The 104,480-nt window shown below is 39.5% G+C and overlaps 2 protein-coding genes, 4 long non-coding RNA genes and 1 pseudogene across 6 annotated transcripts; all 7 read left to right on the top strand.

Annotated features, from left to right (window-relative positions):
• The first annotated feature begins 9,240 nt into the window (after positions 1-9,240).
• LOC150057216 (uncharacterized) lies at positions 9,241-15,866 on the top strand. Its single transcript, XR_016537068.1, has 3 exons — positions 9,241-9,292; positions 10,499-10,555; positions 15,812-15,866. It is a non-coding gene; the product is annotated as an uncharacterized LOC150057216 (long non-coding RNA).
• Positions 15,867-31,996: 16,130 nt separating this feature from the next.
• Positions 31,997-40,247, top strand: LOC150057215 (uncharacterized). Its single transcript, XR_016537067.1, has 3 exons — positions 31,997-32,051; positions 38,127-38,180; positions 40,171-40,247. It is a non-coding gene; the product is annotated as an uncharacterized LOC150057215 (long non-coding RNA).
• A 5,333-nt stretch (positions 40,248-45,580) lies between these two features.
• On the top strand, positions 45,581-50,003 carry LOC150057214 (uncharacterized). Its single transcript, XR_016537066.1, has 4 exons — positions 45,581-45,635; positions 46,763-46,816; positions 48,577-48,630; positions 49,952-50,003. It is a non-coding gene; the product is annotated as an uncharacterized LOC150057214 (long non-coding RNA).
• A 1,785-nt stretch (positions 50,004-51,788) lies between these two features.
• On the top strand, positions 51,789-57,668 carry LOC150057212 (uncharacterized). Its single transcript, XR_016537154.1, has 3 exons — positions 51,789-52,022; positions 54,019-54,138; positions 57,442-57,668. It is a non-coding gene; the product is annotated as an uncharacterized LOC150057212 (long non-coding RNA).
• LOC150057213 (26S proteasome regulatory subunit 4 pseudogene) lies at positions 55,061-56,370 on the top strand (annotated as a pseudogene).
• A 6,344-nt stretch (positions 57,669-64,012) lies between the features above and the next one.
• On the top strand, positions 64,013-75,470 carry LOC150057211 (phosphatidylinositol 3,4,5-trisphosphate 3-phosphatase TPTE2-like). The gene is made up of 4 exons (XM_090341815.1): positions 64,013-64,033; positions 64,134-64,222; positions 72,722-72,783; positions 75,318-75,470. The coding sequence occupies exons 2-4, from the start codon at positions 64,138-64,140 to the stop codon at positions 75,468-75,470; spliced, it is 300 nt and encodes a 99-aa protein (XP_090197941.1). The 5' UTR covers positions 64,013-64,033; positions 64,134-64,137.
• A 1,070-nt stretch (positions 75,471-76,540) lies between these two features.
• On the top strand, positions 76,541-86,844 carry LOC150057210 (phosphatidylinositol 3,4,5-trisphosphate 3-phosphatase TPTE2-like). Its single transcript, XM_090341814.1, has 6 exons — positions 76,541-76,555; positions 77,513-77,618; positions 81,634-81,722; positions 83,837-83,929; positions 86,571-86,641; positions 86,754-86,844. Exons 1-6 carry the CDS (start codon positions 76,541-76,543, stop codon positions 86,842-86,844), a joined length of 465 nt encoding a protein of 154 aa, XP_090197940.1.
• The last annotated feature ends 17,636 nt before the right edge of the window (positions 86,845-104,480 follow it).

Genomic DNA, 104,480 nt, shown 5'->3' with positions numbered 1-104,480 from the left:
TGAAATACCACCATCATGATGGATAGGAATCTTGCTTCTGCTGTGCAGATCTTTTTCTCCATAAGACAGGCAGGAAAGAAAGCTAGTATTGGTGGAAGCAAGGAGTAAAGGGGAAACAGAATCAAACATTTAGATGATATATCAGCTGGAATTTTTTTATAATGCATGAAGTGGAAAACAGTGAACATGAATACAAAATTTAAAAGCCATATCAGCTGGAGTTTCTACATAACGAGCGAAAGGGAAAAGAGGAGACCTGGAAGCAGAATTTGGGTGATATATCAGATTCAGCTTCTACATAGCAAGGGAAAGAAAATCTAGGAAACAACAAAACCACAGAAAACATTGGTGTAGGTTGACTAGGAAAGAATTCTTCATCAGTCTTGTCTAAAAGCTTTGTTTTTTAGAGATGAACATTTAGTTAGATCCCAAAGTCTCTTTTTTAGGAAAACACAAGAAATACCCTCTTGAATATATATCTATATATATCTATATATATTATGTATAGTTAGTCTTCAGTGAATTGCAGCTAATTTGTGTGAAAAAGTACATATAGGAAGGGCCAGGTGTATGGCCTAGTGGTAGAGTGCTTGCTTAGCATGCAGGAAGCCCTCAGTTCTATTTCTTGGTAACACATATGCAGGAAAAGTTGGAAATGGTGCTGTGTTTCAAGTGATATAGCGCTAGCCTTGAGAAAGCTCAAGGACAGTGCCCAGGCCCTGAGTTCAGGCTCCAGAATTAGCAAAAATTAAAAAGTATACATAGGATTTTACATAGTATTTGACTGTGCTTAATTTAATGATTCAAAGCAGATCCCATCTCTATCTAGAGAGGTCAGCTATGATAGGTCAAATAATGAACATAGATAGGCATATGTATGAAGATATACAGAGACTAAATAAGTATGTAGGGCCGATTATTTTCTTTGATTTTATTTTGTAGGATGGGGACTTGAACTCTGGGCCTGTGTGCTATTGTCCCTGAGCTCTTCAGCCCAAGGCAGGGGCTATACCACTTGAGCCATAGCACTACTTCTGGGTTTCTGGTGGCTAACTGGAGATTCCAGTCTCATTGGAAATTACAGTGGCAAGGCTGGCTTTGAAATATGATCCTCAGATTTCAACCTCCTGAGTAGCTAGGATTTTAGTCACTTGATGCCTGCATTATGGAAACTATTTTGAATGTCACAGCTGTGGAGCTCTATCTATGCCATACTGTCCTTTTAAAGTTGGGTGAATGATTGAGACACCAGTGAGAAGATGGGGTTCTTGATGTTGCAGTGAACAGTAAAGAGAACTCTTAGAAAACTCTGATAGGATAGCTTGTTTATAAGACCCTATTCTGAGGGGCTGTACACATTTTGTACATTTGTCATTTGCAATGACAAATGATCACAGAAAAAGTAGCTTCCACAGTAACAATTTACATCACAACACTGGGGGATATAGGGCTCAAATCAAAGGGCCCACAGCTACTTGGCCCCTACTCAGGGCTGAGGAAAAGGAAGTTCCTTGTAGATCCCTTTCCCTGTTTTCCTGGTTGTGGACAATAGTCAGGCCCATGATTCCTCCTCTAGATTGCTGCCCTACTTGGCACATGCCATTCTAATTTTTTCATATATTTTTTTATTGTAATTAATAGAAGGATTACATGATATTTGCCAGATAGATGGTACATCACTTCACATACATTGATAACCTTTCACACGTCTTGGTCCCCATTTCCCTCCCCCCTCCCCCCACCCCTCATCTTGTTTCCCCCCCTTCCCTATCCAATTTCAAATAACCAAAAACAAATATATCCGATATATCAGGTAACAAAGTGAGATACTGTAACAATATGAGATAACCAAGGGACAGCAAAAGAGATAAGAGATAACATAGTACCTTAAGAACAACAATCATTCATTATATGGCTTATGTTTCTATATCCTAGAGATCCTTTCATTTAGCGTCCTACTATATGGCCTTTTGTATCAAGGTTTTGCCCTATTGCAAATCTCTGCTAGGACAGCCCAAGGTTTCCACTGATTATGACAAATGAGGGAAACAACTGAGCCTAAGTTCCTTTGAGTCTGGCTTACTTTATTTTAATGTGATTTTTTCTAAGTCTTTCCATTTCCTAACAAATGGGGCAATGTCATTCTTTCTGACAGCAGCATAGAATTCCATTGTGTACAAATACCACATTCTTTCGGTACAGTGAATACTTTTTCAAAATCTGAATCCAAGGTTTATGACTAAATGAATAGTGTGTAGATATCAATAATCTTGGGTAAAGCATTGAAGTCTAGCAATCAGGAATGATTTTAATTGTGGAAATGAACAGTTACTGGGTATTCCAAAGAAATAATATTCTCAAAGAAATTAGGGAGTGTGTGTGTGAGTGTGTGTGTGTGTGTGTGTGTGTGTGTGTGTGTTTATATGTGTGTTTGTGTGCTGGTACTCTGGTATTATGACATCTGCCGCTCTGCTCTTGTGCTTAAGTCTGATATTTTCTTTTCAACTCTTCCTTTCCAGTCCAATATTTTGTTGCCAATATTTTGAACTGGAAATGTCCTTTCAAAGCCATTTCTACTCTGATTTCCTTCCATTTATTATCATCAGTCCTCTCAGTAAATGTCATTATTGAGTTGAGCAGTGGTTCACCAATCCATTCCTGGCCATGCTGAGGGCACAACAGGGGTTCATGTGATGAGACTGCGTTGCCAAATGCTAGTCTCATCCCATGCAGCTTCATCTAGTACAGGCTTCGGAAGTCAAATCTCAGTACTGCAAAGAGGCCTGGTAGGGATAGCAGAGGTGGAGAGGTAGCTCCTGTAGCAGATGCCATGCTTGGCATGGAGAAGTCCATGGTTTCAATACCCAGCATTGTAGATAGAAAATGATAGTTTTCTTTACTTTTTAGACTCAATTTTTGCGTATGTGTTTAATTTCTTCACAGTGTGGACACTTACACCCAGAGGGGAAAGTTGTCCCAGTCCTGGCCGGCCCTGAACATCTGGTGAGTCCCCCGTGTACTTCTCATCACAGTGCTAACCAATAGGCAGTGTTGTAACCATAGACAATACCCATGGCAGGCACACAGTGTCAGTACAACCTTGTTTTCAGTTTTGAAAATAAACAGGCCACAATGGAACACACCAATAAACAACTGTTCCTATTCTCTTTGGAAGTCAAGTTGCAGGATCTACGAAGATAAATGAAGATGGTCGCAGTGAATATATGAAACTCACACTAATTGAATGGAATGGAATCAGATTTCACATACAAAGTAGCTAATGGAGCCTGAATCAGTTCTTTATACCCCACACTTACGTTACCTTGAAAGACTCAGCATCACATCAGATAGAGGTCCTGCAGATCCTTTTATCAATCAGAGAGGTAGGACAGACAGCCACTAATACTGCAACCAAGTAGGGAACAGAGGAGCTATGGAAGCAGAAATGTAGAGGATATGTCATCTTGATTTCCTACATAGCAAGTGAAATGGAAAATAAGGGAAGCCACAAAGCCACAGTCAACACTGTGTAGATTCATAAGGCAAGATCTCTTGGCCAATGTTGCATGAAAACTTTGTTTGGCAGAGGTGAACATTTATTACAGTACGAAGCATCATTTTCCAGGAAAATTCAGGAAATACTCTCTTGCATATACAATATATAGATAGTTTTTGATGAATTATAGATACTTTGGGAAAAAAGTAGGTGTGAGAATTAACATAGTATTTGACTGTGTATAATTTAAAGATAAAGTAGTGATCATAAGGGGAAGGAAATATATGTCTAGAGAAGTCAGCCATGAGGGTCAGATACTGGAATATAGATAGGTATGTGTATAAAGTTGTACAGAGAGTATGCATCAAGTTTGTGGGCAGTATTTTGAATGTCACAGTAGTGCACTTTTATCTGTGCCATTCCATCCTTTCATGAGTTGGGTGAATGACTAAGATGAATGAGGAGAATGGAGTTCCTGTTGTTCTAGTGAGCCATAAAGAGAACTCTTAGAAAAATCTATAATCAGATCACCTCCATGTGACATTATTCCAACTGATTGTGTATGTTTTCTAGAGCTCAGTGACAAATCACAATGAAGTAGCTTCTGCACTAACAATGTATTTGAGAGCACTGAGGGGATTCAGTTCTCCAAGGGCCCATGAACACTTGGCTCTGACTCAAGGATGAAGAAAGTAATTGAAGCACAAAATCACATTTTGTTGTGGACAGTTTTCTTGCCCATGGATTCATCCTCTAGTTTTCTGACCTACTTGGCACATGCCATTCTTTCTGTACAGTAAATACTAACATTTTTTTGGCCAGTCCTGGGCTTGAGGTCAGGGCCTGAATCCTGTCCTTGGATTTTCTCAAGTCTAGAGCTCTACCACTTGAGCCTCAGCACCATTTCTGGCTTTTTTTTCTATGTGTGTGGTACTGAGGAATTGAAGCCAGATCTTCATGCATTCTAGGCTAGCACTCCACCACTAGGCCAAATTCCCATCCCAATGCCAATTTTTAACAAATATGAATCCAGGGTTTATGAGTTGATGCCTAGAGTATAGACATCATTTATCTTGGGCAAATCATTAAAGTCTTGGGATCAAGACATGATTTTAATTGCTGAAGTGAAGAGTTACTGGGTGTTCCAAAGAAATCGCATACTCAACCAAAGAAATTATGGACTGTGTAACCGATGTGTTTGTGTGTGTGTGTGTGTGTGTGTGTGTGTGTGTGTGTGTGTGTGATATGTGTGTTTATGTGTATTCATATGATTATGCACTGGTATTATGACATGCCCCTCTGCTCTTGTGCTCTAATATAACGCATTATCACTCAAACTCCACATTTGTAGTCCAGTGTTTTGCTGCAGGATTGGAAATAGCCATTCAAAGCCATTTCTACTCTGAGTGCCTTCCACTTGCTATCATCAGATCTTCTAGGAAATGTTATTATTGAGTTGAGCCAGTGGTTCACCAGTCCATTCCCTGCCATTCTAAGAGAAAACAGAGGTTCACATGATGAGGCAACATTGCCAAAACTCGAATCACTCCTATGCAGCTTCATCTAACCCAAGATTCTGAAGTCAAACCTCAATACTTCAAGGAGGCCTGGCAGGGATAGCAGAGGTGGAGGTATAGCTCTACTATCAGATCCCATGCTTGGCATGGAGAAGACCATGGTTTCCATACCCAGCAATGTAGATATTTTTCTGCACTGTTCTGGCTCAATTTTTGTGTATGTGTTTAATTTCTTCACAGTGTGGAATCTGACACCCAGAGGGGAAATGTATCCCAGTCCTGGCCGGCCCTCAACACATGGTGAGTCCATGTACTTGTCAACTGAGTGATAAACAATGTAAAGTGTTGTAACCGTAGACAATATATATGACAGTCGATCAGTATCAGTACATCCTTGTTTTAAGTTTTGACATAAATAAGAATAGAAAAGGTCAAAAGACAATTGTTCCTGCTTTCTTTGAAAGTCAAGTAGTAGGATCTATAAAGGGAAATGAAGATGGTCACAGTTCATGTAGAAAACTCACACCAATTGAATGTATTGGAAACAGATTTCACATACAAAAACACTAATGGAACCTGAATCACTTCTTCATACTCCACTCCTCTGTTACCTTGAAAGGCATACTATCACATTGGATGGGAGCCTACAGATCTTTCTATCAATCAAAGACGGTAGAAAGACAGCCAACAGTAGCACCAGCAAGTGGGAACTGAGGGAGTCATGGAAGCAGCAATGTAGATGGTATATCAGGTTGATTTCCTGCATAGCAAGTGAAATGGAAAATAAGGAAAGACACAAATCCACAATATATGTCCATAAGGAAAGAATTCTTTGTCAATCATTTTATAAAAGATTTCTTTATCAGAGGTCAACATTTCTTTGGACCAAGAACCTCATTTCTAGGAAATTCCCCCTTCCAAAAATAGTACATTTTGTGATTGTTTTTGATGAATTGTACCAAATTTGGGTGAAAAATAGTTTTAGGAATTTCCACAGTGTTTTACTGTGTATAATTTAATGATTCAAAGCAGATCACACGTATATCTAGAGAGGTTAGCATAAAATAACAGATACCAGAATATGGATATACATGTGTACAAAGATGTTCAGAGACTGAGCACATAGAACGTGGAGAACTATTGGAGTGTCACGGCAGTGCGATTTTCTGTGCCATTCCATCCTTCTGAAAATTGGGTGAAGGACTCAGACTCCAGAAGAAAGTGAATTCTCTGGGTCCTATTGAGCAGTGAAGGGGGAACTCTTAGAAAACTCTGATCAGACCATCTGGGCATGAGACACAGATCGAAGGTTTGTACACATTTTCTAGGACTGCAGTAACAATGGATCACAAAGGAAGAACTTGTGCACTAACAATTTACCTCCCACGACTGGGGATTATAGGTCTGAAAGTGGCTGTGAACATTTGTCTCTTGTTCGAGACAGTAGAAGGGAATGTCTCCACAAAGTCTCCCTTTTGGTTTGGACAATTGTTTGGCCCATCCACTCCTCCTTTAGATTTCTATCCTATTTGGCAGATTCCATGTTCTTCTGTACAGTTAATGCAACCTTTGTCATAAATGTGAATCGAAGGTTTCTGACTCCATGAATAGTGCACAGACGTCATTTATTTGGGCAAAGCCTTAAAGTCTTGGCATCAAGACATGATTGTAATTGTTGAAATGAACAGTTGCTGGGTTTTCTCACAAGATCACATTCTTCGGGGCCGGGAGTTTGGCCTAGTGGTTAAAGTGCTTGCCTAGCATGCATGAAGACCCGGGTTCGATTCCTCGGTACCACATACATAGAAAAAAGCCGGAAGTGGTGCTGAGGCTCAAGTGGTAGAGCTCTAGCCTTGAGAAAGTCCAAGGACAGTGCTCAGGCCCTGAGCTCAAGCCCAGGACTGGCAAAAAAAAAAAAGATCACATTCTTCATCAAGGAAATTACTAGTTGTGTGTGTGTGTGTGTGTGTGTGTGTGTGTGTGTGTGTGTGTTCCTGTGCAGTTGCTGTGGTATTTGGCCTTGTGCTCCTTTTGTTCTTGTGCCATGGGTGTTGCTTCCACTCTTGATCTGTACATTCCCTCATCAGCATTTTGCTGCTGAACTGAATTAGCCTTTCAGACACATTCTTTTCCTTAGTGACTTTGTTTTTGTCATCTGTCTTCAGTTCTCTCAGTACATGATCCAGTAGATCACAGAGGTCTGACAGTGGTTCATCTACCCATGCCATATCATCCTGAGAGCACAGCCAGCAAGGGATGATTGAGTCAGCATAGACAAAAGCAATCTTCTGTCCTCAGAAGCTTCATTCAGCACTGGGCCCAAACTTTAAGCTGCAGTTTCAGAGACAGGGATTGAAGCTATAGAACAGTTAGATACACAACTCAAATGCATATCTAGCACAAACCATAGTTTAAACCCCCAACCTTTTAGGGAAATGCATTGTTTCTTCTTCCAGTGTCCCACTTAATTGTCTCTATGTTTTGTATTTTGTTATAGTGAGCACCACACATTAGAGGTCCTCATATCTGAACCGAGCGCAAATGTTTGGTGAGTTGATTTGTCATCTCAGTGTACAACCGTTTTGGAGTCTGAGGACAATACAGATTATACAGACAGCCTAGGAATATCTTTATGAAGTCATTTTGAATATTGACACAAATAGAGGATGATTGAGTTGGTAAAAAAACACTGGTGGATTGGCTGCTCTGTAGTCTAGGAAGCAACCAAAATTTTCATAATGTCAGTGCTTGTATGTTGCTTTCTATTAGCCAACGGAGGTGACAGTCCTACTCAGAACTAACCCCGTGGTGAAATGGTGTGTAGAACCTAGTATTAAAGTTCTTATTGAGTGTGGATTGACCCTGCATTCTCCAGAATGGTGATACTGAAAAGCCCACCATTATATTGATGGAATTCCTGCTTCTGGCCTACTGTCCATTGTTCCTATCTGAGAGTTGAGATCAGTAAAGTTATCCCAGATTATTGAAGGAAAGGAGGAAGCAGAAAATTAGGGAATTCAGGGTTGAGTTCCTTTGACTTGCATTGAAAGTTACACAAGATGGAATTAGGCATTGTGGTAGATGTACTGAGAAAAATTCTTCCATCTTGGATGAAATCTTTAATTTTCTGAGGTCCATATTTAATATCCCCAAGAGATACAATTCCATTTCTATGGCAAAATGGAATACTGCTTTTCATTTAATAACATGCCTCTCAGTTTTGCACTGCAGTACCAGAGAAAATCACTCGAGGGAACACAAGAGCTGGAGATGTAGATGTAGCTCAAGTGGCAGAACATTTTCCTAGCAGGAGCAAGGCCATGATTTCGATATCCAGCTTGTATAAACCATGTTTGAGTTCCTCTCCATGGTCCAACTCAATTATCTGTTTCTAATTTTATTTCATTACTAGTGATGTCACGACGTTTCCAGCCACTGCGGTTTGTGACTCAAACATTGACATTTGGTGAGTTGTCTATCTTCTGAAAGTTAAACTGATTTCAATGTAAGTACAATGCCCAATCAATATGGCAGCTTCTCAGAGAGTTCTCATGTAATCCTTGTGTGTATTGAAATAGAGAATGATAGCATAAATGAACACACACTTGATCATGGTCTGCTTTGAAGTGAAACCTAGCAACCAAATCCTTATTTACATAGTGCCTGCATGCAACTTTCACAGAGCCAACAGTGGTAAGAATCCCAGTTAGAAACAGTGAGAATGGTCTTAGTGGTTTCTCAATGAAACGAACAACAGATCTTTTTCATTCTCCAGAATTCTGATACCCGCTATCAGAACTGATGAGAATCCTTCTTCTTAGGCTACCGTTCCTTGTCCATTTGTGAGAGGCAGTTAAAAAAACAACCAAATAAATGAAAGGACAGAGGGAGTAGAGCAGACTTAGAATGCAGAAAATTAGAAGTTCTAAAGCACTGAGTTCCTCTGAAGTGAGTTCCAATTAGCATTAAACTGCATAATATCAATAGCATTGTGCTAAGTTTACTAGGAAAGAAAACGACGTTAATCATGCATAAAAGTTTTCTTTTACAGAAGAAATTAATTTTCCTTTCCAGGGAAAAATGGAAATACCTTTGTTCATTTTGCTAAGTTATGTATTATTTCTATTCCTATGAATTTATTTGTGTTAGGTAAACTGTAGCCAATTTGAATAAAAAAACTAGGACTATGAGTTCACATGGCATTTGATTCTATCGTTTAATCCTCTAGCACGAATGGAAAAGATCCAACAGAACTTGGGACCAAAGAATTGACAAAAAGGTCAGATATGTATATGTAGATAAAGATATGTAAATATACATGGTTGTTAATCAGAGTGTTTCTGGGAATTATTTTCAAAATGTTCTCAGTGCAGCTTTTGTCTGTAATATTACTCCTTTTCCATCGTTGTTGAATAAATGAGAAACGAGTCTCACAAAAGTGTTTTGCTATTTTAGTAAGTAGTGAAGCAAAATTCCTAGACAATCCACACCTTGCTGATATATGAGATCCTACTAGAATTAGATTTGTTCCTTTGGTGTTACAGCAGTGACACACAATTCCATGCATTTGTTCTGACCAAATGAATTTTTTCAAGGTGAAGAAATAAAATGCCATACCAAAGAGACTACAAGTTTGTTTCATTGTGAAAGGGGTAAATAACCTCTTGTACAACTCTTTCCCATATTTTTGCTGTTTATGCCCAGTTCTCTGATGGGTGTGCTCTTTCTCTAGATCCAAAACTTAATTTATGCATAATATTTTCATTGTCCACTTCATGCCACATTTTAAACACTGTGGTTCTAAGGTTGGTGACACTATGAACACTTCATAGACAGCATTTATACTGGTGAAAGAGATGAATCCATGGCATTATGATTTTATTTTACTTCTTACTGCTCACATGTGAATACAGGGATCATGAAAAAATTCACATTTCAAATAAAAGAGTTTGGAGACAGATTGGGTCCAAGAGCATGTGGGACGGGGGTACTCTGATACTATGGCTTCTAGTCAGGGCTTCAGGAATATTCTGCTTTCTTGCTTATACCTGAGGCTCTGCTTCTGGAACCACACATACAGTGGACAATTACAAAAATAAATTTCTACCCTGGATGTTTTCATATTTGTCCTCTGATCTTTGCCACCTGTGTAGAGATAATTATACATATTAACCAAAAGCATGCACATCCCTCGTACATTCTGGTGAAAGCCCAAGTGGAAAGATCATTGATCAAGCAAGCCTAGGCACAAAGATTCACCATACCATGAACAGAGAGTATCACAGATAGTGCTCTGAGTTGAGACCTGAGTACTGGAGATAAGGGGTGTTAGGGACAGAAAAGCTAGAGATACAGCTCCATTGGCAGATACTTGGGTGGCATACTCGAGGTTATAATTTCTGTACCTAGTAGTGTCAGAAAAAATGTGTGATTTTTTTCCAACATGGTGCAACCTGATTTTTGTATATGTTTAATATGTCCACAGTGAAGACAACGACTTAACAACGGTTGTTTTTCATTCTAATGAAGACAACAGTAATTGGTGAGTTGATTTTTTTTAGTAATATATCATTCTGGAGGATAATGTGTCTTCAGACTACACAGGACTGCCTGTCCATATCTGCAGGTAATCATGATCTGGTTTGAAACTTATTAGAAAATGATAGAGTAGATCAAAATACACTGGCTCATGGGGTGCTATGAAGTCAAGTACTAGCATCTCAAATCCTTAGATCACCACAGTGCCTGTCAGCTAGTCACATGAGCCCAGGCAGCTGGGAATCCCTTTCTGAAACAAAAAAGTAATCCCAGCGGTCAATATGGCCCATAAAGGAAGACTATATCCTTCCTTCTATAGATGCCTGCAACCACAATCAATGGTAGCCCTGCTTCTAGACTTCTGTTCCTTGTCCCTATCTTAGCGGCAGGAAAGTCACCAAGGAATAGAGGACACCTAGAAAGCTGATATTTAGATGATATCCAAGTCTTGATTTCCATTGAAATTAGTTGAACTGAAACCAGAAGAGGTTATTCTCCATCAGATCAGGTAGATATATTGGGTCATAGTATTCTGAACTTTTAGGGAAAAGTCTTACCTTTTGCAAGTAGAAGAGTTTAATTTCTCTAAGACACCTCCAATTGAGTTTCCTAGCATGTATGGATACTGAACATAGCTATCCAAGTAGACAAATGTGCAGACTGAGAATTGTGATGTTTATGGAGGTTTCCAGCACTAGAGAACACCATTAACCTAGTTTCTATCTGATCTGAATACAGGGTGTATAGGAGTCTTTCTAACTTTGTTTCTTTGGCTAAAACAGAAACTTATCTGGATAAAAGAGAAACATGTCAGGAAAGCAATGTTTCGTGTCCCTGTTGTGTTTAAGACACTGTAAAAACACCCACACAATCTAAAAGAACATTTCATTCAAAATGCTTTGGTATGAGATTTTTCAGATTGGGTGAAGGACAAAAGAATCCTGAAAGAGCAAGAAACAAAGAATTTGGAAAGAGCCAGAAACAGGCTGCAGTTGGCAGGGCATAGAGGAACCTTCAACAGCAGGTGAAGCTGGTTCTACAAGTACCCACTCATCATCACTGTTGATGGAACCCGCCTCACATTTATACGTGTTTCATGTTTATTCTGGTGGATATGGATGGATGTAAGAAGTTAGTCTAGGGACTTAATCAGGAATTTCTTGGTTGCAATGAAGATGTGTCCCTCTAGAGTGTAATTGTACTTAAAAAAGGGGACTATGCATTGGTATTAAGATGATAGGTCCTTCAATATGAATCCATCAGCTTTTCCTTTGCAGAAGTGTAATGTTCAGGTCACTATCACAGGAAAACTCATTTCTAGTTAAAGATGTTAGATATGAATTAGGATGATATAGATGAACATTCAAGGTCAGTTATTACCAGACTCATCAAAGAAATGCAGTGATTGGCTTTTCCAAAGTTATATTTAATAACAGTATCTATGTACTTTTGTCCATATTGATAGCAGACACCTCAATCCCAGTGTACATTGTTCAGAGGCCCAGCTGCAGGTCTCTAGTTTATGGCCCTTGGGTTACAGCGTGAAGTCTCTTATGATGGTGAACTTTCGGTGTTAGTGACAGACACTGGGATCAAGAACTTAAACAGTATACAAGAGATGTAGACTAGGAGAACAAATTGAATCGGGAGGTAACAGAAACCATCACCAAATGCTGTATCCTTTTTGCATCTGAGAAGAAAGGTAGAGGAAGTAAACATTTTCCTATATGCAATAGGTGTTTAATGCATCATAAATTTATACAACTTAGTAAATTGTAAAGTCATATACAAACTTCCAAGTAATTGATTTACTTGGGCGTATGGTTCCTGTAGCTATAAGCTTCAGAATCATTTTTATACAATATTTAAGAATTTATATATCAGATCTGATATGTGATCAAATGTATGTTATCACAAGTGTGCATATATACATATGCAGAGATATTTATAAGGAGTGAACACACAAAACACATGAGTTAACGATAGCTAAGTGTGTAGAGCACATGATTGGAAGTGGGCGGATGAAACAAGAGGAGAAAGGAAGAAGACGTTCAAATTTGTAAAACGACCCTCTTGAGGGTTTGGAATTGCAGTGTCATTTTAACTGTCATGCTTGTCACTGATGTGTCAGGGGATGACATCTGTCTTCAGATGAAACTGGTGAGGGAAGAACAGGTCATGAGCAATATGCTTCATCTACATTGCTCACATTAATAACATATTCCTTCAGAAAATATGAAGTATATTACCTATGGGTCTGTGTTGGAGTCCTTTTTGGACATCTAGGAGGGGGGTAAGATGATGACGGAGCCCACAAATAATCCCGGGAACACAGACTCTGGAGACCAGGCTCCAGACTCTTGGTGCAGTTCGCTAAATACAGTTCGAGTGGTGGCTGCCACATCAGCAAATGGGGACCTCCCTGTGTATGACCGTCAGCCAATGATGTCCTGAGACACGCCCCACTTGCTAGGAGTACCCGGGAACTCCTGTTTCTGGTGGGAGGGTCCAGGTGCCCTCTGGCTCTGGACTGCTTGGGTCACTGAGTGTGCACATGCTGAAGCACAGGTGGCAAGCAGCGGGGCTCCTACATCACTAGCTAGGAGTCCCCACAGTTTCCCCTTTTTCTTTATTTGTGGACACTCATAACGGAATGTAGGATGGGGCCCAAACCTTGTGCAAAGATATTAGCTAGATGGCATCCAGGCAAGCCTGGATAAACTCAACCAACTTAGCTAAAGCAAACATGGGTCCTGCTGCTGTGGAAATGAGTGTGGTGGGCCAGAGAGAACTAGGGCTAGGTGGGTTTAAGATGGGACTGGCGTTAACAGGAGACACAGCCCCCCATGTACTTCTCAGCATGCTTTGAGGAAAGACAATAGCGTTGCAGTTCCTCTGATTGTATTGTTCATAATCATATCACGGTCCCATGCCAGGGTAGACATAGGATGAGGTAGCTTTGAGGAGAGTGTGGAGGCAGAGTCTGTGGCATCCACAGCCAGCAGAGCAGTCATCCAGGGTGGTTTTTCTGGATAGGTCGGTGTCCTAGGTCATACTGGTGTGGTCGCAAAGGTGGAGGCAGAACTCAGGTCAGCTGGCTGCGGCTGGCAGCCTTCTTCCAGGGGGGTGCTGGTCTCCCGACTGGCGCCGGAGCTAAGGTGACTGAACCCCGGAGGCAACTCAGAATAGCGACCACGATGGGGAAGAAATGAGGCAAATCACCAATGTGCTCCCCTTTCTGATCTGCCGGACTACCCTTTTCCACATGGACTCATCCCGTATCCTACCTCCAATCCCTCACAGGGAGAGAGACAGAACAATTTCATAAACTTGCTCAAGCTGTCTATCAGAAAAGTGAAGGTGCCTGCTCTCCAAGATCCCTTTCCACATAATTGCTTATAGAGGTCCACTTACATACTAGTTGTGCCCCACGTCTGGGCACCAGTTTTTGGGGTCTTTCTCAGACTTCTAGGAGGGGGTAAGATGGTGACAGAGCCCACGAATAATCCCAGGAACACAGAGTCTGGACACCAGACTCTCAGTGCAGATCTAAGTTTATTTTAGAAAACACAATGGCTAAATACAGATCAAGCGGTGGTTGTCATGTCATCAAATAGGGACCTCCCTGAATGCGACCATCAACCAATGGTGTCCTGAGACAGGCCCTACTTGCCGGGAGTCATTTTAACTGTCATGCTTGTCACTGATGTGTCAGGGGATGACATCTGTCTTCAGATGAAACTGGGTGGGGGAAGAACAGGTCATGAGCAATATACTTCATCTACCTTGCTCACATTAATAACATATTCCTTCAGAAAATATGAAGTATATTACCTATGGGTCTGTGTTGGAGTCCTTCTTGGACATCTAGGAGGGGGGTAAGATGGCGACGGAGCCCACAAATAATCCTGGGAACACAGACTCTGGAGACCAGACTCCAGACTCTCAGTGCAGTTCGCTAAATACAGATCGAGTGGTGGCCACCACATCACCAAATGGGGACCTCCCTGTGTATGACCGTCAGCCAATGGTGTCCTGAGACAGGCCCCACTTGCTAGGAGTACAGGGAACTCCTACTCCAGGCAGGAGGGACCAGGCGCCCTCTGATTCTGGACTGCTTGCATCACTGAGAGTGTACATGCTGAAGCACAGGTGGCAAGCAGCATGGCTCCTAAACCACTAGCTACAAGTCCCCACAGGTCTGCAGTAGATTGCAGAAAGAGACAGACGTAGAGGCTAGTGAGCAGCAGAACTATTTGTATGAAAGATCAAGGTCATGTAAGTATCCCTTATAATATACAGCCCTGTCATCATGTGAAGCTAGTGTTTACAATGCCCCTGGGTCTAGCTGTGCCCCTTTGCCAGCTTGTTCTGATCCTAATCTCTAACAAACTGAAAAGACATTTACCCTCATACCACACTTTGTATTGTTTTATAACAATGTAGATATTTTTAATGGTGGATATAAGAAATTGCTATGAGACGTGGAGAATCTGGAACTTAGCTGTGAGAAAAGAAGAAATTTGGAATGAGAAAACAGGGCCATTAGAAGCTAACAGCACTGCTTTTACTTAGTTGCAAACAATGAGCATAAAAGTTTTGTTGTATGGATATGGCTTTCTTGTATGGAATTGTCCCAGACCAAATATGTCCCTTCCCAAACTACTCTCTCTTCTTTCTATGGAAAGGTTGTTGCCAAGTCTCAAAGTGACTGGATTGATATGGTAATAATGTTCATTCTTGGCACCACATACTCTGAAGATTATCCCAACCTGTGAATGGAGGATATTGCAGTATCGTTCAGAGCAAGTAATGACTCCATGGTTACTTTCTCTCCTCTGTCTTCAGTTACTTGGGAAAACTGGAGGTTTTGATTACATGTGATGAAGATCATGGATAGATGACTACCCTGCCTTCTCCTTAGGAAGTTGTGGCCTAGTGTCTTGGTGACTCAATGAGTAATGTGTTCTCTTTATCTTTGGAGATGACCTTGCACCTGTCTTCTTTTCTGATGACCCAGTGAGCTAGATACACAATTACTTTAGAACGCTTATTGTTAATATTTTATCACCAAGTATATTTCTTTGATAATCTTAAACTGTAATGTTGTGCTGATTTGAAATCAAGTGTGAGAAGAATATCTCAGTTATAGGGAAGAAGCATAGTCCACTGTTTTGTGACTTGCAAAATAATTTGACCCAGAATATGAAGTTTAATTATTCATGTGATATCTGACTATATGTATTTTTTGTTCCTATAGCACATCTGCATTTGAATTTTGTTCAGCACACGATGATGACAGTGTGACTGAAAGGTGAGCTATAATCCAAGCCATATAATAGAGTGCTAGACAAATGTATATGTAGAAGTTTATGCACATATTTTATATGAATGTATGTACAGACACATGGACACATAAGTATCCACATTCATAAGGCTGGAGCTGAGCCCTTGTATTTGAAGAAATACAAAGAGCATGAAAGGAGCGGTGACATGTGTGATGCAGTACAATTCAGAAACTGAAAGATTCTGTGTTGGATCACCAGTGCTGCTAGGAAAATGAAAGAAATATGCATCAGGAAGGGTCTGCCTGTCACACTGACTGTGTGGTATGTGGAAATTGGAGGTGATCCTATGTAGAAGCCAGCATGGAAAACAAGTTATTGAGACCCTTATCTCAAGCAGTGAGCCTGTCCTAGGAGCTCACAGCTGTATTCCCTTCTCCCAGGAGCACAGATAACAAGGTGATGATCTGAGGCCACTTCCAGACCTAGACAGAAGGAAGACGTTCCTGGAAAGACATCTACAGCACCAAATGACTTAGGCCATTACTCAGGTGGTCGAGTGTTTGCCTAGCAGGCAAACAGAATGCCCTGTCATCACACTCCAGTGTGACAAAAAGGGGAAGCATTCAGTAACTTTCCAACAAGCTCCTACTGGGCTCTGTAAAACATTAGGTGTGACTCCTTCTGTGCTAATACACCACTGACTCTGTACCCACCTCCAAAACTCCCCACCTTGTGACTACTATTCTACCTCACACTTCTTGACTATCATGTTGAGCTGTCACATTAAAGTTAGTATGTTTTTCAATATCATCACTTTGTTTTCATTTGCTTCAAGACACTTTAAATTTCTTTCTTGGTTTATCAGTCCCCCGATCATTCAAGTGTCTATCAGTTAACTTTCATGCGTTGTTTTGTCCTCTATCTTTGTGTATCTCTATTGCTTTGTAAAAATAAGATACATTGGTATATCCAATTTTTGTTTCAGTTTCTTCTAAGCTGGTTATTAGCTTAACATGTGATTTTCTGGTAGAATGTATATTCTTCAGTTAGAAAATGAAATGTTTTGAAGTGTCTTCTAGACAAATTTGAAATGTGGTAAACTTTGATGTTTTGTGATTGACATTTTTGTCTGAATGATCCTTCCTTTCTAGCAATGGCTATGAATGCATGTAATATACTCTTCAAGTATATGTCTCCTTGTAGGTCTCATGATGTTGTTTTTATAAAAAAGCATTTTCCTGCACTATATACCTCTATATTTACAATAACTATTCCTGGTTGTTTATTTGATGTATTTGCCAAAATTTCCTGCTCTTCTTGACATCTTTTTCCAGTGATTGCTATAGTCTGGTTTTTTTTTACATATCAAGAACTGCTTGTTATTACTTTCATTTGATTTTTTCTAGACATACACTCTTCCTTTCCATCCTCACTCTTAAAAATGGGTATTCAGCAGCCAGCATATCATTGAGGCAGGGGTTTTCAAACTTACTCTACTACCATTGGCACTTTCATTGGATACAATAATGCATATTCCCCTAAGTTTCTGATTGATCAGAAGAGACATATTGCTCCCGTTCTCATTTATTTCTGTCATATATCCTTGTTTCATTGCTTCTTTGTTATTTGGTGGCTGCCAACCCAGAGAAGGATTGATTCTCTTCTTCTTTGTGTATTAGCCTAAAATTGTACCCTGTATGACTGGCAGTAAGTTGACTTAGTGAGTGTCAGTAAAGATATGATTAAAATAATTGATTATCATCAAAGTACATATTTATTTCAGCTCGAAATAAATGCTTTTGTGGGGTCTGTGGTAATATTAACAATCTATTGTTAAGTGAAGGATAGTTATACAATCAGTAAATGTTAATATATCATTTTTATTATAATCAAAATGATGACCTAGTTTCATCTATCTTCTGATTTTGTCTATCATTATGTATGGTATCCTATGAGGTAGCAATTTGCTATGAGTAGTGAAAATTGATCATTTGTATAAAGTAGATTGTTCTTTGACTGAACATGTATGCTAAAGTTATGTGTCATGCCTGCCTATATATTCCAATACACTTCTATCCTGAAAATTGGCTGTAGGACATAAAATGTGATCTAGGATGGAAATGTGAGTTAATATCCTTGAAGGCTCTCAATGATCTGATGGTATTTACATATATACATATCTATGCGTATTCCTAATGTCAGAATGAAGGCAAGAAATACGTGCATACACAAACAGATGTCAACATGTTAAACAAGAAGTAGCAGAGCAATATGTTATAGGCATGAGATGCCAGCTGTGAGACATAGGTAGGAATACTATAGTCTGCTGTCAAACCTAAGCAGTGAAGGAAACTCTATGGGAAATGTATGAGAGGTAAGAGATTTTACCCCAAAATGAAGAACTGTCATCTGATACTATAACTGAACTTCCTGAAAGAAACAAAAATGAAGGGTAGGGTCTAAATATACATACACTCTCACCTATGTGTATCTATGCATATTTGCATGTTGGTAAGTCCAGACACACGTGAATGGATAGTTACAGAAAAGAAATTGATAGAGATTAGAGAATTTAATTTTAAGTATTGATGACACTAGGGAGCCTTTGATATTTTTCTAAGATCCTTGGGCTCTAGTATCAGTAGAGACCTTTCTAAAATCTTAGGTATTTCCAAGAAGAAATACCATGAATTCTTCTTGTTCCTAATCTATTGAAGTGGCCAAAACCAATTCAGTGTTATGCTGTAAGACTCAGCAGGTTAAGAAATTTCTCTCTGGTGACTCCATTTTGTCTAGCTAGAGGATAAAGCAAGTTACAGGGGTTTTGTCTGTCTGTCTGACTGACTGTCTCTGTTTCTCTCTCTCTGTCTATTCTCTGTGTCTCTGTGTGTCTCTCCCTGTCTCTCTCTATGTCTCAATGACAGAAAAGGTTGGTCATTAGGGGTTTTTAAATTTGATGTGTATTTTCCAGAAATGCCTTACTGTTAAGGTGTGTTTTCAGTCCCAAACAAAAATTTGCCTAATTATGTGCTGGATGTCTATCTCAAGAGATGATGATGAAAAGACCAGAGAATCTTTTCATGTCCATGATCATCCCTGATATGTCTCATTTCATTGCTGTGGGAAGGAGGCTGGCTAAAATAGAAGGACTTGCCTAGGATTTCACGTGTTCTTGGGAAAACAGACAGCTGAAGACAGCTCCCTCATACCATTTGTGATATTTTTAGTGGATGAGAAGTCTTTTACCTTCAAGTGATGGTTGGAATTTTATGTGAAAGGTAATACCCAAAGCATGTCTGTGTGTTTGTTTGCACATATATTCTGTAGATTAAGGTGAATAACTCATGAACTACAAATCCTTTTATGAATCAGAGAGGCTGGACAGACAGAGGACAGTAGTGCTAGCAAGGAGGGGAGAGAGGAAGCAGAAATGTAGATGGTTGATCAGCTCCATTTTCTTCATTGCAAGGGATATGGAACATAAGGAAACCCACAAAATCACTGCAAAAAGTGGTTTAGGGTCATGTGAAAAAAACTCCTTTTACACCTTGCATAAATCTTTGTGTATCACATTTCATTGAAGAGAGAGGCCTCATTTCTAGGAAAACACAGGAAATAACCCCTAGCATATAAAGAGTATTTAGAGTTAGTATTCAGCTAGTTATAGCTGTTTGGAGAGAAAAAGTAGTTTTAGGAATTTCCATAGTATTTGACTGTGCATAACTTAATGGTTCATGTTGGTAATGAAGAGCAGAACACTCAGAGATCTACAGAGGACAGCCATAAGAGGTCAGATACCCAAATACAGTCAGACTTGTGTAGAAAGCTGTACCGAGATGAAGGAACATGTTAGTGGGAACCATTTGGAAGGTCAGGGAAGTGCAATTTTGTCTGTGCCATTCCATCATTTTGCAAATTGGGTGAAGGACTGAGACTCCAGTAAGGAGAGGGAGTTCTCACTGTCCTGGTGAGCAGTGAAGAGTTCTCTGCTTCTGGCCTGCCACCCATTGGTCCAATGTGAGAGTAAGTCAATAAAGACATCCAGGATTACTGAAAGTAAGGAGGGAATAGAAGGAACAGAGGAAGCAGAATATTAGGTATGACCTCAGGGTTGAGTTCCCTTGAACAACATCATATTGAAAGTCATACAAGATAGCATTAGGTCCAGTGTTAGGCTACTGGGAAAAATTCTTCTACCTTGGATTAAAACGGTCCATATTTAATTTCCTGAAGAGATTCAACTGCATTTCTGTGGTAAAATGAGAATACTGCTTTTCATTTGGTTCTGGTCTCTTAGTTCACACCAGAGTACTCGAGCAAATTGCTAGATGGAACCAAAGAGCTGGAGATGGAGCTGCAGCTCAAGTGGCAAACATGATCCTAGCATGAACACAGACATGGTTTAAGTTCCCAGCCTCGTAGAAAAGTTTGATTTCTGCAGTATGTTCCAAATGAGTTTTCTGTGTCTTATTTTATTTTATTTTTTAGAGATGACACAACGTTAACTGCAATTGCAGTTTGTGACTCAAGAATTAACATTTGGTAAGTTGTGTTATCTGTCCTCTGAGTGTAAATTCATTTGTAGTGTGAGTTTAGTGTACAATCTATGTGACAGCTTATCAGTATCCTCATGTAATAGTTATTTTTGTACTGAAACTAAGTAGAAATTGATAGAGTCAATTAGTACATACTTGGTCATGGTCTGCCATGAAGTGAAATTAGCAATCATATCCTTATTTACCTATTATCAGTGCCTACGTGCAACTTGCACTGAGCTAATAGAGACACGAATCCCAGTCAGGAACAATTAGGTTGTCTCAGTGCTTCTGAGGTGAAAAGAGTTGTTGGGCCTCTTTCCTTCTCCAGAAATCTGTTTCTTAGACAGGCCCACTGTCAGTTCTGATGAGAGTCCAATTTCTCGGCTGTTGTTCCTTGTATTTTGTTGATAAGCAGTTAAGAAAAGAGCCAAGTCAGTGAAAATAACAAGGGAGTAGAGCAGACTTAGGCAGCTGAAAATCAAATTGCATAAAGGATTGAGTTTCTCTGTAGTGAGTTGCATGTACAATTAAACTACATGATACCAATAAATATTTTGTTAATTTTAAGAAAGAAAATTTCTTTACTTGTGCATAGAAACTTTCTTTTGAAGAGATAACAGTGTAAATTCCCAAAGAAATTAATTTCCTTTCTAGGGAAATGTGGAGACAGATTTCTGATGTTTAGGGAAAATTTTCCAACAAAGGAAAAGACATTAACTAAGTTTCTATATCATCTCTATATTGTGTGCCTGGGAATCTTTCTAACTTTGTTTGGAAAAACAGAAATATATAAAAGATATGTTTCATGTCCCTGTTGTGATTGAGATACTGCAAAAACACTAGCACAATCTAAAGGGCATTTCACAATCCTTGGACACACACTACCAAATCCCCACTGTTGATTACACTTCTGTCTTACACATCTAGAACATCAACTTGAGCTACCACATAAAAATTAGTGTGTTTTGCAATAGAATCATTTATTTTTCTATTTGCTTGAAGTAATTTTTACTTTCTTTCTTGGTTTATCAGACCTGTGATTGATCAAGTACTTATCAATTTACTTTCATGTCTTATCAAAATCCCTAAAGTCTTTGGGATATTTGTAGCTCTGTCTTTATAAAAATAAAAGATACATAGAGCCTGTATCCTAGCTACTGAAGAGTCTGAGAACTGTGGATCATGGATCAGACACAGCCCTGGCACTAAAGACCTAGAGATTCCTACCTCCCATTAACAACCAAAAAAAACCCCAAAGCGGTGCTGGGGCTCAAGAAGTAGAGTGGTAGCTCTGAGCTGAAGAGCTCAGGGACAATGCCCAGGCTCAGAGTTCAAGCCCCTTGAATATCAACCAAGTGATATAATCCTTTCTGGATGAAGCAGTGGAGATCTAATTAGTAATATCGGTGGGAAACTCTGGAATTCTTATCCAGTTAACTTCCTGAAAGGCAGAAGTATGGCTCAAGTGGTAGAGTACCTTCTTCACAGAGAAAGCTAAGGGAGAACACCCAGGCCCTAAGAGGAAGCCCAATAGTACCTGCACATAAACACAGTAAGAAAGAGAAAGAAGGAAGTCCACCTCCCTATCAGAGACAGTCACAGGCCTGATGTGAATGGATGGAAAGAGATATTCCAATATGGCACCCAAAAGGAAGCAAATGTAAATGTACTCCTATCTGGCAAAGAAAACTTGAAAGTATTACAACATGAAAGTCATTTCATTTTGCTAAAGACACTGCAATGATTAACAACAAAAAGGCAACTAATCCTCAATGCACCCAATTTGACACAACAGACATCGCTGAACATAAATGAGTAGATGGATCCCAACCATGTTGGATCCTTTCCAAAGAATCCGCAAGAAACCAGATTCAACTGAAGGCCAAGAGCCAAAGACAGCACATATCTGCAGAATATTCCACACAACATTCTCAGAATAAATATCATCCCAGCAACCCTCAAGCTTTCTACAAAGGAAATTAATATTTAGAGCATAGAGGCAGCATTATTCTCTTTTTCCCTTTCCCTTGCTCTAATATTCCTCTACAGTAAATATTCAAAGAGGTTTCTTGGCAGAGTATAAAGGAAGTCTTAACAATCACATATAAGAAAAGACAATGTTACTGTTTGCTATCATACTATGATGGAATTCAATTGAAAATAGACAAAAGATAAAAGACAGAAAATATTGAAATACATAGAAATGGAACAAAATGCTTTGAATGGTTAATTGATTATTGAAGAAAGAAAGGATGGATATGTATTCAAGTCTATAATAACCATTAGAGAGTCTGACTATGACATTTGGTTTCATCCTATAGGGACACCTCATCCTATACCACAACCAAACTTGACGAAACAAACAACGATGAAGGGTAAGGTCTATATATATATATATATATATACTCTCATCTATGTGCATCTATGCATAATAAAATGTATGTAAGTACAGTCATACATAAAAGGATAGTCACTGAAAAGAAAGTGATTAGGATTATTGAACTTTATTTTAGGTATTGATGACACTGCAGGGCCTTTGATATTTTTCTAAGATTTTTGGGCTGTAATATCAGTAGATAACTTTCTAAAATCTTAGGTGTTTCCAAGAAGAAATGTCAAGAGTTATTGTTCCTAATCTATTGTTGTGTTCAAAGGCAATTTAGTGTTTTGTTGTAAGGCTCAGCAATTTAAAAACGTCTCTCTGATAACTAGAGGATAAAATAAGTTACAGTTGTGAGCTCTTTCTCTCTCTCTCTCTGTCTCTCTCTCTCTCTCTGTCTGTCTGTCTGTCTGTCTCTCTGTATCTCTCCTTGTCTCTTTGTCTCGATGAATGAGAAAAGGCTGATTATTAGGGGATTTTTAATTTGATGTGTATTTTTCTAAAATGCCTTACTGCTAAGGTGCGTTTTCTGCCCCACACATAAATTTGCCTAATTATGTGCTGGATGTCTATCTCAAGAGATGATGATGATGATAAAAAGACCAGCGAATCTGCTCATGCCCATGTTCATCCCTGATGTGTCTTATTTCATTGCTGTTGGAAGAAGACTGTCTGATATAGAATGACTTGCCTAGGATTTCAGTTGTTCATGGGAGAAGTGGCAGCTGAAGACACCTCCCTCATACCATTTGTGATTTATTTAGTGAAAGAGAAGTTTTTTTTATCATCAAGTTAGGGTTGAAATATTATGTGAAAAGCAAATATTACTAAACAGCCAAAGCATGTCTGTGTTTTTGTTTCCACATATATTCTGTAGGTTAAGGTGAATAAGTCATGAACTAGAAATCCTTTTATGAATTAGAGAGGCTGGAGAGACAGAGGACAGTAGTGCCAGCAAGGAGGGAAGAGAGGAAGCAGAAATGTGGATGAATGATCAGCTCAATTTCCTTCATAGCAAGGGAAACAGAACATCAGGAAACCCACGAAAACAGTGTAAACAGTGCTTTAGGGTCATAGGAAAAGAACTCCTTGTGAATCTTGCATAGGTTTTTATTTAGCACAGGTAATCATTTCATTGGAGAGAGAGGCCTCATTTCTAGGAAAGCACAGGAAATACCCCCTTACATATATAGTATATGTAGAGTTTGTTTTCCTGGTATTATAGCAATTTGGGAAGAAAAAGTCCCTTTAGAAACTTCCATAGTATTTGACTGTGCATAATTTAATGGTTCATGTTGATAATGAGGAGCAGAACATACATAGATTGACAGAGGACAGCCATATGTGTCAAATACCCAAGTATAGACAGAGTAGTGTAGAAAGCTGTACAGAGAACAAGCACCGTATTTGTGGGAACAATTTAGAAGGTCAGGGAAGTGTAATTTTGTCTGTGCCATTCCGTCTTTTTTGCAAATTGAGTGAAGGATTGAGACTCCAGTATGGAGAGGGAGTTCTCCTTGTCCTGCTGAGCAGTGAAGAGTTCTCTGCTTCTGGCCTGCCACCCATTGGTCCAATCTGAGAGTAAGTCAGTAAAGACATCTAGGATTACTGAAAGTAAGGAGGGAATAGAAGGAACAGAGGTAGCAGAGTATTAGCTATGACCTCAGGTTGAGTTCCCTTGAAGAGTATTTTATTGAAATTCATACAAGATGTCAAGCGGTACTGTGGTAGGGGTACTGGGAAAAATTCTTCTACCTTGCATGAAACCGTTCCATATTTAATTTCCTGAACAGATTCAACTGTATTTCTGTGGTAAAATGAAAATACTACTTTTCATTTGGTTCTGGTCTGTTAGTTCACACCGGAATACCAGAGCAAAGAGCTAGAGGGAACAGAGGAGCTGGAGATGGAGCTGTAGCTCAAATGGCATACATGATACTACATGAACACAGTCATGGTTTTAATATCCAGCTTTGTCGAAAAGTTTCATTTCCTCTGTATGTTCCAAATCAATTGTTTGTGTCTTATTTTATTTTTTAGAGATAACACAACATTAACTGAAATTGCAGTTTGTGACCCTACCATTAACATTTGGTAAGTTGTATTATCTCTCATCTGAGTGTAAATTCATTTGTAGTGTGAATTTATTACACAATCTATATGACAGCTTCTTAGTGTCCTCCTGTAATCATTTTGTTTGTATTGAAAGTAAAAGAAAATGATAGAGTCAGTTAGCACATACTTGGTCATGGTCTGCTATGAAGTGAAAAGTAGCAAGCATATCTTTATTTACCTATTATCAGGGCCTTCATGCCACTTGCACTGAGCCAATGGAGGTAAGAATCCCAATGAGGAGCAATGAGGTAGTCTCAGTGTTTCTGAGGTGAAAAGAGCCGGTGGGCCTCTTTTATACTTCAGAAATGTAATATTTGGACTAACAGTTCTGATGACAGTCCAGCTTTTGGACTCTCTTTTGGTGAGAAGCAGTTAAGAAAACAGCAAGTTAATGTAAGTAAGGAGGGGGTAGAGCAGACTTGGAAAGTTGAAAATCAGATTGCATAAAGGATTGAGTTCCTCTGTAGTGAGTTGTATGTACAATGAAAGTACATGATACCAATAAACATTGTGTTAGGTTTACTAAGAAAGGAAATTTCTTTACTTGTGCACGAAAGCTTTCTTTTGAAGAGATAAAAATGTAAGTTTCCACAGAAATTAATTTCCTTTCTGGGTAATAGTAGAATTCCTCTGTTTATTTAGCTAAGTATGGAAATTCTACAAATTCACTAGTGTTTGGGTAACTTGCTACCTTGAGTAAGACTATGAATGTACATGGTATTTGACTGTATATAATTTAATTCTCTAGCTTGGATAAAAATGATTCAACAGAATTTGGGACAGAAGAATTCAAGCAAAGGTCAGATATCTATCAATAGAAAAACATACATAAATATATATGTTATGAAACAGACTGATCATTTCTGGGTAGTTTCCAAATACTTTCAGCGTACCTTCTGTCTGTCATATTACTCCTTTTCATTTTGATGAGTAAATGAGAAAGGTGTTGCACAAAGTGTTTTGCTATTTTAGGGAGCAGTGCAGGAAAACCCCCCAAACCCTGCACATTGCCAGTGTATGAGAACCTACTACAATTGGTTATGCTCCTTTTTTCTGACAGCAATGACATACAATTCTATGTATTTATTTCCTGCCATAACAATTTCTTCACAGGTGAAGAAATACAAGTGTCAGTTCAAAGTGGCTATACAACTTTGTTTGATCTTTTCCGTAGTTTTTTGGCTATGTCTGATTCTTTGATGGGTATTCCCTTTCCCTAGGTCTGGACCTTAATTTTTACATATACCTTTCATTGTGCACTTAATGCCAACTTTTAAAAACTGTGGTTCTAAGTTTTGTGTAACTATAAACACTGTCTCTGTACCATTTATATTGGATAATCAGATGACTCGGTGACATTATGACAAGGTCCTTACAACTCACATCTGTGAATACATGGTTCATGAATAAATGTACATTTTCAATGAAAGAGCTACGAGACAGAGAGTTAGAGAGAGAGACTCCATACATATGTGGCTGAAGGACGGTACTGTGATATCCCTTCAAGTCAGGGCTCCAGGAATGTTTTCCTTTCTTACTTATCACTGAGGCTCTGCTTCTTGATACACACGTGCAGCACACCTTTTTGCTGATTCATTGGAGATGGCCTACCACAGAAAGGATTTTCTACCCTGGATGGCGTCATCTTGCCATCCTCTGGTGGTCTTCCCCCCACATCTACCACACCCCTGGAAAGCAGAATCACATCTGTGAACAAAGGCTTGCACATCCATCTCGAGTTCTGGTGAAAGACTAAGTGAAAGTGTCATTAAACAGGCAAGCCTAGGCATGAAGGCTCACCAGGCCATGACTAAAGGTGTAGCAAGGACAGGGCTCTGAGTTGAGACTTCAGTACTGGATGAAGGTTTGGCAGAGACAGAAGAGCTAGAGACATAGTACATTTGACAGATGACCTGTGTAGCACACACAAGGCCATAGTTTTCTAACCGAGAAGTGTCAGAAAAATGCATCACTTCTTCCTACATTGTCCGATTTAATTTCTGTATGTTTCAATATATCCACAGTGAGGACAGCAGCTTAACCAAAGTTGTTGTTCATTCAGATGAAGACATCAAGGGGGGGTGAGTTGACTAATTTTAACTTTTATTTTATTTTTGATTGTTGGGGTAATGCATAGAGGGGTTACAATTACATCTGCCAGATAGTAGATGCATGACTTCTCACACAATGATACCCCTTCTCATGTTATTGTGCCCATGTGCCTTCCCCCTCCCAATCATCTTGTTTTTTCTACTTCCTTTTTCTATTTCAAACAAGGAAATAAACGTATATACTGTGTGCCAGGTTACAAAGCCAGATACAGTAACAACATGAGATTAAGCATATGGGGAAAAAAAGAGAAGAGAAATAACATAGTACATTAAGAACAGCAATCACACAAGATAAAGCTCTTGTTTCCATATCCTAGAGTTCCTTTCATTTAGTGTGAGTTGAGTTTTTGATCATCTAAATGATAAACCATTTTGGACAATGATGAATTTTCACAGTACACAGGACTACCTATCCATATCACATGGAATCATGATATGTTTTGAAACTAAGGAGAAATGATAGAGCAGATCATAAGACAGTGGCTCACGGAGTGCTGTGAAGTCAAGAACTAGCACCCAGAATCCTGAGATTATCACAGAGCCTATGAGCTACTCACCAGAAGCCCAGGGACCTGGCAATCCCTTTCTGAAACCTAAAGGTAGTCCCAGGTGTCTGAAGAGCACAAGAGGAAGAAGCACATTCACACTGAATGGGAGCCCTGCTTTTAGACTGTTCTTTCTTGTCCCTAACTGAGGGGCAGGAAATAGAGCTGGGAGTGGAAGGCCAGTGGCATGCGGAAATTAGATATAACTCTTGAGTCCCTTTGAATTGAGTTGGGTGCAAGAAGATGAGGCTGTTATCCACCAGGTTAGGAAAATTTATTTGTTTATAGTGTTATTAAACCTTGGATAAAAATCATCTTTTGCAGGTGTAAAAGTTTAATTTCTGCAAAAAGCTTCACTTCAGTTTCTTTGCATGTATGGATACTGAAGATACCTAATAAATAGAGAAATGTGGAGACAGATTTCTGATGTTCAGGGAGAGTTTTCCAGCACTAGAAAATGACATCAACTAAGTTTCTACCTCATCTCGATATTGTATGCCTGGGAATCTTTCTAATTTTATTTGGACAAAACAGAAATATATTAAGATATGTTTCATGTCCCCATTGTGATTGAGATCCTGGAAAAACACCAGCACAATCTAAAGGGCATTTCACAATCCTTGGACACACACTACCAAATCCCCACCATTGACTACTCTTCTGTCTTACACATCTAGAACATCAACTTGAGCTACCATATGAAAATTAGTGCGTTTTGCAATAGAATCATTTATTTTTCCATTTCCTTGAAGTAATTTTTACTTTCTTTCTTGGTTTATCAGACCTGTGATTATCAAGTACTTATCAATTTACTTTCATGTCTTATGAAAATCCCTAAAGTCTTTGGGATATTTGTAGCTCTGTCTTTATAAAAATAAAAGATACATAGAGCCTATAATCCTAGCTACTGAGGAGGCTGAGAACTGTGGATCGTGGTTCAGAGTCAGCCCTAGCACTAAAGACCTTGAGACTCCTACCTCCCATTAAGTACCAGAAAAAAACAGAAGCGGTGCTGGGGCTCAAGAAGTAGAGTGGTAGCTCTGAGCTGAAGAGCTCGGGGACAATGCCCAGGCTCAGAGTTCAAGCCCCTTGAATAAAAAATATCAGAAATACTTTTGATTTCATTTTTTCAGCTTCTTGAGATCTGGTTATTAGCATATGATCTTCTGATAGAATATATATTCTTCAGCTAGAGGAACAGGTCATGAAGAGAATTTTTTCTAGTCAGTATGTCAGCTGCACTTCACAAGATGTTACAAATGCAGTCAACCAAAGGATAGAATCCTTTCTGGAACAAAGAGGTGGAGGTCTAAATAGTAATATCGGTAGGAAACTCTATGAGATTCTTATCCAGTTAACTTCCTTAAAGCCAGAAGTATGGCTCAAGTGGTAGAGTACCCGTCTTAATTGAGAAAGCTAAGGGAGAGCACCCAGGCCCTAAGAGGAAGCCCAATAGTACCTGCACATAAACACAGGAAGAAAGAGAAAGAAGGAAGTCCACCTCCCTAGCAGAGAAAGTCACAGGCTTGTTGTGAATGGATGGAAAGAGATATTCCAAGAATGGCACCCAAAAGGAAGCAAATGTAAATGTATTCCTATCTGGCAAAGAAAACTTGAAAGTATTACAACATGAAAGTCATTTCATTTGGCTAAAGGCACTGCAATTATTAACAACAAAATCCTACTAAGACTCAATGCACCCAATTTGGCGCAACGGACAGTGCTGAACATAAATGAGTAGATGGATCCCAACCATGTTGGATCCTTTCCAAAGAATCCGCAAGAAACCAGATTCAACTGAAGGCCAAGAGCCAAAGGCAGCACATATCTGCAGAATATTCCACACAACAGTCCCAGAATATGTATCATCCCAGCAACCCCCAAGCTTTCTCCAAAGGAAATAATATTTAGAGCCTAGAGGCAGCATTATTCTCTTTCCCTTTCCCTTTCTCTAATACTCCTCTACAGTAATTATTCAAAGAGATTTCTTGGCAGAAATCTTAACAATTGCATATAAGAAAAGTCAGTGTACTCTTTCCTATCATACTATGGTGGGATTCAACTTAAAATAGCAAGATAAATTGCATAAAATATTGAAATAGATAGAAATCGAACCAAACACTGTGAATGGTTAATGGGTTATTAAAGAAAGAAAGAAGGGATTTGTAATCAAGTCTACAAAAACCATTAAGAGAGTCTGACTATGACGTTTGGTTTCATTCTATAGGGACACCTCAACTTATACCACAACCAAACTTGACGAAACAAACAACAATGAAGGGTAAGGTCTAAATATACATATACTCTCATCTATGTGCATCTATGCATAATTAAATGTATATAAGTACAGTCACACATGAAAGGATAGTCATTGAAATGAAACTGATTAGGATTACAGAACTTTATTTTAGGTATTGATGACACTGCAGGGCCTTTGTTATTTTTCTAAGATTCTTGGGCTGTAATATCTCTAGATCACTTTCTAAAATCTTAGGTGTTTTCAAAAAGAAATATCAAGAATTCTTTTTGTTCCTAATTTAGTGTGGTGGCCAAAAGAAATTTAGTGTTTTGTTGTAAGATTCAGCAGGTTAATCGTTCTGGTGACTCCGTTGTTTCTAGTTAGAGGATAAAACAAGTTAAAGGTGGTCTGTCTGTCTGTCTGTCTGTCTGTCTGTCTCTGTGTCTGTCTGTGTGTGTGGCTGTTTGTCTCACTCTCTCCCTCTCTCTTTCTCACACACTGTCTCTCTCTGTCTCTCTGTGTCTCTCTGTCTCTAGGTCTCTGTCTGTCTGTCTCTCTCTCTCTCTTTCTCTTCCTCTCTCTCTCTCTCTCTCTCTCTCTCTCTCTCTCTCTCTCTCTCTCTCTCTCTGTCTCTGTCTCTCTCAATGAATGAGTAAAGGCTGATCATTAGGGGCTTTTTAATTTGTTATGTATTTTCCTAAAATGCTTTACTGATAAGGTGCGTTTTTGGCCCCAATCTAAAATTTGCCTAATTATGTGCTGGATGTCTATCTCAAGAGATGATGATGATGATGATGAAAAGACCAGCGAATCTGTTCATGCCCATGTTCATCCTTGATGTGTCTCATTTCATTGTTGTGAGAAGGAGGCTGGCCAAAATAGAATGACTTACCTAGGTTTTCAGATGTTCATGGGAGACGTGACAGCTGAAGACAGCTCCCTCATAGCATTTGTGATTTATTTAGTGAATGAGAAGTCTTTTACCATCAAGTAAGGGTTGGAATTTTATGTGAAAGGCAAATATTACTAAATAGCCAAAGCATGTCTGTGTGTTAGTTTCCACATATATTCTGTAGTTTAAGGTGAATAACTCATGAAGTACCAATCCTATTATGAATCAGAGAGGCTGGACAGACAGAGGAAGCAAGGAAGGGAGAGAGGAAGCAGAAATGTAGATGAATGATCAGCTCAATTTCCTTCATAGCAAGGGAAACGGAACATCAGGAAACTCACAAAAACAGTGTAAACAGTGCTTTAGGGTCATAGGAAAAGAACTCCTTGTGAATCTTGCATAGGTTTTTATTTGGCACAGGTAGTCATTTCATTGGAGAGAGAGCCCTCATTTCTAGGAAATACCCCTTTACATATATAGTACATGTAGAGTTCGTTTTCTGGGTATTATAGCAATTTGAGAAGAAAAGTCTCTTTAGGAACTTCCATAGTATTTGACTGTGCATAAATTAATGGTTCATGTTGATAATGAGGAGCAGAATACACATAGATTGACAGATGAGAGCCATTTGTTGTCAGATACTCAAATGTAGACAGACTTGTGTAGAAAGCTGTACAGAGACTAAGTACCATGTTTGTGGGAACCCCTTGGAAGGTCAAGGAAGTGAAATTTTTCTGTGCCATTCCGTGTTTTCACAAATTGGGTAAAGAATTAAGGCTCCTGTAAGGAGAGGGAATTCTCAATGTCCTGGTGAACAATGAAGTGTTCTCTGTTTCTGGCCTGCCTCCCCTTGGTCCAATCTGAGAGTAAGTCAGTAAAAAACATCTAGGATTACTGAAAGTAAGGAGGGAATAGAAGGAACAGAGGAAGCAGAATATTAGCTATGATCTCAGGTTGAGTTCCCTTGAAGTGTATTGTACTGAAATTCATACAAGATGTCAAGAGGTACTGTGGTAGGGGTACTGGGAAAAATTCTCTACCTTGCATGAAACCGGTCCATATTTAATTTCCTGAACAGATTCAACTGTATTTCTGTGGTAAAATGAAAATACTACTTTTCATTTGGTTCTGGTCTGTTAGTTCACACCGGAGTACCAGAGCAAAGAGCTAGAGGGAACAGAGGAGCTGGAGATGGAGCTGTAGCTCAAGTGGCAGAACCTGTTCCTAGGATGAACGCAGTTATGGTTTTAGTACCCAGCCTTGTAGAAAAGGTTTGATTTCCTCTACAGTTTCCAACTCAATTTTCTGTGTCTTTTTTTTTTTTACTTCACTTTTTAGGGATGACACAACGTTAACCGCCATTGCGGTTTGTGAATCGAGCATTAACATTTGGTGAGTTATCTGTCATCTGAATGTAAATTCATTTGTGGTGTGAGTTTAGTACACAGTCTATATGACAGCTGATCGTTGTCTTCATTATTCCTCCTCCTGTATTGAAACTAAATAGAAAATGACAGCATCTGGCAGCAGATACTTGGTCATGGTCTACTGTGAATTCAAACATAGCAACCGTATCTTTCTTTACCTATTCTCTACCTTATTTACTTATTGCCTACATGCAACTTTTACTGAGCCAATGGAGGTAAGAATCACAGTCAGGCACAGTGAGGTGGTCTCCGTGTTTCTGAGGTGAAAGAGCTGGTGGGCCTCTTTCATTCTCCAGAAATCTGATACTTGGACAGGCCCACTGACAGTTATGATGAGAGTCCAGCTTCTAGGCTGTTGTTCCTGTCCTTTGGTGAGAAGCAGTTAAGAATACAGCCAAGTATGTGAAAAGAAGGAGGGACAAGAGCAGACTTAGAAAGCTGAAAATCAGATTGTATAGTGGATTGATTTCTTCTGAAGTGAGTTACATGTACAAATGAACTAACACATACCAATAAACAGTGTTTAGGTTTACTAAGAGAGAAAAATTATTTGACCATGCATAAAAGCTTTCTTTTGTAGAGGTAAAAATATAAGTTCCTGCATATGAATTTCCTTTCTAGGGAAAAAAATGGAAATACCTTGTTCATTTAGCTAAATATGTGAAAGTTTCAATTTCTACAAATTTGTCAGTGTTAGATTAACTTACTACCTTGAGTAAAAAAGTAAAACTATGATTGCACATGGTATTTGACTGTATATAATTGAATTCTCTTTAGCTTGGATAAAAATGACCCAACAGAATTTGGGACAGAAGAATTCAAGCAAAGGTCAGATATCTATAAATAGAAAAACATACATAAATATATATGTTATGAAACAGACTGATCATTTCTGGGTAGTTTCCAAATATTGTCAGTGTACCTTCTGTCTGTCATATTACTCCTTTTCATTTTGATGAGTAAATGAGAAATGAGTTGCAGAAAATGTTTTCCTATTTTAGGGAGCAGTGAAGGAAAACTCCTAACCCCCCCCCCCCACATTGCCAGTGTATGAGATCCTACTACAACTGGTTGTGTTCCTTTGGTTTGGTGGCAATGACATACAATCCTTTGCATTTATTTCGTGCCATAACAGTTTCTTCACAGGTGAAGAAATACAAGTGTCAGATCAAAGTGACTACAAGTTTGTTCGGGTCTTTCCATATTTTGTTGGCTATGTCCAGTTCTTTGATGGGTATACTCTTTCTCTATATCTATTCTTTTCATTGTGAACTTCATGCCAACTTTTCAAAACTGTGGTTCTAAGGTTTGTGACACTGTGAATACTTTATGGACACCATTTATATTGTATAGACAGATGACTCCCCGGCATTATGACAAGCTCCTTACTGCTCACACCTGTGAATACAGGGTTCGTGAATAAATTTATGTTTGCAATGAAAGAGCTAGGAGACTAAGAGAGTGTGTGTCCACATGTGTGCGGTAGTGGGGCTGCAAATCAGGTTTCAAGGATTAATCTGTTTTCTTGCTTATCATTGGGCCTCTGCTTCTTGATCCACACATGAAGTGCACCCTTTTGTTGATTCAGTGGAGATATACTTCTGCAGAAAGGAATACCCTGGAAGGCTTTCTATTGCTATCCTGTCTTATTTGCCCCGTCTGTAAACCAAAGGTCTGCACATCTATCTAAAATTCTGTTGAAAGCCTAATGGGAAGGGTCATTATCAGGCAAGCCTAGGCATGAAGTATCAACATGCCATGATCATGGGAGTAGCAAGGACAGTGCTCTGAGTTCTGACCTCTGGAAAAGAAGGGTTGACAGAGACAGAAGACCTAGACACATAGTACATTTGACAGACCACCTGTGTAGAAAAACAAGACCACAGTTTTCTAACCCGGTAGTGTTAGAACATTGTATCATTTCCTCCCACATTTTCCCACTTAATTTTTATATGTTTTGATATGTCCACAACAAGGACAGCAACTTAACAACTGTTATTGTTCCTTCAAATGAAGACATAAGTAGTGTGCGAGCTGATTTTTTTTTTTTTTGGTCGTGACAAGGTATAGAGGGGTTACACTTACATTCGTCAGGTAATAGGAAGATTACTTGTCACAAACTGATTCCTCTTTTTCATATTTTTTCCCATTTCTTTTCCCCACCCCTCCCAATCATCTTGTCTTCCCTCCTTTCCTTTCCTATTTCAAATAACCAAATAAGAATATATACAATATACCAGATAATAAAGTCAGATACAATCCCAATAGGAAATTAACCATAAAGAGGAAAAAGGAAAAGAGAAATAACATAGTACCTTATAAACAACAATCACACAAAATAAAGCCCTTGGTTCCATTTTTTAAAGTTCCTTTCAGTTAGTGTAAATTGATTTTTTTGTCATCAAGTGATAAATCAGAATTGGATGGTGGTGACTTTTGAGGATACAGAGGACTACCTATGAATATCATATGTAATCCAGATGTGTTTTGAAACTAAGCAGGATATGAAGAGCAGATCAAAAGAGAGTGGTTCATGGAGTGCTGTGATGTCAAGAACTAGCACCTAGAATCCCTAGGTGCCTGTCAGCTACTCACAATGAGCCAAGGTCGCAGGGAATCCTTTTCTGAAACAAAAAGGTACTCTCATTTGTCTGTAGTTCCCAGGAGGTAAGACACTGATAAAACACCAGCACAATGCAAGGGACATTTCACAATCCCTCTACCCACACTGGCAACGCCTTATCTCTGACTACTATTCCATCTTACACATCTGGAATATCAGCTTTACTACCATATCAAAGTTAGTGTGTTTTGCAATCGTATCAATATTTTCCCATTTCCTTTAAGTAAGTTAAACTTTCTTCCCTGGTTTATCAGTCCTCTGATTGATCAATTACTTATCAGTTAACTTTCATATCTAATATAATCTCTAATACCTTTAGTATTTTTGTAGCTCTATGTCCTTAAATAAGATACACTGCTGCTGTCATTCTGGCCACTCAGCAGGCAGAGATCTGAGGATCACAGTTCAAAACCAGCCCTGGCCTGTGAGACTCTGTGAGTCTCTTACCTCCAATTAACCACTAGCAAAACCATAAGTGGTGCTGTGACTCTAGGTAGTAGTAGTCTTGAGCTGAAGAGCTCACAGAAAGAGCCGAGGCCTAGTGTTGAAGCCCCATGAATTGAAAAAAGTAAGATACACTTTTGATTTCAATTTTGTTTTTCGATTTCTTCAGACTAGGTTAGTAGCTCAGCATCTGATCTTCTGATAGAATATATATTCTTCAGCTAAAAGATGAAATGTTTTCAAGTGTCTTCTAAACAAATTTGGACTGTAGTAAACTTTGATGTTTTTTGATTGATATTTTTTGTCTAACTGATCTTTCCTTACTAGCAAAGGATAGAATGCATCTAATGTCATTCAAGTGTATGTCTCCTTGAAGATTTCATGCTGTTGGTTTTATAGAAGAGCAGTTTCCTGCACTATATACCTATATTGTTACAATGACTATTCATGGTTGTTGTTTTTTTGTCGGTCCTGGGGCTTGAACTCAAGGCCTGGGCAATGTGCTCGGACTTTCTCAAGGCTAGAGCTCTTCCACTTAAACCATAACACCATTTCTGGCTTTTTTCTATGTACATGGTACAGAGGACTTGAAACCGAGTCTTCCTGCATGCTTGGCCAGCACTCTACCACTAGGCTAACCTCCCTTCCCCCCCTTTTAATACACTTATTTGAAATAGAGACGAGGAGGGGGAAAACAAGATGGGGTTTCTATTTTTGTTAGTTTTATATATTTTAACCTGAGTTCTCCATAAAGAAAGTCTAGAGACAAGCACTTATGACTAATTTCCTTCTTTGGGAATAACACCTCAGAAAAGCAGAAATCAGGAGATATCTATGCTGCCATGGTTGTTTATTTGATATAGTTCACAAAATTTCCTGCCAGTCTTGATACTTTTTCACTGTTTACTGTGCTTTTCTTTTAACTGTGTAACAAGAATTTTCTGTCATTGCTTACATTTGATTGTTTTCCAGAAATAAATTCCTCCATTCCATACTCACTCATGAAATGCGTGTTTAGTGGGCAGTGTATCATTGAGTCAAGGTTAAATTCATTATATTTAAACCATTAAAACCATTGGCATCTTTCATTAAAGAGAATAGTCCTTATCACCCAAATTCTGCTTGATCATAAGGGACATATTGTTCACATTTCTTTTTCTTTACTGTATCCTTGTTTCTTTCCTCCTTTGTTGTTTGGAGAAAGTGTAGAGAAAGTTTTATTCTCTTCTTCTTTGTGTATCTGGCCTATCAATTTACTCTTTACTACTGGCAGTAGTTAACTTAATGAGCAACAGGAAGCATATGGTTAAAAGACTTAATAATCAGTAAAATCTGTGTAGGTGCAGAATTTACACTCTAACTTTCCAAGTAATATATGCCTTCATGTGCATATATGGTAATACTAAGAAACTGTTGTTAAGTGAGGGACAGTTCCACTATTAGTAATCATTAACAACATACTTTCATTCGAATCAAACTGATGACCTAGCTTCATTTATCTACTGATTTTAATTACTTATATGTATACTGAAGTATGAAGTATCAGCGTTATAGCAGTAGAGAAAATTGATCACTTCATGTATAAAGTAGGTAGCTATTTGACTGAAAATGTAGAGTATAGTTGTGCCTTATGACGAGACTTTCTTATCCTGGAAGAAGTGTCTGTAGAATGTTATGTGGGATCTAGCATTGAAATGTGAGTTCAAATCTAGGAAGACTCTCTGAATATATATATATATATATATACATATCCACACATATTTCTAAAGGCAGCATGAAGGAAAGAAATATATTTGTGCGTACACCAACAGATGTCAAAATGTGAAATAAGCAGTATTGGAAGCAACTAAGACACAGGCATGACAGCCCAGCTACTGAGAGACAAATGCACATCTTTCTTCCTTCTTTATAACAACTAGGGTAAGAGAGGAATAGGTCATGAGGAGAATTTCTTCTAGTCATTATGTCAGCTACACTTCCCAAGATGTTACAAATGCAGTCAACCAAAGGATAGAATCCTTTCTGGAACAAAGCAGTGGCATTCTAAATAGGAATATCGGCAGGAAACCCTATGAGATTCTTATTCAGTTTACTTCCCGAAAGCCAGAAGTATGGCTCAAGTGGTAGAGTATTCATCTTAATAGAGAAAGCTAAAGTAGAACACCCAGGCCCTAAGAGGAAACCCAATAGTACCTGCAGAGAAACATAGTAAGAAAGAGAAAGAAGGAAGTCCACCTCCCTAGCAGAGACAGTCACATGCTTGATGTGAATGGATGGAAAGAGATATTCCAAGAATGGCACCCAAAAGGAAGCAAATGTAAATGTACTCCTATCTGGCAAAGAAAACTTGAAAGTATTACAACATGAAAGTCATTTCATTTTGCTAAAGACACTGTAATGATTAACAACAAAAAGGCAACTAATCCTCAATGCACCCAATTTGACACAACAGACATCGCTGAACATAAATGAGTTGATGGATCCCAACCATGTTAGATCCTTTCCAAAGAATCCTCAAGAAAGCAGATTTAACTGAAGACCCAGAGCCAAAGGTAGCACATATCTGCAGAATATTCCATCCAGCAGTCCCAGAATAAGTATCATCCAGGCAACCCCAAGCTTTCCCCAAAGGAAATAATATTTAGAGCATAGAGGCAGTATTATTCTCTTTTTTCCTTTTCCTTTCTCTAATACTCCTCCGTAGTAATTCTTCAAAGAGGTTTCTTGGCAGAGTCTAAAGGAAGTCTTAACAGGACATATAAGAAAAGATAATATTACCATGTGCTATCATACTATGGTGGAATTCAACTAGAAATAGACATGGAAGTAAACAATAGAAAAAATTAAAATACATAGAAATGGAACAAAAATCTGAATGTTTAATGGGTTATGGAAGAAAGAAAGGAGGGACATGTAATCAAATGTAGAAAATCATGGGAGCCTCTGACTATATATTTTGGTTTCATTCTTTAGCGATATTTTATCTGATACCTCAACTGAACTTGACAAAGGAACCAACAATGAAGGGTAAGGTCCAAATAAACATACAATGTCACCCATGTGTATTTATGCATATTTACATGTATGTAAGTACAGTCATCCATGAAAGGACAGTCACAGAAAAGAAAGTAATTGAGATTAGGGACCTGTAAGTATAGATGACAATTGAAGGTCTTTGATATTCTTCTAATTTACTTTGGCCATAATATCAGTAGTTCCTTTCTAAAATGTTAGCTATTTCTAAGAAGAAATATCAAGAATGTTTCTTGTTCCTAATCTATTTTAATGGCCAAAAACAATTTAATGTTTTGCTGTAAGATTTAGCAGGTTAAGAAACTTCTTTCTATTGAATTTGTTTTCTCTAGCTAGAGGATGGTTCTCTCCCTCTCCCTCTCTCTCTTCCTCCCTCTCTCCCTCCCTCCGTTCCTCCAGAATGAATGAGTAAAGGCTGGTCATTACTGGGTTTTAATTTGATATGTATTATCCAAAAATGCCTTACCTCTAAGTTCACGTTCAGGCCTAAACAAAAATTTACACAGTTATGTGCTGGATGTCTATTTCAAGAGATGGTGATGAAAAGACCAGAGAATCTTTTCATGCCGTATTCATCCCTGATGTGTCTCCTTCAATTGCTGTGGGAAGGAGACTGGTTAAAATATAATGACTAGGATATCAGATGTTCATGGGAGACGTGACAGCTGAAGACACCTCCCTCATACCATTTGTGATTTATTTAGGGGATGAGAAGGCTTTTACCATCAAGTGAGGGTTAGAATTTTATGTGAATGTGAAATACTACTAAATAGTAAAAGCATGTCTGTGCGATCATTCCAACATATATTCTGGATATTAATGCGAATAACTCATGAAATACAAATCCTTTTTATCACTCAGAGAGGCTGGATGGATAGAGAACAATAGTGCCAGCATGGAGGGAAGAGAGAAAGCAGAAATGTAGGTGGTAGATCAGCTTGATTAATTCCATAGCAAGGGAAATGGAAGATAAGGAAACCCATAAAAACAGTGCTACCAGTGGTTTAGGAAAAGAATTTGTCAGTCTTGCATAAGTGGTTGTTTAGCACAGGTGAACATTTCATTGAAGTGAGAGGCCATATTTTTAGGAAAGCACACGAAATACCCCCTTGCATATACAGTATATGTAGAGTTAGTTTTCAGGCAGTTATAGCTATTTGGGGAGAAAAAGTAGGTTTTGGAATTCTCACAGTATTTGACTGTGTGTAATTTAATTATTGATGTTGATAATAACTAGCAGGATGCACATGGATGCACACAAGACAGCCCTAAGTGGTCAGATACCCAAATGTCGACAGACTTGTGTAGAAAGCTGTACACAGACTAAGCACCATGATTGTGGGAACCATTTGGAAGGTCAGGGAAGGGCAATTTTTTGTGCCATTCTTTCTTTTTGCAAATTGGGTGAAGGATTGAGACTCCAGAGGAGAGGGTGTTCTCTCTGTCCTGGTTAGCAGTGGAGAGTTCTCTGCTTCTGGCCTGCCACCCATTGGTACTCTCTGCAAGTAAGTCGGTAAAGACATCCATGATTGTTGAAAATAAGAAGGGAATAGAAGGAACAGAGGAAGCAGAATATTGGCTGTGACCTCCCGGTTGAGCTCCCTTGAATTGCATTGCATTGAAAGTCATACAAGATGGCATTAGGTACTGTGGTAGGGGGAACAATTCTTCTATCTTGTGTGAAAACTTTACTTTTCTAAGTTCCATGTTTAAGTTCCTGAAGAGATTCAAATCCATTCTATTGTAAAATGGAAATACTGCTTTTCATCTAAGTACAGGTCTCCTACTTCACACCATAGTACCAGAGCAAATAGCTAGAGGGAACAGAAGAGCTGGAGATGGCGATGTAGCTCAAGTGGCAGAGCATGTTCCTCAGATGAACACAGTTATGGTTTTAGTACACAGCCTTGTAGAAACAGTTTGATTTCTTCTAAATGTTCCAACTGATTTTCTGTGGCTGATTTTCTATTATTTTATTTTTTAGAGATGACACAGCATTAACTGCCATTGCAGTTTGTGACCCAAGCATTAACATTTGGTGAGTTGAATTTTCTGTCATCTGAGTGTAAATTCACTTGTAGGGTGAGGTTAGTACCCAATCTATATGACAGCTGATCAGTGTCCTCATGTATCCTTCTCTTGTATTGAAACTAAATTGAAAATGATAGCGTCAGGCAGCAGATACTTGGTCATGGTATACTGTGAAGTAAAACATAGTAACCGTATCCTTATTTACCTATTCTCTACCTTATTTACCTATTTCCTACATGCAACTTGTACTGAGACAATGGAGGAGAGAGTCCCAGTCAGGAACAATGAGGTGGTCTCAGTGTTTCTGAGGTGAAAATGTTGGTGGGCCTCTTTCCTTCCCTAGAAATCTGGTACTTAGTAGACAGGCTCATTTTCAGGTATGATGAGAGTCCAGCTTTTAGGCTGTAGTTTCTTGTCTTTTGGTGAGAAGCAGTTAAGAAATCAGCCAAGTTAGTGACAGGGAGAGAGAAGAGCAGACTTAGAAAGCTGAAAATCAGATTGTATAATGGATTGAGTTCTTCTGAAGTGAGTTGCATGTACAATTAAACTACATGATACCAATAATCAGTGTGTTAGGTTTAGTAAGAGAGGAAAATTCTTTGACCGTGCATAAAAGCTTTCTTTTGAAGTGATAAATATGTAAAAGTTTCCATTTCTACAAATTTGTTAGTGTTAGGTTAACTTACTACCTTAAGTAAAAAAGTAAAACTATGATTGCACTTGGTATTTGACTGTATATAATTTAATGCTCTTTAGCTTGGATAAAAATGATGCAGCAGAATTTGGGACAGAAGAATTCAAGCAAAGGTCAGATATAGACATATAGATCAACGTGTATAAGTATATGTTTAGGAAACATATTGATCATTTCTGGGAAATTTCCAAGTATTGTCAGTGTATCTTCTGTCTGTCATATTATTCCTTTTTCATTTTGATGAATAAATGAGAAATGAGTTGCACAAAAGTGTTTTGCTATTGTAGGGAGCAGTGTATTAGGTTTACTAAGAGAGAAAAATTCTTTGACCATGCATAAAAGATTTCTTTTGAAATGATAAAATGTAACTCCCCTACCCCAAATTAAATTCCTTTGTTCATTTAGCTAAATATGTAAAAGTTTTGATTTCTACAAATTTGTTAGTCTTAGATTAACTTACTACACTGAGTGAAAACGTAAAACTATGATTGCACATGGTATTTGATTATCTATAATTTAATTCTCTTTAGCTTCGATAAAAATGACCCACCAGATCTTGGGACGGAAGAATTCAAGCAAAGGTCAGATATCTACAAGTAGATAAACATACATAAATATAAATGTTATGAAACAGATTGATCATTTCTGGGTAGTTTCCAAATATTGTCAGTGTACCTTCTGTCTGTCAGATTGCCCCTTTTCCATTTTGATGAGTAAATGAGAAATGAGTTGCACAATAGTGTTTTGCTATTGTAGGGAGCAGTGAAGGGAAACTCCCACATTGCCAGTGTATGAGATCCTACTACAACTGGTTGTGTTCCTTTGGTCTGATGGCAAAGACACAGAATCCTATGCATTTATTTCCTGCCATAACAATTTCTTCACAGGTGAAGAAATACAAGTGTCAGATCGAAGTGGCTACATGTTTGTTCGGTCCTTTCCATATTCTGTTGGCTATGTCCAGTTCTTTGATGGTTATAGACTTTCTGTAGGCCTAGACCTTAAATTATACATATTATTTTTATTGTGCACTAATGCCAACTTTTCAAAACTGTGGTTGTAAGGTTTGTGACAGTGTGAGTACTTTATGGGCACCATTTCGATTGGATAGACAGATGGCTCCACAGCATTATGTCAAGCTCCTTACTGCTCACATCTGTGAATACAGGGTTCGTGAATAAATTTATGTTTACAATGAAAGAGGTAGGAGACAGAGAGAGAGAGATCGATCATGTCCACACGTGTGTGGCAGAGTGGCAATACTCTGATACTATGGCTTCAAGTCAGGGCTCCAGGAATATTTTACTTTCTTGTTTATCACTGTATCTCTTCTTCCTCATTCACACATGCAATGCATTTTGCTCATTCAGTGGAGATGGACTTCTGCCAGAAGGAATACTCTGGAAGGCTTCATATTGCTATCCTCTGCTGTTCACCCCCACTGTAGACAGAATCACACCTGTGAACCCAAGTCTACACATCCATCTACCATTCTGGTGAAATCCTAAGGGGAACTGTCATTGAATAGGCAAGCCTAGGTAGGAGGGATCACCATGCCATCACCATAGGAGTTGCAAGGACAGGGCTCTGAGTTCAGAGTTCAGTACTGGAGAGAAGTTTTGGCAGAGACAGAGGAGATAGAGGCATAGTACATTTGACAGAGCATCTGTGTAGCATGCACAAGCTATAGTTTTCTAACCTAATATTGTTATAAATACAACATTCCTTCCCACATTGTCCTACTTAGTTTTTATATGTTTCAATTTGTCCACAGCAAAGACAGCAACTTAACCACGGTTGTTGTTCATTCAAACGAAGACATCAGTACTGCGTGAGTTAAATTTTTTTTATTTTGGGGATCATGTATAGAGTGCTTATACTTATTTTCCCCAGATAGTAGGTGAATTTCTTCTCACACATTGATACGCCTGTTTATGTTTTCATCCCATTTCCCATTCCCTACACCTTTCCAATCAACTTGCTTTATCCCCTCCCTCTCCTATTTCAAATAAACATATGTAATATTCCGGGTAACTTTTCAGATACAATGACAATATGAGATTAACAATTAAGGGGAAAAAGGAAAAGAGAAATAACATAGTACATTAAGAACAACTATCACACAAGGTAAAGCTGTTGTTTCTGTATTCTAGAATTTTTTTCATTTACTGTAAGTTGATTCATTTTTCATCTAATTGATAAATCATTTTGGAAAATGATGGCCTTTCAGAGCACACAGGACTACCTGTTCGTATCACACGTAATCATGACATGTTTTCAAACTAAGTAGAAAATGATAGAGCAGATCAAAAGACAGTGGTTCTTGATGTGCTGTGAAGACAAATACTAGCACCCAAAACCCTTAGATTAGCATTTCTCATTATAGGCCCAAATTGTCACCATACCATGAGCAAAGGAATAGCAAGGACAGGGCTCTGGGGTGAGATCTCAGTAGTGGCAGGAGTAGCAGGGACAAAAATGGTAGAGATGAAGCTCTGTTGGCAGCATTTTTGTGTTGCATTCACAAGACCTTAGTTTCCTAACTTAGTGTTCTGGAAAAAAATGCATGATTAATTCCCACATTTTCCCAGTTAATTATTGTGTGTTTTTAATATGTCCACAGTGAGGATAGTGGCTTAAGAGCTGTTATAGTTCGTTCCAATGAAGACATCAGTAGTTGGTGAGTTGATTTTTTTTGTCATGTAAGTGATAACTCGTTTTGCACAATGATATCTTCAGGGTACACAAGCACTGCTTATCAATATTGAATGTAATCATGATGTGTTTTGAAACTCAATAGAAATGATAGAACCTGTCCAAAGACACTCGCTCATGGTGTGCTATGAAGGCAACTACTAGCACCCAAAATTCTTAGATTATCACGGTGCCTGTCAGCTACTCCGAATGTGGCAAGGGACCTGGGAATCCTTTGCTGAAACCAAAAAGTAGGCCTAGCACCAGTAGCTAAGAGGTGATCCTTCTTTCTTTTGAATGCTTAAACCCTGAAAGGCCCACATTCATACTGAAGGGGAGCCTTACTTTTAGACTGCTTTTTCTTATTCCTATCTGAAGAGCAGGAGCAGCAGCAGGGAATATTAGATGATAATTAGATGATATGTAAGTCTTGAGTTCTTCTGAAGTGAGTTGAACGTGAACAAGAAGTCATTATAGACTAGAGTAGGTAGACTTGTTGGGTTATGGTATACTTTTCTTTCTCCCTCTCTCTCATATTTTTGTTTGTTTTTTATTTTTTTGGTAATTCATTAGCTTGAACTGGGTGCTGTCCCTAAGTTCTTCAGCTCAAGGCTATTAGTGCTCTACCGCTTGTGCCACAGCACCACCTTGGGTTTTCTGGTGGTAAATTGGACATAAGAGTCATGGATTTTCATGGCTGGGTTGGCTTTGAACCATGGTGCTCAGATCTCAGCCCCTGAGAGATTTGTGGATCACTTTCTTTTCTAATACCATTGAAGCGTTGGAGAAAGACTCAGTCATGACAATATGCTTCAAGTACATTGTTAACATTAGTAACATATTCCTCTAGAAAACATGACGTTTGCAACTTGTGAGTCTGTAATTGATTGGACCAAAGGAGCAGATCCTATGTGCAGAAAAGTAAAAGAAACAAAAATAGAGGCTACTGAGTCTGCACAGAACTGCATGTATAAGATCAAGATCATGCATGCATCCCTGATAGTTCAGAGCCCTGTCATTGTGAAATTAGTGTCTACAATGGCACTGTGTCTTGCTCTGCCACCATGGAAGACTTGTTCTTATCCAAGTCTGTTACACACTGAAAAGGCTCGACCTCGTGCCACACATAGTATTAGAGCAAGGCAGATATTTATAATGATGGCAATAAAAAGTTGGCACAAGGAGTGGAGAACCTGGAACTTAAGTAGGAAGAAAGAGGAAATTTGGACTGAGAAAACAGAGGGCCATTAGGGAGAAAACACAAAAAGCTAAGAGCACTGCTTTCACTTAGTTGTAAGTCACGAACATAAAGATTTTGTTCTATCTAATCGTCTCAGATTAAATTTTTTCCTTCCCCTAATACTCACACTTATTTGCATGGAAAAGTGGTTGATAAGTTTCAAAGTGATGGATTGACATGGGAATAAATGTTCAATAGAGGGACTACACAAAAATTCCTTGCTCCAAGTCACTCTGATGATTTCCCCAGCATGTGAATGGAGGACACTGAAGTTTTCAGATCAGAAATGAGTCTGTAGCTACTTTTTCTCATCTAACTGTAGTTACTTGGAAAAACTGGAGGTTTTGATTAGATGTGAGGAAGGTCATGGATAGTCGATGAGCCCGCCTTCCCCTTAGTGATTTGAGGCCAAATTTCTTTGGTGGCTTGGTGAGTAATGTGGTTGTTTTCTCTTTTGGAGATGACCTTGCACCTGTCCTCCTTAATGACACACTGAACTAGAAACACACTCACTCCCAGAATGCCAGTCACGCTAACTGTCATTTTTGTGTCATCAAGTGTATTTCTTCATGGTCTGAAACTGTAAGGTTGCATTTATTTCAAATCAACGTGAGAAGAGAACCAGTTATAGGGAAGAACAGTGCATGAATGTAGGACCTGCATCAGAATTTGACCCAGAATTTGAACTCTTCTGTATTCATGTGATATGTGACCATAGGTGTTTTTGTTACTTTAGCACAACTGCACATGATCCTTGTCCAGCACCTGATGATGGCAATGTGACAGAAAGGTAAGCTATAAACCAAGACAAGTGTAGAGGTGGAAGTTTATGTTCATATTATATATATATATATATATATATATATATATATGTACAGACACATGTACTCATAAGTATGCACATACACATGGCTGGAGCTGAGCACTTGGACACAAAGAAACACCAACACCATGAAAGGACTGGTGGCAGGCGTGATGCAGGGCATGGCAGAAAGTAAAGATCCTGTGTTGGAGCACCAGTGCTGCTAGGAAAATGAAAGAAGCATACATCAGGAAGGGTCAGCCTGTCACACATGCCTCTCACATGGCTGTGTGGTGAGTGGAAGTTGGATGTGATCTCATTTAGAAGCCTGCTTGGGAAGGCACTTATCTCAAGCCGTATCATTTTTATTCTAATTAAATGGTGACCGAATTCACTTATCTTCTGATTTTAGCTACTAATATGTATGGTGTCATATGAAGTAGCAATATGACATGAGCAGTGAAAATCGATTGGTTCATATGTAATCAGTTTTTTGACTAAAAATTTATGCTAAAGAAAGAATCCTTTGTGGAGCAAAGTCGAGGATCACACATAAGCTCTTCTTTAACCAGTCCTAGGTCATCTTGTGAGCCTGTCTGCCTAATTCCACATTATGGTGAGATTTTTATGAATATGACGATACTTTTTCTTCCTATGGCATTTTGTCATCAGAGTCATGTAGTTTGGTTTCTGTTCAGATTGTATAAATCTTTCACTTTTTAATAAAGATACTTTTATAATACTATTTTCTGAGGTCCTCATTGCTAGCCTATAAAGTCCTATTGTAGTAAAAATAAGAAGTTCAACAATACATCTTTCGGCATTTTGCTGCTGTTGTTAATCCATGGTCTCAAGGTACTCTGAGCTCTCCTGGAATGATCTTTCTTCTCCTGCGTTCAGTGTGCATTGATTACAGGCATGCAGAACTATAACCAGGTTGAAATCTTCTGTCTTCACAGGCCTGATATGATCAATTAGAATCATTTTCTAGAACAGATGACATGGTAGATTGCTACATGTAAAGTTTAGAAGATCAGCTTGCTAGTTAAACATTAATTATAACTAACTTGACCCAAACTGACATGGTTTCTTTTGCATTCCTTTTTATTCTTTAGCAAAACTGAAGTAGAAACCAAAAGAGTACCTACAAGTGGATTACCATTTAAAATGTAAGATAGAAAGTTCAGTGTGTGTGTGTGTGTGTGTGTGTGTGTGTGTGTGTGTGTGTGTGTGTCTGTGTATAAAGAAGCAAACATGGAGGTCACTGCATTGGCATCCAAGTGTCCATAGATTTCTTTCAACACTGTTCTTAAAGTCTTCTCACAATTAAGATTTTTTAAAAGAATTATTCTTTATTTTTCAAAGAATTTTATTTTGAAAAGGTATACAGACTTGTTTATTTGCCTCATATTCAGAACAAAAAGAGCAAGGGCCCCACCCACTGATGCTGGCTGAGATGGAAGTGTAGCATTCCTGCCATTCTTACTGGCCCACAGCAATGGGAGAAAAGCCTGCTGTCAGGAGCAATAGCTCCTTAGTGTTCTGAGGCATGTAGTGGCATAGGCTTTCTCATGTTTTCTGAGGTTCCATGTCTTCACACTTGGTTATTTTTAAATTAGCTGCACTGCTCCAGAAGCAATCAGAGGAACAATACTGGATCAAGTGTTGGGAGTCCTCATCCAATCCATCTGTTCATCTGATTCGGGTTCTACCAAACTATGTTATTGCTGTTCTTTTACTCTCAGAAACACATATGAGTCTGGATCTAGTTTGGTAACTGCCCTCTAGAGGTCCACCTTCTGTAAGTTGGGCATGTGCTTTAAGGTGACATTTTTAAGATAAGTGTCCTTGTGAGCCATGTGCTCTTTGGTGAAGGGAAATTCCTCTGGAGAAAGGTTGCAAGGTTAGTTAATTTTCTAGCTATGTCCTTTGCCATACAGAAGATCTGCAGTTTAACGCAGTCCTACTTATCTAGACATAGAGCTCCCCTATGATCCAGCAATTCCACTACTTGGCATCTACCCAACCGTCCAGAAACAAGGACATACTAAAGCCACTAGCACAACGATGTTCATTGCAGCACTAGTTACCATAGCAAAGAATGGAACCAACCCAGATGCCTCTCAGTTGATGAGTGGATCAACAAGATGTGGTATTTATACACAATGGAATTCTGTGCTGCTGTCAGGAAGAACAACATCGCCCCATTTGGAAGAAAATGGAAACACTTAGAAAAAATCATATTAAGTGAAGTAAGTCAGACTCAAAGGAACATAGGCTCTATGGTGTCCCTCATTTGTCATAATCAGTAGAAACCTTGAGCTACCCTAGCAGAGATACACAATAGAACAAAACCTAGATACATAAGTCCATGTCGTATGACACTAAATGAAAGGACCTCCAGGATATAGAAACAAAAGCCATATAATGAGTGATTGTTGTCCTTAATGTACTGTTATCTCTCATCTCTTTTGCTGTCCCTTGGTTATCTCATATTGTTACAGTATTTCACCTTGTTATCTGATATATTGTATATAGGTATATTTGGTTATTTGAAAACAGATAGGGAAGGGGGGAAAACAAGATAATGTTCCGGGGGGAGGGGAGGGAAATGGGGACCAAGACATGAGAAAGGGTATCAATGTATGTGAAGTGATGCACCTTCAATCTGGTGAATATAATGTAACCCTTCTATTAATTACAAAAAATATATGGGAAAAAAGAAATGATTGTATTACTGCATGCTATCATCCCATGATGGAATTCCAGTAGAAATAGACAGCTAGATAAACTACAGAATATATTGAAACACATAGAAGTAGAACAAAACATTTTTGAACGGTTGGTTGATGGTTATTGGAGAAATATGGGGGGATATGTAATCAAGTCTAGAAGATACCTGACAATGTGCTTTGTTTTCATCCTGTAGCGATATCTTGTCTGATACCACAACAAAACGTGATGAACTTAACAACAATGAAGGGTATGTTCTGAACATATATGCACCACTCACCTAGGTATACTTATAGATATTAACATGAATGTAGGTACAGACACACATGAAAGTATAGTCAAAGAAAGGAAAGTGATTTAGATTAGAGAACTTTCTTGGAAGTATTGATGACAATACAGGATTTTTGATATTTTTCTAAGATGCATTGGATGTAATATCTGCAGCTACCTTTCTAAAACCTTAGCTGTCTTAAGAATAAATATCAAGAATTCTTCTTATTCCTAATCTATTGTGGTGGCCAAAGCCAATTCAGTGTTTTGATGGAAGCCCCAGCAGGGTAAGAAACTACTCTGCAGGTGCTCCATTATCTCCAGCTAGAGGATACAACACCAGCATTGATCCTCCTCCTCCTACACCACCACCACCTCCTCCTCCTCCTCCTCCTCCTCTTCCTCCTTCTTCTTCCTCTTTCTCTCTCTCTCTTTCCCTCCCTCCCTCCCTCCCTCCCCCCTCTCTCTCTCCCCCCTCCCTCCCTCCTTCCCTCCCCCCTCTCTCTCTCCCCCCCCTCCCTCCTTTCCTCCCACCCCCCCTCTCCTCCCTCCCTCCCTCCCTCCCTCCCTCCCTCCCCCCCCCCCCCTCTCTCTCTCAGAGTGAGAAAAGACTAGTCCTTAGGGAAGTTTTAATTTGAAATACGTTTTCCTATAATGGCCCACCTCCAAGGTGTATTTCAAGCCTTAAACAAAATTCTGCCCAACTACGTGTCAGATGTCTATATCAAGAGATGATGATGAAGACACGAGAATCTTTTTGGGCCTGTGTTTATCCTGATGTATCTCATTTCATTGCTCTGGGAATTGGGTTGGCCAATATATAATGACTTGACTAGGTTTCCAGTTGTTCATGGAGAACTGACAGCTGAGGACAGGCCCCTCATATTGTATGTGCTTTATTTAGTGGATGAAAAGTCTTTTACCATCAAGTCAGGGTTAGAATTTTATGTGAAAGGTAAATATGACACTAAAGATTCAAAACTTGGTGTATGGTATATGTATGTTTGTTTCCTCATATATTCTGGATGTGAAGGTGAAAAACTCATGAAACATAAATGTAAATATTTTAGTTGTTTATTAAAAGCATTTCATTATAAAACGGGTGTAGAATATCCCTTTAAATTGATATTATACAGGACTTTGGTTTTGGTTAATCTTGTACAATGCATGTACTTTTGTTTGGATTTGCACCAAAGTTTCGGTTCCTAAGACCAACAGATTACTATTTCCCTAAAAAGGTAACAAAGCCATATCAAGAGAGACAAAATGTGACTGATTTTATTTTTATTCACATTTTACAGCAACCACATGAAGAAAATTGCAAATAAAATTCTACTGTCGCTATCATTCAGGTGGGTAAGACTGTAGAAATACAAGCAATGAAGTATGTATATAAAATATAACATCAATATTTGAAGTGAAAAGAATCTAAGAAAGTCCAAACTGAGCAACAAGAGTTTCTACTGTTAAGATGTTGAAAAATAACCCATGTGTGCCTTCATACTATAATTCAATTGATCTTGGAAAATTGTCTTAAGCTGGTCTTATAACTCAGAAAAAAATGGCATTTAAGCAAGTCTATGTAATGACATATGGCTATGTGTTTTTCTACTCATGAAAGTAAGTAAATATAAGTTGGGTGCTGGTGGCTCACATCTCTAATCCTTGCTGAAAGCTGAGGATTACCACTGGAATCCAGCTTGGACAGGAAAGTTCTTGAGATTCTTATCTCAAATAAATGACCCAGAAAAAGCCAGAAGTGGCATTTTGCCTCAAGTGAGTTTGCTAGTCTTGAGCAAAAGCAGCTCAGGGACAGCACCTAGAGTACAAGGCTCAGGAATGGAAAAGGAAGAAGGAAAGACAGAAATACTGGAAGAATGAGAGGAGGGGTGTGAGGGAGAGGGAGAGGGAGATTGCGAGGGGGAGGGTGTGGGAGAGGGAGAGGGAGTGCAAGGAAGCAAGGAGGGAAGCAAGGAAGGAAGGAAAGTAGGAAAGAAGAAAACAGGGAAAAGTATGGAGGGAGGGAGGAAAGAAGGAAAGTAAAAATAAAGGAAAGAATAACAACGAAGTGTTAAACTTTTGGAAGTATAGGTTGTATTCTAATAACTCCCTTATTTATGTGATTCCTCCATTCTGGAAACATGTTCCTTAGGCTTCCACTCTACATAGGAGAATAATTTTATACTGTGCCTTAGAGTACATAAAAATTAATAGTATTTTCATTTGAATTTCAGTTTTAAAGACTTTGAAATCTTCTCAATTCATCGTCATAACGACATAAACGATACAATCAACCAATGGGTAGTTTGTTTAAAATATGTGACAGAAAGGCTTCAAAGCACTTGGAGTTCAATTCCATAAATATGTATGGAATTGAATTCTTTTTCATGTGTCCATAGCTGCGCAAGTAGTACCCCCAAATAAATAATCATATACATGTTAAAATCCTCAATAAAAGTCTTAGGATCCAAGTGGGCATTAGTCGTTTTAGGGCCTCATGCTTCCTGGACAGGCATTTTACTGACTGAACTAGACTTCTAGCCCTTCCTACTTTCTTATTTCTGAGATAAGGTTTGGCTTTTTGCTCTGACTGACCTGGACTTCAGTAGGAAGACTGAAGTTGCCTTATTGACCTGGCTGGGACAAGAGGCTCACATCATCACACCTAGCTTGTCTTGTTGAAGTGGGTTTGTGGAATTTCTTTGCTGGGGCTGGCCTTGACCTGGTATCCTCCTCAGTCTCATGAATAGCTAATATCATAGCTATGAACCACCGCACACAGGCAGGTGGTCCTTCAAGCGCTTAGGTCAGTTATGCCTTCACTGAGCTTTAACTATTACAGTCTGACAAAGATTCAGATTGATGACTTTTAATGTGCTAAAAGAAACTGAGAGATTCATCTTCAGAATTTATCAATATTTAAAGAGTTTATACTGACAGACTAGTCATTTCATTTCCATTTTTGTTCTAGCTTGCAGTTATTGTGTGGTTTCTACATACCCTCCAGTATACTGTTTAGGAGGGAATGTTGTTCACTATTCAGTGCTTCTATTGGATAAACAACTGAACGATGTTTTTAGATAGGAATGCACTAATTCTTCATACCACTGGCCACTATAATCTTAAATAATGTCTTTTTAGCATCTGACATATAGTTTTAGGAATTGTTGAAATGTGGTGCCAAACTCTCATTGTCTTTATTTATTTTAGGATTTTGGCAATACTACTGATTTTTGTCGATCTTGGTCTAATGGTAACAGATATCATAGTTACGACCAGCAAACTACATATTCCATTAGAGTATAGAACAATTTCCCTTCTGATTGCTATATTTTTCCTTTTGGATGTTGTTCTACAATTATTTGTGACAGGGTAAGTTTTATTCTCTCTGAAGCCTAAATCTGAAGAATCCTACTGAGACTGGCTCCCCCACCAAGTAGCTCAGGCTCACTATTTCCCTTAACTGTGTGCTTGAAACTCCCATTTATCTCCTTGATTTACATAAAATAACATTTATTTGCCAGTCCTGGTGCTTGAACTCAGGGCCTGAGCGCTGTCCTTGGACATTTCTCAAGGCTAAAGAACTACCACTTGAGCCACAGCACCACTCCCAGTGTTTTTCTATATATGTGGTGCCAAGGAATTGCACCAGGGTCTTGGTGCATGATAGCAAACATTCTACTAGGACAAACTCACAGCCAAATTTTTTTCAGGATACTAAATTAATTAGAAGATCAATCTAAACAAATGTGTGCCTCTTGAAAAGCATTCTTGAAGCCAAGGCCCAAACCCAGATTTTCATTGAGTAGCTTTAATTAGTTTTATATTGCTTGAGACACTCTCATGGAGTAGTTGAGAAAAGTCTTTGAACAGATAAAGCTTAAAGGGATTTACCAAAAGGGACCAGGTAATATGTCAATGTGTATGTTAAGAAGGAGAAGTATGAGTGCCAGGAGTCTGTCTTAATGGTGGAATGCCTGCCCAGCATGCAGAAAGACCCAAGTTCAATTCCTCGGTTCCACATATAGAAAAAGCCAGATGTGGTGCTGTGGCACAAGTAGTAAAGCTCTAACCTTGAGAAAGTCCAAGGACAGTGTTCAGGCCCTGAGTTGAAGCCCCAGGACTTGAGAAAAAAAAAAGAAGAAGAATCTGGGCCCAGTGTCTCATGCCTGTAATCCTAGCTACTCAGGAAACTGAGATCTGTGAATCACAGTTCCAAGCCAGCCCAGGTGCTAAAGTCTGTGAGATTCCTACCTCCAGTTAACTACTAGAAAATCAGAAGTGTTTCTCTGGCTCAAGTGTTGCATGGTATCTTTGAGCTAAATAGCTCAGGGACAGTACCCAGTCCCAGAGTTCAAGCCCCATGACTGTTAAAAAATAGAAGGAGAAGTATATACTTGAGGTCTATAGATCAATACTTTGATTCTGACTGGAATTTCAAGTAATGTTTGATAGTATGTGAAATACTAGATACTGCACTCTAAATAGTCCTGAGTTCATTGAAAGGAAAAGTTTCAATGAAAGCATCTGCAGGTGATGTGGAGATTGCTTATCTCATTAGTGAGATGTAGCAAGAAAGAAATAGATTGCTTCCCTTTCCTGCTTGCTGGTTTTCTGAAAAGTAGGGTGGGTGAGGCAAGCCTTGGGGATGGGCTGCTGGGCGAGTCAGGCACTAGGTTTCCTGGCCTCCCTTTCTCCAAGTCATTTCAGAAGGCAGTGTATGTTCTTTCCTGAGGACTTGTTCTCCTTCTTCTCTTGAGCTAAGCAGAGTTATTCACTGCCAGGTTAGTCTGATCCTGACAGACTGCCTCAGAGTGTGAAGATGCTTTTCCTGGAGGACTAGTGGGCACCTCTGCAGGAGTCAGTGGTGGAAAGGAGTCTGGTAGATGGATGTCTGTCTTTGTCCTTTTAAGGACACAGCAGCCCCTTGGGATTCCATTGTGGGTGCAAGGACAGATTATGAGTTCAGAAGCGCAGTTCCTACCCATCTCATATGCTACTCCCATATTGATCTGGGGATAGTATGATGTACTGAAATTGTTGCTCAACAGAACTGTACACTTGCACTTGTCTTCTTCCAACTCCATTGGAGAAGGCAGTGCATACCTCTTGTCCAATGGCTGGGGTACATGGCTTATTCATTAAGCTTTGATTGTCATCAGGTATGCAAGTATGTAATAATACAAATTTACTACTTGAATACCTTCCACCAGTATTATGTTTTCTCTTTCCCAAATCCAGTCCATCCATTTCATAGAATCTATTACAATAACAATTTTAATGAAGTTGAGTCAAGTACTTTTTGCTCTAAAGATTTTCCTCTATCCTCTTAAAGAAGATAACCATTTTTTTAAACTTTCTCCTACAGGAAAAAGCATTATTTTTCAGATTTCCTCAATATTACAGATGCTGCCATCACTATCATTATTTTATTTATGGACATCACATACATATTCTTTAATGCTACATTTTTTAAAGATATCCAAAGGTAGGAAACCCATGACTTAACTGTCACACTTTTCTTTCATTTGTTCCTTAATTTGTGCTTATTCTTGTCTTAAATTGTGTATATTGAACTGATTTCTGTTTAAGTTCTGAACCTGATACATTTTTTTGAAAATAAAATATTAGGGATGATGACATGGATTGAGTGGTAGAGGCCTACTTAGCAAGTGTAAGAACCTGATTTCAAGGGACTGTAACACAAAAATGGAAGAACAAATGAAGGGAAAATGATACATTTTCATACCCTTGAGATCTAAAAAAAGACAGCATTTAAGGCCAGTTAAAGGTGTCTTCACTAAAGTACTTCCATTGGATATAGGAACTGGAACATCATTTTGAAATCCCCCCTTGATGATCTACTAATCTGCTTTTCCTAATATTGCAAGTGTATTGACTTGAACATGTATGAAGTTTCAGTGGCTCTAGTTATACTTCTCTAAAAAATAGCCGATGGAAACCAGGAAATCCCGTATATGGCAACCCACATAATGGATTTTTGCAATGGGAGTTTGGTAAAATGAAGAATGTTAAGGCAAAGTTAAAGCAGTAAGGGATTACTAAGTAATATGTGTATGGGTGTGGCTGTCTGTCTGTATCTGTGTCTGTGTCTGCCTCTGTCTCTATCTCCCTTTCCCTAAATGAGATAGAAAAATACCAATGTACATTGGAGGGCTAATGTTAGGAGGCTTTTAGCTATATTCATTAGAAGTCAAAGAAATAGATTCTTTCTTACCAAAGTTTCTGAGAGGTCCAGTGTGATCCCCAAGTAAATATTGCTTTGGCTAGGATTTGGATCTTGAAAATAACCTCAATCCATATGGTCCTTCAATGGGCAACCTCAACACCACTTGAGACCTTGGTAGCAAGACAACACTTGAGGTAGCAGCTACAGCAGCTGAATCAACATGGATCGGAGTCAGAGTCGTGGTCATGGCCAGAGGTAGCATGAAGGATGATAAGGACAAGAAAAGGAAATATGAAGTACCTGTACCAACTAGAGTGGAGAAATAGAAGAAGAAAACGAAGTGACCAGATGCTGCCAGCAAACTGCCACTGGTGACACCTTACACTCAGTGTCGCTTGAAATAACTGAAGTTAGAGAGAATTAAAGATTATCTTCTCATGGAAGAAGAATTTCTTAGAAATCAGGAACAAATGAAGCTATTAGAAGCAAAGCAAGAGGAGGAAAGATGGAAGGTGGATGACCTGGGGGGGACCCTGATGTCGGTAGGCACCTTGGAAGAGGATCACTGATGACATTTGTGCCATGGTGTCCACATCTGTGGGCTCTGAGCACTGTGTCATCATCCTTTCCATCCTGGACAAGAACCTGCTGGAACCAGGCTGCTCAGTCCTGCTCAACCACAAAGTGCATGTGGTGATAGGGATGCTAATGGATGACACGGTCCCCCTGGTCACAGTGATGAAGGTGGAGAGGCTCCCCAGGAGACATATGCAGATATGGGTGGCTTAGACAACCAAATCCAGTATATTAAGGAATCTGAGGAATTGCCTCTCACTCATCCTGAATATTATGAAGAGATTGGTATAAAACACCCATCATTCTCTATAGGCCACCTGGCACAGGTAAAACTGTTGGCTAAAGCAGTAGGAAATGAAACATTGGCCACTTTCTTGAGAGTGGTGGGCTCACAACTTATTCAAAAGCACCTAGGCAACGGGCCCCTACTTGCATGGGAATTGTTTCGAGTTGCAGAAGAACACGAACCATCCATTGTGTTTATTGATTATATTGATGTCATTGGCACCAGAATGTTAGATTTGGACTCTGGAGGTGAGAGAGAAGTTCAGAGAACCATGTTGGTGCTGTTAAGCCACTTGAATCGTTTTGATTCAAGGGGGGATGTGAAAGTGATCATGGCCCCAAACCAGATAGAAACTTTGGATCCAGCACTGATCAGACCAGGCTGCATTGACAGAAAGATTGAGTTCCCCCTGCCAGATGAGAAAAAAAAATAAGCTCACCTTCCATATTCATAAAAGCCTGACTGTCCTGGCAGACAACGTGACTAGATGACTTGATCAGGGCAAAGATGATCTCTCTGGGGCCAACAATAAGGCAATGTGTACAGAAGCTGAGCTGATGGCCTTGAGGGAACGCAGAATGAAAGTAACAAATGCAGACTTCAAAAAATCTAAAGAAAACCTTGTTTATTCAAAACAAGAAGGCACACCTGAGGGGCTCTATCTCTAGGAACCACAACTGCCTCAGGAAAGTGATGGGAGTTTTCCTGGCTCTCCACTGGGAAGCCATGAGTGCCTGCCCAGTGGAAACCATGGGTCAGATGATTTTACTAAAAATTCCCCTTTGTCTTAGGAAATGTGGTTGTAGGTCTCACATCTGGCAATCTCTGTTGTCTATGCTGTGCAGCACTCTGCTTCCCAATAAAGTGCGTTTTTCAGAAAGAAAGATAGAAAGAAAGAAAGGAATAAAGGAGGACGGAAGGAAGGAAGGAAGGAAGGAAGGAAGGACAGAAAGGAATGAAGGAAGAAAAGAAGAAAGAAAGAAAGAAAGAAAGAAAGAAAGAAAGAAAGAAAGAAAGAAAGAAAGGAAAATAAGAAAGAAAGAAGGAAAATAAGAAAGAAAGAACACTTCAGGCTCCACCCTAGACCACTGAATTGGTAGCTCTGGGATCTGTGAACCATGGTTGAAGCAGTTCTGCCAAATGAATCTTGTTGGACATGTCCACACCTTTGTGTTTCTGAATGGAGGAGAAACACCAGCCAGTATGGTTGGAAAGTATTGCAACCTGTTCCCTGCCTGATATGCATGTACTAGCTGTAGGGAGCCTCTGTTACTAAAAGGAATAACACCAATGTACAAACAATCAAAGTTCATTTGGGGGGAAGATGAAAACTAAAATAGTCTATAAATCTGAATGAACTCGTTACTGTTTGTCCAGACAGTAATTTCTCAATCTTAGCATTACTGATATTTTGAGAAGATAGTTATTACTTGGGTAGGGAAGAGAGGACAAAAACATCCTATCATTCTTCCTAGATTCATATTTATTGTAGGGTGTTTAGCAGCAGTCCTAGATGTGATTAGCACCTGCATCCATTTGGTTGTGACTACCAAGTATGTCCATATGTTACCCAGGGTCCTCTGGGATGAGGGGTATAACTGACTGTTAGAGCACTAGAGCAGAACATGGAGGCCATGGGGGTGGTGCAGAGCGATGTAACATATGTACACAGATTTAAACGTATGTATTGATGAACTCTTCTCTTTCTGAACTAAAAGTATGTATCTATAAATTTTTAGAATGATTGTATTCTTTCGGCTTCTGAGGCTGATAACACTTATGAGGATCTTTCACCTTGCAACTCAGAAAAGACATCTAGAAAAATTAATCAGAAGACTGGTAAGTGGGCAGGACATGTTTGCTTCCCATCCTGGTAAAAGTTTTAGGTAGCAATATCAAATTCTTTGTGGTTGACTTCTGTTTTACAGCTTCATCATTTTTGTTCCTCCCAGGTGTCTGGCAATAAGAGACGATATGCCAAGGATGGATTTGACCTAGATCTAACTTACATCACTGGTTTGTGAAACTTAACTGTTGATTGACTTCTCTTAATTATATTACTGTTTTTTGAAACTTGTCATGTGATTGACTTATGTTTAATCCACATTTTCCTTTGAAGTAAGAATATTCCCTTTGATTTTCCCAAACCACAATGTTTTTTATCTAAGGCACATTGGTTTGTGCTTTTTGTTTTTGATTTGTTACTACGTTGGCTTCTTTGGTGGTTCTGGGAAAAGAACTCAGTCTCTTGCTTGCTTGGGAGGCTCTCCTACTTCTGCCACACCACTAGCACTTTTTATGTAATTGTTATTTTCAAGGTAGGCTCTTGCTCTCTGTCCCAGCTTTTCTGAGCTACAGTTCTCTACTTGTATGCCATTGTACCAAGCCATTTATTGAGATGAAGTCTTTCCATGTTCCTCAGATCTTTGCCTCCTGAATAGCTGATTTCCAAGACTGAGCCAAAAATGCCTAGCTTTTTTGCTTTCTCTGTCTTCTTTTTTGTTTCTCTTCTTTCTTCCTTTCTCTGTCTCGCTTACCTTCTTTTCTTTCTTCTTTCCTTCCTTCCTTTCTATACTCTCAAAGTATTTTTCTCAATGATTTCATAGGCTACTGTGTTATGGTAATAGATTGGTAGATTACATCTGGGCACAGGTAATCTCATTGATTTCAAACCAAGACTCCCTGGTGGTTAGACAGTAAATACGATGCAATTTCAAGTGGCTCCATTAAAATTTCACTTATTATTTATTCAGTTTTGTTAGCTATCTAAGCATCCAAGAGAAAGAGACCTTAATCTTCTAAAATCCCAGAGAACAAGTTCATTATCCATGAGGTCAGGTTTGCTAAGGGAAGAGGGCTTCAAACACTAAGTTCCTGTTGAGCCTAAGGATATTATGATATTGCATAGCTTATTTATTTACTTTTGTATTGTATTGTCAGTCCTGGGGCTTGAACTCAGAACTTGATAACTGTCCTTGAGCTTCTTTTGCTCAAGGCTAGCACTTTACCAGTAGAGCCACACTGCCACTTCTGGTGTTTTCTGTTTATGTTGTCCTGAGGAATCCAACTCAGAGTGTTTTTGCATGCAAGCCAAATGCTCTGCCACAAAATCACCTCCCTAGACCTCTATTGCTTCATCTTAATGCATCATCTTGGTTATATCACTATCATATCAACTCTTCTTGTACTCTGAGAAAAGAACCTGGATAGATGTACAAATAATTTTTGTTATTATTGTTGTTCCCATCTGTACTGACTTTCCTAATAGGGATTCTTTTGCTTTCCAGACCGTCTTGTCGCCATGTCATTTCCATCCTCTGGGATACATACATTCTATAGGAATCCAATGCAGGTAAGCATATGTGGTGCAGCACAGAGTTAACTCTATAGACTCAAGAGCTTAGTGTTGACCCAGGCAAAGCAGTGTTCTACCATTTTATTCTTTCTGGTGAAAAATCATAAAAGCATGGTATCAACTTGCTTTTGTTTATGCGAAGCCCTGGAGGTCCTACTGATTAGTAAGAGCACCCATTTATTTATCTCAAGATAGAGTGGTTTGAACATTTGGATGGGGCTTAATGGAGTGGTTCCAATGATTAGATACAGGACTGGCTACTTCACTGGGCTGATCTGGGCATCTCTGATGAGTTGCCGCTCATCTGAGGACTAGCTAATCTGAATTGGCTTTTCTGATTGCCTCTCTGTTATTATGTCTCTTCTCCCAGGCAGCTAGATCTTGGGGACCATTGAGATGGCCTTAGGAACAGCAAGCAAATGAATGTAATTACATTAATACTAAGTCTTCAAGTGAGTGTGAGTGGCCTTGAATTCATTAGCTAAGACAAAAATGAATTACAAGAGCAGTCTGGATTCAAGGATCAGAAAATAGGCTCCATCACAGGATGAGAGGAATTGTGTCCCCATATGTAGTCTTTCAGGGAGAAGAAAGCCATGTCTAAAAATATATATGTTCTTTCACATAGATTCCCTGATAATTAAATAAGGGAAATCCCACTTTTGGCTCTGTAAGTGACTAACTTAATTTTAAGCCCCTTGAAGCTCCTTACTAAGAAAGTACATAAAATTTTGGGTTAGGGATATATGTACATATGTATTCACATACAGTGAATTCCTGTAGTAATTCCTACTGTTTTTCCTTAATGAAATATAATTGGAGATCTGTGTATGGGTTCATATATAATGTATTTACATTCAGTGGTCAATGACAGGAAATGCTCTGATGGGTGATCACTCAGTGTGTGAACATCAATGAATGTACTTGAAGTAAGTTCCTGGAATTCTCAGCAGCTTCATCCCATAAGAGTACTGTTGTGTAAGCTGGGCATCAGTTATCCAAACATAGCCTCAGGACTAAAGGTCTCTTTCCACACACAAGGCAAATAATAAATGCTCCACAATTCTTATGAGACAAGCGAGCAAGTCCTAGTAGTAGAGTGCTTTCCTAGTATGCATGAAGCCCTGGGTTCCATTCCTTGGTATCACATTCACAGAAAAAGCCAGAAGTGGTGCTGTAGCACAAGTGGTAGAGCCCTAGCCTTGAGAAAATCCAAGGAGAGTACCTGGCGCTGAATTCAAGCCCCAGGGTTGGTAAAAAAAAAATAGTGTAAGAGAAAATGTAGAACCTCACTCATCATCAGAAAAATGCAGGTGGAAACCACAATGTGATAGCACTGCAACATTCCACAAGCATGACAATTATTGAATAGTTAAGAGGTAACACATGCTAGTAAACTTGTGGAGAAAGATGGCCCATGGCAAGCTATTGATGGGGATATCAGTTAGCATAGACATTCAAGAAAACAGTGTGAAGATTCTCAAACAAATCACACTTCAATGATCCTGGGATCCAATCATACCTCGACTGGGTATTGATGCGACTTAAAGAGATCATTATGTGGCAGACACATATGTACCCCTGGTTAAAACTCACTGCTCAGCAGTGAATAGCCAAGGGATGAAATCCACCTCTTAAGTTTCCATTCCAAGGTGAATGTTGTGGCACCTCTACATGATAGTGCATTGTTTACTCCTGCAAACAACTGTCTTTGTCAATAACACAAAAGGAGAAGTTATATGTTAATAAAATAAGCCAAATGGCAAGTATGGAATATGTGAAATAAAAAAGCATTGATCTCAATGAAGGTGAGGCTAGACTAGTGAATATCAGAAACTTGGGTGAGTCAGAAGGAGGAAGGTTTGATCAAAGGTTGATCAATGAGCAAGAGGTTATAATGACATAAGAGGTAACTTTTCGCTGAGCTGTTGCACAGTAGATTGATTACACACAACAGCATTGTGTTATATATTATTAAAGAACAAAGTATTTTAAAGTTTCACTATGATGTTATCAAATGCTTGACATAATAGTTGTATTTAACCTGATTTATGTACATGTATGTATGTGTTTTTGTATGTGTATACGCATATACATGTGTGTGTCTCAAAATCTCATGCGATACTTAGTAATATGCATGACATTTATTCTTCCGTATGTATCAATAAAGAACAATACGGTACCACATACCTAGAAAAAAGTCGGAAGTGGTGCTGAGGCTGAAGTGGTAGAGTTCTAGCCTTGAGAAAGTCCTAGGACAGTGCTTAGGTCTTGAGCTCAATCCCAGGACTGGCAAAAAACAACAACAACAAAAAAACAATTGGTGTTTAACTGAAAAACTATCATTATGTAATGCATGCTTATATAAATAAACCTTTACTGATGCAGATTCCACATTGCCCTCATCTTACATTTGTCTATTAACGCAATTATGTATGAGGGCATGCAATGAACACCACTATCAAATTGTTGACAATGTTCTGGCATTTATAATCACTTTTCAAACACTGAAAGTGTTCTTTTGATTTTTGATTGGCATAGATCAGTTTTAATGTTTCTTGAGTTTCTCATAGTAGAATCATATGGTAGCTCTTTTGTAACTGAGTTTCTACCAGCAAAAGAAATTCTAGTTTTGTGCCCTGGTTGTTCTTTTAGAAATAGGATTAATATTTATGGATCTATGGAAAATGCACGCACAGAAAGTATAGTGTTATATACTGCTCCAAAGTGTCATGAAATGCATTATATTCTGCAAATCCATTTGGTAGAAAGGAAAACATGCAACTATGACAAAATAAAGCTGGAGGAAGAGATGTAAATTTGGCAGCTGGAAGTTTTTGAGTGGACATTTTATAGCTCATATGACTTTAAATATTTGAGTTTGAAAACAATGAGGGTAAACATTGTACTTTGTGTTGATCTGTACATCATAAACATAACACTGAACAAACTTAATTCCTGAGGAGGCTAAGCAGGTCATATGCTCCTGCTTGTCCTTCAAAGGGAAGAAGGTTTCAGCATTGTATTTTGCACAACACTGAATATAGAAAGAAAAGGGTCAGAGTGCAGATGCGTAGGACACAGCCACAGTTACTGGAGAAACAAACACAGTGAGGAAGCATCAACAAGTCTGGCCACTTCTGTATGCAGTCAGGCCATGTCCCTTTGCCCCTAAGTCAAGTAAAAGCTACTTTTGCTGGAAAATACAATGTGTTCTTGATCTTAGCCATGCTCCCTTGCAGTCACTTCATAGATATCTAGGGATCCAGGAAGAACAGGATTTATAAAACTGCAAAAGGCAGACTGCTTTCCAAACACAATGCCTTTTCTTGTCATCTTGAAGAGAAAAATCCAGAACTATAAACACTGGCCAGGCCTCCAGAGACAAAGGCTAAGGGCAGGTCATTCAGACTGAGACTTGGACAGATTTAACATGCCTACCTTAATGCCTCCGATACCTTCCTGTTTAATATGAGGGTCTATCTGGAGATAGACAAGAATTAGAAGGCATGAATGCTTGGCTGCTTTGTCCTTCAGAACAAGGGGGGAGCTAGTGTATACTCTTAGGTCAAAAGAAGCATTTCGCAGACTTGAAGAAGAAGAAAATCAGAAGATTAAAGCTGTGAGAAAGCGTTTTCAAAAGTAGACAGCATGTTTTACTAGTATCTTTAAGTAGTTGTACAAAGGAGCCACCTTCAACAATATAGTTTATGAATGTATTTATCTTTTTTAGGAAGTGGCTCGTTTCTTCAACACCAGACATCCTGAGCATTATTTTGTATACAACCTTTGTAGTATGTATATCACTTTAATATATTTGCTACTGTAGATATGTAAGAAAGTCACCTTGGGTATCTTTCATTTAATTGTAAATAGTAAGTAGTAAGAAGTCAGATCAGAAATCTCTGTAATGCACTGGTGCTGTGTGAGCTTGGCAGCACATTCCCTAAGAAAGAGATGGGCCAGTGAGACCGAAGAGGCAGACTTACACAGGAAGTACTCAGGAAAGATCTGCTCGTGCTCTTATTCTCAATCAACTCTTCCTGCCTTTCATGCCAGATTGTATCACAGACAATTCAGCAAGTATGTTCTATGATCCACCAGAAAGGGTTGGTGATGAGAACAAGGTGCATGATGAGAAACGACAAAAGAAAACAGAAGAAAGAGAAGAATGTGCCCCCAGTTTCTCTGCTGTGTCTGTCTTCAGTTTTTCTCCTGTCTAGACATTAACACCTGTCTAGATTTTTTTATGGTGCTATGGGGTTTTTTTTGTACTTTATTTAGGGTTAATGTATAGAGGGGTTACAGTTAGATTTTTTTAGGTAATGGTTACATTACTTCTCAAACCGTGATACCCCTTCTCATGTTTTTGTCTCCCTTTCACTGTCCCCTGATTTCCCAATCATGATTTTTATGTACATTTTTATTGCATTTTATTGTCAGAATAAACATTTAATGATATTTTCACGGACTGAGCATTTAGACAGCACCATTAACCTCTGCTTAGTGGTACCTATGTAGTATGATAGAATAAGCAGTCTAGAAGATAGAATAAGCAGAATGCAGGATGATAGGATATGCAGTCTGGAAGATCGAATAATCACTCTGTTAGAAGGTTAAAGGTAAGGAATATAAAGCATGAGCTGATTTTAGATTACTTGGGATGAAAAAGTCTTTAAGGACAAGAATCTGTCCCTAACGTCCTTCATGTCTCTTTGGCTCTTTGGTCCACTGGTCTGCCTGTGTTCCTCTCAGGACCTTTGTGCTGGTGATGTTAAAAATCATTTTAGAACAATGGAAAGGAGATAAGAATTCCTAAGAGAAATTTTAAACTTCGTTCCTAACTTTCATGTCAGTAGGCATACAGCTCTGACACATATCTCATTTCTTTCAGGCGAACGGTCTTATGACCCAAAATATTTTCATCACCGTGTGCAGAGAATAATGGTAGATGACCACAATGTCCCCACTCTTGAGTAAGTCTGATGCCACACTGATGGTCAGAAAAGCACTAAATTCACTGGGCTTGAAATTTGGGAATGAATTTTAATTAACTAAAAATTTTTGTTAAACCAGAGAGATGGTTTCCTTCTCTAAAGAAGTCATTGCCTGGTTATCCAAGGATCCTCACAACATCATCATAATTCACTGCAAAGGTGGAAAAGGTAATGATGCTTTCCTTTCTGTCTCCTTTGTAAAAAGATAGTTGAGAATAAATATTGACGGGCAGTAGGAAGATACCTACTGCTACTCCTCAGATAGATTCATCATTGCTAACATATTAATCTTGTGTTTAAAGGATGAAAGAAGCAAAGAATACTAAAAGGAAAATAGAGAAGGGGAGGGAAGAACAAAGGAAAAACTAATGTAAAGAAGGGAGGACAATGAGCTACTTCCCTTAATTGCTGATTATATGGGTTTCTTCCATTTTGGTTTACCCATGTATACCTGCCTCCCCCAAACAGTGTTCAACTTCAGGATGGTATTGCATTTGTATCTCATTTGCAGCGATGCCTTTTTCTTCTTTAGCTGACAATGCTGCACTTGTGTATCATGTAAATGTAATACTTTCCTCTTTATATACAATGGGGAATGCTGAATGAAGCTAGTTGACAAATGCATTCTCGCCTTGGGCTTTTAAGATGCTCTTCCCCGTTACCTACTGACATTGAGAATTGTTTCATAAATCTGTTGGCCACTTTAAGGTTTCGTTTTCAGAAATGTCTTTCCAAGTACTGTGTCCTACCACACTGCCTTTTGATTCTTGGGAGTGTGGGGTGATTTTGTATTGTTTCTTGGCATTACTATGGTCAGAACCCAAGGCCTCACACGTCCTGGGGCCCTTTACTACTGGAGCCACTTACATTCCTCATACCTGTTTGCTTTAGTCATTATTCACATTGGTTCTCACTTTTCATCCTGAATCCAGAAAGGCCTAGACTGCGACCCTCTTTAACTTTTTCACACACTTGGCTTCATGGATACGTACTGTGATGCTCTACTTTTTACTTGAGAAGAATTCTTGTATAGATTTGGGCTTGCCTTGAATGACAAACCTCCCCATTGTCTATATCTGAATAGCTAGTAATACAGCCACTATGGCTGGCTTTGTGTTTTGTGAGCATTTGTTTGGTTTTGATTGAGTCAGGATTTCCCTAGTCTCAAGCTTGTTATCTTCCTGCCCTTACCTCTGTGTGCTGAATGGCAGAAATGGCCACCATACCTCCCTCTTTGTCCTGCTTTAGGAAAGGTTAATGTATTGTCTTGCTATTTGTGTTGTTTCTTAACCCATTTTGGAGATTCTCTGGTTCCATAGCATATACCTCTTTGCTCAGCTGATTATCTACTTTATTTTAAAAATTTTAGTGTATAGAGGGGTTACAGTTATATTTGCCAGATAGAAGGTGCCAAACTTCTCACACATCTATATCCCGTCTCATGTTTTTGTCCCCATTTCCCTCTGCCCAACCCCTCCCCTGATTTTTCCCCCCTATATCAAATACACAAGTAAACATCTAGATAATATACCAGGTAACAAAGTGGGATACTGTAACAATATGAGATTAACCAAAGGGCAACACAAGAGTAGAGAGAAGAACATAATACATTACAATAACAGTCACTTATAATTAAGCTCTTGTTTCCATGTCCTGGTAGTCCATTAATTTGGCCTCATCCTATATGGCATTATGTGTGTAGGATTTGAGCTACTGTATTCCTCAACTAGGGGCATCCTAGATGTATACTAATTATTACAAATGGGAATCCATTGAGCCTATGTTTCTTTCAGTACTTCACTTAATATGATTTTTTCCAAGTTTTTCCATTTCCTTACAAATCGTGTAATGTCGTTCTTTCTGATGGCGGCATAGAATTCCATTGTGTATAAATACCACATCTTGGTGTTTCAATCATCTACTGAGGAGCATATGGGTTGGTTGCATACCTTTGCTATGGTAAATATTGTGGCAATGAACATTGTTGTGCTAATGGCTTTAGTATGTCCTTGTTTCTGGACTATTAGGTAAATGCCAAGTCGTGGAATTGCTGGGTCATGGGGTAATCTATGTTTAGCCTTTTGAGGAACTGCCACACTGCTTTCCATAGTGGTTGAACGAGTTTGCACTCCCACCAACAGTGTAGTAATGATCCCTTCTGGCCACATCCCAGCCAGCATCTGTAGTTATTGCATTCCTTATCATGGCCATTCAAACTGGAGTGTGGTGGAATCTCAAAGTTGTTTTGATTTGCATTTCTTTTATGGTTAGAGAGGTTGAGCATTTCTTCATGTGTCTATAGGCCATTCTTATTTCTTCTTCAGAGAAGACTCTAAGTCTTGGCCAATCTTTTTATAGGATGGTTATTTCTTTGGAGCTTAATTTTGGAATGATTCATTTTTTTTAGCTGTAGATATATTTTAGATATGAGGTCTTTGTCTGTTGTATGATTAGTGAAGATCTTCTCTTCCTCTGTGAGCTTTCTATTTAACCTGCTACCTATGTCCTTTGACGTACAGAAGCTCTACAATTTAATGCATTCCCCTCTGTCCTAGCTATATTTAATTTTTTGTGCTTGTTTGGTCTTTATTAAGAAAGTTTCAACCTGTGCCAGGGGGACTTAGTGTATCTCCCATTCCTTCTTGTAAAGTTTTTAAGACCCATTTGGAACTAATCCTAGTGTAGGGTGACATAGAAGGTACCAACTTTAATTTTCTGGAGGTGCTTAACCAGTTCTGCCAGCATCACTTGTTGAAGAGGCTGTCTTTCTTCCATTCTATTTTTTGGGCTCCCTTATCAAAGATTAAGTGGCCATAGGTTTGTGCGTTGACTTTTGGGCCTTCAATTTGATTCCATTGGTCCTCTGTCCTATTCTTGTGCCTGTACCAAGTTGTTTTGATTACTGCAACTTTGTAATAGAGTCTGAAATTTGATATTGATATTCCTTCAGAGTTGCTCTTTCTGCTATATAGGGTCTTTTATTATTCCATATGATATTGTGGATTTCTTCTTCAATTTCATTAAAGAATGACATTGGGCTATTGATGATTATTGCATTGAATTTGTACATAGCCCTTGGCAGGATTGCCATTTTCATGTTGTTAATTCTTCCAATTCAGGAGCATGGGAAGTTTATCCATTTCTTCAGATCTGCTTAAATTTCATTTTTCAGGTTTTTGAAGTTTCCATCATAAATGTCCTTTACATTCTTAGTTAATTAATTCCTATGTATTTTATTTTCCTTGAGGCTATTGCAAACGGAGTTGCTTTCCTGATTGCTGCCCCAGTCCCCTCATTGCTGGTATACAGGAAGGCTGTTAATTTTTGAGGGTTAATTTTATACCCTGCTACCTTGCCAAAGTTTCAAATCAGCTCAAGCAACTTGCAAGTAGAATCTATAGATTTCTTTAAATAAAGAATCATGTCATTTGCAAAGAGGGAAAGTTTCACTTCCTCTTTCCCTGTTTGGATCCCCTTTCTACTTGCTTCTTTTCTTATTGCTCTGGCTAGGAATTCTATACTATGTTAAAGAGAAGTGGAGAGAGTGGGCATCCTTGTCTCATTCCTGAATTTAGTGGAAATGGCTTTAGCTTTTCACCACTAAGTATAATGCTAGCTGTGGGTTTGTCATACACAGCCTTTATTATACTGAGGAATGTTCCATGGATTCCTAGTTTCTCCAGAGCTTCTAGCATAAAGGGGTGTTGGATCTTGTCAAATGCCTTTGAGACAATCATGGAATTTTTGCCCTTGCTCCTGTTGATGTGTTGAATTATAGGAATTTACTTGCGTCTATTGAACCAGCTTTGCACCCCTGTGCTGAATCCTGTTTGAGCATAGTGTATAATTTTTTTTTCGTAGTGTATAATTTTTTGAGGAGTTGATGAAGATGGTTGGCCAGTATTTTGTTGAGCAGTTTTGCATCAATATTCATCAAAGAGATGAGTCTTTCTTTGATGAGTCCCTATCTGGTTTTGGGATGAGGGTTAGGGTGGCTTTGTACAATGAGTTTGGCAGAAGAGTGTTCACTTTCAATTTCATTGAAGAGCTTGAGGAGTATTGGTGTGAGCTCTGTTCTGATGGCCTCATAGAATTCAGCTGTGAATTCATCTGGCCCTGGGCTTTTCTTGGATGGGAGGTCTCTTATTGCCATTTCTATTTCGGGACTTGACATAGGTCTGTTTATTTGGACTAGGTCTTCTTGGTTCAGCTTGGGTATGCTAATATTGGCTAGAAATTCATTCATCTCTTCTAGATCATCAAATTTGTTGGCATAAAGTTAGAAATGTATTCTGTTATGATGTTCTGTACCTTGGTAATTTCTGCTGTGGTATTTGCATTCTTGTCTATGATTTAGTTTAATTTTGTTTTGTTTTGTTTTGTATTTTGGGGTCCTCAAATCTAAACTATATCAGCAGCTCAAAAAATTGAATGACTCCAAAACTAATCTCCAAATTAACAACCATCCCATTAAAAGATGGGCCAAAGGCGGGGAGTTTGGCCTAGTGGTTAAAGTGCTTGCCTAGCATGCACAAAGACCCGGTTCGATTCCTTGGTACCACATACATACAAAAAAGCCGGAAGTGGTGCTGAGCTCTAGCTCAAGTGGTAGAGCTCTAGCCTTGAGAAAGTCCAAGGACAGTGCTCAGGCCCTGAGCTCAAGCCCAGGACTGGCAAAAAAAAAAAAAAAAAAAAAAAAAAAAAAGATGGGCCAAAGACTTACAGAGAGTCTTCTCTGAAGAAGAAATAACAATGGCCTATAGACACATGAAGAAATGCTCAATATCTCTGGTCATGAAAGAAATGCAAATCAAAACAATTCTAAAATTCTACCTCACTCTAGTTACAATGGCCAGGATCAAGAAATCTAGTAACAACCGATGCTGGAGGGGATGTGGCCAGGAGGGATCAATACTACACTGTTATTGGGAGTGCAAACTTGTTCAACCACTATGGAAAGCAGTTTGGCATCTCCTCAAAAGACTAAACATAGATCACCCCATGATCCAGCAATTCCACTACTTGGCATTTACTCAATTGTCCAGAAACAAGGACATACTAAATCCACGAACCCAACAATGTTCATCGCAGCACTATTTACCATAGCAAAGATATGGAACCAAACCAGATGTCCCTCAGTTGATAAGTGGATCAACAAGATGATGTGGTGTTTATACACAAGGGAATTCTATGCTGAGGTCAGAAATAATGACATTGTCCCACTTGTAAGGTAATGGAAAGACTTAGAAAAAATCATATTAAGTGAAGTAAGCCAGACTCAAAGGAATATATGCTCAATGGTTTCCCTCATTTGTCATAATAAGTAGAAATCTTGGGCTCTCCTAGCAGAGATTTACAATAGAACAAAATCTAGTAAGCACCTCCAGGATGTAGAAACAAAAGCCATATAATGAGTGATTGTTGTCCTTAATGTACCATGTTATGTCTCATCTCTTTTGCTGTCCCTTGGTTATCTCATATTATTACAATATTTCACCTTGTTATCTGATATATTTTACATATACTTAACTGGTCATTTGAAATTGGATAGGGAAGGGAGGAAATCAAGATGAATGGGGGGATGGGGGAGGGAAATGGGGACCATGACATGAGAATGGTATCAAAGTTTGTGAAGTAATGCACTTTTTATCTGATAAATATAATGTAACCCTTCTATCAATTACAATAAAAGATGTATGGAAAAAAAGAATCCTGTCATCTGCAAAGAGAGAAAGTTTCACTTCCTCCTTCCCTATTTCAACTTCCTTTATGTTTAGCTCTTGCCTTATTGCTCTGGCTAGGAATTCTAATACTGTATTGAACAGGAGTGGAGAAAGTGGGCATCCTTGTATCATTCCTGATTTCAGAGGAAATGGCTTTACCTTTTCTCCATTTACTTTTATGCTAGTTTGTAGGGTGGTGGTGTAAGATATACTGAGGAATGTTCCATGATTCCTACTTTCTCCAGAACTTTTTGCATCAAGGGGTGTTGGATCTTGTTAAATGCCTTGTCTACATCTATTTAGATGATCATGTGATTGTTGTCCTTGCTACTTTTGATGTGATGAATTATATTAACCCACTAGCATGTATTGAACCAGCTTTGGATCCCGGTGATCAGTCCTGTTTGATCACAGTGTATAATTTTTTGATGAGTTGTTGAAGTTGATCGGCCAATATTTTGTTGAGCAGTTTTGCATCAATATTTATTAAAGAACTGGGTCTCTGGATCTCTTTCTTTGATGAGTTCCTGTCTCGTTTTGACATGAGGGTTAAGCTGGTTTCATAGAATGGGTTTGGTAGAGAGCCTTCACTTTTAACTTCATTGAAGATTTTGGGGAGTATTGGTGTGAGCTCTTCTTTGAAGGCCTTATAGATTTCAGCTATGAATCCTTCAGGTCCTGGGCTTTTCTTGGATGAGAGGTCTCTTCTTGCTTTTTCTATTTCATTACTTGAAGTGGGTCTGTTTAGTAGATTTAGATCTTCATGCTTCAGTTTGGTTATTTCAATATTTGCTGGAAATTCGTCCATCTCTTCTAGATTTTCAAATTTGTTGGCATGAAGATTTGACAAGTAATCCCTTGGGATGCTCTGGATATTGGTAATTTCTGTTGTTATATTGCCCTTCTTGTCTGTAATTTTGTTTATTTAGGTGTTCTCCCTTCATTTTTTGATCTGATTTGGTAAGGGTCTGTCAGTTTTGTTAATTTTTTCCAAGAACCAACTCCTTGTTTGTGGATTCTGGGGTTTTTTGGATTCTTAATTCATTTGATTCTGCTTTACTTTTAATAATTTGTTTCCTTCTACTAGATTTTGGTTGGGTTTGGTACTCTTTTTCCAGCATTTTAAGTTGTACCATTAAATTGTTGGTTTGAGATTTTTCTGTAGTAAAACGTATGAAACACACACACACACACACACACACACACACAGCACACACACACACAGAGCTCACCACATCCAAAGTCACAAACAAGATATTCTATAAAATGAGAAGTTACCTTGTAACTTATAAGACCTATAAAACTTACAAAGTAAGTCTATGATTAGTGTTTTGAAGAAGACCCTCCATACTGATTTCTCTAGTGGATAGACTAATTTCAAACCAACCAACAGTATACTAATATAGTTCATTCTCACCTTTCTGTTCCATACTTGCCAGCCTTTGCTATTTTTTTTATGACTTCCATTCTGCCTTGGTGTGATGAAATCAGCTCAGATTCTATTTGTATTTTCTTTATGGTTAAAGAAGTTGAACATTTCTTTAGGTATCAATTAGCCATTTGCATATCTTCTGAGAACCAGACCTCAACATGAATGACTTCTCACCTGGCATTTAAGATACTTTGTTTTTGCCTATGTGAAAGTTTCACCCAGGCACTGGTAACCCATGCTACTCAGGAATGTGAGATTTGTGGCAACTCAGGCAAAAAAAAATCCCTAAGATGGTTGTCTCTGTTTAACAAACAAAAGGCTAGAAGTAGAGATAATATGACTGAATTGGTAGAGTACCTTCTCTTGATCAAAAGAAGCCAAAGGTGTTCATGAGTTGAAGCTCCCAAGACATATACTCACGATGAGATCCATCCTCACTGGGAAGGCATGTCCTCAGTCCAAAATATGTGACTCAAATTGGCAAGCTAGAAAAGGCAAAGGCTAAGGAATTGGCTAGTAAGCTGGGTTACATATGCAATGTTGATTTCTCTGATGAAAAATGTGTACTTTTCAGGTGAAAGGGTATGTTAAAAATTAGATTATAAGGATGAATATAGAAAGAGAAAAGAACATATTTTCAAACTTAAATTTTGTAGGACAAAACTAAGATATAAGTAGAAGGTAACAGAAGAGACTTAGTGGATGAGTGATTTGAAGCAGGAAGAAGTCAAGGACTTGCTATACTTGTCAAAGTATTTGCTACAAAACACTATCACACACACACACACACACACACACACACACACACACACCCAGGCAGAGGCAAAGAGAGAGGGAGAAGAGAGAAAAGCAGGCATGTAAGCTGAGGTAGAAAGTAAGCAAGAACACTACAGCAAAATACTTAGAATTACATAATCTGAGGAATAGGAATATGCGTATTCATTATGCTTGTCTCTCTATATTCTTATGTTTGCAAATGTTCACAATACAATTCAAATAATACAATTACATAGGGACTATAGTTCTAGTTGATAATGTGGGTTCCTGCTTGCATTTGCACTCAGCACCTGGCACGTGCTTGGCCAGCATTCTCCCACTTCAGGTATATGCTCAGCTCTGTTTTGCTTCAATGCTTTTTTTAGATAAAGTATCCTACATTTTCCTGAGCTGGCATCAGTCTGAAACCCGTTTCTATGTCTCCCTCCCAATGAGGGCTGTAGATGTGAAGCACCCGGCCCATCTTGCTGGTTGAGAATGGGGTCCTGCTTATTTTGCCTAAGCTGGTTGGAATCATAACCATCCTGATCTTCCCACCTGGGAATCTGGAATTATACATGAGGACCAGAGTTCTTTTCATTACATTAATGAAAAATAAAGTCTTACTATTTCTCAATTGGAAATTTTGAGACAGCAACACTTCAGAAGAAACAGTACCAATACCAAATGCGTATTTGTGAGTGTATTTTTACACTGGAACAAAGGTTTCTTGAACTCATTTCTGCTCTTTTCTAGGACGAACAGGAACAATGATATCTATTCTACTTCTTGCCACTGGCACATTTTTAACCGCAAAGGTAGGAAAAAGGTTTTGATACTTAGTCTTTTATATGTATTGAATTTGCTAGTTCTGAAGCATTCATGGTAAAATATTAAGGAAATGCTTAGCTCATGGTGATTAAGTGAAAGTGAAAGCCTGGATTAATGCAGCCTTGTTTAATATGCAGTTATTTACTGGACTTGTACCCTTGTATTCTTGTTCTGGGCCAAGCCTATAGTGAGAGCAGTGAGACACAAATGCAAAGGAATGTCCAAATTCAGAATCACTAAGAAGAACAGCATTTTAAGGTATATTTTTTACCATCTATAAGTAGTTGCCATTCAAAAAAGCAGTTTGAGAATTCAGTGCATTGTGAGTAAGGTCACTCGTTCATCATTCTCCTCCCTCCATCTCAACCCACTACTTCCTTCCTACCATTTCTTTAATGTTGTAGGATATACACATGACTTTGTAATTCCGTATTTAAGAAATAAGAATCAACGTTTTCTAAAAAGCTGTATCCTCATTAACTGACTTATGTAATTGTAGCCTCTCTGTATAACACCTTTATAATGAGTTTTAAAAATATTTTTTATTGTAATTAATAGGAGGGTTACATTACTTTCGCCAGATAGAAGGTGCATTACTTCACATACATTGATACCCTTTCTCAAGTCTTGGTCCCCATTTCCCTCCCCCCACTCCCACCCTCATCTTGTTTTTGCCCCTTTCCTATCCAATTTCAAATAACCAAATACGCATATATACAATATATCAGATAACAAAGTGAAATACTATAAAAATATGAGATAACCAAGGGACAGCAAAAGAAATGGGAGATAACATAGTACATTAAGGACAACAATCACTCATTTTATGGCTTTTGTTTCTATTTCCTATAGGTCCTTTCATTTAGCGACATACTGTATGTCCTTATGTATCTAGGTTTTGCTCTATTGCAAATCGCTGCTAGGAGAGCCCAAGGTTTCTACTGATTATGACAAATAGGTGAAACCATTGAGTATATGTTCCTTTGAGTCTGACTTACTTCACTTAATATGATTTTTTCTAAGTCTTTCCATTTCCTTCCAAATGGAGTGATGTCATTCTTTCTGACAGCAGCATAGAATTCCATTGTGTAAAAATACCACATCTTGTTGATCCACTCATCAATCGAAGGGTATCAGAGTTGGTTCCATATCTTTGCTATGGTAAATAGTGCTGCAGTGCACATCGTTGTGCTAGTGGCTTTAGTATGTCCTTGTTTCTGGATGGTTGGGTAAATGCCAAGTAGTGGAATTGCTGGGTCATAGGGGAACTCTATGTTTAGTCTTTTGAGGAGCTGCCATAATGCTTGAATGAGTTTGCACTCCCACCAACTGTGTAATAATGATCCCTCCTGGCCACATCCCCTCCAGCATCTTAATAATATATATATACATATATATATAAAGAAATTAGGCACAATAAAAATGTGTGATGGAAAAATATAGTCTTTTCAATAATTGGTATTAGGACTTCCATATGTAGAAAATTAAAATTGGGTAACAAAGTGAGATACTATACCAATATGAGATAACCAAGGGACAGCAAAGGAGATGAGAGACAGCATAGTACATTAAGGACAACAATCATTCATTACATGACTTTTGTTTCACTATCCTGGAGGTCCTTTCAATTAGCTTCACATTATATGTCCTTATGTATCAAGATTTGGCTCTATTGGAAATCTCTGCTAGTAGAGCCCAAGGTTTCTACTGATTATGACAAATGAGGGAAACCATTGAGCCTAAGTTCCTTTGAGTCTGGCTTACATCACTTTGAAAATTGATAGGGAAGGGGGGAAAACCAAGACGGGTGGGGGGTGTGGGGGGGGGAAACGGGTACCAAGACATGTGAAAGGGTATCAATGTATGTGAATTAATGCACCTTCTCTCTGGCAAATACCATGTAACCCTTTTACTAATTACAATAAAAAAAAAGGTAAATGAAAAAAAAAAAGAAAATTAAAATTGGATCCTTGTTTATCACCATGCACCAATATCAACTCAAATGAATTTAAAGACCTCAAAGTCAGGCCTGAAACATTGAAACTATTGCAAGTTGGAGTAGGAGAAATATTAGAACTGATAGGCATAGGCAGGAACTTTTTGGAAATAGTGGCAAGGCCACAGAAAGTAGGAGAGACTTGACAAATGTGATTATATCAAAATAAAAATTTTCTGCACAGCAAAGAACATAGGTGCTAAACTAAAAAGACAGCCAACAGACTGGTAGATCTTTACCAACAATATATCTGACAAAGTCCTAATATCCAAAATATAGAAGAAGCTCAAAAATTAACATCTCCCCCAAACTAATGAGCTAATCAGTAATTTGGCAAAGGAGCTAGAAAGACCTTTCAAAAAAATAATAAAGTAATTTTTAAAAGAATCAAAGGAAAGGTGGGCATTGTAGACTTGTGCCTGTAATCTTAGCCACTTAAAAAGCTAGGAACTAAGAAAGTTCATAAGTAGCTCTGTCCAAAGAGGACAGATAAGCACTGTGATTGTATTAACCCCTTTTCTGTAGGACAGCCTGGAGTATTTCGGGGAGCGCAGAACTGACAGAAATGTGAGCAGTCAGTTTCAAGGAGTAGAAACTCCTTCCCAAGTAAGTTTCTCTTGTCACAAAGTTATTTATGGGGAAATGTTAGTGGCACATTTAGCCTGGTCGCATCTGTAACCCTTCTTTAACAATCAATGATGGCAGAGGACTTGTGACTCCCAACCATTTCCTGATCTTTGGAGGCCCACATCTGTAGCCTCATAGGCTACTTGGTTTGGTTCTCTGCTGGGGCCTACCGGCAGCAAATTGGGGTTCCTGAAATATGGGGCAGGGACTGGAAACAATAGAAGAGAGACAAACACATGGGGTTGGTAGGTCTGCAGCCCAGGTAAAGACTGCAGCCCCCTTTATCCTCAACTCAAGGCTTATATCCCTTCTTGAAACCAGGGAACTTCCAGGTGTTACATTCATATGGTAAATCTCAGGTCATTTAAACAGAATAAGGCCAGAAAACCATAAGACAATAAAGCAATTGTCTGATGCAAATCAAGGTACAGTTTGATTCCACTCTGGCTCCCAACAGTTCTCAACAGAGCATCACACATTCCATTTCTTATTCTTTATTCCCTACAGCTTCTGGAATTGAGTCCCCTCCCAAAAAGGAAGGTCAAATATCTGAGGTTTTCTGATGCCTGAAGATGATCTCTGGCTAGTAGATGATCTACTAGCCATTGGTTTCCCTAGAAAGAGAGATTGGATCCTTCACCAGTTTTTGCTAAGGCAATGAGCAATTCAAGGTCTTTAGAACACTGCCAGGATGGTTTTGTGATGACCCCAGTGTAGGGGAAAGAAGAGTGCAGAGAAGAGAAAGAATGAGAGCTCCTCAGACCAAGAATGAGAGATAAAGACACACAGAGATAATGGGAGTATGAAAGAAGAAAACAGAATGAAGTGGGAAAATAAGTATTTTACAAATCTTGTTCCAGCAGACATTATCATATACTTTCATTCCATATTCTTAACATTGTTTAAACTATCCACTGTTGTCCTATTTTCCTCTGATAATACTTTATTATGAAAATATGAAAAATCCCAATTATATTGGATAGGAGTATTGGTCACTATAAAAAAAATAACTGACCAAAGAACTTAAAGTGGGGAAAGATTCATTTGGGCTCACAGTTTCAGGATTTACTTTAAGGCCACTTGATCCCATTGCTTTGGGCCTACACTGACACTGAACAATCATGTCAAGGAGGCGGGTATTGTGGAGAAGGATTGCTCACCTCAAGGTTCCCAGGAAGCTGAGGAGAAGGAAGGGTTTGCGACATGATCCATCCTTCCAGTGACTTCTTTGGTTTCATGAGGCCCCAACTCCTAACATTTTCCCCACCTCCTACTAATGCTTTAAATTTAGGAAGCCCTCAACGAATGAACTCTTCACAAGTGGCACTTTATCAGGGGAGCTAGATCTCTAGCTCAACTTCTGGCTAAGTATATAGAGATGGATTATCTCAAAGTTTTCAGCCCTGGCTGGCATTATTCTTCAGTCCTCTCAGCTTCTGCCTCCAGAGTAGCTTGGATTACAGACATCAGCCACTCGCATGCAGTACAAGTGCTTTTGCTAATTGGAAATGTGGCAGTTCACTTTCTGAACTCTTCTCAGTTGGTTCATCATCAGACATCTGGAGTTTCTCAAAGAGACTTCTAAGAAATCCTGTTTGAGCAACTTGCTAGGAGCCAAACAGTATTGAAAGGTTCCCTTACCAAAAAAAAAAAAAAAACCATATTGGAGAAAAAGGCAGATAAAGAATCTCTTCTCTGTAGAGGACCCCTCACTAATGGTACAGAATCATCTAGTGCAGCTATGTGGAGATGTCATTCCTCCTGATGAGGAACTATCTCCCAAACCATAGTCCTTTCTCTAGTGCATGACAACAGATTGTGTCATCGCTGTTTCAGCACCTTCACTGTTCTCATGGTCATAAGCAAGCCTAGAAGCAAGGGCTTGTTCTTTCCATGTTACTGTCTGCAAGTCTCAGCTGGGCTCTTTTTCCACAATGAGGAAAATACATAAGAATGTTGATAATGTAAGGGCTCATTCTAAATGTTGTCTTCCTTTCTTACTGCTGTTCACAAGCTGAAAAAGAGAAGGAGATTAGGATACTGACTTTACATCTGGCATTCCCACTAAAGTGGAGGCTTTTGTTGCTTTACAGAGTCGCTATGTCCGCTACTTTGACATCTTGAAGAATGTGTTGAACTTGGAAATGCCAGTGAAAAAACCTCTTAAAATTGTGAAGTTTGTGATTTACTCCATCCAAGGTAAGTGCTTTAGAAAGGAAGGAGAAGACAAGAGGATGTGTGATCCACTATTTGGGAGGGTTTTGCTTATGTTATGCAAATGATCCTACATCACAGCTAAGTGTCAATGCATGTGACCTTTTCCCTCTTGAGCTGCCATGTCAGCTCTCCTTAGATCCCTCTCTTATCCCTTACCCATTTCCACTTGAGGGGAGGTTCTACCCCTTGCGTTCTGTTCTCGATGTTCTTGTCTCAACCTAGGATAGATTTTTTTTCATAGGAGAAGAGAAGATTAAAGAACCCAGTAGAGTCCTTCTTTCTCAGACTCATTTCTCCTTCATGGTTCATCTCAGCATTGCTGGCCCTGCCTCATTTTCTTGGCCAGTCCTTCCAGCGGCCCTTTCTTCTCAGAACTATAGTCTTTTCTCTCTTTCCTCCTCCTCTAAGCATCTCCTCACTATCTTCTCCATCAGGATGCCTTATTTCATTTGTTACCACCTTTGGCCAGGTCATATGCTAGCATTCAGCTGGGGTTGTGAGCAGAAAAGACAAATAAGTGCTTAGATTTTAAAAAACCAACTACAATGCAGGGGTTCTCAAGGCTCTTTACCTAAAAGCCTCCTTACTGAGAAGGCTGACATGTGGAGGACCACAGTTTGAAGCCATCCCAAGCCACTCTGAGTCTCCAATTGCAACCAAAAAAAGCAAAATGGGGGCATGCCTCAAGTGATAGAGTGTCAGCTAGACAAGCTGAGCAGGTTCAAGACCCAGACTTCAAACTCTGCTACTTGCAAATACAAAAGTTAGACTCTGTTGCAGGCCAGGTTTAGGTAGTACAGACAAGGTTCCTAGAGGGCAGCACTTGGATTCCCCTGATTGCCCTTGTTTGACACTCACACCTGAATCTCCATGGACATAGAACAGGTTTGGAGAACTTGTTCTTCTACTAGACTCCTCTAGCAACTGCCAAGTTGGTGCTGTTTCCAAGAAATCAGACTGTCTAGTTTAGACTTCCCAATATTGCTGGAAAGACCGGCACAGACCACCCAGTTCTCCAAAGTTTTCCCCTGGGTTCTCCATCTCAGTCTTCCCACAACTGGGACTACAGGCTTGGGCCGCTCTACTCTTTTCCTAGATGAAGTCTCTCTTTACCCAGGCTGGACTAGAAAAATAGTAAAAGAGGTTATTTATTTAGAGCTAGAAACCTAAACATGTAGAAGAAGGTGAGACAGAGAATTTTCACTTCATTTTGTCTGTATTTTGTTGGTGGGTGCATGGGGGGATCATGGGATTCCAGCCCAACCTGTGAGTTGTACCTGAACTCTTCAGCTCAAGGCTACGACCGTACCCCTGTTCCTGGGTGTTGTCCCTAAGCTCTGCAGTACCCTTGAGCCAAGCCCCACTTCCTGTTTTCTGGAGGTTAGATGGAGATAAGAGTCTCGGGTCCTTTTGTGCCCAGGCTGGCTTTGAACCTTGATCCTCAGATCTCAGACACTAAGGAGCTATGGTTACTATGGAAGCCACTGAGCCCAGCTTTGCCTGTATTTTTCAAGGATGAAATTCCTTTGTGTGATGTAAATTGTTTAAATGTGAGGAAAATAAAGGCTTAGCACATTGTACTTGTGCATTTCAGTGGCTTATTGCTAGAGGATATCAGTAGAAAGCAGTTGGACAACTGGAACAAGGGAGAGGAGAGTGCAGCAAAAGCCATGTTTCCATCAGAAATCTTTCTGATGATAGTGTTTGATCCATGAAATTAAGAGACACCAAAACAAGGCAAGATGAAAACCCAATCACATGCTTCATGTTAATGTGAAATAGGCAAGGTTGAAAGGAAAAACTTCATTGTGGACTCTGAAACCAGATCTTGGAGGAAAGGCTAAAGGAAGAGGGGCCATTTGAACTGAGGAAAAGGTCACACACCCTGGGTTCACGTTGGTTATCCTAGCTACTTAGGAGGCTGAGAACTGAGGATTGTGGTTTGAAGCCAACCCAGATAGAAAACACTTATCCCCAATTAATTATAAATATTCCAAAGTGAAAGAGTGTCCCATCCAGCGGGACATCAACTAGGGCCAAGAACCTAGAGGGAGGAATGAAAGGGACAGGAGACATGAAGAAGGCAGCAAGACAAGCATCCTGATCAAGCTGCCAATTTTATTTTTCACACAAGGGTTTATATGCCTCTTCAGGAGAGGGATTGGGGTATAGGAACTGCTCGGGGGAGGGGGTCCGGTAGTAGGATGTTTGCTTGGGGTAGAGGCCAGGTAGTAGGATGTTTGCATATCAACGCAAGCAGGCATGTGTTGCTTAGTGACCTACTTACAAGATGCAAGCACATTCTTACAGTAAGAATTCAGGGAGGGGGAGAATGTCCCCGATCTCCTCCCGTCATCTTGAAATAAGTGAGGGGCAAGGATTTAGGCAATATCTGAATTATGGTAGGCATTAACCTGAGAGGGGGGACAGAGGCCCTGATTCCTAGAATGGAGTCCATGTTGAGGAAGAAGCAAGACCCACTGGCTCATGTATCTGTCTATCTGCTGAGGCCAAGCATCTTTTTGCGGGGGAATGGTTTTCATAGATGCCAACCTCCATGCTATTGGGGGTGTCCCTCAGGAGACCCCGAGACTGATGGCTGTTTAGGCTGTCTCCTCGCAGTCTTAGCTGCACCTCATGCAAATGCTTACACCTGTCAACGGTAGATGCATATCCCTCGGGTGGGGATTACGGTTCCTCTGGGGGCCCCATAGTCCTCATACCCATTTAGCATCTCCCTCATCTAGGCTGTTCAGCACTGGATGGAAAATTCACCCATCCAGAGTCACCATAATGGCTGGAACCAACTAGGGGACTTTGAGTTTAGCACAGAATGTCCCATCACCAAGAGTTTTTGGTTCCAGTCCTCTCAGGAAACGGCTGTGGGGTGGTGGTAGAATCAGGCAGAACAGAATATGTGGCAGCAGTTTCATCTCTCAGTAACTCCAATGGAATGTCACACCTCCTGCTGGGTTGCCTGCAAATTTCTGCACAAACTGGTTAAAGAAGCTAAACCTAAGGCCTGACTTCGGTGAATTTTCCCAATGATTCCCTGGTTGCTTTTCCTGAGCACACTCATTTTGTCAGGCTGACAACCCATTAGTTTTTTTTTTTAACCTTTTCTTTTTTTTAAAAAAGAATTTATTAACGTTGATTTTTACATCATATTTTAAATGACAAGTTCAACATACAAGTGTTCAAGGAGGCAATCTCTATTTACAATCACTGGGACTTAGTATTTAGAACTTAATCACAATGAAGCTAAGGTTTGTACGTCATAGAAACACATTAATTTATGAAATAAAACATTATGTCTATAGAGTCATAGGTTTTTATGTCTATATAGAGGAGGAATTTAGATTAATGTGGAGAGAATAGGGGAATGCAGCCATAATATTTAACAACATATATCCTATGAGCCTAGGGAAATGGAGAAGATAGGATAGGGGTTGATATATCCATCAAGATATATTGTACTTATAAACTGATTGGTTAATGTAAACCCATTTGCGTAACCACCTAAGATACTAAAAGTATAAGCTAAAATGGCATAGAACTATTTGTCTCTAATGTACACAAACAGGATTGTTTGGGTATACCTGACCAATATTATCCTTGATATTGATTTATAAATTTGACTTAGAGAAAATTAAATTTAGATTATTATTATAGAACTCTAAAGGTAGCATTTCATAAGCAAGAAATTCTGGAAGCTCCCAATGTTTTTTTTTTTCCTAGAATGGTGATGTAGTAAGAATTTATCTTGTAGAAGATTAAGATATAATGATTTTTCTCTTTCTTTGCAATATTGTGAACTGCTTTAAGAGGCAGAAACCATTTGTAAAGGACAAATTCTATGCAAGATCAAATGATTAACTAAACCCACAACCTTAGCTGGCCAATATTTTCTCTCTTTATTCTCCATTGAGTTAACTGGCAAGACATTTTGCTCTGTACTCTAACAAACATATATGTTTTCTTTTTCACTTTTATGCAGGAGTAGGAGAAGGTAATGGAGCAGACCTGAAAATTGAAATAATAATGCAGCACAAGACTGTATTTACTTGTACTCGCCAAACCTGCACGGTGAGCCAAAGCTCATAAATGAGAATTCTCATGTTTGTTTCAAAGCTCCCAGTCAAGTGGCATGATGGTCTTCCCCAAAGTAACACTCACCAAAAAGAGACAGCTCTTGCCCTCTGTCACCATTCCAGTTGGCATTGCTTAGTTCAGATGCAAAGCAGAGCCTTGTTCCAAACAGTTTCTGAAAGATATTGTCAAACTGTGCTTCAGTTTAGTGCTGCTTCGAATTCACTTGTGCCCACAAATGCTAAGAATGTCCCCAGGAATTACTCGAGGCTTTAAATGCATACATCATGTCAGTATTTGCCATATGATCTTCCTTTTGATCATTTTGATCATTTATTACAAAGCTCTGATTCTCAAATGCAGTGTTCTTGAAAGTCACCTTGGCACTTGTGGAAGTGGAAAGTCATAGGTTCAAAGAGTGATGCAGAATCTGTCCACTCAGCAATGGGCTCAGTGACTGTAATTGAGATGTTTTGTTGGCTGTCACCTTGAGATCAGTAGAGACAGCATATGGACTGAGGAGATGCCTCTTTACCCACAGCCATTTCTGAAATGTTCAAGAAATTCTCAAGACTGTGTACCTTTTCTAGGAGAAATTGGCAAATTTCCTTTTTAATCCCAAAGGAAGCTTTCAGAATGATTCCCAGGTTCCTGTTGTAACTTCTGTACATGCACACAAGTGTAGTGTGTTGTGAGGTTTAGGTAATATATTTGAATTTAATCTCTAATCTATGAGTTATCAAATCAGTGTAAAAAGTGACCATTTTCAAACCACTTTGTCACATAGGACACTGATCCCATCAATTCTTAGCCCATATTTATTCTTATTTTCCTGGATTTTAAGCTCTGAATACATAACAACCCTAGTGTAGCCAAGCTATTTCCATCAATATCTGGACCTACAAATTCCCATTAGAGAAGACTGACTCATCTGTTTGGCACATGGAATAAAATTCTCAGTTTCATTGATATTTTTGCTGGTTTCTCTTCTCAGGCCTATATTATTCCTCCTTTATTAAAATCCTCCAATGACCAACTGAAATTCTACTTTCTAGAATATGCTTTGTTATTCAAACTTTCTGCTGTATACTGCCCTCCCATAGGACACACTTGCACACTTCCTTATAAAGCTTAAAAACAATATATTATTTTCATATTGTTCTGTATGTAGAAAACTTCCTGAAAACTTGAAAATAATGTGAGAGTCTTCTGTGGTATGTTTCTTGAAGCCTAGCATAGCTTTCTTCTTATTCTATGATGGTATATGAATATCAGAGTAATACATGGGATGATATCATAGTTGTTAATCCCCAACCTTGACCTGTTTGTGGTCATTCCATTCACTGGAATGGCTCATTGACCTCATCAGCAACATAATATTTGTCATGAAAGTGGGGTCAATTATTCATTGCTTCTTGAACATCAATATACTGTTTCAGACTGAAGTTAAAGCGCATCCTTAAAAGAATATAAAAATCGGATGATTCACATAGAACAGTAATGTGTATTACATTAGAAACTCCTGGTCATATAGGATGAGACTAAATGAAAGGATCTCTAGGATATTGAAACAAGAGCTTTATCTTGTATGATTGTGGCTCTTAATGCACTCCTTTATTCCTCTTCTGTTTAGTTTCCTTCTGGTTAATCTCATACTGTTACTGTATCTGACTTTGTGACCTGGTATATTGTATGTATGTTTATTTGATTATTTAAAATAGGAAAGAGAAGTGGGGAAACAATATGATTGGGAGAGGTGTTGGGGGAGGAAAATGGGGACAAAACCATGAGAGGTGGTATCAATGTGTGAGAAGTAAGACACCTACTATCTGGTGAATATAACTGTAATCCCTCTATACATTACAATAAACAAAAAGACACTTGTCAAAAATGAATACTTTGCTTCTCAAGTGTAGTCTTAAGATAGCTATCAAACATTTGGAGCCCAGTACCTTTACCACTTCAGAAAAAAATTACTGCTATTTTCTATATGAAATTACCAAGCTATGAAATTATGAGTATATAATGAATTAAGGATGATTTCATGAGTGAAAAAGAATACTAATCGCTGGCAACACTTTGAGTTCCTAATTCCATGTGTTCATTAACAGGTTGTCCATGATATTGATACAAATAGAGCAATCTTTTTGGTGCCCAACTGTCCGGACTTATGTGATGATGTAAAAGTAAAATTTTCTTCTTCGGTGAGTCCTCAAGTATCCTGCATGATTGGATGCTCTTTTGTTTGGTCTGGGTTTGCGATTCCTTTGCTGCAGTTCCCTACAATAGAAAGGACAGATAAAAATGCATGTCTCGGGAAGGGGAGGAAAACACAAAACAAAGTCATCAGGATTTCTTGTATATATTTAAAATATTTCTGATCACTTTCTTCTGAATTGTAAGCAATTGATATCTGTTACTTATCAAATGAGAAAAGTATGAAAGCAAAGATGCTAAAAAGAAACCGACATTGTTGACTTTCCATAAGAGTAATTATAGTTATGTTGTCTATCTTTTAAACACACCATGATCAGTGTGTTTACCAAATGTGAGGGAGATTTTACTTTCCTGTCCATAATTATCTATTGACTTGCTATCATTAGTATGACTGTGTAATTTTAATGGATTAGCCGTACATGTCATGTCTGAGTGTCATATATGACTATAGTGATTGTCTATGAAATCATCTATTCCTACTCTGAGTAAGAACTTCCATGTGTTCTGTATGCCCTCCTTCATTACCTGCTTGCTCACTGCTGAGCAGTCTTAGGTACTGAGATGTGAATGTGAATGCTGAAGCAAGTGACCACCTGGGAAGTCTCTCCATTTCAATGTTTCCCCTTGGATAACAGAACCACTGTGAATTCTTGCTTAGCTAGTGTCTCTAAACAAACACTGTGTTTTTTCTCCCTGGTGCAGGGGGTCTTGATGAGAGCTAGTTTTGTGATTATTAAGGGTTAAGATGGGATGGCATGCTTGTAAAAAATGAGGAAATTATTGATTACTGGTTTGTTTTGTTTTTGGCCATACTTTGGTTTGGATTTTTGCTTGGTTTACTTGCTTGGCTAAACATCTATCACTCGAGTCATGCCTCCAGCCCTGTTTGTTTGCTGGTTAACGTGGAAACAATATTTTACTTTTTGCCATGGCTGACTTTGATCCTCCAGATCTCAGCTTCTTGTGTAGCTAGCCATCACTAATATTGATGCCTAATTATTCAAACTAGCTGTCAGTTATGGAAAGAGATGTGAGTTCTATGTCTTTGGGCTGACTCTCAAGGACACTGTCTCTGGACAGGACCATACATTCCAGCTTTGTTGTGATGGAGCTCCAGGGGAAATGGCTGTGGATGCTGTACAGTGTGTCTTTCACAGGATGATTGTTTACCCTGGTGGGGAGTGGCTTCATGTCTAATTGTCCCACTGGTGACCATGGATCCTCCTCACAGGAAACTTGTTTGTACTGACAGATGACCTATAGCTGCTGTCTGACTTGTTGTGTTTTGACTTTCTACCAAATTAATCACTCTAGGAAAACCCTGAATAGAACAGGTTGTATATGCTTATTACATAAGTCACCAACAAAGCATGAAAACACAACACAGTGAATAAGAGAAGCAGTTTATGACAGAGAAGGGAAAGGCAGCACATCTTGCAGGGCCAGTGGATGGAGGGGAGCCATCCAGGGGAAACTGATACCTGACCAGTGGAGGGACACAAGGCAACCTTAGAAGCAAATAACATTCTCTTGGGGGCCAGGTGTGACCTTAGCAGGTTTTCCATGGGAGGTTTCATTGTGGTCCAAGGTGCTGTAGCACAAGTAGTCACTATGACATATCTTCAGAGGTCCCTGGTAGTATGGAGTCACTAGGTCAAGTGCATTGTATCTGCTGTCACATAGACAGGTGATCACTAGAAAATGGGTGCATAAGACAGCTGTCTAGCTCATTCCCACTGAGGAACTGAGAGGTAGCAGAGACTGGAAACTGTTGGGGGTGGCTGTGCCCTGATTCTGGTATTCCAGCCTAACATAGTCAAAATGAAAGCAGAACAAACAGAAAGGATGAAGAATTCACCACAGTATGTTTGGTGTGTGTGTGTGTGTGTGTGTGTGTGTGTGTGTGTGTGTGTGTAAACATAGGTCTTTAGTTGATTCTTTAGTGGTGTTCTAATCAGATTGAGAGATCATTGTCTATATTTATCATATAAAAACATCCCTGAAGTTGAATTGGTGCCAAATGGTCATTCTATGTTTAACTTATTGAGAAACCCACAGACCCTTTTCTACCATTGCTTTCCCATTTGGCATTTGTGTCAGCAAGGTCTGAGGACTCCAGTGGTCTGTGGTTTTGCTGAATTTTGTTGGTGATCCTAGTGGGTGAGAGTAGAAGTCCAGTTCTGCTCTGCATGTGTTTGCCACCTTTGGGGTATACTCTCTGACTAACTGAAGTATATGCTCAAACCCTTGGTGTTTGTTGCATCTGCTTTTGTTTTTCAGACATTAGTTTTTGAATTAAAAATATTGTGAATACAAGATCCCATCCAGATACAAAATATGCCTATGTTTCCCTCTATTTTGGTGCTACATTTTTTCACCCTGATTATGTCTTTTAATGAAATCCAACTGAACACTTGTTTTCTATTTCATTGTAGTAATTTTGATCCTTTATATTTTTAATGAAAAAGTATTCTCTTCAAGCCTCTGAGTACATTGTAATAGATAGGATGTTGCAATTGATGTACACAAAAAGGCAGAAGGAAGGAACGTCAACCCCAATGCAATTATTAGTTTTTGGTATCCATTTTATTATACAAATCACCTCTTTCTTTAATCATGTGTTTTTAGAAGCTTCCTAACTATTATGATGACTGTGCATTCTTCATGTGGTTCCATACATCTTTCATAGAGAAAAACAGGTAAGGACAGATTGTAAGACAGATTGGCAATTCCTTTGCCTACTATACTAAGCTCATTTTCTACAAAAATAAAGAATTGCCTAAGCAAACATTTCCTATCCCCTACCATAAGGCAATGTGTCAGTGAAGAGGCAATTACCCAGATCATAGTAATGATCAAGTTCTTTCACGAAGTGTACATCTACCCGGTTCCTGGAATATAGAAAGGTCTAGGTGGATGTCACTTTATTGGGTCATGATTGGTGGGATTAGTCTAGGGAGGCTTTAGCTGGCTTTCTTCTGCTGTAGGCACATTTCCATGTAGGACAGAAGTTTTAAGGCCTGAGAAGTATTAACAATTTCAAAAGCATTGTTCGGTTAACCTCCCCTTTGAAAAGGTTTCCTCATGACTGAATGATGTATTATTGCTAAGAACCTACTACTTTATCTAGAAACTCATTCCTGAACCTACAAAGACTCAGTTTTCAGGAGTATTGACCTGTGGTGGTAAAAAGAAAAACACTTTCTAGATCATTCACATCAAGGCAGAAATGACTGTTGCCATGTCATCATAAAAGTGTGAGGATTGATATGAAGACCTTGGAGCTGGGGGAGGTGGCTCAGGCCTATTATCCTAGCTACTCAAGAGCCTGATCTGAAGATGAAGGCTCAAAGCCACCCTGGGCACTAAATGACCTGAGACTCTTATCTCCAATTAACCTCTAGAAAAGGGAAATAGGGGTTGGGTTAAGGGTAGGGTGTTATTCTTGGGTTGTAGAGCTCAGGGACAACACTCAGGCCCCATGACCCACCAAAAGGGAGAGAGAGAGAGAGAGAGAGAGAGAGAGAGAGAGAGAGAGAGAGAGAGAGAGAGAGAGAGAGAGAGAGAGAGGGAGGGAGGGAGGGAGGGAGGGAGGGAGGGAGGGAGGGAGGGAGGGAGAGAGAGAGAGAGGAGAATGAAGACCTTGGGCCATGAGTTTGTCCTAGTGGTAGAGTGCTTGTCTAACATGCACAAAGACCCAGGTTTGATTCCTTGGTACCACATACATAGAAAAAGCCAGAAGTGGTGCTGGATAGTATTGGTTACATCCAGTGCCAGACTTCTCTTGAAATCTGAACTGGGCCTGATAATACCCCAAATCTATTAAGACAGCAGCAAGGAAGCCTCATTTCTACAGATTTGTAACTCACATACAATTTGATTTTGGAAAGAGTAAACTCTGCATTTAAAGGAAAAATTCTGTCAATTTTCCTACGTGTCCAGCTGTCTCTTGAGCAAAGTCCTCGACAGAGGCAGGGTGTTTACTTGTTGCTTCTTGTCAAACTGGTTCTTGCTAAAGGATAGCTTTGTCCTTTCCACCACCATCATCTCATTGGAGATTATAAGAACATTGGATCCTCCTTTTTGTAGTCATTTCTGGAAAATTGGTATCATTTTTTCCTTGCTTGATAAATCTTTTTTACACTGATGAGATTGTGGCTTAGACAAAAACATCATTTCACCGATTCAGGGCAATATAGCTGGGCACTGGTGGCTCAGTGACCTGTCATTCTAGCTATACAGGAGGCTGAGATCTGAGGAACACAGTTTGAAGCTAGCCTGGGCAGGCATGTCTATGTCACACTTATCTCCAATGAGTCCTTGAAAAATCAGAAATGCAACTGGAGCTCAAGTAAGAGAGGGTCAGCTTGAGCAGAGAAAGTTTATTGAGAACTCAAGGTCGTGAGTAGAAACCCCACTACTGACATTAACGAAAACAAAGATAAATACAAAAAAAAAACCCAGAACACTATTTAACTACTAGGTTTCATTATACACCCAATTATGTCTTGGTAATTATTGTGACAGTCCTGGGGCTTGAACTCATGGCTTCTGCACTGTTCTTTGGCCTTCTCAAGGCTAGAGTCCTACCACTTGATCCACAGCACCACTGTCAGCTTTTCCTATGTATGTGGTACTGAGTCATTGAACCTGGGTCTTCATGCACGCTAGGCAAGCACTCTTACACTAGGGCAAACTCCCAGCCCCTTGGTAACTTTTGTCAATTAGAAACACTTAGAATATATGTTTGTTTGTTTATTTGAAGTAGGGAAAGGGGGGAAACAACATGATTGGAAGGGGGTGGGTGGAGGGAAACAGGGAGAAACACATGAGAAGGTGTATTAATGTGTGAGAAGACCTGCACCTCCTACTACCTGACAAATGAAATTTAAAAAGTTTTACAAAACACTTAGATAATATGCTCAAAGTGGGTGTCAGTAATTCTCTAACAGGCACGTTGTGACTGATCAATTTGTTTCTGAAGATTAAGGTCTTTTATGTCATTCCAAAGAGGCAGAATGGGCTAAGTAGTGAAGACAAGTAGGACTTAAATCCTGGTTGCAGCCAGCAAGTCTCTTTGTAAACAAGGGTGTGCTATTGGATGACTCTTCATTTTTGGTTTTATTGTTCTTTTTTTAATGTCGGGAGAATGTAAAGATGGATTACAGTTATATTCGTCAGGTAGTAGGTGCATTACTTCTCATATAATTGTACCCCTTCTCATGCTTCTGTCCCCTCCTCTACCTCCCAGTCCTCTCTTTTCCCCCCTTCCCTTCCCTGTTTCAAATAAACAAATAAATGTGTACACAATATACCAGGTAACAACTCACACACAGTAACAACATGAGAAAAACCATAAGGGCAAAAAAACAAGAAGAGAAATAACATAGTACATTAAGAACTACAATCACATACTGTAAGCCCTAAAAGAAAATGTAATGACTTTTCTTCCTGTCCTTAGACTTTATTTAACACGAGCTGACCTGGACAATCCACATAAAGAAAAGACATGGAACATATATCGTCCAGACTTTGCTGTAGATATATTCTTTGAAGAAGTCTTTCAGTGAGAAACACACTATATTTATACCCATCATAGTTTAACTTTTCTGTATGTTTATTAAATAAATTATATATTGGTAATAGTAACCTCTCTTCAGAGTGTGTATGTTTCTATGAACTCATCAATGCATGTATACATATGTACATACATCATAATCTTGAATTGGCTAGTTTATGAATTTACCAATTGTATGTCTCCACAACTACTGGCCTTCTTCTCTCAACTCATTTTCTTTCTTCCCTGTGTATCCATTTTTCAGAATTGCTACAAAAAAGCCAGGAGTGGTGGCTCACTCCTGTAATCCTAGCTACACAAGAGGATGAGATCTGAGGATCTGGGTTCAAAGCCAGCCAGGGTACTAAAGACCATGAGACTCTTATCTCCAATTTAACCACTAGGAAAACCGGAAGTGGCCCCTGGCTCAAGGGCCAGGGCAATAGCCTTGAGCTGAAGAGCAAAGGGATAGTGCCCAGACCCAGAGTTCAAACCCCATGACCAGGAGAAAAAAAAAAAGTACTGCTAGAAAAATATGCATATAATTTACATCATTCTCCCTCTAATAGTCTATCTATAGTGAAAATAATTTATTTCCAATACACTATGTTACAAGCTCTTTAAATTTTAAAAAGAGTTTTCAGGTAAGATAGGTATTTAGAACTACTTATGTTCCAGCAGTAACCCTCTTGGGAATTTATCCAAAAGACTGAAAGTCAGTATACAATAAAGATATATATATATATATATATATATATATATATATATATATCTCCATGTTCATTGATGCACTAATTACTATACAACCATGTTAAGGAAACAGCTCAGTGCCCTACATCAGATTGATCCAGAGAGAGAGGAAGGGTGAGGAATTTTATATCAAAACGGACCTAGGTAACTTGAGAAATGGAAAAGATTGGGAGAAATTGGGAAAAATGATTGAAGGCGTGGCATGGATCAACATGCATTGCACTCAGAAAGTGACATGTTCAATTGAAACCACTAATTAAATATAATGTACTAATTAAATGTAATGCAAAAAAGATTTTCCAAAGATGTTTCAACTGGGAGATATTGCCTCATGCCTGTAATCCTAGCTACTCAGAAGGCTAAGATTTGAGGATCACAGTTCAAAGACTGCCTGGTCAGGAATGTATGTGATTCAGATGTCCAGTTAGTCACGTCCCCAAAAAGGTAAGAAGTGGATTAATTGGTAGAACACTACACTAGAGCCAAAAAGCTCATGACAGTGCCCCGGCCCTGAGTTCAAGCACATAATGGGCACAGATACCCAGTTACATTCCCGCATGTATGGGCTCTCCCCCTCTCTCTCCCTCCCTCTCTCTCTCTCTCTCTCTCCCTCTCTCTCTCTCTTTTTGCTCTCTCTCTCTCACACACACACACATACATACATATGCACACGTGCACACAAATTTTAAAAAGGAAAATAGACTTTTCAATATCATAGAAGAGCAAAGTTATTAGTATACTTCGGTAGCTACTTTAGAGAGTTATTCATGATAATTCTAAAAATAGTAACATTTATAGAGCCCAATCATAATAAATCGCACTGCCTAGAAGCTCTTCAATAGTAAATTCATTTAGTCCTCATAATTCAAGTGCTATCATTACTTCTATTTTCCTGGGAAATTAGAAGTTTGGACACTTACATATATCAAAAAATTAGTAAAGTAGCAAATTCAGGATTTACACCCAACATAGTAATCTAATACCTTGAATAGCACGCCAGTAATGGAATAGCTTTCTCTATTTTTTCTTATTCACTTGGTATCATAATGATGGACAGCTGTGGAGCAAAAACCAAGAGAATCAAACAGGCAAATCAGAAATGATATTATTGAATTTTTCACATAAATTTCCACTAGAAATGTCTTCCTCCATTTCTGCTAAGTATCTTAAGAAATTGTGTGTGTGTGTGTGTGTGTGTGTGTGTGTGTGTTTAAATTTGTCTTCTGTTGCTAACTGCAGAAAGGAACTTAAATGACATAAATAAAAAACATACTTTTATTTCTAAATTGTTGCCATGGACTACAGTATGAAATTAAAATTGTGGGCTGGGAAGGTGGCTTAGTTGTAGATTGCTTGCCTAGCATGTAAAGCCCTGGGTTGGAATTCCCAGTGTCACACATACATGCAAAAAGCTGGGAAGTTGCAGAGAGCTAACCTTGAGTAAAAAGAAGCTCAGAGACAGTGCTCAGGCACTAAGTTCAAGCCACAGGACTGGCAAAAAAACATTTATTTATTTATTCATTGATTTACTTTTGTCTTCCTGCCTCAGGTTTATTGGTAGAATTGACACAGGCCACACCCCACCCTCTAGATGGCAGCCAGGGAGCCACAGCAGTTCACCTGTCATCACACTGGCAGTCAAAGGTCTTCTCTGTGGGGCCTTCACAGAGCCCTCCAGCTTAGAGGCTGGAGTCAGCGCACCCTTAGGAGGCTGTGGCCTGAGCACCCTTAGGAGCTGGGGCCTGGGCCTTAGCTGGCATTGCAGCTGGAGTCTGGGCCTTGGATTGTGCCCTAGCCAAGGCCTGGGCCCTGGCCTTGGGCCAGGTGAGCCTAAGACCTTTGGAAATGTAGGAATGGATGTGATTCCCAAGCTTGGGGTGGGCGATGTAGGCAAGTTGCTGGAGCTTGTTGGTAGCCTGCTGTGGAACTTGTGTTTGTTGCTTTGGGCTTCTCCAGGGTCTGATGGCCTTGGGCCACATTCTCATGGCCTTGGCATCGTTGGCCTTCATCTTCTTAAAGCCCTTCTTGTTGTGCTTCTTAGCAACACGCATGTTCCTCAGGAACTTGGGGTCCTCCACTTCAGAGATGCGTATCTTTGTGATCTGGGTGTCCTGACGCCATTTCTGTGCCATTTCCTGGACTGTTGTGTGCAGTGTGGTTCTTGGACGTGGCCATGTCTATCTGAAACGCTAACCCGCCGGAGCTGATGCACCTGGACTCAGGAGGGAAAATTTGTTGTTTAAAATTAAATTTTGTACAAGTTTCTCGTTAGGTGAAAAGACAACAATAGTAATTTATACAGCAGCCCAAAGAACTGAGCTGAGGGACACGAGAATATATCATGATTCCTGGCAGCTGCTCAGCGGGCTCAGCTATGAAGACCACAGTGGATAGCCAGCCCGGAGAGACGACCCTGACAGCCTGACTGCCAATAAACCATGAAAGGGCGATAGGAAAGCTGTGACTCACGTCGTACAGCACCAGCATTGAGCAAAAACAGCTAAAGGAAAATACATTCATCCAGTACCAGCACAAACACACACAAAAACTTAAAATTGAAAATATACCTAGAAGTAAACCAGGGTGGTGGTTAATAGCCTGTGATCTGGAACTAGACTGCCATGTTTGATCTCAGTCTTCCCTGCTGGCCTCTCTCAGTCAAATTCACTGGGCCCCTAATTCTCCTATAAACAGTTGACAGTAACAGATCCTATTCCATTTGCAAGGCCCTTGAAACTGTTGGCTCGAGCAGGTGCTCGTTATGTTAGCTGCTGTTCCTATTTGCACAGTATACTTAGACACAAGTGAAGCTATTAGATAGCAAGATACTCTAGGTTTATGGCTACTGTCTAGACTATAGACCAAACCTAAGTTAATTCTGTTGAAAATTGAATTGTTCGTTCTGAAGACACGGTCCAGATTTCAGGGTCTCCTCCAAGGAGCTGAATCCAATGTAAGAGCACAAGAGTCCTTATTGCAAGCTCGAGCCTGGACTCAAGACCGACACTGACACAGCAGGTCTGAATTGAGAGTCCTGACTTCCTGTTGTACACGGTTTCTATAGGGTTAGCTCACAGGGTTGATGTATTATTAATTGATTGGCTAGTGCTAGGGGATATGTGCCGAGCTGCAGGGCAGCTGAAGGGCAGCTGGCCAGGGTATCTCAATGGTTATCACAGGATGTTTCGATGGTTATTTTATCCTGGGGCCTCAAATCACTGGGAGTAGGCTGTAATTTATTACTTTCTTTGAAACTGCTATCTCTGCTGGTTTAGAGTTAGTTCAGAGTGACCTTCCGGTGGGGCCTGTTAAAAAATACCTTTTTGCTAAAGTTCATACAACTTCAATATTCACTTAGGCTTCCCAGTGGTACACTGACACAGCCTCTGCTTAGCAAGTGCTGGGTCTTAGGTTTGATCCCCAGCACCAGGCACACATACACACACAAATACTTCTTGGAAATGTCCTTTTCAGACAACCTTCCCAAAAGTATCACGTTTAGACTCCTACTGGCCTTTGGTAAAGTCATGATTGGCATTTACTCACATCTGACCAAATCTGAGCCCCAGTACCTGACACCTACAATCCTGGCTACTTAGTATGTGGAGCTGAGAGGGTCAAGGTTCAAAGCCAATCAAGGCAGGGAAATCCATCAAACTTTTTTCTGCAGTAAACCACATAAAAAAAAATCAAAAGTAGACCTGTGCTTAAGTGCTAGAGCATCAGCCTTGCACAAAATAGCTAAGCAACAGCACGCAATCCGTGAGTTCAAACCCAGTATCATCACACACACACACACACACACACACACACACACACACACACACACACACTCTCGCACACAGGCACCACAAACCACCAGTTTATTCACACAAAATTGCATAGAATGCATGCAATTGATAGAATAAGATTTGATTCATGTGCTAATTCCAAGAACTAGACATACTTTGATTACTGTGCTGTTAACACAATCTTCTTATGTTACTCATCTCCCATGGTCTTGCCTGTCTGGCCAGCTGCAAAGAGCCAAAGTTGGCAGTTGGAATGGGAGCTCCTGTCACAGGTATTGGGGTTGGAGAGAGGCCAAAGTCAGAGGAGCTGGATAGCAGGAGGACTAGTGGTAGGCAATTATAGCAGTGGGGAGTGTTGTGCTTTATTTAATTTTTGTTGTGTTTTGGGTGTGTGTGTGTGTGTGTGTGTGTGTGTGTGTGTGTGTGTGTGTGTGTTTGTATTTGCCTGTGAGACTGTCCTGGGACTTGAACTCAGGGCGCGGGCATTAAACTTATACTTTTTTTGGTTCAAGTTTTGTTCTTTGTGCCTAGAGCCACAAATCCACTTGTAGATTTTTGGTTGTTTCTTGGAGATAAGAGTCTCACTGACTCAGTACCAGCTTTCAATCACAGTCGTCATATCTCAGCCTCCTGAGTAGCTAGGATTAGTGGCAAGAGACACAACGACCTGGCTGTCTGAAGTTTTAACAAGGACTACCTCGTGTAGTTTTCCTCAGAAAGACTACAATGTGGCAACTGGGAAATCCATATTGGACATTTGGAAACTGAGGCTCAGAGGAGGGAAGTTCCAACCCACGTGGCACTGCCACATAGGCACTCACAGCTTTGCTTCTCTGAAGTCCTGTCTCTGTGGCTTCCTGACCAGGCTCTTGATTGAGCTATGGGTTTGTGTTGCTGCACACCCTCTTGTGGGGTGTCCCCTGAACACTGAGGACACTGGGGTGGGATCATCCTCTGGGATGTTCCTCATGAGCCCCACTGTGTGTGCAACGTCAGCCAGGGCCACCACCTTCTTCATGCCAGAAGTACCTAATCCCACGTGCAGTAGCCAAAATGTACTGTCTAGAAGCCCCCCTGCTTCTGCAGTCAGGGCAGTGCGCTGCCCTGGCATCGGGTGAACACCACACATTAGCCTACCTTCCTGGGGTGGCCACACAACAGCCCAGGGGAGAAAGAGGTGCTCTCCCTTCTGCTCATCCATGCTACACTGACAATATTTGCTCTCCCGGGTGCCAGGGATCAATAATCCTAATTACACAGGGGGCTGAGATCTGAGGATTGTGGTTGGAAGCCAATCCAGGTAGAAACACCAGTCCATGAGACTTATATGTAATCAACCACAAAAAACCACATGTAGAACTGTGGCACAAGTACTAAAGCACACTCCCCTTGAAAAATAAAGCAAAAGAACAATGCCAAAGGCCTGAGTTCAAGCCTCAGTATTAGCAAAATCATAAATAGGGAGAGAGCAAGACAGGTACTATGTGTCTTGCCTATAATCCTAGCTACTTTTGCAACTTAACACCTTTGTATCTCAGCTTTATAAAAGCAATAAAAATTTTTATAAATGCTCTCTAAAAAGATGATGGAGAGGAGGGTAGTGACAGGAGGCAGAGGTCAGCTGTGTGTGGGTCTGGCAGATCCCTGTGTGGTGCTCAGTTGCTGTGTTTTCTTTGCCCAAAGTAGAGGGGGACCCCCTTAGCATCGGGCAAAATGCTAGGTATTGAAGGTCTGTCTTTGGAAGGTTCTAGAGACACTGCAGGGAGCATGTGTGTGATTCTTGGGATTGGATGTGGTGGCTGCTGTCCCTCTCTGTTCCAGAGCCTGTGGGCCAATAGCTGTCCTAGCCTCCATGTGCTCTCAGTTGTCCCCAGTGCCACTCAGTCACAAACTAAATCCAAGTGAACAGAGAACAGATTTACTAGATCTAAAGCAGATCTTGGTATGTAAGATGCAACCTTTTAGATGTTTTTGCCAGGCTTTGTGAATTCACTGAATGGCCTCCTATCTGGATCTGAACTATTCTGTGCTGCATTCTTTCACAATCACCTTTGGGCACCAGGAGGAAATAAAGACTCCCTGAGAAGCATCCTGTGTGGAAACAAACAACAGTCTTAAGATGCGTCTTAGCAGCTGAAAACCAATGGCCCAAATCTCAGGAGATAATTTGGTCCCTGTTTTGTTCCTGTAATCAAGTGATAACAACTTCTTTGGAATTCTTCTAGGGACAATGTCTGAGCTCACTAGTGGTCAACCAGGCCACCGTGGGATTTGGGACTATTTTTTGTATGCAAGCTCTTCTCCCTGCCTTCCCCTAAGCCTCCCTATTTAACCTAAAATCCATATCTGTACCTCTGAAGACAGCTGAAGAAGTAGTGCTATCTTCCTAAGCCTGCTATAAACTAAATATCCTTTACCCACATTTCACCATATCACTTTATTTGGCTTCTCTAGGAGAGTGGCTGGACCTATTGTGGGTAGGACTCCTTGATTTGATGGCTGGAGTCTAAAGTCCCAGTTTCAGGTACAATAATGGTGCAGACAGTTTCAGACTGGGTTTCTGATTTCAAACCTGGGCCCATATGGTTCTTCCTCTCGTTAACCAAGAAGATAACAAGGACTTTCAATTAGTCCAGCACAAGGTGTCTCACGCCTGTAATTTAGCTACACAGGAAGCTGAGATGTGAGAATCAAGATCCAGAGCCAGCCTGGGCAATCAAATCCAAGAGAACCTTATCTCCAGTCTTCCAGAAAAAAAGACAGAAGTGGAGCTTTGGCTTATAAGTTTTCTGCCTCAAGTAGAAATAGTTAAGGGAGAGCATTAGGCTCTGCTTAAAACCCTAGTATGAACACACACAGTCATGAACATATGCACATATGGCGGCACACACACACACACAGACACACACACACACAGACACACACACACACGCACACAGCACACACAAAGATCTGATAAAAAATAATAGCAAACTGATCACCAGGAAAAAAAGAGACAAGAGGCTGTTTTTTTTTTCCTTTCTTTTTTTCTCGTATGTCAGCATGCTTGACCTCAAGGCCTGGGCCCTCTGTCTAAGCTTTTCATTCAAGGCAGGCATCCCACCACTTTGAGTCATAATGCTACTTCCAATTTTCCAGTGTTTAATTGGATGTTAGAAACTGAAAGGTTTTCCAGCTTGAGCAGACTTGGAACTGCAGTCCTCAGTCTCCTGTGCAGCTGAGATAACTGGCGTGAACTACTGGCCTCTCACATTTTTTATTCACCTTTCTTTTCATCTGGTGTTCTCATTCTATATCCTTGGAAGAATGAGGGGAGGAATGATGGGAGAAATGCAGCAGTGGTATTCTCTGGATATTATATTGAAAATAATCTCTAAAACTTGTAGGTGGGAGCTGGGCACCAGTGGTTCTAAACTATAATCCTGGCTTCTCAGGAGGCTGAGATCTGAGGATCAGGATTCAAAGCCATCACTGGCAAGAAAGTCTGTGAACTCTTATCTCCAATAACAATTCAGGAAAAGCTGGAAGTGATGCTGTGGCTCAAGTGTAGAATACTAGCCTTGAGCACAGAGAGGCTCAGGGACAAAGCTCAGACCCTGAGGGCAAGCCTCAGGACTGGCAAAAACCAAAAACTTGTGGGTGGGGATAGAGGAAAAAACTGGGAGATAATGAGGAAATGGATGCCACTGTTTCAACATCAATATACACATGACCTGACTGTTGACATAATCCCTCTGCATATCATCTTTCTATAATCAGTAAGAAAAATAAAAGAATGTAAATTAAATTTTAAAAATTTATATCTGTTCAATTGCCTATAACGTGTAGCTTTATGACCTCTCTGCATTCCCTCCCCCATCACTCAGCTTCCCTCAGTAGAAGAGGGTTTTCTTTTCCCTTCCCCCTCCAGAGCTTTAAAATCTGCCAGAATCCTTGGGCCCCATTGTTTCTAGTCCAAGTCTCTGTCTCCTGAGAGGCCTGGGTCTGGCTAGCTCAGAGATACCTGTGCTCACAAATGGCTCTGGGCCAGAGCACCCAGAGTTCCCTGGGCCAACCTAGTCTTGTTTATTAACCCAGGGAAGCTGTGTTTAATGTTTGCGGTTATGGTCTTGTGGTCTAGGTCTCTCCTAGGCCCTGGATTGGAGGAGGGCTCTCTGAGCACCAAGCAACAGGGCAAAGTTGGGAGCATCTGAAGCTAAGAAATAATGGGTAAGGTACCATCTTCTCAACACCATACCCTAAAGCTACTACAAGCAAACTGGACTACTAGTGGCTGAGCAGTAAAGGAAGGAACCCAGAGACAACAGTAAGGTAGATATTATAGGCAATTAAAAGGCTGTTTTGTATTCTATTTTATTTTTTGCCCAAGGCCTGGTATTTGAACTAAGGGCCTCATGTTCTCCCTTACCTATTTACACTCAAGGCTGCCACTCTACACCCTGACCCACAGCAATTTCCTGCTTTGTTTCTGGTCAATTGGATATCAGAGTCTCAGAGGCTTTTTTGCTTGGCCTGCCTCAAATTGCAATCCCAGTCTTCAGCCTACTGAGTAGCTACGACTACAGGCCCGAGCAACCATCTTCTGATGATTTTCTGTTTTTGTTTCTGTTTTTTTATGGGCCTTTCTCTTGAGAAGGGGACATAATTCACCAACAGTTTATTGATTTCACATAGCTTAGCAGAATTAACACAGTTCCTGTATTCTAGTCCTAACTTGCCTAATTCTAGCCTGCCTATCCAGTGCACATGCTGGACCCACCACTCTGACATCTCTTAGTTTCTAAGGGCCTGCCAGTCAGTTGGTAGATGCAGTTCCCAGTCCTGTCATGGTGTGAGCTCTGGGGCCCCATCAGTCCTCATCAGTCCTCTCAGTTCAAGAGTAGCTCCTGTAGAGCAAAGATCCTCAAACCACAGTCTTGGTTAAGGCCAGAAGAATTGCTGACCCTCATTTTGGTCTTTTGGTTATATTGGGCATTGGCTATTCCTCTCTGGCCCAAACTCCTTCTTGTTTATTTTGCTTGGTTAGGGCCCAGAAAAGTCTCTTTTCAATTAGTTGTGCCCAGGGGTGTGCTGGGTTCTTACATTTTCTCCTATGGCAAGGTGTCTGGTTCTTAGCCATTTGCAATTACTCTATCCCGTGTGCCTGGATGCTGGCAGTTTCCATCGTTACTGCCCCATGCCCTGTTCTAGTGGTTTTATCTCTTATGGCCATATGCCTTTAGATACAAGTTGGCATTAACAATATACTTCTAGAAGTAGTTTAGCTCTATTTCATCCCATTGTTTTTTCATTCTAATCATATTCATTATATTAGTATTTTCACATCATATTCATCTAGTATTTTCATTATTCTAGTATTTTCCCATCAGATTCATTATGTTAGTATTTTCACATTATTACCCCCTGTTCTACCTTCCTATCTTTATGGTCAAAACAGCCTTGAACTCAAGGCCTGGACCCTGTTCCTGAGCTTTTTCAAACAAGGCTAGTGCTGTACCAGTTTCTGTCACAGCACCACTTACTGTTTTCTGATGGGTAATCGGAGAGATGAGTTTTTATTGACATAATTGCCAAGGTTGACTTGGAATTCCAGTGCTCAGATCTCAGCTTTTCAAGAAGCAAGGATTACAGGTGCATTTGCTGCCTGTTTATTAATTGTAATCTTCAGACCTCCAAGCCTATACATTTGGTATTTTAGCCTTTTTTTAGGGGAAACCTAGGACTCACCTGGGGACATGAGTGAGCACATGGTGATGGCCAAAATCGGAACAGGAGTCCAAGGTGACCAGAGGGGTCCAGCCAGGTTAGGAGTCAGGCACAGACAAATTGGTCCTCTATGATGAGGAGGTGCCATGCTTCCTGGGCCACATGTTCTGGACATCTGAGACATCACAGGAGTCCAGCATGCTCCTGGCCACTGTGTTTGTGTGTCTGTCTGTGTTTGTGTGTGTGATTATTGGTCCTTAAACTCAAGACCTGTGACCTAGTCTTTGGAGAAAAATTAAGAAAGATGAGCAAGCAAGAAGGAAGGAAAGCAGGCAAGCGGGAGCTCAGGTGGTAGAGCAGTACCCTGGCTACCACGGCCCCCATTCCGGGGCCAGGTCCAGGGGGACCCATGTGGGGTTCTGTACCTCACATAGGACAAGGAAGGCCGTAGGCCTGAGGGGCCCTGAGGAACTGAACTTTGCCTGGTCCTACCTTGTGTAGAAGGGAGCAGCGTGACAGAGAAGACAGGGCATCCTCCCAAAGCTCCCAAGCGCATCCACTACCCAGAGAGCAGAGCAAGGAGGTTTCCAGTCAAGGAACCCAAGGCCTTATCTCCCACCCTGCCCTGTGCTGTGTGGGTGTGTCCCAGAGCGTAGAATCAGTAAGGCCCAACATGTAGTTTGGAATGAACAGATAGGTCTTTCCCAATGCAGAGTAAGTTCTGTTGGTCGGCACCCCAAATCACCATAAGGCAGGAATTCCCAAATTGTTCAATTGCAATGAGATATTGTGCAGGGTAAGAAGCAGTGCTATGGGCTGAGGCAGAGATGTGTGGTAAAGACCACCCAGCATACACAGGCCCTGGTATATCCTCAGCACTGCCAAAAGTGGCACTATGTAACCCCTCTATACGATAAAAATGAAAATAAAAACGGAACTAAAAAACCAAAGGCAAACTGTATGTTAATTTCGGCACTTACTATTTTGTTAAGTATATTTGAGGTTAATGAACATGTTCATTCATCTGTTCATCCATCCATCCATCCCACATAACCATCCCTCCACCTATCCTTCCATGTCACTCAGCCATTCATCCATCTCTCCAACATCCATCTTTCTACACATTCGTTTGTCAAAGACATGTCACAAATACATAAGAGATAATAAGAGCTACCTGGGTAGATGCAGAAAAGGGAACAATCTGTGTTATTTAACATGATAGCCACCAGACACAGATATCTGTGTCATAGTACATTTCAATTGGTTCAGATGCGAACAAATGAAAAATTACCACTAGCCACATTCCTAGAACCCAAAGTCACATGAAACTTCTAGGGTGTACAGTATAGAACATTTCTGCTATCATAGAAGGTCAACTAAAGAATTGGACAAAATATGAACTTATTCAATTTAGACTATTGGAAATAATCTCAAAAAGTATCTAATAGTTACATTACTTTCTCCAGTAACCCTTCTATTAATTACAATAAAAAATAACTGTCACTAAGTCCCAAATGATGATCTAAAGAACCATTAGTAAAATTGTATTATTACGTGGTGTTTAAGATAGTTTCCTCTAAATATCAGATTGTCATATTACAGACTCATTCAGACTGTTGAAAATCAAATGAATATTATACTTGCATTTTTCAAAATGGTAATTCTCCACTTGTTCCACTCAGTTGAATTTACTGAGCTAGGGAATAGTGGGAACATGAGGGGAAATGGTGGTTGTCTTGATAATTGCATTGCTATAATAGTAGACCTGAGTGAGAAAACTGTATTTGAAAAGTAAAAGTCTGTCATATGGTTGTGGAGGCTGCAGGGTCACAGCCCAAGGCTGTGTATCCAATGAGGACAGATGCATATCCCACGTGGGTAGTGGATAGAGAGGCAGTGAGGAAGGGAAGGAACCCAACTTACATTTTCAGGAGGAACTCATTCTTAAGGTCCTTCAGCTGTAGCACTGGCATTTGCTCATTCTTTAAAGGACCAGCTGCCTAGGGTAGTTTACCAATTTATGCCTAGCATATGTGGACTCAAATGTGTTCAGAAAAGGGCTTGGCATTGAGGTAGAAATACACGAAGACACGACAGGAAACTACATGTTATTCACACATACTGCAGGCGAGTGATAACCTTACAAAACAGAGGACATCAGAAAGGTTTTCCGTAAGCAGGGGAGAATTAACCCTCAATAAACCCTGTCCTGAAATAGCTAACAATTTATAAAACCAAGAGAAAGAGATCTGGAAGTTTGGCCTAGTGGTAGAGTGCTTGCCCGCCACGCACAAAGGCCTGGGTTTGATTCATAGGTACCACATACATAGTAAAAGCCAGAAGTGGTATTGTGGCTTAAGTGGTGGAGAGACAGCTTTGAGAAAGCCATCATGTTCAAGCCCCATGACTGGCAAAAAACAAAAACAAAAACAAAAAACAAAACAGCAAAGCCAAACAAAATAAAGAAACACAAATCCTAAGAGTAGGAATCAATTTGTTTATAAGTGACTAAAATGTTTCCACAATTAGAGCTAAAAGGAGCAAATTATGTAGTACTCATATAAATGATATAAATCATAGAGAAGGTTGATAAGAATTACTAAAGTTACCCATGTGTTAACCTCCTGTGTCTTATCTGAGTAGTCCTAACTGTAAGGGATACATTTTCCTTTGACATTGGGGTGAACTTAATAAAAGAAAGAAATCACATGCGGATAGACCTGGATGCCAGTAGCTCATAGGTATAATCCTAGATACACAGGAGACTCAGAGGTTTAGGGTTCATAGCTACCTGAGACAGGTAAATACTTAACCAGTAAAAAGCAAGAAAGTGGAGGCTCAAGTGCAGTGATACAAAACCAGTCCTAATCAAATGCCAAGCATTTGAGCCTCAGATTTCTAGCCTTACTCTACACAGACACACACATACAGATGTTACCAGATTCCCCACACTACTAAGCCTAATTAGCTTTATATCATATTCATACTGTATATGCTATATGTACTGGGCTTCATTGGATTGCCTCCATTTTGATGAAGCTCAGTATTAAGTGTAAAATAAATGTATGCCATCATCAATTAAAATGTGATACCCAAATCACTATACTTCTAGTAGGAGAGATAAAATTTAAAAAGCCAAAACCACATGGGATCACCAAGGAATAGAGCAAACTGGAACATCATACATCACTTTGGATATAATGTTGGGAAAATCTGACATTTTCATAAAATTAACATTTATGTGTTATGAGCTAGTAATGATTTTCCAGAGTATTTACCTGATAAAATGCAAGTATTATTCTACACCAAGACTTCTATGGAATGTGTAGCCCAGGCTCAGTGGCTCACACCTCTAATTCTAGCTACTCAGGAGGCTGGAATTGAGAGTATCTCTGTCCAGGTCCAGACCAAGCCAAGTGCTTGCAAGCCCCATCTCAAAAATAAATAGCTGGGCATGGTGACTCATGCCTGTCATCCCAGTACTGGAAGAAGCCAAAGTAGGGGGCTAGAGGTCCAGGATGGCCTGGGATAAAGGAAGGACCTACCTGAACAATAACCAAAGCTAGTCAGAGGTATGTTTCAGCTGGTTAAAAATTAATCAACCCCATACCTTCCTTGGCAAGCACAAGCCTCTGAGTTCACTCACTCTAAGCATACCAAAAAGAAGACACAACCGTAAACATGAAAAAGAGAGAATATCTGTAACAGTTGTAGGTTTCACAGCCCAAAAGTACAGACACACCTGATGTCAATGAATAGAATGAATGAATAAAATGTAATGAGGTACTATTCCAAAAGACACAAAGAATGCAAAGGGTTCATGTAATAGTTTAAATGTATTCTTTCAGAATGAAAGAAGTTTCATATGGAACAGTGCTTTGTGCATTGTTACATTTATATGAAGTTCTAGAAAAAGGAATAAAACTAAACTATGGTAGGAAAGAGTAAGTATAGCTCCGGTATGGTGAAGCTTATCTGTCAGCAGCTCCTAGGAGGATGAGACAGAAGGATCTAGAATTCAAGGCCAACTAGGCTATCCCTCAGACCTGGTCTCAAAAGAAGAAAGATGAAACAGAGAGTAGGGGAGGGAAGGTGGAGGGGAAGAGGAAGGAAGGTGAACAGGAGGGAAGGAAAGAAGAAAGAGAGGTAGTGAGAGATGGAGGAAGGAAGGAAGGAAGTTAGTTGGGTATGTTGGCACATGCTTTTAATCTCAGCCCCTTTTGAGGTAGATGGAGTGTGAAGAAAATGCTAATATTTACCACATTGAGGAATTAAAAAACAAAAGTACAGAAAAAGTATTCAATCTACATGAATGAAAATAATGATACTTTCAAACTGAATATAATTCAAAGAATGGAGAGTTGGTATGAGAGCAGAAATGGAATTAAAGTGTGCATGTCTGATGCTCAATTTATCTCTATTTTATTTTCTTTGAACAGTAGGTAGACAAATGAAATTGGAAAGAGCATTCCCAAAAGATCATCCTGAACTTCAGAAAAGTTTTCTAAGCCAGACAGAGTGGCTCATGGCTGGAATACTAGCTAGTCAGGAGGCTGAGATCTGAGGATCTGGTTCAAAGCCAGCCTGGGCACAAAAGGACCTAAGACTCTATCTCAAATTAACTTCTAGATAAGGGGAAGTGAGGCTAGGCCCAAGGGTAGGGCGGTAGCCTTGAGCTGAAGAGCTCAGGGACAGTGCCCAAGCCAACTTCAAGCTCCATGACCCACAATGCAC

The sequence above is a fragment of the Megascapheus bottae genome, chromosome 11 (assembly GCF_031878675.1).
Source record: "Megascapheus bottae isolate mThoBot1 chromosome 11, mThoBot2.hap1, whole genome shotgun sequence".
NCBI lineage: Eukaryota > Metazoa > Chordata > Mammalia > Rodentia > Geomyidae > Megascapheus > Megascapheus bottae.
Note: the sequence above shows the minus strand (reverse complement) of the source record. Positions and strands in the feature narration are given on the sequence as shown.

Excerpts from the sequence above, each read along its gene's own strand:
- LOC150057211 (XM_090341815.1), top strand. The coding sequence starts at position 64,138 with ATGGTTTCCTTCTCTAAAGAAGTCATTGCCTGGTTATCCAAGGATCCT. Across the intron at positions 64,223-72,721 it reads TCACTGCAAAGGTGGAAAAG|GACGAACAGGAACAATGATA; the intron begins GTAATGATGCTT and ends GCTCTTTTCTAG. Across the intron at positions 72,784-75,317 it reads GCACATTTTTAACCGCAAAG|GACAGCCTGGAGTATTTCGG; the intron begins GTAGGAAAAAGG and ends CCTTTTCTGTAG.
- LOC150057210 (XM_090341814.1), top strand. Across the intron at positions 77,619-81,633 it reads TGTGATTTACTCCATCCAAG|GAGTAGGAGAAGGTAATGGA; the intron begins GTAAGTGCTTTA and ends ACTTTTATGCAG. Across the intron at positions 86,642-86,753 it reads TCTTTCATAGAGAAAAACAG|GCAATGTGTCAGTGAAGAGG; the intron begins GTAAGGACAGAT and ends CCCTACCATAAG.